Source organism: Dendrobates tinctorius, unplaced genomic scaffold (genome assembly GCF_039654945.1).
Source record: "Dendrobates tinctorius isolate UK_male_01 unplaced genomic scaffold, ASM3965494v1 ptg000035l, whole genome shotgun sequence".
NCBI classification, from domain to species: domain Eukaryota; kingdom Metazoa; phylum Chordata; class Amphibia; order Anura; family Dendrobatidae; genus Dendrobates; species Dendrobates tinctorius.
The window spans coordinates 7472596-7605335 of NW_027361703.1; the positions used below are offsets into that span (position 1 = coordinate 7472596).

The following is a 132740-nucleotide window of genomic DNA, read 5'->3' on the forward strand; positions in this document are numbered from 1 at the left end:
CAAAGAGGCACTTTTCAAACTTGGCGTACAGTCTGTTCTCCCTGCGCCTCTGTAAGACCAGGTGCACTTGTCTGCGATGCGAAACCAAGTCAGTAGAAAAAATCAGAATGTCGTCTAGGTAGACAACAACACAGGTGTAAAGCAGGTCCCTGAAAATGTCGTTGACGAACTCTTGGAAAACAGCGGGTGCATTGCTTAGACCAAACGGCATTACCAGGTGCTCATAATGGCCATCACGGGTGTTGAAGGCTGTTTTCCATTCGTCTCCATCTCTGATTCGGATCAAATTGTAAGCACCTCTGAGATCCAGCTTGGTGAAGATCCTGGCCCCTCAGAGACAGTCAAACAGTTCTTAAATTAGAGGCAAAGGGTACCTGTTTTTTTACCGTGATCTGGTTCAGTCCTCGGCAGTTGATACAGGGCCGCAGAGATCCGTCCTTTTTCTTCACGAAGAAGAAGTCTGCTCCTGCCGGTGACTATGATTTTCGGATAAACCCTCTGACCAAGTTCTCCTGGATGTAGTCCGACATAGCCTGAGTCTCTGCCTGGGAAAGAGGGTAAACTCTCCCACGGGGAGGAGATGTTCCAGGAAGAAGGTCTATTGGACAGTCATGCGACCTGTGGGGGGGAAGTTTTTCAACCTACTTTTTCCCGAAGACATCCGAGAAGGACCAGTAAGCGGATGGTAATCCAGGCAGGGTAGCAGGTTGGACCGGGGGTGAAGCTGGTTCAATCCGGGTTAAACAACGGTCCGAGCAGGAATCTCCCCAACGTAGAATTTTGCCTGTTCTCCAATTATGGACTGGTTCATGTTTCTGAAACCAAGGCAAAAATAGAAGCAAGGGGTGAGACAAACCAGGGTACAAATAAAAACGGATTCTTTCAGAATGCATAAGACCTACCCGGAGTTCCACTGGGTCAGTCTGGAACTGGACGGGTTCGGTCAGAGGCTGGCCATCGACAGCGGTTACTCGCAACGGGTTGGGAAGAGCCTGAACTGGTAAGTGGTAGCGATCCACAAGCATCTGCTGGATAAAGCTTCCGGCGGCTCCGGAGTCCAGAAAATTTTATTGCTCCGCAGGTCACGGAGACTGATATCTGCAACAAAGGAGAGGAGCGTTCTCTACCTAGGGTGGCCTCTCCTACCGAGCCTAGGCACAGGAGTTTTCCGACTTCTTTGGACAGGAGCGGATCAGGTGTTCGGAACTACCACAGTACAGACAGCTTCCGTCTTTGCGACGCGCCTCCTGGCGGCGGCTGGCCAGACTTACTCGATCTACCTCCATAGCTTCGGGAGAAGAGGATGAGGTAGATGTTTTGGAAGAATTAGAGTCCAGGTGGTAGGACCTCCTGTCACGCTTAATCTCCATGGAACGCTCCTGAAAATGCAGATCAATTCGGGTCGCCAAGGAAATCAGGTCTTCCAAGATGGTAGGCCTGTCCCGTCCCGCCAGCTCATCCTTAATTTTTCCAAATAGGCCCTCCCAGAAGGTAGCCAGCAAGGCCTCATTGTTCCAGGATAGCTCAGACGAGAGGGTGCGGAACTGAACAGCATACTGAGCCACCGTGAGGGTTCCTTGACGTAAGCGAAGCAGGGCAGAAGCGGTCGACGTGACCCGGCCAGGTTCATCAAAGGTCCTGCGAAAAGTCTCTAGGAAAGTTTGAAGATCACTAACCAGCGGGTCTCCTCTTTCCCATAACGGATTCAACCAGGCGAGAGCCTCTCCTGCTAGATGTGACATAATGAAGCCCTCTTTGGCACGGTCAGAAGTAAACATATGCCCCAAGATTTCAAAGTGCAGGGTACACTGATTGAGAAAACCCTGACACTGAGTGGGATCACCATGGAAGCGGGTAGGAGCTGCTTGTCATGACAGCAGGTACCTGGGTGTTGCTAGATGAATCAGGAGCAGCCGGGTTCTGCAGAGAATCCATGCGGGTGGACAGGTTACGTAGATACGTCGTGATCTTATCCTGTTGATCTCTTAAACGGGTCACCTCTTGGCACAACTCCAACATCGGAGGCCTCTGGGGTCCAGCGGATTCCATGGCCGGAGCAATCTGTAACGAATGCATATACGAAAGCATATACGAAAGCATATACAAAAGCATATACAGCATATACAGAATGGGAGTAATGGGGCTAAGCAACAGCACATGTAAAAAAGACTTGGGTATACTAATAGATCACAGACTGAATATGAGTCAACAGTGTGATGCAGCAGGAAAATAGGCAAATGCAATTCTAGGATGTATTAACAGAAGCATACAGTCTAAATCACGTGAAGTCATTATTGCCCTCTACTCCTCTTTGGTCAGACCTCATCTGGAATATTGTGTCCAGTTTTGGGCACATTTTAAAAAAGACATCAACAAACTGGAGCAAGTTCAGAAAAGAGCGACCAGAATGGTGACCGGTCTGCAAATCCTGTCTTATGAGGAAAGGTTGCAGGATTTGGGAATGTTTAGTTTGCAAAAGAGAAGACTGAGAGGAGACTTAATAGCTGTCTACAAATATCTAAAGGGCTGTCACATTGTAGAAGGATCATCTTTATTCTCATTTGCACAAGGAAAGACTAGAAGCAATGGGATGAAACTGAATGGGAGGAGACACAGATTAGATATTAGAAAAAACTTTTTGACAGTTAGAGTGATCAATGAGTGGAACAGGCTGCCACGAGAAGTGGTGAGATCTCCTTCAATGGAAGTCTTCAAACAGAGGCTGGACAGACATCTGACTGGGATGATTTAGCGAATCCTGCTTTGAGCAGGGGGTTGGACCAGATGGCCCAGGAGGTCCCTTCCAACTCTACGATTCTATGATTCTATGAATGGAAGCGGAGACAGAGATGGTGAAGTTCACATTCGTTTTTATTTTTTACGTGGAACCTCGGGACCACGGTCCGGGGGCTCCGAAGGGGGCGTGACTAGTGAGCCCGGGGTACCTGTAGTAAAGCCCCTCAGGCAGGGCCAGAATGGAATACCCGGAGGACACAGGTGCTACCTCCAGTTAGACCCCAAACACGTGGCAGCTGTCCCAGCGGGACCAAAAGGGATAACAAAAGTTACAGCAGAGTCCATAATGCGCTGGGTCCTGGATCCGGTTAGTTGGTAAGGAGTCGGTTCCAGTGACCTTCACACAGTCCTTGGACTCGGATGGCTGTAGGCGGAACAGGATGGCTTAGGCCCAGATGGTTGCTGATAGAACCAGGTAACACAGGATACTGATATGTTGTGGAGACAGAGAGCATTAGACAATGCACAGAGACTGCAGATGCAGCGCAGACAGGTTAGCATGAGAACCGGATGTAGCAATGATAGATACTCGTTGCTCCGGCGCTCTCCCTAAGGAGGAGAAGCCAGAAAAAGCATCCAGTGAGCTGCCATTGGTTAATTGTATTTTTTGAATAATGCGCGCCGCCCCTTTAAGAAGGCAAGAGAGCGGGCGGGCGTGCCCTAATAGCCTTAGCTACAGATCTCCTCACAGGACGCCAGGAGGGAGAGGGAGGACAGAACGCTGAGCAGCAGCATGAGAGACTCGAGGTGAGTGCCCAGAACGGAGAGCAGCGGCAGGCCTGGACGCAGCGCCAGGACGGGGGCCAGGTGTAACAGCGACAGACCTGGGCGCAGCTCCAGGACGGGGACCGGGTGTAACACCCCTGTATTTCCACTGACCCGAAACAACCTGAACCTGCTCCTCAGGTCTCTGAACCATTGTCCGTGTTCTGGGACTCGGACGACGAAGACTTCCCCACAATAACCAGGGGCTCTCTACTCAATGACAAACCAACTGACACAATTAGCCCGCCCGAACCAGCTAGGTACTGACAGGTGGGAATTCAACGGTGTCACCGACAACAGCGGCACATGCAGTCTCTCAAGCCTCTGTCCACGATAAAGAAACAGCCTCCGGGGAAAACAATACGATGCTGGGCAGTGAGAGGGAGTCTTTCTCTCACCACTCTAAAGGCCCCGTCTCACTAAGCAATCTCGGTAGCGAGATCGCTGCTGAGTCACAACTTTTGTGATGTAACAGCGATCTCACCAGCGAGATCGCTGTGTGTGACAGCGATCAGCGATCGGCCCCCCTGCCGGTATCGCTGATCGCTGCAAGAAACCTCTGGACATTTCTTTGGTCGCTGGTCTCCCGCTGGCCAGCACGCATCGCTGTGTGTGACAGCGGGAGACCAGCGATCAGGTGTAAAAAAATAAAAAAAATAAAAAATATAGTTATTCTCACCTTCCGATGTTCCGTTCAGCCATCCTGCCTCTCTCCACGCTCCGGTCCCAGTAAGCCTTTGCACGAATGACCGCGAGACTTTGTTATCCCGCGAGACCGTGACATCTCGCGGTCATTCGTGCAAAGGATCACTGGGACCGGAGCGTGGAGAGAGGCAAGATGGCTGAACGGGACATCGGAAGGTGAGAATAACTATATTTTTTATTTTGATACTATTTTCTACAGCGATAGCCAGCGATGCCGGGCGCTCGGCATCGCTGTGCTGATCGCTGGTGAAGCTGTCTGTGTGACAGCTCACCAGCGATCACATAGTGACTTACCAGCGATCCTGACACCTTGATATCGGTGTCGGGATCGCTGGTGAGTCGCTTAGTGTGACGGGGCCTTTAGTCACAAGTCCATACTCAGAATGTGTCACCGCAGGGACAGTGTCGCGCTCCTCGGTCAGTCCAGCTACTACTCTCAGGGGCTCAGATCTGTCACTGCGCACGCCGGCCTGCACGCACTAGCGACTGTCTCAGGCTTGTCAAGGGAGTCTCCTCTGGTCACGGAGGCTGGCGGGTCCACGTTTACACAGAGGGCACTCATCGCGTACTGTCGGTCTGTCTCAGTCCTCAGCAGGAGGTCTCTTTTGAGCATACGGTCACACTTGGGCAGAGCGGCTGCGGTACTTACTGTCTCCTAGTGTACGGCACCTGGCTTTGCTCCGCTCTGCTGGCACTGCTCCGCACACTCAGCTCTGCTGGCACAGCCCTGCACACTCCGCTCTGCTGGCACAGCTAATTCCCCCAGCACCACAGCTCCTATATTCCGGGCAGCAGAAGCACGGCCGGTCACAGAGCCAGCTCTCTCTGGAGGGGGAAGCAGAGCGCTGTGTCAGCATGCTCTCTCTGGGCTCTCCCTGCCCCCTCTTGTCAGCAGGAAACTCCGTGTCTCCTGTCCTTCCCTCCTTCAGCAGGGGAAGGTCCGCCTCCCTCAGGCTTCCCCCCAGAAACAGAGGATGCAGCCCTTTCAGTTCCGGACCAGGCATGCAGGTACCCACGGTCCGGTCCACCTCCTTACACCACTATACATATTAGGCTGTCTGCCAAACTTGTCAATATCTGCAGGTTAAGCTGACATCAATCTAATTTGTACAGAGGTCTTAATTCACGTCCCCCAATCACAAAACATGGCACACCACAGTACATGAGCTCTTTATTACAATAGTTCATTACAGTGCAGCTCTTTATGTGTCTGTGACAGAATCTGCTTACTTATTTGGAGGTGGAAGTGGGCCCCTTTACCACTCGGGCCCCAGTCCAGATGCATAGGTTACACCAATAGTATGTTCACCTTGGACACGCTAGAGAGTGTAGGTGTATCTGGAGGTGTATCTGGAGGTCACCTTTAATTGCTTCATTATCAAGTGAGGGTTGGTCTAAACTCACTCTTACGGGTTGCTTCCATTAGAAAGAAGATCAGTGAATACTGCTTTGTATTGCCAAACAGGCTGCAATTCAGGACCGCTTCATGAGAAATCATGTAACCTATCTATAAAGTTATTCAAGTTTTAAGTAAATAATTTCTGTGTTTAAACTTCTGGTCAGAGGAGGACATTCCTCAAATTTCCAGTCTAAATGATTTTATAAATGGATGATATTTCAGAAACTGTAAGTCGCTCTTCCTGGTTCTTCAGGTGGGGGAATTCCGTTCTAGCTGTATATGAAAAGAAAGGCAATTAAGCTTCTAAGTCTTGCATCGGTGAACTTAGATGACATTCCTCTTCTTCACAAACAGCAATAGTGAGGTGACTGCACAGTGACGGTGTCTAGAGTGCAACACCGCAGCAGCCTCCTCGATGTGTGGAAACACCCCCCCGCAGGGACGATCTTGAATTTGTTTTTCATTTTAATAGTTTCTTATTCAAGACTTAAATTAGTTTAGTATTTGGTAGTTTCTTATTCCCAAAAAATATTTTAGTTTTTTGCTATTCTAATTAGGTGGACTTATTGTTGTAGTAAAACGTAATGACTTAAAGTGGACAACCTCTTCTTGATCTAAATGTTTGGTGCCGATAAAATAAAAAAAGCTTATACTCCCCTACTGTGTAGACAGAGCGGTGGCTGCCCGAAACTGACTGACAGCTGTACCTAATGCTGAGCTGCTGTCACTTACTGCCAGGGGCGAGGTTACAGCTGCCGCTCTTGCTGTCTGAACCGGCACCAGCGCCTCCACTATGCCTAAAACCGAACGCTGCCAGGGGGGACTAAAGTTAATTTCCTTCCAGCAGCAGGGTTTAAGTGGGCAAGGTTCACAACGCTATTAACCTGCAGATCAACCTCATATCTGCAGGTTCATACCGGTTTTTCAGGTGAGAGGTTCCTTTTAAATAACTGGTGCATGCAAAAGGTTTGGGCTACTGAACTCACTACTTACACACAGATAGGTATGCGTCACATCAAATTCAATTCACTACAGGCTGGCCCAAAGTTTGTGTCAGAAGTGTGATATTTGTGGTCCAAAGTCGTTTAACCCTTTGAATTCATGAGATAATTATTTAAATCAATTAAAAAAATATTTGTTTTTGTCATTGGATTCCAGCTTTTACACCTATGTGTGTTGGTAGTCTGAGTTTGGTAGATCCAAGTAATTTAAAGAGGACATTTCACCACTTTTGGCAAATAAAACTGGCTACCTTATAGTAAAGTGGCTGAAGAGCTGAATAAAAAGTAATTGTTATCTTTTTATTTCTCCTCTCCGTTGAGGAGATATTGACTTCTAAAGTTTAAGGTGCTCAATATGCTAGTCTCTTCTTCAACCAAAGGAGTGTTAGCAGAGATTCTTCTTTGGGGTGATTACTTTTTCCTGTGTATGACATTGCCCAGTCAAATGAAGGTAGCTTCATACAGGGACTAAAAGCATACACCCGAAGGGTCAGAACAGGCTTTTTCACTGTGATTTGGAGAGACTGATAAGGTTAAACATATCACATTTACACCTCCTCACTGCCGGCCCATACTGTCATTATGAGCGCTAGGAGATGAGAGCTGCACTGTAATGTCATTATATACAACGTGACGCTAACCTACTGCAGCTCTTGTCTCCCGGCGATGTCATGTCATTAGATTAGGAATATCTGTACAGCGCTGGGAGAGGAGTGCTGTGGGGGTGAGCAGTGATGAAGATGATTGTGCAAGCAAAGTTTGTCACACACAATGCTAGGGATCTAATCAAGGTATTGAAGCATTATTTCACAATACCTGAAATAGATCCAGATCGCAGTACTTAGTGACATTACAGTGCAGCGCTCCTCTTCTCCCAGAAGTTGTAATGACAGTAAGTGCAGGTTGTGTGATCTTAATGTGATCAGGTTTAGATACATCAGTCTCAACAAATCACATTGAAAAAGCCGGTTACGATCTCTCAGGGCTTTGCTTTATTTTCCATTGTAAGGGCCCCGTCACACATAGCGGCTCACCAGCAATCCCGACAACGATGTGAACTTGTCAGGATCGCTGGTGTGTAGCTACATGATCGCTGGTGAGCTGCCAAACAGGCAGCTTCACCAGCGATCAGGACAGCGACACGTGGGTAACAAGCGACGCACGTCGCTTAGTTACCCACTGTGTACCTTAGTTACCAGCACGCTGGTGCAGGGAGCTGGTAACCAAGGTACACATCGGGTTTCTAAGCGCCGCGCGGCGCTTAGAAACCCGATGTGTACCTTGGTTACCAGCTCCCTGCACCAGCGCATGGTAACTAAGGTACACATCGGGTTTCTAAGCGCCGCGCGGTGCTTAGAAACCCGATGTTTACCTTGGTTACCAGCTCGCTGATCGCTGGTCTCCCGCCTGCCACATGCAGCGATGCGTGCTGGCCAGCGGGAGACCAACGATCAAAAAAATGTCCAGGCCATTCCAGGACAATCAGCGATACCTGGCAGGGGGGCCGGTCGCTGATAAGTGTCACACACAGCAATCTCGCTGGTGAGATCGCTGTTGGGTCACAAAACTTGTGACTCAGCAGCAATCTCGATAGCGAGATCGCTGTGTGTGACGGGGGCTTAACATACAGCTTTTTTAAGATTGGGCAATGTTATACAGAAGAAAAAGAAAGTGTCACCAGAAAAGGCACTCTGTTAACGTCCCCCAGGTTGAAAGGAAAATTAGCAAATTAGGCAACTTCAGCTTTACAAGTCAACATCTACCCAATGGAGAGGAGAAAATAAAAAAATAAAAACATTTTGTTCAGGTCTTCAGCCCCTATATCAAAATGTAGCCAGTTTAATATGATGAAAGTGGTCAAAGATCCTCTTTACTCTTTGATGATACCAGCAAATTATTCAAATTAGTGAAAAGTGCCTGTCTGTCCACTTTGTTGGCAGTTTGCCCAATATGATGTCAGATTTTGCACCCTCAACCCGTTTGTGCCTGCCTTGAGTGAGTTGAATTTGATGAAGGGCATCCTTATCTGTGTTTTGGTGGATTCATATTTGCAGGACAAACTTAATTAACCCTCTGAATACATAAGTTACTTATCAAATGTCTTCATTTGCCCACTTAGATTTGTTTTATGCTCAGAATCCATTTCCTGAAGCCCTCACATTAGCCCCAAACTGTGTAACAGCTCTTACAATTGCTCCCAAACTGTATAATGGCCCTCACATTAGCCCCCAAACTGTATAATGGTCCCCACAGTAAGCCCCAAACTGTGTAACAGCCCTTACAATTGCTCCCAAACTGTATAATGGCCCTCACATTAGCCCCCAAACTGTATAATGAGCCTCGCGCTAGCTCCCAAACTTTATAATGGGCCCTGCATTAGCCCCCAAACTCTATAATGGCCATCACATTAGCCCGCAATCTGTATAAAGGGCTCGGCATTAGTCTCCAAACTGTACATTGGGCCCTACAGTACCTCAAAAACTGTATAATGAGCCCTACAGTAGCCCACAAACTGTATAATGGACTCCACACTAACCTCCAAATTGTATAATGACCCTCCCATTAGCCCCCAAACTTTATAATGGGCCCCGCATTAACCCCCAAACTCTATAATGGTCCTCACAGTAAGCTCCAAACTGTATAATGTCCCTCACATTAGCCCTCAAACGTTATAATGGGCCTTGCATTATTCCCCTAACTGTATAATGGCTCCACATTCTCCCCAAAGTGTATAATGACCCCCACATTTGCTCCTATACTATATAATAGGCCGCACATTAGTTCCTTTACTGTATAATGGGCCCCACATTAGCCCCCAAACAGTATAATGGTCCCGACACTTTATAAGGGCCCACTCAATAGTCCATATAATGTATGAGGGCCCCATCACTTTTTCAGGGTTCCCCATTATTTTTGATGCTCCCACAAGTTTTACTTAAAATAAAAAAAAATCATATATTCACTTAATCCAGGATCCTGGGAACTCCATCAACGAGGCTGGGGTGGACAAACGAGCTATAATAGCGCCTACGCATGCACAGGACATCAGAGTCTCAGCGCAGTGCAATGACATCACCGCTCTGGGAGTTTGATGTCCTGGGTGTGCGTCTGCACCTTGGCCATGTTGTAGACCACAGATAAGGCTGCGGTCTACAGAACAGAGAGTGGTGGTGCAGGGAGACCGGGCTTAAGTGTATCAGCATGCTGCTCCGGGTGTTCCCATCTGAGTCCGGGGTGACCGCACCCACTGCCACCCCGGTAGCTAGGCTACTGATTTCAGGCTATAATTTTTGCAATTGAGTCTCAACCAAAATTTTGTATCATTTGTCTTTTACAGGCTTTTTGTTTCAACTTTCATGTGGCCTGTGGTAATAAATCAGCTGAGAAGAGCTCAGAAAAATAGTTACAAGCTTTCCTATGTTCACATGTCTAGTAATTATCCATTTGAAACTGATCCAGTGAGCAAAAAAACGGATCCCTTCAAATGGCAGAATAAAAGATTGCAATTTAACAGATCTGATTTCCATAGACTTTAACGTAAAAAAAAATCGGATCCAGTTGCAATCTATATTTATAGCTGAACAAAAAAGCTATGTCTGCACTCTGCACACATTTTTTGTCCTACTAAGATAATGGATTGCTGCTGGTTCCCTTTCCAACGGATGATTACTGGACATGTGAGCTCAGCTGTAGGCTGTGTACCAGGTGCCCTTGTGGCCCCCTGCTGTCATGTGCATGAGTGGGCATGCCGTGTGTGACTGTGTGCCAGGTGGGCTTGTTGCCCTATACGGAAATGTCCATGAAATGAGAATGCAGTGAGTGACTGTGTGCCAGGTGGGCTTGTGGCCCCCTGCTGTCACGTGCATCGGCTTGGCATGCTGGATGTGACTGTCTGTTTGCCAGGTGGGCTATCATGTTCATCGGCTGGGCATGCAGGCTATTTGTGCCAGGTGGGCTTGTATCCCCCTGCTGTCACGGCCACTGGTGGGCATGCAGTGTCTGGCTATCTGCGCAAGGTGGGCTTGTATCCCCCTGCTGTCACGTCCACGGGTGGGTATGCAGTGTGTAGCTGTGTGCCAGGTGGGCTTGTATCCCCCTGCTGTCACGGCCACTGGTGGGCATGCAGTGTCTGGCTATCTGCGCAAGGTGGGCTTGTATCCCCCTGCTGTCACGTCCACGGGTGGGTATGCAGTGTGTAGCTGTGTGCCAGGTGGGCTTGTATCCCCCTGCTGTCACGGCCACTGGTGGGCATGCAGTGTCTGGCTATCTGCGCAAGGTGGGCTTGTATCCCCCTGCTGTCACGTCCACGGGTGGACATGCAGTGTGTAGCTGTGTGCCAGGTGGGCTTGTATCCCCCTGCTGTCACGGCCACTGGTGGGCATGCAGTGTCTGGCTATCTGCACAAGGTGGGCTTTTATCCCCCTGCTGTCATGTCCACGGGTGGGTATGCAGTGTGTAGCTGTGTGCCAGGTGGGCTTGTATCCCCCTGCTGTCACGGCCACTGGTGGGCATGCAGTGTCTGGCTATCTGCACAAGGTGGGCTTTTATCCCCCTGCTGTCATGTCCACGGGTGGGTATGCAGTGTGTAGCTGTGTGCCAGGTGGGCTTGTATCCCCCTGCTGTCATGTCCACGGGTGGGTATGCAGTGTGTAGCTGTGTGCCAGGTGGGCTTGTATCCCCCTGCTGTCATGGCCACTGGTGGACATGCAGTGTGTAGCTGTGTGCCAGGTGGGCTTGTATCCCCCTGCTGTCAGGTCCACGGGTGGGTATGCAGTGTGTAGCTGTGTGCCAGGTGGGCTTGTATCCTCCTGCTGTCATGTCCACGGGTGGGTATGCAGTGTGTAGCTGTGTGCCAGGTGGGCTTGTATCCCCCTGCTGTCATGGCCACTGGTGGACATGCAGTGTGTAGCTGTGTGCCAGGTGGGCTTGTATCCCCCTGCTGTCATGTCCACGGGTGGGTATGCAGTGTGTAGCTGTGTGCCAGGTGGGCTTGTATCCCCCTGCTGTCACGTCCACGGGTGGGTATGCAGTGTGTAGCTGTGTGCCAGGTGGGCTTGTATCCCCCTGCTGTCATGTCCACGGGTGGGTATGCAGTGTGTAGCTGTGTGCCAGGTGGGCTTGTATCCCCCTGCTGTCATGGCCACTGGTGGGTATGCAGTGTGTAGCTGTGTGCCAGGTGGGCTTGTATCCCCCTGCTGTCATGTCCACGGGTGGGTATGCAGTGTGTAGCTGTGTGCCAGGTGGGCTTGTATCCCCCTGCTGTCATGGCCACTGGTGGACATGCAGTGTGTAGCTGTGTGCCAGGTGGGCTTGTATCCCCCTGCTGTCATGTCCACGGGTGGGTATGCAGTGTGTAGCTGTGTGCCAGGTGGGCTTGTATCCCCCTGCTGTCACGTCCACGGGTGGGTATGCAGTGTGTAGCTGTGTGCCAGGTGGGCTTGTATCCCCCTGCTGTCATGTCCACGGGTGGGTATGCAGTGTGTAGCTGTGTGCCAGGTGGGCTTGTATCCCCCTGCTGTCATGGCCACTGGTGGGTATGCAGTGTGTAGCTGTGTGCCAGGTGGGCTTGTATCCCCCTGCTGTCATGTCCACGGGTGGGTATGCAGTGTGTAGCTGTGTGCCAGGTGGGCTTGTATCCCCCTGCTGTCATGGCCACTGGTGGACATGCAGTGTGTAGCTGTGTGCCAGGTGGGCTTGTATCCCCCTGCTGTCATGTCCACGGGTGGGTATGCAGTGTGTAGCTGTGTGCCAGGTGGGCTTGTATCCCCCTGCTGTCACGTCCACGGGTGGGTATGCAGTGTGTAGCTGTGTGCCAGGTGGGCTTGTATCCCCCTGCTGTCATGTCTACGGGTGGGTATGCAGTGTGTAGCTGTGTGCCAGGTGGGCTTGTATCCCCCTGCTGTCATGTCTACGGGTGGGTATGCAGTGTGTAGCTGTGTGCCAGGTGGGCTTGTATCCCCCTGCTGTCACGTCCACGGGTGGGTATGCAGTGTGTAGCTGTGTGCCAGGTGGGCTTGTATCCCCCTGCTGTCATGGCCACTGGTGGACATGCAGTGTGTAGCTGTGTGCCAGGTGGGCTTGTATCCCCCTGCTGTCATGGCCACTGGTGGGTATGCAGTGTGTAGCTGTGTGCCAGGTGGGCTTGTATCCCCCTGCTGTCACGTCCACGGGTGGGCATGCAGTGTGTAGCTGTGTGCCAGGTGGGCGGTTGTCCCCTGCTGTCACGGCCACGGGTGGGCATGCAGCGTCTGGCTATCTGTGTGCTAGGTGGGCTTGTATCCCCCTGCTGTCACGGCCACGGGTGGGCATGCAGTGTGTAGCTGTGTGCTAGGTGGGCTTGTATCCCCCTGCTGTCACGGCCACGGGTGGGCATGCAGCGTCTGGCTATCTGTGCCAGGTGGGCTTGTATCCCCCTGCTGTCACGGCCACGGGTGGGTATGCAGCGTCTGGCTATCTGTGCCAGGTGGGCTTGTATCCCCCTGCTGTCATGTCTACGGGTGGGTATGCAGTGTGTAGCTGTGTGCCAGGTGGGCTTGTATCCCCCTGCTGTCACGTCCACGGGTGGGTATGCAGTGTGTAGCTGTGTGCCAGGTGGGCTTGTATCCCCCTGCTGTCATGGCCACTGGTGGACATGCAGTGTGTAGCTGTGTGCCAGGTGGGCTTGTATCCCCCTGCTGTCATGGCCACTGGTGGACATGCAGTGTGTAGCTGTGTGCCAGGTGGGCTTGTATCCCCCTGCTGTCATGGCCACTGGTGGGTATGCAGTGTGTAGCTGTGTGCCAGGTGGGCTTGTATCCCCCTGCTGTCACGTCCACGGGTGGGCATGCAGTGTGTAGCTGTGTGCCAGGTGGGCGGTTGTCCCCTGCTGTCACGGCCACGGGTGGGCATGCAGCGTCTGGCTATCTGTGTGCTAGGTGGGCTTGTATCCCCCTGCTGTCACGGCCACGGGTGGGCATGCAGTGTGTAGCTGTGTGCTAGGTGGGCTTGTATCCCCCTGCTGTCACGGCCACGGGTGGGCATGCAGCGTCTGGCTATCTGTGCCAGGTGGGCTTGTATCCCCCTGCTGTCACGGCCACGGGTGGGTATGCAGTGTGTAGCTGTGTGCCAGGTGGGCTTGTATCCCCCTGCTGTCATGGCCACTGGTGGACATGCAGTGTGTAGCTGTGTGCCAGGTGGGCTTGTATCCCCCTGCTGTCATGGCCACTGGTGGACATGCAGTGTGTAGCTGTGTGCCAGGTGGGCTTGTATCCCCCTGCTGTCATGGCCACTGGTGGACATGCAGTGTGTAGCTGTGTGCCAGGTGGGCTTGTATCCCCCTGCTGTCATGGCCACTGGTGGGTATGCAGTGTGTAGCTGTGTGCCAGGTGGGCTTGTATCCCCCTGCTGTCACGTCCACGGGTGGGCATGCAGCGTCTGGCTATCTGTGCCAGGTGGGCTTGTATCCCCCTGCTGTCACGTCCACGGGTGGGCATGCAGTGTGTAGCTGTGTGCCAGGTGGGCTTGTATCCCCCTGCTGTCATGGCCACTGGTGGACATGCAGTGTGTAGCTGTGTGCCAGGTGGGCTTGTATCCCCCTGCTGTCATGGCCACGGGTGGGTATGCAGTGTGTAGCTGTGTGCCAGGTGGGCTTGTATCCCCCTGCTGTCACGGCCACGGGTGGGCATGCAGTGTGTAGCTGTGTGCCAGGTGGGCGGTTGTCCCCTGCTGTCACGGCCACGGGTGGGCATGCAGCGTCTGGCTATCTGTGTGCTAGGTGGGCTTGTATCCCCCTGCTGTCACGGCCACGGGTGGGCATGCAGTGTGTAGCTGTGTGCTAGGTGGGCTTGTATCCCCCTGCTGTCACGGCCACGGGTGGGCATGCAGCGTCTGGCTATCTGTGCCAGGTGGGCTTGTATCCCCCTGCTGTCATGGCCACTGGTGGGTATGCAGTGTGTAGCTGTGTGCCAGGTGGGCTTGTATCCCCCTGCTGTCACGGCCACGGGTGGGCATGCAGCGTCTGGCTATCTGTGCCAGGTGGGCTTGTATCCCCCTGCTGTCACGTCCACGGGTGGGCATGCAGTGTGTAGCTGTGTGCCAGGTGGGCTTGTATCCCCCTGCTGTCATGGCCACTGGTGGACATGCAGTGTGTAGCTGTGTGCCAGGTGGGCTTGTATCCCCCTGCTGTCATGGCCACGGGTGGGTATGCAGTGTGTAGCTGTGTGCCAGGTGGGCTTGTATCCCCCTGCTGTCACGGCCACGGGTGGGCATGCAGTGTGTAGCTGTGTGCCAGGTGGGCGGTTGTCCCCTGCTGTCACGGCCACGGGTGGGCATGCAGCGTCTGGCTATCTGTGTGCTAGGTGGGCTTGTATCCCCCTGCTGTCACGGCCACGGGTGGGCATGCAGTGTGTAGCTGTGTGCTAGGTGGGCTTGTATCCCCCTGCTGTCACGGCCACGGGTGGGCATGCAGCGTCTGGCTATCTGTGCCAGGTGGGCTTGTATCCCCCTGCTGTCATGGCCACTGGTGGGTATGCAGTGTGTAGCTGTGTGCCAGGTGGGCTTGTATCCCCCTGCTGTCACGGCCACGGGTGGGCATGCAGCGTCTGGCTATCTGTGCCAGGTGGGCTTGTATCCCCCTGCTGTCACGTCCACGGGTGGGCATGCAGTGTGTAGCTGTGTGCCAGGTGGGCTTGTATCCCCCTGCTGTCATGGCCACTGGTGGACATGCAGTGTGTAGCTGTGTGCCAGGTGGGCTTGTATCCCCCTGCTGTCATGGCCACGGGTGGGTATGCAGTGTGTAGCTGTGTGCCAGGTGGGCTTGTATCCCCCTGCTGTCACGGCCACGGGTGGGCATGCAGTGTGTAGCTGTGTGCCAGGTGGGCGGTTGTCCCCTGCTGTCACGGCCACGGGTGGGCATGCAGCGTCTGGCTATGTGTGCTAGGTGGGCTTGTATCCCCCTGCTGTCACGGCCACGGGTGGGCATGCAGTGTGTAGCTGTGTGCTAGGTGGGCTTGTATCCCCCTGCTGTCACGGCCACGGGTGGGCATGCAGCGTCTGGCTATCTGTGCCAGGTGGGCTTGTATCCCCCTGCTGTCACGGCCACGGGTGGGTATGCAGTGTGTAGCTGTGTGCTAGGTGGGCTTGTTGTCCCCTGCTGTCACGGCCACGGGTGGGCATGCAGCGTCTGGCTATGTGTGCTAGGTGGGCTTGTATCCCCCTGCTGTCACGGCCACGGGTGGGCATGCAGTGTGTAGCTGTGTGCTAGGTGGGCTTGTATCCCCCTGCTGTCACGGCCACGGGTGGGTATGCAGTGTGTAGCTGTGTGCCAGGTGGGCGGTTGTCCCCTGCTGTCACGGCCACGGGTGGGCATGCAGCGTCTGGCTATGTGTGCTAGGTGGGCTTGTATCCCCCTGCTGTCACGGCCACGGGTGGGCATGCAGTGTGTAGCTGTGTGCTAGGTGGGCTTGTATCCCCCTGCTGTCACGGCCACGGGTGGGCATGCAGCGTCTGGCTATCTGTGCTAGGTGGGCTTGTATCCCCCTGCTGTCACGGCCACGGGTGGGTATGCAGTGTGTAGCTGTGTGCTAGGTGGGCTTGTTGTCCCCTGCTGTCCCCCCTGGTGGGCATGCAGAGAATGCTATGACGAGCCCTGCTCACTATACTGACACCACAGCCTCGTCCTGCGCCGGACGCACATCGCCCTGTGCGCTGATTGGCTGAGAGCTGAGCGCCTGGGCCAATGAGCAGCCGGGAGCGCTCTTGTCACGTTAGCAGTGTGGAGCGCCGGCCGCAGTCTCGGAGCAGGCAGCAGTCAGTGAGGAGTGAGCGCTCCTGCAGGCGGTGTGCTGGTGACTGGAGGAGGCTGCGAGCTGTATCAATGTGCTTGTGTGACAGGAGGCTCCGTACACTGCACAGGGACACTGCCGGGGCCGTGCTGCGCTCACTGCATGGTAGGTCACTGCTTGCTAACCTGGTATTTGTGGTGGCGCTGGTTCCATTCTGACTCCCCTCAGTATTGCGCTGGAGCGCGTCTGTGCAGCGTCTTGGCGGCTGGAGGGGGATGTGCTGAGGAATGTCCGCCACCCGGAGCTCTGTCACCTAGAAATTCCTTAGAGACTTAATTAGTTTAACGGGACGAGCGGGCTCGGAGCAGACACTTCACTTCGGGCACCAGTTGCTGCGTTTAACCCTTCACTCCGAGGAGTCCCGCTGCTCGCCGCTCTGCAGCGCCCCCTGCCGGCCGCCTGTGGGGAATATTCGCTGGGAGTTGCGGGCTCCTCTGCGCTGCTGCTGGCGCCCTAACAATGAGGTTATTAGCCTCCTCCAGTCATTAGACGGCTAGTTTATGGCCATCGGTGCAGAAACGACTGCTCCCCAGAGTGTGGCAGCCTCATCTGGCGCCGGCTAGTGTTAGCCATGTAATGGAGCTGCTGATCTTACTGCGAATAAATGGCATCCCCTTAGGGAATTGGGGGGTGAGACTGATGGCTAAATCACATGTCTTCTGAATGAGCATCATGGGTTCAAGGCCAGAGAGAATGTGGATTGGTGTTATTGCGTCTGTCATAGTCGTGTGCTAGGATGTGAAAACCCTCTGAAATGAATGTAATCCCCTGTATTGGAAATGTGTCAGGATGAATGAGCTGGAAAATCCTCTCTTGTTGGAAACTCTTTTCCCTGAGGGGATGTAAAGGAGGCTTAAGCTAGAACACTTCTAGTAATGCTGGCCCGAGCCAATCTGTGTAGTATATAAAGCAGATGTGGAGAACCCAGAAAAGCCAGCGTCAGCTGGGATTAGGGCTGTCGCATGTAATGGCGAGGCTTCACTGGCTGACGGCGGCTCTACCGGTTCTAGTGTCCGGTGCCCACTGGAAAGTGACGCTGGCCTCGGTGGGAGAGAATCTAGGCTATATGTGATCCTGAGGACGACATATGATCACTTGGTATTACTCATAAAAGTGAGAGTTGCTTATTTTGATCATATTGGGATGATTTGAAAACTATACCCATTCCACAAAATGTGCTCTCTCGCATCAGGAATCTTATTGTGGCTCTTGGTTGAGTCTACGAGCCATACGTAGCCGATCATATGGCACTTTGGGAATCCGACTGCGGTTGCCGTTCTTCCTGATCTGCCAGCTAAGTCTGATTGTTGGTGTGATTGCTTAGGCTTTTTTCCGGTCAATGCTTATCGAATGTGTCGGCAAACTCGTGACTTCTACTGGTCAAATGCTTGCAGTGCTGGATTTGGCATCTCGTCGTAGAAAGCTCTATCTGTGCAGTATGAAACTAGCATTGCATTAGACTGGAAAAAGTGTTTTGTTGCTTCAGGTTTTGAGCCAAACGGATATAAGGAAAAGTATGAAGAAAAGATTGATTTTTCTTTTTGTATTCACATCTGGCTCTAAAAACTGTATATGTGATTCTCGTCTCCTTCTGGATAAGGCTATGTTGAGAAATTCCAGCGTCCCACAACTTAAATAGGACTATCTAATCTTCTTACAATGTTTAGTTAAAGTACAGGCATTTTTCTGTACATTCTGACCTCTCAGTGGGGATAATGCATTTTAATTCATTTATTGATTCTCGCTTAGAGCTAGTGAAGTCTTGGAACAACATGATTGATTAGAAGCCAGAGAAGTGAGAAGGGGCTGGAGGGGTGGATGTGAGCCATTCTCGAAATATAAGCGGTTTCCCATTGCACTCAACATCTGAAGCTGTGGAGGATGTCTCTGCCCCAATTTGTGCTTGCTAGTAGATTGCACGGTACTCTGGGTATATGTGGGTACACTTGCCACCTCCTCAAGGTACCTATATACTTGTCTGATTTCTAAATAGGCTTTAGTTGTACTTTTTTTTAATGTGTATACATGACCTGAGTGTGTGGTTTAGTGCAATATTCAGGATTGAGAGTCCTCAGTAGTTGATACCTTTTAATGGCTAACTGAAAAGATGGTAATACATTGCAAGCTTTCGAGACTACTCAGGTCTCTCCATCAGGCTAGACTAATACAAAATCTGAAGTCACATATTTATGCACAATACAGCCTAGAAAAAATGCAATAGATAAGACAAGTGACGTGAAGCAGAACTATCAATATGGGAGAGGGAGAAACATAAATATAAACATTGGACCAGTTCATAGATAAGGAGTCTGGATGTTTTATGGTCCTCTGATTGGGGTCTAGTTCTGTGTTGCCCCGCAAGGTTTTAAAAGGAAATTCCTTAATTGATGTAAAAAGACATAAATCCATGCGACACATTCATTCCAGCACTGAGAGTGTCAAAGTTCGTCATAAATTTGTACTCCCAAACTCGTCTCTCTCTCTGAGATGTGAAGTTACCTTTCAATACCAGTAATTTCATATCCATGCTGCTGTGATCAGGGATACAGAAATGTTTTGCCACAGGTAGATCCATTCTTTTTTCTCTTATTGTGTGACGATGAGCATTCATCCTTGTTCTAAGCTTTTGCCCTGTCTCCCCCACATACAGACCCCCAGTTGGACATTTAGTACAAATAATTAAGTACACCACATTAGATGTAATGCAGGTGAAAGTACCTGGGATCTTGTAGTCCTGATGTGAATTGGGGATCTTTATCTTGTCCGTGGTCATAATGGTTTATAATGGTTTATAATGACCACGGACAAGATAAAGATCCCCAATTCACATCAGGACTACAAGATCCCAGGTACTTTCACCTGCATTACATCTAATGTGGTGTATTTAATTATTTGTACTAAATGTCCAACTGGGGGTCTGTATGTGGGGGAGACAGGGCAAAAGCTTAGAACAAGGATGAATGCTCATCGTCACACAATAAGAGAAAAAAGAATGGATCTACCTGTGGCAAAACATTTCTGTATCCCTGATCACAGCAGCATGGATATGAAATTACTGGTATTGAAAGGTAACTTCACATCTCAGAGAGAGAGACGAGTTTGGCAGTACAAATTTATGACGAACTTTGACACTCTCAGTGTTGGAATGAATGTGTCGCATGGATTTATGTCTTTTTACATCAATTAAGGAATTTCCTTTTAAAACCTTGCGGGGCAACACAGAACTAGACCCCAATCAGAGGACCATAAAACATCCAGACTCCTTATCTATGAACTGGTCCAATGTTTATATTTATGTTTCTCCCTCTCCCATATTGATAGTTCTGCTTCACGTCACTTGTCTTATCTATTGCATTTTTTCTAGGCTGTATTGTGCATAAATATGTGACTTCAGATTTTGTATTAGTCTAGCCTGATGAAGAGACCTGAGTAGTCTCGAAAGCTTGCAATGTGTTACCATCTTTTCAGTTAGCCATTAAAAGGTATCAACTACTGAGGACTCTCAATCCTGAATATTTTTCTATCCACTGGCTAACATGGTACAAAGATATACATCTTTCCTGGTTTAGTGCAGAGTGCTTCCATCTGTCTCTTTAGCAGGCCAACATTATAAAAGGGTGTGAGTTTCCGAGTGTTTGCCCAAATGTGACTCCAGATGTAGGAATTCAGCTGTTCTGTCACTTTGGTGACAACTGGTCCTATCCCAATAAGTTTTTGCTTTCACTGTTTTCTTTAACTAGGTGTCAAAGTTTCAGCCCTGTGCCATTGTAAGAAATTATACTAGCCCTCTGGGAGAGTTCAAACCCTTATGGTATCTATATTACATATAGTCAGACACTTCTATTCTAAATTGCCACTTAGATGGTAACTTTAGGAAACCTGACTTTTTCGATGCTTTCTTCCTGGGGATTCTAGAACTTGAATAGGTTTGGAACAGAGAGATGATGCAGGGTTTGAGGAATCTTCTATGTTAAGCAATATTTACTCTTGCTGGAGGTATTAACCAGGGACCATTTATCATTCTGTCAAGCCGGGCTCAGTTTAGTTTGACTTCAATGTAGTCTAGGTATTCTGGTGACTTTCTTTGCCTGTGGATAGAGATCTATCATTATACCTTTGCTGGGGGTCTAATGGAAGGGGAAGAAGAGGATGTGGGTGATGCTAGAATAATTCTCCATGCAATCAGGCCTAGAGCCAGGAAATACTAGAAGGGTTTTCCTGATAGGGAGGAAGGCTGGTAGATCTAACCTCAACAAAGTCTGAGACAGAATTTGAGTCAGCATTAAATATCTTTATACCATAGAAATGTTTTTTTTTTTTTGTTTTTTTTTGTGAAGAACAGAACAGTGGAAATGTCTGGGCAGCATCACAATGATTATCAGGATTTTTTTCTGTGTTTTTCAATGTCTGTTACTTGGTTTAGACGACCATAAGTGGTGTTTCAGAGACCCGGTTAAGGGGGGAAAAGCAATTTATATAGCTCAAGTGACAGATGCAATCTGTTCTGCCACAGAAGGCCCAGACAAGGAGAACCGTTTATCATGTTTTATAATCTGATGTATAGGGAGTAGTGGTTTGTTCACTTTATAATAGGAAATGGAATGAGTCTTTATGAATAAGCAAAAAAATGCACATTGTGTATGGTTAATAGTTAAACTATTAAGATTAGAGGCAGATGTGTGCCAAAAAAAAAAAAAAAAAAAAAAAAAGTCTGTTGTCGGCAATATCCACAACGGAACTGGGCACAGAAGTAAACCTTCATTAGTCTGTGACTTCAATACTGTTTGGGTCTGCGTTGGTAGCAAAGGTAATTATTTATGCCACATTCCCTAGTAGCAGCCAGAACAGTCTCTCTAATGAAAAAGTATTTTCAGGTCTCTTGCTTTTGGTTTGTTGATATTTGCTACTTGAATTGAAAAGAAACTCGTGGATGTACACTGCTCAAAAAAATAAATGGAATGCTAAAATACCACATCCTAGTATCACTGAATATAATATTCCAGCTGCAGATCTTTATTCATTACATAATGGAATGTGTTGAGAATAAAACAAAAATGATCAATGTCATAAAAAATTAATATCCCATGGCTGTCTGCATTTGGAATGATGCTCAAAATCAAAGTGGAAAATTAAATTTCAGTCTGATTCAACTTAAATGGAAATGCCTCAAGACAAGGAAATGATGCTCAGCAGTGTGTGTGACCTCCATGTACCTGTTTGACCTCCCTACAAGGCCTGGGCATGCTCCTGATGAGGCGGTGGATGTTCTCCTGAGGGATCTCCTCCGAGACCTGGATTAAAGCATCAGTCAACGCCTGGACAGTCTGTAATGCAATGTAGCGTTGGTGGATGGAACGAGACAAGATGTCCCAGATGTGTTGATTGGATTCAGGTCTGGGGAACGGGCAGTCCAATCCATAGCATCACTGCCTTCATCATGCAAGAGCTGCTGACACACATCAGCCACATGAGGCCTAGCATTGTCATGCATCAGAAGGAACCCAGGGCCCACTGCACCTGCATATGGTCTCACAATAAGTCTGAGGATCTCATCCTAGTACCTAATGGCAGTTAGGGTATCTCTGGCTAGCATATGGAGGGCTGTGCAGACCTCCAAAGAAATGCCTCCCCACACCATTACTGACCCACTGCCAAACTGGTCATCCTGGAGGATGTTGCAGGCAGCAGAATGTTCTGCACGGCATCTCCAAACTGTCACATGTGCTAAGTGTGAACCTGCTGTCATTCGTAAAGCGCACATGCCGCCAATGTCAAATCTGCGAATCTTGGTGTTCTCTGGCAAATGCCAATCACCCTGCATGTCGTTGGGCTGTAAGCACAGCACCCACTTGTGGACATCAGGCCGTCATACCACTCTCATGGAGTCTGTTTCTGACAGCTAGTGACTTGCTGGATGTCCTTTTGCAGGGCTATGGCACTGCTCCTCCTGTTCCACCTTGCACAAAGGAGGTAGCAGTCCTGCTGTTGGGTTGCTGCCCCCCTGCACATCTCCTCGTGTTATACTGGCCTGTCTCCTGGTATCGGCTCCATGCTCTGGACACTATGCTAATGGACACAGCTACCCTTCTTGCCACAGCTCGCATTAATGTGCCATCCTGGATGAGCGACACTACCTGAGCAATTTGTGGGTTGTAGAAGCCAACTCATGCTACTGTACAGTACCTCTAGGGGAGAGAGCAAAAACAAATTGCAAAAGTGGCCAAAATGGCCAAAGAAGATAAGAAAGGAGAAATGGTCTATGGTCACCCCCTGCAGAACCACTCCTTTTATAGTGGTTGTTTTGCTAGTTTCCTTTCATTTCTACATGTTCCATTTGCACAAGAGCAGGAGAAATTTATTCACAGTTGGTGTTGATTCATAACTGGACAGGCTGATTTCACAGAAGTGTGATTGATTGACTTGGAGTTACATTATGTGTTCTCTTTATTGTATTTAGCAGTGTATATTTTGTGGAGCTGGTGTCCAGTATAGATGAATTTCATGCTAAAATAAAGAGAACACACATCTTGTAGCAAATGCCTTCCTAACTATAAGGATAGAAAGTTAAAGGCTTTTCCTGATGTTATTCATATTATGCATTCTTTACTCCAATGTACAAAGCTGTAAAATCCACGTCTTCAACTGAGTAATGGTGACCAACAGGCATCAATAAACGGCAAGCTGCCCCAGCAGCATCTTGGCTTGTGTGATCATATGGAACAAGAACTAACTGACCTAATTGACTGACTTTTAAATATTTATTTTGAACATGACTTTAGTATATAATTGAGTTGAACAAAAAGATATGCAAATATTGGCCCATCTACCATGTCAGACAAAAGCCCTGTAAACCGGCTCTTATTTTGTGGCATCCCCAAAACTTTTTGCTCAGCTGTAGTAATAAAAGGAGCTCTACGCGCAGCCTCTACACCCCATTTCTCTAGTGCAGCCACTTTGGTGTTCTCCACTAGAACAGAAAGTAATGACTTCCCATTGAGACTTGGCTGTCTGCAAAGGTCAGGTGACTTGAACGGGATGACACTCAATACCCCAGGAGTGGCCTAGGATCAAGTGATGGGGCTTAAAATAAGTTTTACACAAGTCTCTATAATATACCCTGCCACCCAACGCAATAACATGGGAACACAGCAAATATATATAACCCTCCTAAAATTACATTACTGACAGGAGTAAATGACTATCAGTTATTATCGGACATTTAGAGTTTAAGGATCATTTTAAAAGTTGTTTGGCAGCCTTGCATATTTAACTTAATGACCCATTGCTTTTATCCAACCCATTGCTCAAAACCATATAGTGGCCCACCATTAAAGGCCTATACAGTCATGTGCTATGTGTTTATCATGCTATAATCCTAGAGATTGCACCTGTGTGATTATAAGCTCTGCAGTGTCTTCTGCATAATTAACACCTGTATGGTCCAAGAGCAAATCCTTTCCAGCTAGCAAGGTTTCGGGTAAGTGCACACGTTGCGGATTGTTCTGCAGATTTTTCCGTGCGGATTTGGCAAAATCTGCATGTAAATCCGCAGGTCAAAAGATCTGCGGTTTGACACATCTACAATGGAGCAGGTGTAAAACCACTGCGGAATCCGCACAAAGAATTGACATGCTGCGGATTTGAGACTGCAGCAAATCCGCAGCATGTGCACAGCGTTTTTGTTTTTCATTGATTTTAATGGTACTGTACCACGCAGCAGAAACTGAAACCAAATCCGCTGTGGATCCGCAGCAGAATCCGCAGCGTGTGCACATACCCTTCCTATTTTATTAAACCAGATGTGTTTTAACCTTAGTTGTAGATATTCAAAAATAGAAATCCCAAATTGATTTTGCTGTTGAACAATTTATAGTAGATTAACATGTGTTGGATTTGCCTGAAAAGTCTGACACCTGCATCCTATCTACAGCAGAAATCCAATGCTGACATCCAAGGATTTTTCCTGTGGTTGTGCAGTTTGATGTGCTGCACATCGACATTTGGATGAGCCAATTCATTCTGATAGATTTTGTAAGTAGCCCACCTTTGTTCCCCATGTATGTAAATAATGTAATAGAACAAGGTTTTTATGTAATAGATGCAAAATGTTGGTGGAACTCATGTGGATTAAGATGTGAATTCTGTATCCAACACCTTCATGATTGTGTTATCAAAGATAATTCTAAACATGTTTGATCTCCGACTAAACAATGCCAGTTTCACGCGAGTTTAACAAGGGGCTGATTTTTTTACAGTCCGTTCTAATGACAACTTCTTCTAATAGATGTCAGTGCCAGGGTATATGGTTTTAATGCAGAAAAAAATCTTAACCCTTTTTACTCCTGCATGAAAATGGCGTCTCGATGAAGTGACTCGCCTTGTTTGGATTATATAGAACAGTAGGTTGCAATTTCAAAACCTATAGGTTTTTTGTACTTTTACAGGTAACCATTTTTGGGTATATTAATTAGAAAGTGGTGTGCACGCGCGTATTATAATATATATTAGATACATGAATCTCCCAATAAATCTTGGGGTTCTATTATAATTGATATCTAAACAGTCCTCCACATCATGCTGTTCATATTTTGACATCGTGACCAAGACGTCACATAACAATTGATTAAAAGTACCTTGCCATTGCGAGGCTTCAAGTTGATGTTCTCAGTCGGAAGTGGCCACTGTGCTTAAAGGCAGAGAAGTGGATGTCCTTTGCCCACATTGAACACTGATGACCACTTAATTGTGAGCAGGTCTCTTCAGAACTGGATGATGAATGCTACACAACTCGATTAATATTTAAGGGAAGTGAGAGGCATTTGTGTTACTTCAGACCATTTGAAACCATTTACATGAGCATGGTCTGCATGCTTTATATGACTTGCAAGGGTACCACACCATCAGGTACAAGCGTCATCTTCTTGCATAGGCCAGGGTGCATCTACACTGGACAAGGGACTGCTGTTCACTGATGAAAATCTGTTCACGCTGAGCAGAAATGGTGGCCGCCAACTATGCTCGAGACATCAAGGAGAGTGCTATGCATCTATAACTGTTGTCACCATTCGTGCCTTTGGTGGTAGTGTGAACAGGTGTATAGTTACTACAGAACTACCTTACACTTTGTGAATGGTACAGTAACAAGCCCCTACTACCTGAACATCATTAATCCAGTCATTGTACCTCTGCATGAACACAGGCCTAATTTCATCTCCATGGACAACAATGCTCCATCTAATCGAGGTCGCATCTTTAGGGAATGGCTGCTGGAAACTGGGGTACCTCAAATGGAGTGGCCATCACTTTCTCCAGACCTGAAACCCATAGAAAACCTATGGGATAAGCTGAGTCGTTGTGTAGAAGCTCATAACCCTGTACCCCAGAACTTAAATGACCTGAGGGCCTCTCTTCAAGAAGAGTGGAATGCATAACTTGACTCGTGAACCGCATGAGACATCGTTGCCAAGTTGAACATGTTAAAGAAGTGTGTATAATGAGATGAGTTTCCCTGAGATGGCAAGCTCCCTCAAAACTTTCGACACCTGTGTGGCATTGTGCTGTGTGATAAAACTGCACATTTTGTAGTGGCCAGCCAAAGGCACACCTGTGGTATAATGATACTGTCTAATCAGCATCTGGATATGCTACATTTGTCAGGTGGATGCATTATCTCGGCAAAGGAGTAGTGCTCACAGATTTAGACAAATTTGTTAACAATATTCGAGAGAGTGCTTTTGTATACATAAAGTCTTAGATCTTTGCATTCAGCTTATGAAAATTGAGAGCAAAAACAAGTGTTTGGTTTATATTTTTTAGTGTGTATGTGTTTATATATGTATATCATGGCCAAAAGTGATTGTTCCAGAAAATGAAGATTTTTCTCCCAAGAAAATTACTACAATTACAAACGTTTATTTCTTTTGTGTGTATTGAAACAACACAAAAAATACAGGAAAAAAGGCAAATTGAAGACAATTTGACACACAATATAAAAAATGGGCCAGACAAAATTGTTGGAATCTTCAACGTAATATTTGCGTGCATATCCTTTTGGAATAAATTACTGCAGTCAGTCTCTCATATTTGAAGGGTGCCTTCTCAATAGCAATTTTAAGATCTCTCTACAGGTGTTCAATGGCATTTAGATCCGGTCGCATTGCTGGCCACTTCAGAACTAGTGCTTTGTTTCCATCCGTTTCTGGGTGCTTCTTGAAATATTTCTTGGGTCGTTGTCCTTCTGGAAGACCCATGAACTAGGGCACAAACCCAGCTTTCTGAAACTATGTACTACATTGCAACCCAAAATTCTTTAGTAATCTTTAGATTTCATGATGCCTTGCATACAGTCAAGGCACCAAAACAACTCTAAAACATCTTTGAACCGCCACCATATTTGACTGTAGGTACTGTATTCTTTTCTTTGTAGGCCTCATCCAGTTTTTGGTAAACAGCAAAATGATGTGTTTTACAAAACAGCTCTATCTTGGTCTCAACTGTCCACAAAAACTCTTTCCCAGAAGGATTTTAGCTTACAGTTTAGCTTTGTCAGTGTCAGCAGTGGGATCCTCCTGGGTCTCCTTCCATAGTTTCATTTCATTCAAATGTCGACGGATCGTTTGCACTGACACTGATACACCCCGAGCCTGCAGGACACCTTGAATTTCTTTGGAACCTGATTGGAGCTACTTATCCACCATCCAAACTATCGTACGTTGCAACCTTTAATTTTTTTTTTTTCTCTGTCCTTCGTGTCCAGGGAGACAAGCTACAGTGCCATGGGTTGTAAACTTCTTGATTATGTTGCGTACTGTGGACAAAGGGACATCCAGACCTCTGGAAATTGGCTTGTAACCATGAGATTGATATTTTTAACAATTTTGATTCTCAAGTCATCTGAGTTCTTTTTTTCCCTCTTTCTGTTCTCCATGCCACACAATGCAAAGATTAAGCTACCTCCCCTTTTTATCTGATTTTCATTTTTTCCTGTAGCTGTTACTTGCTACAGGTAAGTTTGAGCGAGGATTGTATGCAGGAAACAGTTGTTTATCTGCAATTTTGGAGAGGTGCCAACAATTTTGTCGCTAGAAGTGCACACAAAATAGGGCAATACCGTCTGGTAAAGGATGGGTATAATCGATCGTAGCACTCACCTTTAAGGGGCTGTGTGCAGGCACAACACTTATAGAGGCATGGAAAGCTGATGCTACCACTCAATGGCTGGAGGGAAAGGTTCTTCCATGTAAAAAATGGAAGCTAGTATGTTTAGGCAGGCTACGCTGCGGGAATGAAGGGACTTGGGATTCCAAAACTGCATTTATTAATATGCAATAATTTTGCACCTGTCTCAAGGTATAAAAAGCAAGTCTTTATACCTTGAGAAAGGGATTGTATGGCTCAGAAACGCATAGGTATTAAGAAGGAAAAAAAAACACTTTTGGAATCACAAGGCTCTTCATTCTTGCAGCCTGCTTAAATGTGCCAGCTTCCCCATTATTGCCCACAACTTTGTCCAGCCATTTTTTGGGGGGTTGTGTGAAAATTTTATGTGCAATTTTGCCTTTTCCCCTATTTTTTTTTTTTTTTCCTATGTTAAAAGTGTAATTGCAATAATTTTCTTAGAGAAATACGGTACTTCATTTTCTGTAAAACCGTCAAGGGTGCCAACACTTTTGGCCATAAAAAAACTATAGTTTTTTTTTTCATATTTGTGTATACATAATGAAAATCAAGGAAAACTGCAACACTGCCTGAATAGCAGAATTTTCTATCAAAGTTATAAAAATCAAAAATAGTGAAAAAGTAAGGATCTTTTATTCACCAACATCAGCTATGTTTTCAGCTCTCTATGGCGCTTGAGATGGGCTCCATAGAGAGAGCTGAAGCTTAGCTGGTGTTGGTAAGTAAACTACTTTGGATGTGTAGTCTCCTTTTTTTGGATTATATAATATATTGTATTATATTTGTTATTTTAAGTGTGTATGTTTATTCGCAGCTTTAGTGAGCAAATCATCTGGCATGTTTTAATGTGAACCTGTTGCTTGATTCAAAGCTTGGGTGCACAAGACTAGTTTTGGTGCTATGCCCTGCCAGTTTCTCGCAGTGCCATTCAATCACCACGAGCAGCATTGGGTAAAACTGGCCTTGGGCAGTGCTAGGCTAGTCTTGTCTATAGCTGTGGTTTCCATCTGGATCTTCTAACTACCGTATATTTTATCTGAAATGCTGAAGTGTTTCAGAGAATAAAACTGGCTACAATTCTGCAGCCAGGCTCTGATTCAGGCTGCCTGTGGTTTGGGCAACATGAATCACATGACAGGTTCCCTTTAAATCCTCATTTACCCCCAACAATTCTTGTAGTATGTACTCATGCATAGTAGATTTCCATAGATCCCAAAAACCAAAGCTTTGACTATAAGGTTGCACATGCACTAGATTTAAATTTAAAGTCTGCTAAACATTTCAAGACTCGTATATTGCACTGTTTTAATGAAATGATCGGCTTTTGTGTGATCATCTCTTGTATTGAAGGCCATTTGATTGTATCCAATATTTATTTGTTTTTGAGTTTCTTTACCTATTTTGTTACTCATTACACATTGTGCACATTATTTTATGGAAATGCTACATTCTTTTCTGCGTCCTTTAGCTTTGTTAGTGTTATGTTTTGAAGGTAACAAAGTGATCAGATTTCCTTAGCCATCCAAACATGTTCTCTAGCTTGCAGATAAGTGAGCAATTATCTGCTGGGTTTATTGGTGACAAGGCAGTCTCTGGATTGACAGCCACTTTCAACAGATTGCAGATCAAAAACTTGGTGTGTTATTTCAGTTCTTTTGGTTTTAAAGTGTCACCATTTCTAAGGATCTTGTCTGACTTCCGTCACTTGAACAGTGTTTCTTTATTTCACGGTCACTCAATTCTATTGCAGTTTTAATCCACTGTTAATGTTTTTGGAGCCTGGTGGACTAGATGGGAAATGGTAACTTTGCAGATGTCTGCACCATACCCCTGTTAACACAACTGAATGACTCCCAGGAGTCAGGTACACAATGCACTTTGAAATTTGCTGCTGGCTTCAAACTTTTGGTTGTTTTCTGGATTGTCTGTCTTTCAGATTTCACAGTATTTTGCACATCTGATTGGTAACAATGCTAAGTAGGAATAGCGGATGTAGTTTAATAATTCGATAGCTAAACTGAGTAAAGCCTTCTGAGAACTGCTTGTGTATTAAATATATATTGGTTTGTCTGAACTTTTATTTTGTGCAGATGTTTCTCTTTCAGCTGCCTTTTGTTATCTGAGGCAAATATCCTGTAGATCACAATTATGTTCATTTGACTTTAGCGGCAATTTTGTTTGAAATGCTTCCAGTTACACACATTATTGGCAGCATAAGACAGCTGCAAGCCAAAAGTGTTTTCAAGTGTTCCCCGCTAGACTGATTGCCTTTGAGTTTAATAAAGTCTATTGCAAGGTTTCCTCTGATGTATTTTAACACACATTTTTTTTTCCTCTTTAAAGCAGATGACCTGTATAAAGTGTTTCTATTACATAATGTGGGCATGTTGCCCATTTTTCTAAACTGTTGGCACTGCCCCGAAGGTGCAGTAGTGAGAAAGTGGTCATGGTAGAAAACTGCCTGAGAAAGAGAGAAAATCTGCTAAATTACTCAACTCTTTGCCTGGCGGCTAAACGAAGACCCCATGGGGATTCATATATTTTAAGCCAGAACAGGGCATCTAGAGAGAGAGAATGAGTTTTGCCATTTAAGGAATTCAGTTGTTGATTCCAGTATAATTGATTGCACAGAACATTAGCACCCCCAACTTTCTAGGAGCTAAACATTTAAAGAAAATGAAATCTGCAGAGCATAATTCTGTCATTTTATGGTACTTCAGAAGCATTGGATTTAACTATGATGTACATGATTATACAATTTAGTGACCGTGTGGTGGCATCATTGGGGTCTTGAGTGTAATCCCACGAAGGACACATGCAGCTGCGGTGCCGAACAGCTGATCATCGGGAGTTCTCCGGATATCCGGGTTCTTGATGCAGCTATTCAGTAAGTGCTATAGCTATTCGGATAAGGAGTTATCCGAAGCTATTCGCTCATCCCTAATGCTAATATCTATAAAGCACTATATAAGGAAGTTACCTAAACTAAAAAAAATTTACACAGGTTAACAGCCAAATTACCATTTGTGCAAGTGTGTTCCCAATCATAACTCCATGTAAAAAATGTCTGCTGATCAAACCCTATTTCTTCATTGCATCAGCTATAAAACTCCTCATTGTCTTGTAACCGGATGCACTGCTGGAAATTGGCAAACTTTATGGGAATAGATAATTGATTTGAGTATACATTTGCCAATATAACTTGCCTAAATGCTGATTAAAGATCTGTTTGGGTAAATTGTTCTTAATTAGAAGAAATTTATATCATAAGGCAACCACTTGTCCTCACAATGTCTTTAGAGAATAAGGAGCCTACTGACTGCCCCTCCAATAATAGTCAAGCAGCTTTAATTTAGTCTTCCCAACGTTTCTGTCCTCTTGTAGATAAGCCATTTTCAGAGGTATGTGGCTGCTGATTTGCCCAGCATTCGTGTGTGTGTGTGGGAATTAGAAGATATATGGTTGTCGCAAAAATGAGCTTTGTAGCTGCACTCCATTGTGGTTAAGAAATAAGTTCTGAAAAGTTGGACATGGTGAATTAAATTAGAGTTCTGTAATACTATTGAAAATATGTTTTCGAAACTTAGAAAACCCCTTCAAAGCAACAATTCCTCCCCAACACACTATTCTGCTGCTCTGCCTTTGCTGGTTTATTTGGCATCTTGTTTTCTTCATTCCCCCAAAATTATTGCCAAAGAGCCATAGAGAGTACTGTGGAAACTCTGATCCCAGGTAGGGAAGCCATGGTTCCGCAGCACTCCTCATGACTCTGTTACAGCCACTTTGGTGCGTGTTTTTTTTCTTCATCTCCAATGTGGCAGAGGCAGCTGTAGCAAAACGGAGGACATTAGTTATGATGACTATACAATAGAAATGGCAGGTCACTTTAGGGCTATTTGTTGAAATAACACAATGGTCGTTTGATTGGGGTAAGTGTTTGCGTGTTTAAATGACATGTTTGAAGATGTTCACTTGGTAGCAGACTTCCAGTACATGAAGGATAGTTATCTCTGCCTGCAGTGTATTTTCACATATGGTAAAGTCTTTACCCAATGAATAAGAAAGAAGGATTCCTTTAAGCATGTGCTATGGTTTATTTGTAACTTGAGGCTAAATGGTAGCTATGTTCTTGAGAGGAAAATGGCAAGGATAACACCCTGTAATGCAAATACCAGCAAATGGTGTTGGGAAACTTTAAAATCTACTAACCTTGTCTTTCCTTTGGAGATGGCAAATGGGTACTTTTCAGTCTTTATTTACTTATGCTCTTTTCTCGTGTATAAAGACTTAATAAACCAAATCTGCATCATACAGTCCCCCACTATGTTCTATTGGTGTCTGATTTATTAAGGCCTGCATGATTTAAAGGTTCACTTTTCACAATACGATATACAGTACATGATGTAAGTAAACCTCAAACTCTAAATAACGCCATTCTGAAACCTGTTGCTTTTATGCATATTATTTTGTGAATATCTTTACCTGCATGAGATGGGTAACATCTAGCCTGCTAGGTTTATTCTGAATTCTAATAAGTGTTTGCTACTAGAGAATGTTATACTGTCTTCATGAGTAGTGATAGGTGAACCCCCCCCCCCCAGATCGGTGGGTTCGCCCTAGTCTTTTTGGAAAGTTTGAGCTCAGGACTGGAGATGATGCGAACCTGCGTCCGAACCCTGAGCTTGGACTTTACAGATGGGATGGGGCGGGGGGGGTTGTAAAACAAAGCATAAAATTAATAAACATTATAATTATACTCCCGTCTTTCTGTCTCCCAGCCGCATCTTCTTGCGGGGACACTCATCAACTTCCTGGTTATTCACTCCACTGCTCGGCAATTTTCGGCTGGCGTCGGCAGTGTTTGTGCGGTGACGTCAGGGTTCACCCGCGTTCATGGCTCGGGCCATGATGTCATGACGACATCATGGCTCGAGCCATGAACGCGGGTGAACCCTGACGTCACTGCACAAACACTGCCAGAAAAAGCCGAAGACTGCGGAGTACAGTGAATACCGCCGGAAGTTAATGAGTGGCCCAGAAGCAGATGCGGCCGGGACGGCAGGACGCGTCGCTGGACAGGTAATTATAATGCTTATTAATTTTATGCTTTTACGAACCCTGGACCCGAACTGTAACACTGGTTTCTCGTGTTCGGGATGTTGTGACCGAACACTGTTCGGTACGGGTCCAGAACTTTACAGTTTGGGTTCGCCCATCCCTATTCATGAGCATTATTAGGTGGTGACTATATTTCTCCTATCTGACATGGATGGCTTGTCTGCGTTATTGGCCTTTTGATTAGTAGGTCATGAGGTATCTCGGTGAGTTGGATGGACAGATCTATATACCCTTTGAAACTTTCAGCTTTGATATATGAAAATTGTAGAAGAAATAATGTTATAAAAAAAGTTTAGTGATATCTGAGTTTTTCTCTGTGGATGATGGGTGACACTGTGGATCTGTCATTGGATGTGGATATGGTCAGTATGATTACAGGGAATGGAAATGATTAATCTGTTAATATACAATATCTAATAGGCATGGACTGTTTCAGAAGTGGACAGCATAACTATAAGGTGGAATTCAACTTTTTTTCCCCCCTCCAGCTGGCCATATATATTTTGGTAATCGCAAAAGTGTGATTCACTGTAACAGCTGCAGAGCCTTTAGTCATTCTATATGAAGGCCTAAAATTACAATCTCTCTGCAAGAATGTTGGCATTATACTTATAATAAATTAGGAAAGCAGTCTGGAATGAAGCAATGTTCAGCTCTGAAATAAGTGTCTAATGTGTATGTATCACAAGCAAGTTGGATTTTCAGTTTATCTGTAATTATGAAAAGAAAAAAAATGTATGCAAAGGTATTGTTCATCATTGAAAGCCTTATTGCTTTAGATCGGTTTGTCAGGTCAAATTACCATAAAGCGGATCTACTTCTCACTCCTAAAACTTGTCTGTTGTCGAAAATAAGGGTTAATCATGAAATCACACTTTAGAAGCTTGTTTTCCTGCATTTCTAGGAACACCATCTGTTTATTCATAAGAATGTATGGGAAACCTGGAGTGTCCCTACAGTCTGGCATTGTCAGCAGTCATTGGACGCACCTTCAACTAGTAACACCCAGTTGTCTATTTATGGATTCAATGTAGGTATGAAAGACTTTCATGAATTGTAATAGTTTAACTGAAATAGACAAGTTGGAAGTTGACAGATCCTTTCACTTTTTGTAGTGGGGGGAAAAAAAAAAGGGGAAATTCTTACACAACAAATGGGCATGTGTCTTCATCTTCCCATAACTGAAACGGTTTCATTTTTACATGAATTGAACTTGTTTTTTGTGTGGCAAGGTGATGTTTCTGTGAATACCATTTTGGGCTAAATATGGCGTTTTGACTGCTCCGTCTTGCATCTTTTTTGCTCTATTGCAAGCAACAGAAAAAAACTTAACTTTTTATATATTGGTTAAACTTTTCTGGGCGCTGCAATACCACAAGTTTTATTTTTTATTTTTATGTATTTTTAAGGCTATGTTTCTACGGTCAGGGTTTGCTGCGGATTGGATGCTGCGTCCAGATGTTACAGCATAGTGGAGGGGATTTTATGAAATCCCATCACCACTATGTGTGCAGGGATGCCTCTGGCATCCCTGCGTATACACACATGCGGCGCATCTTTCTAGACCACAGCGTGTCTATTTATCTTGCAGAGATGCACGATGTCCGCAAGATAAATAGCACTTTTCTATGAATAGAATGCGGTGATATTCCGCAAGTGTTCAATGAACACATATGGAATCATCGCACGTATAACGAGGCGGAACAGGTATCCTCTGCATCCAAAGCGCGGCAATTCCTGAACGTGGAGACATACAAAAATAACCCCCTTCTCCCCATTAGGGTATTTATTTTTAAACTTGATAATCCAGTTTGTGCGCTTAAATGCTGTTGCCAAACTCTGACCACAACAATTACCCTGCCTTATATGCATCTGGCTCACTCTTAATTGTGTGACCATGATGAGCACAGACCACTCCCCTCTGCTTCACACCTGAATTCACTTTGTAGCACATATATTGCACAGCATAAGTCTGCCAAGACGTCAGTCTGCCCAGTGCATCATATAAGTGTATCCAGACTCGGACTGGCACATAGGATAACCGGGGAATACCCCGGTGGGCCCCTGACCTCACTGTATGGGCAGTATGGCACAATTCACTTGATTCACTCTGTACAGGAAAAAAAAGTTGCATCTCATCAATCATTCATTAATCAAACTACCCAGTTTATTATTATACAGAGATATGTACATTTGAGAATGGGGTCATGTAATATGTGTGCAGGTGAAAAATGCCCCCCCCCCCCCAAGTCAAGGTTACTGGTGGGCCCTTGGCACCCCAGTCCGACACTGAGTGTATCAGACAATTGTGTGGAGCAATGAAAGAATTGAACCAGAAGGGAACTGGAAAGTCACAGTAAATGTTTGTTTTCACTCACCCCTATAATCCTTCACTTTCTGCTAACCCCCCCCCCCCCCCTAATCCCTACACCAAGTAAGGAACTGATTATCTCTCCCTCCATCCTCCCCATTTATCTCACCTCTTCCTCAGAACTTTTCCTGTTGTGAGCTCATTTTCGGGTATGCCTTTGGCTTCTGGTGAGGGTTATGGAGCTAGCTGTGCTGACAGAGGAGTAGTGAGTTCTCTATCTGGACTCCCTCTGTTGGTGAAGGGAGGTAATGAAGCTGATCTAAATGGCAGAGACCGGCCACCTGAGGAAGAGGACTGCGATTGGACTTCAGGCGTTTCTGGTTAGATTTAAGGCAGCCGACTCCCTAGTTTCTTGCTGGTGATTATTCCTGACTGTGGCTCCTGGTTTCCAGTTTGGTTCCTGCCTTCCTAAAGCTAAGTTTTCTCTGCTATTGTTCTTATGAGTTTTTGTCTGGTTTACTTAGTTTTTGTGTTCAGCCAGCCCTGGCTGGGACTTGGCTGAATCCCCATTTTGTCTCTGATCAGTTGATTTCTTTTGCTCTGTCTTCAGAATATACCTGAGTGCTGATATAGTGATTTGAAGTCTAGCGACTTCAGGGCCTTTTTCTATCAGACGTGTTGGACATTCTTTTTGGCAGGGTTTTTTGCGTGATTGCAGACAGCAGCTTTTCTTTCCTGTCCTTTCTAGTTAGCGAGGGCCCCATTGTTTGCTCAGCCTATCTTTCTACCTGTGTCTGTGTTTTCATCTTGTTTCACCGACAATACATGTGGGGGGCTGTCCATTGCTTTGGGGTCTGCTCTGCGGCAGTTTAGATTTTCCCTTTCTTTAGGCCTATTTAGTTCTCCGGCCGTGACGAGGCATCTAGGACCACCGTAGGCACACTCCACGGCTACTGCTAGTTGTTGTGGATAGGATCAGGGGTCTGCAATCCGCTAGTTACCAACCTCTCCGGTTTTCTGGGCTTAGCTTGATTTTTTTTTTTTTTTTTTTTTTCCCCTCCTCGGTGACTCATTCATAACATTTTCCTCAACATACAATCCTCTGTCTCCAAACACACAGCCCTCTCCTGCTCCCACCTACTATCAGCTTCTCTGCTCCTCCCCACTGCCTGTGATATTTCTTCATATCCTGTCCCTCCTAAACACATCTCCAGTCATTTGTACCTCCCATCCACAGTCTATCACAATTTTCCATAACCTCTCTAACCTTATACTCATCTGCCCAGCCCCCGCTTCCCCAGTCCCACTAATAGAAGCTCTATTGAACGCTCGCTCTGTCTGCAACAAATTTTCCTACATCCATGATCTTTTCATTACTAATAAACTTTCCATCCTCGCTATCACCGAAACCTGGCTCGCCCAATCTGACAGCCTCTCCAGCTGCACTTTCATATGGTGGATTCCACCTTTCCCACGCCCCGCAGCAAGCATGGTGGAGGAGTTGATTTTCTCCTGTCAGATAATTGCTCCTTCACCCACATCCTACTTCCACCCTCTGTTACCTTCCCTTCCTTTTGAGATGCACTCTGTTCACATCTACTCTTCCCGCCAGCCTCCAAATGGCTATCATTTACTGCCCCCCAGGGCCAGCCACCACCTTCAACCACTTCACCACTTTGCTATTTCATTTCCTCTCCATTGACATCCCCACTATCATCATGGGTGACTTCAACATTCCCATTGACATATCCCACTCAGCAGTCACTAAACTTCTGTCTCACTTCCTCCTTTGGCCTCTCTCAATGGTCTTCCGCAGCCACTCAGAAAGATGGCCACACACTGGATCTCATCTTCACCCGCCTTTGCTCTCTAACTCACCTCTACCTCTTTCTGACCATAACCTGCATTCACTATAGGAAACAGAGAAGCGCAATAGGGTCTTATCCGATGACAATGTTATAAAGATATATAAAATCCACTCACCCGCTAAAGGAGAGATCAGGTATATGGAGATCGTCAGCTGCTGCAAGTCCAAATGGTCAGACAAGTGACTGCCAGTATAACACCTCTAATGGAACTTAGTTTTCTGGACTTTCATGTGCTGCTTGACATAATACACAATCTGGTTATATTGAAAGATCAATCTTTTATTCCCATTTAATCCCAACGCATTTCAAAGTGGAAAACACTTATTCAGGGGATGACAAATATTAACAAAATGCTGTTGTTCAGAGGTTAAATACATACCGCCTTTGAAAATTGGCACTGAAACAGTCACATGTTCTATTTGCATAAATGTCAAAGTTCATACTGTGACGACATGGATCAAACACGTAGAATTATATATAAAATCTTTAAAATAACGTGACTTTATTCCATTGTAGGTGAAAATTAAAAAGAAAGGAGAAGAAAAATAAAATTAACAAAGAAGGGAATATAAATCCATCTACAAATGAAATCCAGCTGAACCCTTCATCCACTGGATCAAGGCAGAAACACATCGTATCTACAAACAAAAAAACACTAATATCAGAGAAAAAAAAAAAAAATATATTATTCAATGAAATCTGTGTCAAATTATTCTCAGTTTGTAAAGGGGGTGATCAAATAAAAATGTACATTAATTATCAGCACTGGACTTTGGTTAAATTATCAAATAGAAATATATATTAATAATCAATACCAGGCATTGGTCAAATTATCATTAGGTGGTCGGCACTCACTGTGGCGTCAAACATAAAGATCAACTCGAGCAGATCAGGGATAGAATGAAATAATTAGTTGCATAATATACTATTTTATAATTTCATTCTATCCCTCATATTATGCGACTTTCTACTCAATATATGCGGTCTGTTGCGATTTGATCATTTTCTTATATTTTTTTTTCAATTATCTCATTCAAATGTATATAATTCTATTTGGTACATTTTTGTGTGGTTTTACTGGAAACCTGACTAATTTGACCAATGCCTGGTATTGATTATTAATATATATTTCTATTTGATAATTTAACCAAAGTCCAGTGCTGATAATTAATGTACATTTTTATTTGATCACCCCCTTTACAAACTGAGAATAATTTGACACACAGATTTAATTGAATTTGTATATATTTATTATAATTTTTTTTTCTGATTATTAGTGGTTTTTTGTTTGTATATACAATGTGTTTGTCTTGATCCAGTGGATGGAGGGTTCAGCTGGATTTCATTTGTAGACGGACTTATATTCCCTTCTTTGTTAATTTTTTTTTTTCTTCCCCTTTTTTCTTTTTTTAATTTTCACCTACAATGGAATAAAGTGACGTTATCTTAAAATAAATATATATATATATATATATATATATATTTTATTAATTCCACTTCGAAACGCGTTGGAATTAAATGGGAGTAAAAGATTGAGCTTTCACTATAACCGGATTGTGTATTATGTCAAGCAGCACATGAAAGTCCAGAAAACTAAGTTCCATTAGAGGTGAAACACCTCAAACACTCACTCACTCTGAATCTCTTCTCCCCCTTACAGACCTACAGTAAGTTCCCTACACAAAGCGAATGCCACTTTATATAACACCATAATAGCTGCATCTCTTGAATCTGTCGCCACTCTCACACATGCCAAACAAAGCTCACAAAATCAACAGACAACCCAGGCACACCAGCCTGACCAAAGAACTGAGGCAGGCTTCCCTGGTTGCTGAGCAGAGATGGAAAAGATCACGCTCCAATGAGAGCTTCATCGCATTCAAACAGTCCCTCACTACTTTCAAGGCCACACTTGCCACAGCATGACAGACCTACTTCTCATCTCTCAAGTCCTCCCTGTCTCCCAACCCTAAACAGCTAATCAACACCTTCAAGTCTCTCCTCTGTCCCCCAGCACCTCTTTCCTTTCCACTTATCACAGCTGAAGACTTTGCCTCATTCTTCAAACAGAAAATTGATAACATCAGAGAAAGCTTTGGCCTACAACCCTCATAGTCCCATCTCCTAACTGCTCAGCGCTCCTCCAAAACCAGCTTCTCTGCCGTTGCAGAAGACCAACTTTCTGCCCTATTCTCGATCACATCTCACCACCTGTGCACTTTACCTGATCTCATCCCTCTTCATCCCAAACCTCACCACAGTCTTCATCCCAATCCTAACCCATCTCTTCAAGCTATCACTAACAACTGTTGTTTCCCCTCCTGCTTCAAACATGCCTCGATCACACCCATCCTCTGTATATTGGTATCGCCCCACAGACCGGACATTCAGTGTCTCCCACTCACACACCACCTCCTCACCTTGCTCCGTATCTGTTGGAGACCTGCAAGGTTCAGTCTTTGGGCCCCTCCTTTTCTCCATTTACACCTTCGACCTGAGACAGCTATAGAATCTCAAGGCTTGCAGTATCACCACTATGCTGATGACACAGATCTACCTCTCTGGATCAGATATCAGCTCCCTACTAACCAAAATCCCAGAATGTCTGTCCACTAGATTTCTAAAACTTTAACATGGACAAAACAGCATTCATCATGTTTCCCCCATTTCACTTGACTCCCCAACAGACCTATCCATTAAAGTAAATGGCTGTGCACTCTCCCCAGTCCCACAAGCTTGCTGTTTCAGGGTAATCCTTGACTCCGATCTCTCCTCTAAACCACATATCCAAGTCCTTTCCACTTCCTTCTGACTTCAACTCAAATATTTACTGGATCCATACATTCCTCAATCTAGAATCTGCAAAAACTCTACTGCATGCCCTCATCTCCCGCCTTGACTACTGCAACCTCCTACTTTGTGGCCTCCTCTCTCTCACTCTCGCAACCCTCCAATCTATCCTAAACTCTGCTGCCCTACTAATCCACCTGTCCGCACATCTCCCCCCTACTCTGGAACTCTCTGCCCCACATATCAGACCTTCACCTACCGTGGAAACCTTCAAAGAGAACCTGAAGACCTACCTCTTCCAACAAGCTTATAACCTGCAGTAACCACCGATCCACCAAACCACTGCAGGACCAGCTCTGCCCCTCACCTACTGTATCCTCACCCATCCCTTGTAGATTGTGAACCTATTGCGGGCAGGGTCCTTTCTACTCCTGTACCAGTCATGACTTGTATTGTCTAAGATTACTGTACTTGTTTATTATGTATACCCCTTTTCACATGTAAAGCGCTATAGTAAAGGGTTATAACCGCAGCGGGTGGAGCTTCTGTTAGAGGTGGATACTGGTTGTGTAACTTGGTCAACATCTGCTGGAAATGATGCCTTCATCATATGATTTATAAGTAGGTCATGTTGGGAAGGGGAGAAATGATTTTATCATGGTGTGTAATAAAGGTATTGTAACCTTTTTTTAATATGTGAAATGACCTTAATCCCACAGCTAATGTGCTGCCAATAACATTGTATTCTATGGGCACACAATTGTGTTAATGATTGTTCTGTATGTATAAAATTGTTGTCAGCCTATCTAAACAGGTCATTAGTCGTTGGACAATTGTCTTGCATGTAGCTGATTGGCGGTTGTTTAACTGCAATTGTGCCATGTAAACACGGCTTAGTTTATGCTACCTAGCTATTGCACAGAATTGGTAAATCGGACTCCTTTTGTAAAAGTCTGCACCAGGCCCTAGTTGCTTCCTCTGTAGTTCTAGCTGCCTTTTTATATGCTTTTTTTTTTTTTTTTTTTTTTTTTTTTCCCCTGTTGCACTCAGTATGAATCCCACTGGAAGAAAAATGTGTTTTTTTTTTTTTTTTGAATGAGATATGTAAAAAAAAAAAAATCTTCTCCATTATTAAATCCAATGTTCAAAGAAAGGAATGGCACTCGCCGTCCCATCAAATGTTCTTTTATTGTAGATTCACATAAAACCAGAGGCAAGGGAGCTTGAGGTGGAGATGCACAGGACGACGGCTGTTTCGCGCTGGTATGCGCTTCTATGGGTCTTCTCCAAATTACTACTTCTAGGGGTGAATAACTCTTGTACATGCAGCTCAAGGAGTTAATATCCCCATTGTATGGTACATTGAAACAGCTGTGTGAGCAGGACTAAGTCTCATGGGTTTTCAGACTCTCAAAAGCGTACATTAGGTATTTACTGACATAACAGGAACATCATAAAATATTGGGTTTTAAAATTAAACAGAAAAATGGCATACAAAATGTTTTTGGATGCCTGGATTTCCATGAGCTACTTCATTTACCACAGAGCTTTTATGCTCTATAGCGCATTTCTGCTACACCTGCTTGTCTTGTCTGTTTTTATTTTATGCTGATATGCTTTTTCTAGGTAAAAATAATAAAGCAGTTACTTGCCTTCCCCCTGATCCAGCTCTGCCACTGCATCGGTGGTCCCGTCTGTACAAACAGGCTGCAGCAGTGACATGATTGACTGACTGACTGCAGTGGTCACACAAACACTAATCACTAGGCCCAGAGACGATGCTGGTATAGTTGTCATGAGCTGCTGCTGAACCCAGCAATTGGCTCCTGCGATCACGCACACTGTAGTCATGAGATCACCCCTGTTACCTATTTACAAAGAAGAGCAGTGGAGAGGCACAGCTAGAAGTTGGGAAGGTGAGTAACCACTCCATTTATTACCACCTAGAATGAAGCACATCTGCATAAAATGAAACATGGAAAACCTCTTTAATATAATAAGATATGTGCATTGTTTTATTTTCTTTAAACGCCCAGTGTATGTAGCTCAAAAAATTTAAATTAAACTTTGCAAATAACACAAAATTAAAAATATCCTACAATTTTGTGTAAAGCTCCTCTGCAGACCTTTGTGTTTCTATGGTAACAGATTACAAACAAGTGTGTAGTCTGATCCTGCACTCTTGTGTTACCTATATCCATTTCCTCTTCTTTTGTAGCCTTGAAAAGCCTCAGTTCTATTTCTTTATTAATGTAAAATGAAGTCTGGCTTATATAACATACTTTTGAAGATTTTTTTTTTTTTTTTTTTTTTTCTGCAGTTTTGACTTTCTTTAAATCTATGTTTACGCAGACATCTCTTTTAGCAATTATATAGCTGTGAGGGATTTATGTGACAGAAAACCACTGAACCAGTTCATCTAAAAAATGTTTTCCTTCTGGGCCTCACATGTTTTGCTTATACTTTTTGAGTCATTGTTAGGGACTGGAAAAGAATATGTAGCATTTTGACAAATGTTTGTCTGTGAAACCCTAATTCCAATGTGGGGGCTTGATGTCTGGACATTGTACAAAATGGCAATGTTTAAATGGTTACGTTTTTAGCTTTGTATGTGGGGCCCAGAGGTGGCTTTCATATGCTGTAAAGGATTTTTTTACTGAAATCTTGTACAAGTTGCTTCTAGAGCTGTATTTCCTACAAAACCAGAAAATATGCCTACATGTAGTCTGCTTGCAGCGATTCAACATCTAAAACAATTTGTGCCCTAAAGGAAGAAGATGGTTATGACTTGGCCAGTAAAGTGACTGTCCAATCAGGAGTTTAAGCTTGGGAAAACGGCAACATGTTTACGGAATGTGACGCTGTGCAAAAATGTTGCAAATTTTAGTGTTTTCATTTTTGCCCAGCTCTGCCAAAGTGGGCAGAAACTGTCAAATTCTTGATGCTGGTTTGTGTTCCTTACACCACAAATCTTCTTAATGAATCAGGTGCCTCATATTCCACCTCACCTGCTGTGAAAGTCTCGATCTTGATGATTCGAGGCCTAAAAGTTCTGTGCAAGTCAGGACCTATAAGAATAGCAAAAAGGTTTCTTCAGATCTCCTTTTGACTGCTTTTTGTGCGCTGATCTGTGACAGTAGTTTATGTAATATGTCTACAGAGAATCTTACCTAGTCTGAGACACACCTACTGCCTTCTCATTGGATCAGACTGCTGTTCTAGCCCTTCCCTTGCAGATCTCTTCTGAACGATTGCTCTGTAAAATCACAATGCTGCCACATCTGCGCCAGACAACTTTTTCGCATCTGAAATATGAGTCTCAGTAAGGGGTTGATTTGAGACTTTATTATTAACCAGCATGTTGATGGCACCATTGCCTAAGCAGTCATTCACCAGATATTTGATCAACCCTCATCCTACTACTGTGTATTGACAGAGTTGAGAACCTAAGGTCATGTTCCCACCATACATAGTTTTCCTTCTGCATGTGTCTTCATCAAAGTATGCCATGGCAATCTGCTCTGATTGAATATAAGGGAATAATATATGGGAATAATATGTTATACATACACACAAATCACAGTTGGGTTGTTTAAATGTATTTTTTTTGGACTCATGTTAAAAGCAGCAGATTTTCTGGTCCCCTCAACCCTCAAAAAATGCAGTGGACAAAAGGCAGCATTCATGGTACTTGGGAACATGACCTAATGTTATACTTCTGAACTCCTGGGTGTTAATGTGTTCCAGCTCTGCATTTATCTACTTCTTAAACTTTACATTCCTCAGCTATTGACTTCCAATGTTATCATCTCGAAAAGTATAAGCTGATGTGTACCTTCTTCCACTGTGTTTATCTCTCCATCTAGACTTCATTGAGGCCATAGACAAGTAGCCAGCATGTGGTAGCCCTTGGGGACAACATTTAATTATATTGTTCAACAGGGGATAATAAATGACAGCTTTCTGCATAAATGACTTTAAGCATATTGTTAGTCTTTATTGGCGACTACTTGACGTTACAATCAATTTCCCTTAACTGTCATGGCTGATGGCACAAAAATGATGCATGCCCAAAAAGGGTCACTGGATCTTTCACCCCTTCAAGAATTGTATAGGTTTCTTTGTTTTAGCTCTAGGAGATAAATGGAGTTTAACTCGCTAGACACTAGGTGGCGTATTTCAACTTTATATTGAAAGAGAATGGAGAACTTTTTAAAAAGGGGGGTTTCATTCTTGCTTGGCTGCCTAAATAAAAATGAGAGGTAGCCAGGTTATTCTTTTCTACTGCAGAAATATTGTGTGTGTGTGTGGGGGTTAATTTTTTTTTTTTTTTTTTGTTATACCCCAAAAGCAAATGGTGTATACCAAACCTAGCGCTCTGCCCACCTGTATTTGCTGAAAAATGACCCAAATAAATAAAATGTCATCATCATTTGTATATTTTGCTATGTATTCTGATTTATACTGCCATCTGACTGCGCCTTTACTTTGTTAATAATGGACAGCACACAGATTGTACATGGAGAGTATCCGTGTGCTATTGGTGGTTTTCACTGACCCATAGACTTGTATAGGTGAGTTTTTCTGTGATGATAAAAAAAGGCAAAAATAACCAGACTTGTGACCCTAACTTCACATTAGACCATAGCTGGTGCATGTTCTGTTCGTGAAAAACTGCCATGTGAATAAGGCTTAAGTGTTTATGCATATTTTTTTTTTCAAGGGGGAATGCACCTAAACAAAGAAAAAAATTAAAAAAAAAAAGCACTACACAAAATGATCAAAAGATTGAACCTATCTATGCAATGCAAGTCATTTTGACATTGCAGTATGTAAGTTCAGTCTTTTTGAATTTACAATTCAGGTTTGAAAAAGCATTTAGCAGTTAAAAAGTGACCTGGCCAGAATTCGGGCAGCTTCTGGAATCTGCTTAGTAGTTAATATCAAAATGTAAAATAACCCTAAAAGATAACTCTTCAGGAGGAAAGATACTGGTGTGTGCTGAAGCATATTTCTCTGGTAAAACCCTCTTGGTGGGTATGCCAGCATCATGGGCTCATACCCTTAGAAAAGGGCTGGGGAATGTCTGGCACATAGACTGCATACAGCCCAATTGTCGCAGTACGAAAAGAGGAAGCCTACGCAAAACGTGCGTTGGGGTTGAAGGCATGAGGTGTGATACAGGGAATTATCGATGACTTCTTTTTGTACCTTGTTAATTTTTGTAATTTTCAATTAAATGTTAATTGCATTAGCATATTGGTAGATTCCTGACTCCAAGAATTTTTTTTTAGGATTTCCATTGATTAGCCCCCTATCCCCCCCCCCATTTTTTTTTTTTTTTTGTTACTGTTTTTGTTCAGACTATACTGACGACAGTTGTGGCCAAAAGTATTGACACCTCTGCAATTCTGTCAGATAATACTCAGTTTCTTCCTGAAAATGATTGCAAACACAAATTCTTTGGTATTCATTTAATTTGTCTTAAATGGAAAAACACAAAAAGAATTGTCCTAAAGCTAAATTGGATATAATTCCACACCAAGCATAAAAAAGAGGGTGGACAAAAGTATTGCCACTATTCGAAAAATCATGTGATGCTTCTCTAATTTGTGTAATTAACAGCACCTGTAACTTACCTGTGGCACCTAACAGGTGTTGGCAATAACTAAATCACACTTGCAGCCAGTTGACATGGATTAAAGTTGACTCAACCTCTGTCCTGTGTCCTTGTGTGTACCACATTGAGCATGGAGAAAAGAAAGAAGACCAAAGAACTGTCTGAGGACTTGAGAAACCAAATTGTGAGGAAGCATGAGCAATCTCAAGGCTACAAGTCCATCTCCAAAGACCAGAATGTTCCTGTGTCTACCGTGCGCAGTGTCATCAAGAAGTTTAAAGCCCATGGCACTGTGGCTAACCTCCCTAGATGTGGATGGAAAAGAAAAAATGACAAGAGATTTCAACGCAAGATTGTGCGGATGTTGGATAAAGAACCTCGACTAACATCCAAACAAGTTCAAGCTGCCCTGCAGTCCAAGGGTACAACAGTGTCAACCCGTACTATCCGTTGGCGTCTGAATGAAAAGGGACTGTAAGGTAGGAGACCCAGGAAGACCCCACTTCTTACCCCGAGACATAAAGCCAGGCTGGAGTTTGCCAAAACTTACCTGAAAAAGCCTAAAGCGTTTTGGAAGAATGTTCTCTGGTCAGATGAGACAAAAGTAGAGCTTTTTGGGCAAAGGCATCAGAGTTTACAGGAGAAAAAGAGGCATTCAAAGAAAAGAACACGGTCCCTACAATCAAACATGGCGGAGGTTCCCTGATGTTTTGGGGTTGCTTTGCTGCCTCTGGCACTGGACTGCTCGACCGTGTGCATGGCATTATGAAGTCTGAAGACTTCCAACAAATAATGTAGGGCCCAGTGTGAGAAAGCTGGGTCTCCCTCAGAGGTCATGGGTCTTCCAGCAGGATAATGACCCAAAACACACTTCAAAAAGCACTAGAAAATGGTTTGAGAGAAAGCACTGGAGACTTCTAAGGTGGCCAGCAATGAGTCCAGACCTGAATCCCATAGAACACCTGTGGAGAGATCTAAAAATGGCAGTTTGGAGAAGGCACCCTTCAAATATCAGGGACCTGGAGCAGTTTGCCAAAGACTAAAAGGTCTAAAATTCCAGCAGAGCATTGAAAGAAACTCATTGATGGTTACCGGAAGCTGTTGGTCGCAGTTATTTTGGCTAAAGGTTGTGCAACCAAGTATTAGGCTGAGGGTGCCAATACTTTTGTCTGGCCCATTTTTGGAGTTTTGTGTGAAATGATCAATGTTTTGCTTTTTGCTTCATTCTCTTTTGTGTTTTTTCATTTAAGACAAATTAAATGAAGATAATACCAAAGAATTTGTTTGCAATCATTTTCAGGAAGAAACTGAGCATTATCTGACAGAATTGCAGGGATGTCAATACTTTTGGCCACAACTGTATATATAGTGTGGACCTGTTCTATAATATGGTTTTGTGTATATCACCACTCTGACTCCCGGCTCCTCAATTTCCCTGACCCTGACTCCCTCATGTATGGCTCATGTTTAAGTGGTAAATTTACTGTATTAAAATAGTAGCATCAATCTTTTCATCACCATTATGATACAATAGTCAAGCTATTTACTTGCCTTAATCCTGTTTTTCCTGTCGACTCTAGCAGTTCTGAGATTAGTGCAGGCATTCCTTCCCAGTGCCTTTTTTTTTTTTTTTTCCTCTGATCTGTAGAGGAAGCGCTTCACTACTGATAATGAACATAAAATGCGTCACAGATTCATCTCAACTAAAAGCCGAGATCCTTAAATCGTGAGTAGAAGACATTTATAGATTTCAGAACTTTCCCAAATTCTTATGAAAAAATTTACAACGCATCCTGCATTGAACTACTGTACCTAATGTAATATATATTCTAGGAATCAGTCTATTCTCTACCGAAAGCCACCAAAGTGAATGCCGAATCCACAGCACTGCATATCACATACACATAACCTGTGCCATGTATGCAGCAGTGTCTTGGTGTATCTTGTGCATATGTGTAAAGCCGAGTCTTTGTGTATCCTATGTAATTTGTGTATTTACAATGGCTTGTGAAGGTATTCACCCCCCTCCTTAGCTTTTGACTTATTTTGTTACATTACAACCTGTGTTTAAATTATCTATTGCATTGTTCCCCTAGGGCCACAAACAAATCATATTTTCAGGATTTCCATAGTATTACACAGATATACTTTTCATCTGGGCCATACTAAGGTAATCATGTTTTCAGGATCTGTTGGTGGCTCTTGAGATCTGGAGTTGGGGAACACTGTCCCATTGTAGTAATATGAACAGTAATTTTTTTTTTTTTTTTTTTGTGCACAATTTTGGCACACTTAGAATTAACACCTGAGAGAAAAAGGCATTAGTTGAACGCATTATGGAAAAGCAGGGCTGTGGAGTCGGTAAGCCACAGTTGCGACTCCCGACTCCTGGATTTTATCAGGCTCCGGCTCAGACTCTGACTCCGGCTCTGACTCCTTCATAAATGGCCAATTCATAACAACAAATTTACTGTTGTAAAATATTAAACATCGTGCTTATTCAGTTTCTCACCATCATATAAGTAATCAGACCACTTAGAGCAAAAACTACATTTATTAGAATACAATTAGAATATAGTAAATAACTTTTATAAACTTTTCTAAACTGTAAGTAAATATGCAATAAACACTTTTATGCAGTTAATAAGAAGAAATCTATAAATTTGTCCTCAGAAAAAGTATTGCCTCTGTCAGATCTTCCTTCATGGATGCCCTCAAATCTGATCTAATTATTTTGAGAGCAGAGAACAACCTCTCTATACTAACTTGTGTTGGTGGCAAAGCAGTAACCACTCGGGCAACATCTCTGACAATGTCAGGATACAGAGGAATCGCTTGTTGCACTGTTATTTTTGATGAACGGTCAAATTTCTCAATTTCTTTTAGTGCACATGAAAAATTCTGCTGAAATGTACTGGCTGTGTTCCTTGATGGGGATGACTCTTCTAATATGCGGGAACGCTTTGCACGGTCCTTGTGATCCAAATATTTTTCGAAATTAAATTCTTCATCAGTTGATGATGAGGGTGAAGATGTGGCAGGACGACCAAATTCTTCTTGTTCATTGGGTCTACATAAACAGCTGCCAAAAGAATGTTATTTTGTAATAGTAGCTCCTCTCTCCGTTTCATTGATGTAGCAATGCCACTTGCAATTAACCCTCCTCTTTGGGACAGGCGAAACATCAGGTTCTTCCACTCCTTTAAGAAAATACCTGGAGTTAAGTCCTCTGCTTGTAATTTTTTAGCCACTGTAAATGGGTGCTCTAGCAATTTTTCCAGCTCAGTCACCTGATTCCACTGACTTTCATTTAGCATCAGTTGAGGGTTAGCCATGTCTACAAAGGTTTTCAGTTCAACCAAGCGCTGAATCATTAAGTACTGCCCCATCGTGTGGCTTGATCAATAATTGCCCCTTTTCCAGCACGTCTCTTCAAAATTGAGTCAACTTTAGGGGTTCTGGCAACAGTAGCCAATTTTCTCACCTTGCCAATCAGTGCAGCAGCATGTCCTTCTTGCAGACTGTCTTTTAGCCAGCTGTAGCGTATGCACAACACAGCGCATGTGATGAATGAAAGAACATATTGATACAGTTTCAACAAGATCTAAACTATCATGTTGCTGTTCATCTGAAGCAACTTCAGTTTGCTCCTCAGTTACAATACTGTGTTCCTCTATTTCAAACATTTCTGTGTCTGTGGACCCAGAATGTTCTTCTAGCTGCTGGTCACCATCATTACTCTCATTCATTAGCTTAATAGTACTTATCATATTTGAAGCATTGTCAGTTACGACAGAAAACTTGCTCTTTTTTAAGTTCATAGTCTTGCAGAACCTTTTCCACCAAGACCTGGAGAAACTCACTGGTGTGATGAGCTTTGGTGTCTTTTACTGCCAATGTCTTGGTAACTATTTCATTTTTGTCACAAACAAATCGGACATTGATGGCAAAATAGTTCACTCTGTGACGTGTGCAGGCATCCATTTTAAGAAACAGAAAGCATCCCTTGAGAGTTTTTTTAAGTTCTTCCTTTTGTTTAAAAGCTTCTTCGATTACTAATTTTCTAATACTCCTCCAGAGAAACACCAAGCTTGCGGGCCATTTCCCCATTCAGACACATAAAAGCTGGTCGTGAAAATAATGAAATAGGCACACTATCCTTTACAACAAGCTCTATGATCTGTTTTTTAAATGTATCTACTGTCATTGTCACAGTAACTTTGTCACTGACAAAATATCTTGCAACTGATGGCTGCAAAGTTCTCTGCTCCTTTGTTTGGCTGGAAGAGCTGGGCACTGGTTCATTGGTTTGGATGCAGTCTTTCTCATCCACTGCTTTCAGTACTTCTGGATGAAAGCGCTGTAAATGTCTCTTTAGATTAGAAGCTCTGGTAGGAGCATTTTTATCTATGCACTCATCTTGGCTTCACAGCATTTGTTTTCGTCTGGATCATTTGTCATACACTGACAGACATAATGTTTTCTATCTTGAGTGATGGTGAAATGTTCAAATACAGATGATTTAATGTGATGCTTCTTTGACATTCTCAGGTTTTTAATTCTGCATTCACAATCCAAATGACAATTGTTTTTCCTAAAAACAATTGTACAAAATTATTGCCAGGTCGTACAACTGATATAGTGGTCAGTAATACTGTTATTATTCCTCATGTACTCACAGTTAACTGATGCAAAGTTTGTTGAAAGGATAATACTTCATACAGTCTTCCTCTTCTGAGTAGCAGGCAGCTGTGAGATGCTTGGAAGATGCACACCTAGTATGATCTAGTCTAGAGGAGGAGCTTTACTACTAAGAATTTGCAACACATTTTCACTTTCAGTTTCATACATTGTAAGTAGGGGGGTTGGGGCAGCATGAGGTTAACCAAGTATAAGATTAGATAAGAGCAGTGGAGAACAGTGACACACAAGAAGTAAGAAATGTCTCTATCTCCAGCAGAACTGCTTATCACTGTTGTTCATAGTTTGATAGAACATATATATTTGAGTAACATTTATAAAATTCATATGAAAGTTCAATTATGAAATATTAATACATTTTTTTTAAAGCTGGAGTCAGTACATTTCTTCCGACTCCGACCAAAACCGACTCCGACTCCACAGCCCTGTGGAAAAGGACTTGTTTTGGTATAGTAAACAGTGTCGCTATGATAATGTTACTTGGCATTTGAAGAGGCTTAAAGTATTACTTGCCAATTAAATTCTAAGTAGGAAAATGCCAAAAGCTGCATGTAGACAAACTCAAAACCATTGTTCGCTCTCTGAAAGTAGAATTACAATAATCTGTTTAACATTGTAGCTCTTGCCAGAAAGACAGAGTATTTGTCCAATGTACTTTGGAAATGTGTTCCACTATTGAGGATCCAAATTCTGCCGCCACTGGCATTGATTTCCCTGCATCATACGAAAACTGTTCTAGCCAACCTTTTCGCAGATTAGAAATGAAACTGAAGCCTCTTCTCCATCTGAGACTGGCCCCTTCAGCAGCACGGTCTGTCTCCTTTGCAGACCAGTCTTGTATTACTGATAGTCCAGGCATGTTGTTCTGATAAAATGTAACACTTAACTCACTTCCCTTCCATAATCTTTTCAATGCCTGTAGATGTTTGGACTGCTTATCATTTTTTTATCTTGTCTGGCAGTATAATGATATCAGCAGTTTCCATAAGTATTTTGTGTATTAATCTGGTCATTAGACATGATGTCCACCATTTTTGTTAATGCAATTTTGGATTTTAAGCAGACATTTTTATATAAAACTATATGTAAACCCTCCAATTAGCCTTTGGATATAAGCAGATCTTTGTATGCAGCTGGGAGTTAAGGTACTGTCACACTTAGCGATGTACCAGCGATCCCGACCAGCGATATGACGCGGTCAGGATCGCTGGTACATCGCTAAGTGGTCGCTAGTGAGCTGCCACACAGGCAGATCTCACCAGCGACATCGCTGGGGACGGGGGTGGCTACTTACCAGTCACACTAGGCGATCCTGCGTCCTCCCGCCCAGCTCCACGCTCGTCGCTCGTCTCTCCACAGGAAGCGCCGCAGGAAGCTGACGACGAGAAACAGTCCAGGACGTTCTCGCGCGATCAGCGATAACCAGCGGGGGAGCCGGTCGTAGGTAAGTATCACACACAGCGATATCGCTAGCAATATCGCGATAACGTCACTAGTTACAGCGATATTGCTAGCGATATCTCTTAGTGTGACATGCCCTTTAGTGAATATAACTTGGCCATTACTTTGTGCCTCTCTGGTTACTTGCTTGGATGTGTCTGAAGGTATAAAAGGCTTTCACCCAATCCTGCCAAAATGTGCTCAATTGTGGCATTAGTTGGCATCGCTGGCCATTGTTTAATCATACAAATGGTATATATTTCATGTCTCCATTAAAAATTCATTTTGGGATACGACTCGCAAGAGAATTTGTTGCAAATTAGGTTTAGGACACATTTCTGTTTTTAGTTGTCCTTGTCTTAGCCGTTATTTATTTTTTTTCTTCAAGTGGATAGCAAACAGACTTTTTTTTTTTTTTTTTTCTCTTCCTCGCAGGTTAATCGATTGCAAAACAAAAGAAAAAAACATCCTACTTTTGACCCAACTGTCAAATTTGTAGTCCAGACTCGCCTATACTAATGAATGGTTGTACAAAAAAAGATGGGCGGCACACTGATGTGTTGCATTTGTGTTCGTTCTCTTTAAGGATACGTGCACACGCTGCGGATTGCAGTGCGGATTTTGTAAAATCCGCAGGTCAAAAGACCTGTGGTTTTACCTGCGGATTGCTCTGCAGTTTTTCATCTCTATGGAGGAGATGGCATACCGCAGCGGAATCCACAGAAAGATTTGGCTAATAAAGTTTTGTGAATAAGGGTACCGTTACACTTAGCGATGCATCAGCGATCCCGACAACGATACGACCCGGTCAGGATCGCTGGTGCATCGCTAATGGTCGCTAGTGAGTTGCCACACAGGCAGATCTCACCAGCGACATAGCAGTGGTCGGGGGTTGCTACTTACCTGTCAGACGAGACGATCCTGACGTCCTCCTGCCCACGTCGCTCGTCGGCGCCACACGAAGCCCAGCAGGAAGCGCCCGACGAGAAATGATCCAGGACGTTCTCGTGCGATCAGCGATAACCAGCGGGAAGCCGGTCAGAGGTAAGTAGCACATGTAGCGATATCGCTGCTACGTCACAAAACCAGTGACGTTACAGCGATATTGCTAGCGATATCGCTATGTGTAACGGGCCCTTAAGGCCTTAGTCTTTTTAACCCCTTCGTGCCGCAGCCTTTTTTTTTTTTTCCGTTTTTTCCTTCCCTTCTTCCCAGAGCCATAACTCTTCTATTTTTCTGTCCACATAGACGTATGAGAGCTTGTTTTTTGCAGGACAAGTTGTACTTTTGAATTACACCATTAATTTTACCACATACTGTACTCGAAAACAGGGAAAAAATTGCAAGTGTGGTGAAATTGTGAAAAACACTTTCACATTGTTTTTTGCGAATTGTTTTTACAGTGTACATTGTGTGGTAAAAATGACCGTGTAATAGGATTCTCCTCATCAATATGGTTATGGTGATGCCAAATATGTCCAGGGTGGTTTTTTTTTTTTTTTTTTTTTTTTTTTTTTTTTTTTAAATTAGTGATAAATTCCGAAGTTTGCAAAAAAAAAAAAAAAAAAAATTGGAGTTGTGTTTCCATTTTACGAGACCCGTGACATTTTTTTATTTTTTGTCAGATGGAGCTGTGGGTCAGCTTATTTTTCCGGGGTAACAAGACTTTTTTTATTTAGTACCATTTTGGGGTAGTTGTGATTTTTGATCGCTTATTACAGCATTTTTTTGTGGAATTGTGAGAACCAAGAATCTTTTTTTTTTTCATAATACCTATATTTTCACTGGGGGGGAAATTGGCTGATTTTTTTTTTTTTTTTTTATTTACGTCACTGATTTTGTTGCGATCATTTGATTGCTTGTGCTATATGCCGCAATGCCTCAGATCGACAGCGGCATTTAACAGGTTAAGAATCGCAGGCGGAGCTCCGCTTGCGATTGTTAGCAGTAGGTCCTGGCTGTAATACAGAGCCATCGCCTGCCGGGTATAGGGTGAGCTCGCTATGTGAGCCCACTTCCGACTTGTGCTGTGTGTATATATACCGCTCTTGTTGTGAAACGGTTAAGAGCTAACCGGGCTGGTATTATTACTGGATGTCAGTATAACAAGATTTTTCAATACTGAAGAATAAGTTTTATTTCTTTATAATACTTCATAGCTTTTATGCCAAATTCCTCTTTCCAACACGCATATTGTTTCTAACCGTATATTCCCTATGTATTTTTGTATTCTTGGAATTTTCCTACTAGGAGTGACTGTTCCTTTTTGCTAGAAGCGATCATCCATAGTTCTATAGCTTTTGTCATTGCATGAGACCATTGGCTTTTCTATTTCTGATACAGTCTTATGATGGCATTCTTTCAGGAAGACATACGCTAATGGCTGAGTCTGTGACACATGTGGGATGTTCTTCTATCAAGGGAGCCAAGCGTCTGTCTCGCAGCCTTTCTTTTGCCCTGCAGCTGTATATGATCTGTAACTGGGCACCTTTTTCCTGTTAAGTCCTATGATACCATTATCCTTTTAATCTACCTCCTCATGAGAGGATCCAGACCTCTAGGAGAGATGGAAACAGACAGATTTCCAGGAAGAAGAGTTGGCAGCTTCGGCACAGGCCGCTCCATCTACATAAAGGGGCTCACCATGCGACCTTACACGGCTGTATGCTGTTTGTCTGGCTAAGAAAGAATTGCTCTGCGGTGATGTCATACCTTATCTTCTCTGCACATTTCTGCTTATGTAAGCAAGAGACATTCCAATACTAGAGCTATCTGTAGGCCAATGACAAGGAGAGCTGTATGCACTTCACCGAGATTCGCAGGAATCATTCTCCTGGGTAGGAATCGGTCTAAAACCTAGTAGCAAATGTATGACTATCTTTTCTATAAATTACAAACTGGAATGCAAATGGGATTATCCATGGGAGTAATCTCATGCAGAGGCCAGTCTATTCTTTGATGCATGTAATGGTCCTAGCTTACTAGGCAGGGCTGTGGAGTTGGAGTCTGTTTCATGGAGATTGAGGAGTCGGAGGTTTGGCTTACTGACTCCACAGCCCTGTTACTAGGTGGCAAAATAAGTGTACTTTCCTTAAAAGAAGATATTTGATAAGGCATTCATGCAGCAAGCATTGAAACTATATGCAATAATCGCCTAAAGGAAGTCTACACAGCCTCTAGATCTAGTGATGAGCACATCTAATGGAACCGCATAAACCCAGCCTCAATACATAATGCATTACCTAGATACATATTAAAAAGCTGCTGGCTACCTACTTCTAAGCTGGGCAATAATTGTAGCGTAAGGCCGAAGTGATCGCTTCATGTACTTTTTCCAGAAGAGCCAATGACGTTCTTGAATTTAAACAAAAGCTGTCGATTTTATCTATGACCCCTGACCTCTGCTAACAATCCTGATTGTCCATATCCATATGTGTTTACTGATATGGTCAGTTCAAAGAAAGATATTTATTCAGCTTACGCCCAGTTCTTTCTCTTAAGGGGGAAGTCTGAGTTCAAAATATTGGCTTAAAAGCATGCATGTCAGCCTGGATTAGTTTTAAGTCTTTTACACACATTGTGCTTTGATGTATATGATAAAACTTGTTGTTCTTCATGAGCACAAAATAGAAGAATGAAACTCTTCTAGGCTCTTGGTTCCAAAGCATAACCATGAAGCATGTGTTTTAGAATCTAAGTATTGAACACTTTGTAAACCTTTTTTTTTTTTTTTCCTGGTCCCGCATGTTTCCTTCCCGTGTCTTTTTGTGCTGACTGTATCACATTTTCCCCTCAAATAATTAGTGTGGCTTTATCATTAAGCAGATGTTTTCTATTCTGAATGCAAGTAAATGATTACAATTACCCAAATGCTGAACTAGGGGACTCGGCCATTCTTCCTTCACTGTTGCGTGCTTGAAACATGGAGACATTTGTTAGACTTGTATTTATTTTTTTTGTATCTGAAGACGACTAGGCAGCAGAAATATGTGAAGGAATTGCCTTTGGCTCCTACATTTGTTTGCAGTCATATTGATCGCCAACAATCCATCACTTTTCTAATAAATGTCTAGAATTGTAGAATTTTTTTTTTTTTTTGTTTGCTTGAATTCTTCAAAAATAATTGTTAGTCATTTTGTTTAATTTCTTTTCAATGCTTAAGACACAGCCCCAGCCCTTATTTGTTCTTGTCACTCTATCTTGGCCTTATATCCTATATTGGGGGGGGGGGGGAAAGAATAAAAGCTGTTGCTTGTTGTATATGCAAGTGAAGTTGGGCACTGCAATGGTTCTCTTATCTATAGACGCCGAAGGATCAGGTTATATGGACCGACTAGTGGCATGATACGACTGCTGATCGGTTAACCTTTACCGATCAGTGGTCGTTTCAATATCTGCTTACGCAGGCAGACCAAAGTACATGCTGAGTAGTATATTAGATGTTTTGTATTAGTGTGCATAGGCTTCCATAGTTCTTAGCAGTGTGAGCCCTGTTTTATACCGGTCGATGCACTGCCGGGAACAATTACAGTATCTTTTCTGCTGCACAAAATATTGTTTTGCTTGTTCATCGGGTGATCAGCATCCTGTTTTACATGGCAAGATAATCATGAAATAAGCATTTTTAACACTCGCTGACCATTATCTTGCAGTGTAAAATCCTAGCAGTGAGTAGCAATTACTGTGACTATTTGTTGTAGCAAGCGTATTTTCAACTTTATTTTTCAAGTTTTAGCTCAGTTTGTTCCTATAAATCCGTTTCCTACATTGAATCCATATGTCTATTCTAGAAATGCCATGCCCACTATGCGTCCACAGACGCCCGCAGCTTACCTGCGGAGACGGACATGCGACGCATCACTCCAGACCGTATCATGTCTATTTATCTTGCGAACACGTGAGCCTCCACAAGATAAATATCACCCATACAATGTATCGGACTCCGTGAATCCGCATGGTTCAGTGAACACATGCGGATTAACCTGCGTTCGATAGATGGCAGTGCTTTGGACGCAGTGCACATGTGCTGCGTCCAAAGCACAGCCAATTCCTGATCGTGTGCACAGACCCTTAAGCGTATTGGGTTAGCTATTGAAATTGGCAGTCAGCCAACCCTCTAGGTACACTGCTCAGCTCATGTGCCAACCAAGCAAATGCTGACTTGCTTTCAGTCCTTTGCTCAAAACTAGGTGGTTGGGACCTGAGATGGAGAAGCTATTAGAGGAACGGGACACCAGGTATAATAGGACCATATTATATAATATGTATATAAACTTGATCAATTCTGAGGCTGTCAGACAGTGCAAGGATATGGTTACAGCCACTCTTCACTGAGCCGTACCTCGGACTAAAAGCCAGAGTCGTCCAGGAAGAGTAAAGTCAATTTCCTCCCGTCAGCCAAGCTTTCAGTGAGGCAGCCCCACAACTTTAGGAATCTATTAACCTGCAGATTAATCTGCTATAGATTAACTCCATATCTGCAGGTAAAATGAATTTTGGGACAAGCCAGCATAGCTCAAAACTGTCCCAGATTCAGTGGGACTGTCCAGGTTTGAAGAGTCAGTCCCACTACATCAGGGTGTTGTCCAGACTTTCAATATTCACTTCTCTCTCCATGCGACATCGTCATTGCTCCACAGCTCCTCGTCCTTCTGGCGAGGCTGGCATCGCTGCTTTCCTTACTTTAATTAAACAGTTTTTTTTATTTTCATTTTGGTCTTCCTGGGAATCAAACCCGTCACTTGCACCATTGCAGACAACAGCTAAGAGCCACAGCCATCGCTGGGAGAATTTTGTATACTTGAAGCAGAATTGCAGACAGATTATATTGGTACATAGAGATATATTGTACATAGCGGTGTATTTCTATATTCTAGAGGGACAATAAGATTTTTTTTTTTTTTTCCTTCCTATAAGATTACTTAATTTTTATCATGTGATGCACTGGAAAGCGTGAAAAAAAAAAAAATTCCAAGAGTGTTCAAATTGCAAAGAAAATGCAAGTTTTTTTTTTTTCTTTTACCATGTTCTCTAAATTGTAGAACTGACCTGGCAACATGATTCCACAGACCAGTACAATTAATGCAGATACCAGCTGGCTGCATAGCCTTTACTGGCTATTAAAATAGGGGGACCCCCCCCCCACAAAAATGACGTGGCGTCCCCCTATATTTTATAGCCAGAACGGCTATGCGGGCTGATATTCATTGCCTAGGAAGGTGCCATGGATATTGCCCCCTGGCTACAAATACCAGCCTGCAGCCGCCCCAGAATTGGTGCATCTCTAAGATGCGCCAGTTCTGGCACTTAGCCCCTCTCTTCCCACTGCCGTGTAGTGGTGGCATATGGGGTAATAAGGGGTTTGTCACCTTGCTATTATAAGGTGACATTAAGCCGGTTAATAATGGAGAGGTGTCAAGACACCTCTCCATTATTAATCTAAGTAATAAAGGGTTAAAAAACACATTCAGAATAAAGTATGTTAATGAAATAAAACATGACATTTTTTCATAACTTTTATTACACGCCTAAATTCATTCGAAGCCCTCGATCACCTGCAAAACAAATACAAACCAACAGTATACTCCCTGTCTGACGCAGTCCATCTTCAATAACTATTGTCCCATGATGCTCTTGCCTATAGAGCTGTCACATCTGCAGATGCGACCACTCTATAGGCCTCCGATAACCCTCCGGCAGTGTGTCATCAGGGATAAGCCTCTTGCTTTACGGCACTACAGCGTGAGAAAATTCTCACGCTGAAGTGCCGCAGAGTGACAGGTGAACTCAGGTGACCTGTCGGCAGCGGAGTGATACAATGCGGAGAATTATCTCCGTCACTGCATCACTGGAGCCCCTGGAGAGCGGTCGCATCTGCTGATGTGACTGCTCTCCACGGGAGATCGTCGTGGGACAATCGTATTAATTGGAATACGTTGGACACAGGTAGTATAGTGTTTATTATTTTTAATTTTTTTTCAGGTGGGTGAGGGCTTCAGGGATTAGCAGAATATGGTGAATATGGACTATACGTGTGTGTGTGTTAAACACATTAGCCAATGATGGGACAGTAGTAGTCCCATTATCCGGCTAATGTGTCAATCATTGTCACTGTAGCAGGCATAGCCGGATGGAACTTGTAGTCCTATTGGATGATGCCTACACACATACAAACACACACAAAGCCCTGGAGACCCACACACGCAAACAGTCACTGCCCACACTTCCCTCCTCCCGATCTGTAGCGTTTCATCCGAAGCAAAACCACGGATCTTTTTTAGACTTGCGGTTTTGCTGCGGAAGTGCCCGACTCAATGCAAGTCAATGGGTGCATAAACGCTGCAGTTCCGCACAAAGATTTGACATGCTGAGGAAAATAAAACACTGCGAATCCTCGCGTTTTTTTTCGCAGTGTGTGCACAGCGTTTTTGGATTTCCTATTTATTAACATTGTGTGCACTCTGCACTGGGGATTTGATGCAATTCCGCGCATCCAAAAACGCAGTGGAAACGCATCAAAAACCGCAACATGTGCACATACCCTAAAGTGGCAAGAAAATCCAGAAATCTGTAAAAAAAAAAAAGTGTTGCTTGCTGGTGTTCCCATTTTCCAGGACCCACAACTTTTTTTTGGAGGGGCTATGGGGCAGTGTGAGAGCTTATTTTCTTACATGCTGAGCTGATGTATTTACTGATACCAATTTGGAGTGTTTAGATCACCTCATATTGCACACCATTGCAATGCTGCGAAAGCCCAAAAAAAACCCAAAAAAAAAAAACGTAATTTTGTTTCAATTTTTTTCTGTTATGCCATTTACCTGATTGGATCCACTTATTTTTTATTTTGATAGATCAAGTTTCTCTGAACGTGACTACACCAAATGTGTTTTTTTTTTTTTTTTGTTTTTTTTATGGATCAAATAGGTAATTTTGAAGCTTTTTTTTTTTTTTTTTTTTTCTTCTGATTTTCGTATTCTTAAACATTTATTTTTTCTTTACTGTATTTGCTAGTCCCTTTAGGCTGTGTGCCCACGTTGCTTTTTTTAAGCGTTTCCGCATCGCTTTTAGACCCGCGTTTCTGCTGCAGAAATGCTTAAGAAAAGCATCCCATGGAAAAAAACCGCGCTCATCTTTCATCGTTTTTAAGAAATCTCAAGATGGAAGAGGCCAGGAGCCATTTGGTGAGCTGCATTTCTTGCTACATGTTCACAGATTTACCAGTGGAAAAGTCAAACTTCACATGCCACAAATGCAAGCTTGTGTCCCTGTTGGAGGAAAAGTTGCAAAATCTCAGAGAGGTTAGCTACATTGAAGATCATTAAGGAAGGTGAAGAGTTCTTGGACAGAGCAGAATTATCTCTTCATGTTACAGAAAGAGAAGAAATTCGAAGTGCTCCTGAAGAAAGAGAGGAATGGAGACATGTGACCCAGAGAAGCAGGAGGATCAGGAGGCAGTCCGCATCCATACTGCTCAGGAACCAGTACCAGGCTCTCACGCAGGAAAACGATGAAGAAATGCATCAGGATAAGACTTTGCCAACAAACAGCAACCTTGTACGCCTTCAGAGTCCTCCTGGATGGAGAAAGAAAAATGTTGTGAAGAAATGGAGAGTGGTGGTCATGGGGGATTCCCTGTTGAGAGGAACAGAGGCCGCTATCTGCAGACTAGATATAACTAAAAGAGAAATGTGCTGTCTTCCAGGTGCAAAAATTAAAGATGTGTCTGACAGGATATCAGGACTCTTCAGACCTACAGATGACTACCCATTCCTGCTACATGTGGGAACAAATGACACCGCAAGAAACGACCTGGAAACCATCTGCAGAGACTTTGAAGATTTAGGCAAGAAAGTGAAAGAACTGGGAGCGCAGGTGGTCTTCTCTTCCATCCTCCCAGTGGATGGCCATGGAACAAGGAGGTGGAATAAGATTCTGCAGGTGAACAACTGGCTATGTCGATGGTGCCGTCAGCAACGATTTGGACTTCTGGATCACGGAGTGAACTACTTATACGATGGACTACTTGCTAGAGATGGGGTGCACCTTACGAAGACTGGAAAACATGTATTTGGAAGTCACCTTGCTACACTTGTAAGGAGAGCTTTAAACTAGAACAACATGGGAAGGGAAGCAAAAGACCAGAAAAAGCCATACACCTGACAAATGCTATTGAGAACTCTGCTATTAGAAGTGGAAAGGAAGAACAAAGACGAAGGAATCTAATTAATAAAAATATCGGAGAAAGAGAAACCAATCACAAACTAAAATGTTTCTATACTAATGCACAAAGCATGGGCAACAAACAAGGAGAATTGGAACTACTAACACAGGAAAAGAAATATGATGTCATTGGAATCACTGAAACTTGGTGGGACAATACACATGATTGGAATACAAGACTAGAAGGATACAACTTATTTGCAAGAAACAGACTTGATAAACGAGGAGGGGGTGTCGCATTGTATGTTAGAAACACGTATATCTGCACAGAGATTGAAGCTTCAGAGACTGGGAGTTCTGTGGAAACTGTTTGAGTAAGAATACAAGGACAGAACAATGGAAAGGACACCATTGTAGGCATTTACTACAGGCCGCCTGTGCAAGCTGAAGATATGGATGAACTCTTTATGCATCAAATGGCCAAGTTCTCCAAAAAATATGACACAGTTGTCATGGGAGATTTCAACTATCCAGACATTTGTTGGGAATCTCTCTCAGGCAAAACTAACAGGTCAAGGAAATTCTTATCCTCTCTTGCTGACAACTTTATCTTCCAAAAGGTAAGGGAGAAAACAAGGGGATCTGCTACCTTGGATCTAATCCTTATAAACAGGGAGGAAATGGTTGAGGAGGTAAAAGTGGCTGGGACCCTAGGAGGTAGCGACCATGCTATTTTAGAATTTTGGATAACTAGAGGCGGAAGACCTGTGAAGACTCAGACGTCAAGGTTAGATTTCAGAAAGGCAGATTTTAAGGGATTCAGAAAGAGAATTGGAGGGATCCAATGGCTGGATATCCTAAAAGACAAAAATGTCCAGGAGGGATGGGAAATCTTGAAAAATGAAATTCTCAAAGCACAGTTGTTAACAATTCCGAAAAGAGGGAAGAATAGGAAGCATTTAAGGAAACCAGGATGGATGAACACAGAACTTAAGCACATGCTAAAAAGGAAGAAAAAAATGTTTATAAAATGGAAAGAGGGAGGCATATCTAAAGAAGAAGAATATAATGCTGTCTGCAGAACCTGCAGGGCACAAATCAGATTATCTAAAGCTGAAAATGAATTGAGGCTTGCAAGAGATGTCAAAAGCAATAATAAAGGATTTTGGGGATATGTCAAAAGTAAAAGAAAAGTCAAAGATGCTATAGGATTTTTACAGGATGAAAATGATGAAATGGTAAGACAGGATGTTGAGAAGGCTGAACTTTTAAATTCCTATTTTGCATCTGTTTTCTCTCAGAAAGGAAATGTAACATCAACTGTTATTCACTGTCCTATTAAGGGAATAGAAGAATCCAGGATATCTATAAACAGAAAGATAATGAGGAAACACTTAGCTAACCTAAATGAATTCAAGTCTCCAGGTCCAGATGAATTACACCCCAGAGTACTGAAGGAGATAGCAGAAGAAATTTTTGAACCCCTCTCCATAATCTTTGAAAATTCTTGGAGAACAGAAGTGCCAGAAGACTGGAGAAGAGCAAATGTTGTTCCTATCTTCAAAAAGTGGAAGAAGGTGGACCCAGGCAACTATAGGCTGGTGAGTCTGACTTCTATACCAGGAAAGATCTTTGAACAAATTATTAAACAACATGTATGTCAATACCTGGATAAGAATGAAGTGATTAAACAGAGTCAGCATGGGTTTGTAACTAATAAGTCATGTCAGACTAACTTAATTTCCTTCTATGACGGTATCACTGATTGGGTGGATCAAGGAAATGCTGTAGATATAGTATATCTTGACTTCAGCAAAGCATTTGACAAAGTCTCTCATACAATCCTTATTGAAGAAATGACTAAGTATGTAATGGACAAGGCAACTGTTAGGTGGATTCATAACTGGCTTAGTGATCGGACCCAAAGAGTGGTCGTAAATGGCTGCACATCCAGTTGGAAGAATGTCTCAAGTGGGGTACTACAGGGCTCTGTCCTGGGCCTGTATTGTTGAACATCTTTATCAACGATTTAGATGAAGGAATTGAGGGTAAACTGATTAAATTTGCTGATGACACAAAGCTAGGAGGGATAGCTAATACTAGAGAAGAGAGAGAGAGGATTCAAAAAGATTTAAATAAACTGGAGAAGTGGGCAGCAACTAACAGAATGGTTTTTAACAGGGAGAAATGCAAAGTACTACATCTGGGCAATAAAAATGAAAAAAGCATATATAGAATGGGAGGAATAGGGCTAAGTGACAGCACATGTGAAAAAGACTTGGGTATACTAATAGATCACAGACTGAATGAGTCAACAGTGTGATGCAGCAGCAAAAAAGGCAAATGCAATTCTAGGATGTATTAACAGAAGCATACAGTCTAGATCACGTGAAGTCATTATTTCCCTCTACTCCTCTTTGGTCAGACCTCATCTGGAATATTGTGTCCAGTTTTGGGCACCACATTTTAAAAAAGACATCAACAAACTGGAGCAAGTTCAGAAAAGAGCGACCAGAATGGTGACCGGTCTGCAAACCCTGTCTTATGAGGAAAGGTTGCAGGATTTGGGAATGTTTAGTTTGCAAAAGAGAAGAATGAGAGGAGACTTAATAGCTGTCTACAAATATCTAAAGGGCTGTCACATTGTAGAAGGATCAACTTTATTCTCATTTGCACAAGGAAATACTAGAAGCAATGGGATGAAACTGAATGGGAGGAGACACAGATTAGATATTAGAAAAAACTTTTTGACAGTTAGAGTGATCAATGAGTGGAACAGGCTGCCAAGAGAAGTGATGAGTTCTTCTTCAATGGAAGTCTTCAAACAGAGGCTGGACAGACATCTGACTGGGATGATTTAGCGAATCCTGCTTTGAGCAGGGGGTTGGACCAGATGGCCCAGGAGGTCCCTTCCAACTCTACGATTCTATGATAATGGAATCTGCACATGTTGTGCTAATGGTGCGTTTTTTTCCGCTGTGGAAACGCTTAGCAGAAAAAGATGCAGCATGCGGAAACGCGTGCGTTAACGCTTAGGAAAACGCATGCTAAAACGCTTACAAAAGCGCTTCATAAAACGCATGCATTTTCCCGGGAAGAGGGTGTGCATTTCCGCTCAGGAATATTCGTCAAAAAAGCAACGTGGGCACATAGCCTTAGGGTACATGAAGCTGTGATCATCTGATCGCTTGTACAATACATAGCATTGCATCTGCTATGTATAGCGAAAATCACAATGTCCTATGAACATCAGCTAATTGCTGGCTTTTACAGGAATATAGTAATGGTATAATCAGATCATGTCCCTGCCATTACACAGTACACCGCAGGGACACTTTTATAAGATCATCTCTGCACAGGAACTTTTTTTTTTTTTTTTTGCACATCCGATTGTGAAACAAATAATTATTATGTTATTAAAATATGGTTGTTCGTGGGGCTACACTTTTAAGTGAACTAAATTCAGTTCCTAAATTTGTTGTTTTTAAAATGTTTAAAATTAACACACTGGCGCCAGTCCACTTGGACAGAGAAGGAAGGTCCACTATTCCCAGATGCAGCTGGTGAATAACAGGCTCTGTGCTGGTGCCTGTTTAAAAGAGCTAAAGCTGAAAAATACACCGTGCTATGCTTGGAAATGAAAAAATAATATAACTGAGTACTCACTTGCTGATGTATGAAAAAAATCACGTGGTGGTGGATGTATAGCAGTATCCTGAGACTATTCACCTTGTCATTGATGTATATTGCCTTTCATTTGGATGCCAAAATTGAGTATGTCAGACCCATATAAAATACATGCTGTAAATGTAGCCTTTGCTAGGTATTAAGATTGGAATGTTGCAGCCTGATTCTTACTGCATGCCAATTTCAACAGGCAAGGTCAGATTGATTTATCCTGTACAAAACAAATGATGGCACAGGTCTTGCAGGGCCAGTGCTCAGTGAGGCAGGCTTGGGTGCTCAGTGTGGGGGCTGCTGCTGCTGCTACTCCGTATGGACGTGGAGACTGCCGCTGCCTTGCGCGCTCCGGCCGAGAGCAGCGCTGAGGGAGTCGGCGTGTGATAGGGGCGGGGCTAGCGTGACGTCACACTGTGGAGAAGACGGCTCAAAGGTGGCACAATACTGATGCGTTTCGAGAGATAGCTACTCTTCATCAGGGTTGTTTTTAAAATGTGTTGCGTTTAAAATGTATTGAAAATCATATTGAAAAGGTTTCCCTCATAAAGAATACACGAAAGCTAGATTTTCCTGAAAGTGAAGTATTTGGTGGCTGGCATGTATAATGCTTTGTGTCCCTGCTGGTTGTCAGGGCATTCCATACACAAATACAGCTTGCTTTGTTGTGAAGTAATGAGGCTGCTTATACTTGGGAGACTTTCATTTTTATTTGTGGCTAAAATACATGAGGGACTCTGAAACCCCTAACAAACCTCTTATTGACTTGGTCATGCTGGTGTGATATTACATAGTGCACCACCTTTTTGTGGAGGCCGAGAAAACAATAGCTCCATAGACTGTGTAGCGGGCCGGAGCCAGCCTCTCGTTTAATAAAAAGATTAATAGGTCTATTTCCATCTCTCCACGTTCCACTTTTGGCCTCCACAGTAATCTTAACATTTATATACGTTAATATTTTGATTTATTGAATTTGCCATGCTTTGGGTTTCATGACCTAATATTTGTTTAATCAACTGTAACAACTTGCGTACTGAACTCGCCATGTATTATATCAATTTCATCATGTGGCATATGCCTTTATTAGATGATGTATGTGTTTCAATTTGCTAAATCGTGTAGTCACAGCTTGGATGAATTATGTGGGTATTCTCATGTTCGTTAATTGGCTTTTAAAGCCACAGCCTCCCCTTCTTTAAACAGTAGAGGGCGCCGTGTCACATAAAGAATGCGAGCTGACAAATGTTCATAGTTTCATTTAAATCAACCTGCAGGAGAAATAAACTGAATGTCACCAAAGCCTTGTACATACTATATGGAGAAAATAACCGGGTTCACCAAAGTAGATATTATAGCAGATCCATGTGTAGCTTCTCTTTACCTGCTGCATATCTACTACCTGAACAATGGGACAGTGGCTTTCCGAAGTCTCTATGCTCTTTGCGTCTTTAATATAAATAGGCAGAACATTGTCTTGCTTAATGGAGTATGAACAAAAATGGAAAATTAATATCTGAGCAAGATTGCCTCCTAGCTTGCCATTTTCCTCCCGCACACCCCTGCAGTTGGATTGCAGCAGCGTTGTCTCATCAGAAGTGTCTGGAAGGGATTTGTGCACCCTTCAGGAAGCATGTGTTTTTAATAAGGCTAATGTAAACTGGTAGCCTGGATACAGAGCTAAAGAGCTCGATATTTCTGTAAAAGTAGTTATATGCTACGCTGGAGTTTTATATCTTCCTCCCAACTTTATACCAAACCTTTTCAGTGCCAAACTGGGGGCGTTCTATGGACTGCTGCAGCTTATTGGTGCATTGTTTGTCACTAATCTACTCTATAGATGTTGGTTTGGTGTGTGGGCTTGGTAATGAGTAATCTTTTGCAATATTGCATACAACAATTGAAGACTTCCATAGGAGCAGATTTTTTATTTTTTTTATGTTCCTGGATATTTAAAGTTGTGAATGTTTCACGTGGCAATTGTCAGTTCATATAAAAGCACCAATGAGTCGCCAGTCTTTGAAGAGTGAGATCTGTTCGCTTTTACTAGATAATTAGTTCTTATTGCAATCGTTTCCATATGTTTTCTGCTTTCTACATTACTTGGTAGCCAAAATTGTGTGCTGTAAGGTACAATATAAAACCACCGTAAATGTCCTAGCAACTAATGGCATAGAAGTTTTTTTAATCGTCCAACATCCTAAATTTAGCTTTAGTTTTAATTTGTAGCCATCAGATGACCTAGAACAGTGTTCCTCAGCTTACATCTGTTATAGTACATGATAGGAGTTGAAATTTTGAAACTGCTGCAAATCTACAGTGACTTGTGAATAAGGATGTAGCAGCAATTAAAAATGCATTCCTATGAAGTTTTTTTCATTTTTCTTATGTCACTAACTTCCCAGGACCTAGCGCCTTTCCACTCCTCTTCTGAGTGACCTCACCAATCGTCAGAGTATCTGGCTCACTCAATGCTCTATGTAGGAGCTTTCCGGAAGTCTTTTACAATGTAAGTCTATGGAGCCTGGTTCTTGTGCTCCATAAGCTTCCATGGAAAAATCTACTTCCGGGTTTCAGAGCTCTAAAGAGCGATGACGACACTCAGAAGAGGAGCGAATGGCATAGGATACTGGAAAAAGGGACTGTAGATGAGTAAACACATTGACAGTACATTACATAAACGTGCACAGATTTAGTGGGGGGAAAAAAACTTTATGGAAGGCCTTCTTTATGGAAGGGGCATTAAATTCACTAGCCAGGAAAATGCACAAAAAAATGCGTTTTGTAGTACTTTCAATTCAGTGTATGAGCTGGCAGGGCTATTTACCGTAATGATGAAGACAGAGCTTTGTGGTACATCACTTTAGGCCGTATATGCCTGCTGGACGTGGGTAGCCATGAAAAATAGTATTCTATCCTATGTGAACATCGACAACTGACTTCAGCAGGATCTTCCTTGACGTGCCTGTAGTAAGATATGTTGCTAATCTCTGCCCTCTTGCTAAACTTCACTACTCTAGCAATTCATCCGCTGAAAGCTAAACGGGTTAGGAGTAGGAATGAGGGGGACCCATAGTTTAGTCCAAAGTTCGGTTCAGGTACCCGAAATTGAACCTTAGTATGTTTGGACTTTTTTTTTTTTTTTTTTCAAGCAGCTGATTTTAATATGCTATGTTTTAAAGGACTTGATGCCAAATACAAAAGGTTTCAATATATTTTTAAGTACTTGAGTCTGTCATGGGCACATCAGGTTTTCGTCCCCTGGGTATAGATTTGTTTTGAAATGCTTATGGCAAGCGAAGTTCTTAAAGGGAGTCTGTCACTCCATTTTAGCCCTATCAGCTGCCGGCACCGAAAGATAAGAAAAAGAGTTAGATTGTACTCACCCAGGGGCGGTCCGGTCTGATGGGTGTCACCGTCCCGTCGGCGCCTCCCATCTTTATACGATGTCCTCCTCCTTGCTTCTCACTCGGCTCCTGCGCAGGTGTTCTTTATCTGCCCTGTTGAAGGCAGAGCAGAGTACTGCAGTGCGCAGGTGCCAGACCTCTGACCTGACCTTTCCCGGCGCCTGTGCACTGCAGCACTTTACTCTGCCCTCAACAGGGCAGATAAAGTATGCCTGCGCAGAAGCCGAGGGAGAAGCAAGGAGGAGGACATAATCATGTGAAGATGGGAGGGACCGGACTGCGACACCCACCGCACCCGACTCTGCCCCCCGGTGAGTATAATCTAACGTGTTTTTCTTATGTTTCAGGCTTCATCGGGGGCTTATCTACAGCCAAATTGTCGCTCTCCACAAGAAGAAACTGTGTGCCTAGACTCCCTAAGAATTGCATGCAATTACAGAAATATGTGTTGTATTTGAAACTATAACATGGAATTCCAATATTGTACATATTCCTGTCCTAATTTATTCTTTCCTTGATGTTTCTGGCTGTTATCTTCACGAGTAAGGATTTTAAGGGGGGAAAAAAATAATCTGACACCACTCACTAAAGCCTCGGTCCCATTGCCAATCCTAATGTACAACTTTACAGAGTCCTAATTAATGCAGTTTATAATTCAGAATAACATACAAGAAGTGACTTGGCTTAAAAATAGATTTTAATTAGTGCACTGAAAGAAGTGCACCTTTTGTGTAGTAGTCTGGCTCAAAACATGGCAGGTTGCCACCTAGTTAATGTAGCCAGACAAAATGTAGAGTGAACACCACTTTAACTGATCCTTAGACAAAGTGCAATAGAAAGCTGTGCAAGGCATGTGAAGCATTCTAGGAAGGACCACCACTATTTCCACATAGTTGTACTGGTATATATTCATCTTTTTTTCTATATGAAGAGCAAATGTATAGTGCTATATCAATAAACTAAAATCTTAAGATGATGGATACTTCAAGATCAGGGCCCATTACTGAAGAAACATGAAGACTATTAGAATGCTATACTCTAGAGCTATGAGACCAATGTAAAAGATTTTAGAACTGATTGCTTTAAATCTGTATGGTGTCATAAAGGTAAAGGTGATTCAGACAAAGAAAAAATGCATTGTGCCTACAGTGAAGCATGGTGATGGCAGTGTACTTATGTGGGGCTGCATGAGTGCTGCTGATGTTGGCAAGCAACATTTCATTACTGGTAACATGATTTCACAGATGTATTCTGTTTTGAAAGAGAAAATGCTAATATCACTCCATGCCAATGGTAGATATGCATTTTTTCCAACATGGCATTGATCCAAAACGCACATCTAAGGCCACTGTTGCATTTTTGAAGAACGGGGTGAAAGTGATTAAGTTGCCAAGTATGTCTCCTTTCCTGAACCCAATTGAAAACCTATGAAGAATTCCAAAGAGACAAGTTGAGCATCACTCCATTCAATCTCTAAGGCAGTGGTCCCCAACTTTTCTGACCTTGAGAGCCACATCCAGCTCCTGCCCCTCTCACAGTAGTGACAACCAAAGCCCCCATTATGTGTATAATAACCAAAGCTTTTCCACATAAATCACCTAGAAGCAGAATACCAAGATCCAGGGGTTCCCACAATGCCCCAATTTAGTATTCTTTCAACACTGTCACATCCAGCTTCAAGCACCTTCTGACAGGATCATCCAGCGTACCATACTTAAATTAACTGTAAGCTCCTGAGACCAGTATATGTGAGTCCATATCTGCTCTTCTCTGCAGGGCTACTCACAAGTCACCATGTTGAGATGTGCTCTTCCTACCTGTTTTAGACCTGGAGCTAAAGCTCCAAGCTTGCAGACAGCCACAAGCCGCAATTCATGGGACCGCGAGCCACATATGGCTCCCAAGCTACAGGTCAGGGACTGCTCTAAGGCGATGTGCACACGTTGCGGCTTTGCTGTTGTAAAATACTGCACAGGTTCTTCCTCTTTTGGCAGAAAACACAGTTGAAAATACGCATGGTTTTCTCTGCGGATTTGTCTGCAGATTTGCAAGCTAAATAAAGATATATTATTTAACAAAAAAAATTGTGACGTAATTTCCTTGTCCAACCTCTTCTTTTACATTCTCCATTGAAGACCATAATATCATTACATACCATGTTCACATATGTTTACACACAGAAAACAATTATAAGTGAATATAATATATACATACAGTGGGGGGAAAAATAATGTCAGCCACCAATTGTGCAAGTTCTCCCATTTAAAAAGATCAGATGCCTGTAATTGACATCATAGGTAGACCACAACTATGATAGTCAAAATGAAAAAACAAATACAGAAAATCACCTTGTCTGATTTGGCAAGATTTATTTTTCAAATCATGGTGGAAAATAAAAAAATTCAACTCAATATTTTCACATGTGAAGAGAAAAAGAATCATACTCACCGTTCGCATATGAAAGGCTTTATTCAGAAGTAAAAATCATCGGCACAGGAGACATGTGTTGAGTATGGACTATGGCCGTTTCACGCTGCTGCACTTCAACGGTTCCTGATCAGTCTGCTTGATGTTCGCCAATGTTCATCTGGATCAAGGTTCCACAACTCCAGTCCTCAAGGCCCACCAACACATCACATTTTCAGGATTTCCTTAGTATTGCTCAGGTAATAATTGCTTCACCTGTGCAGTAAAAGGAAATCCTGAAAACATGATCTGTTGGTGGGCCTTGAGGACTGGAGTTGGGGAACCCTGATCTGGATAACCCAGAGGAGGCATGGGAGAAGGTCAGATGAGTTTGGCGGAAGGAAGGGGTACAACCCCAAGAACATTATCCCAACCATGCTTTGGGGGTAATTTTCTGCAAAAGGGACCGGACGTCTGCACCGTATTGAAGGGAGGATGGATGGGGTCTTGTATTGTGATATTTTGTCCTGCAACCTCCTTCCTTCAGTAAGAGCATTGAAGATGGGTCGCGACTCAGTCTTCCAGCCTGACAATGACCCGAAACACAGACAGTGCAACTAATGAGTGGCTCCGTCAGGAGCATTTCAAGGTTCTTGATTGGCCTAGCCAATCTCCAGACCTGAACCCAATAGAAAATCTTTGGAGAGAGCTGAAACTGTGTTGCCCAGGGACAGCCTCAAAACCTGAAAGATCTGGAGAAGATTTATATGGAGGAGTGGGAAAAATCCCTGCTGCAGTGTGTGCAAACTTGGTCAAGAACTACAGGAAACATCTGAACTCTGTAATTACAAGCACAAGTTTCTGTGCTAAATATTAAGTTCTGTTTCTCTAGCAACCTTCCACGACAGCATAGGAGGATGTCTCCACGCCCTAATGGGGTACAGGAAGCACGAGAGGTTAAAAGGTCCCTCCCACCTCCCTCTCACCAGTGACTTTCCTGTCCCCCATGGGGCATGGAGAGGTCTGGTATGCTGTGTGGCCGGCTGCCGCAGCGGACCTGGAAGATGCCAAAAGCCGGGCAGTGGTAGTCGGTGGCGCCACCTCCCCTCCTCCGTTTCTGCTCCCGTCTTCTCTGAATTCGGGACCGTTTCCTGGCCCTCCCGCGCTCCCCTATGGGGAGTAAAGCGGGCCAGTGATCCCTGACCGGAGGCCTCCTGCAGCTCTCCGGTCTCTCCTCCTCCCCCTGCGTGTAGTGCGATACCGGAAGTGACGTCAGTGCGCGGGTCACTTCCGGGGTATGTGGAGGTCGCGCTGTCATGGCGGCCCCCATCCTATTGCCGGCGCGTGGAGCTCGCCAGTGTTGCTGTGCCTGCTCCGGGACCCAGGGAGGAGGAGGGGGAAACAGATGACTGCGCTGAGGGTGAGGTTAATCTCATATTAACCTGCCGGAAGACGCTGACAGGTAAGATGAGAATCCCCTGTTGGCATGGACGGGGTCTTCCTGCCCTGCGTCTGCAGAGCCCAGCGCTGCCACAGTAAGTGTCCAGGGGGGGTCCTAATGGTGCGGACAGGGCATAGGTCCTCAAAATGCTTCTCTCTCTTATTCCATAGGGAGAAATGTCTGCCCATAAGAGCACCAATACATCTAGCAAGTCGGCCAAATGTGCCATATGCAGCACAAAACTTCCCTCAAATTGGGAGAAGAAGCTATGTGGTTAGGGCTGAGCATCCGTCATTGACGAAATCCGCAGCTTGGTTACCCATCAGGTTCAAACCTCTAGCTGCCCTGCCCCCCCCCAACCACCTCCACTCCCTCCGATGGTGGGTTCACCACCCCCTAAAAAAAACGGAAGATACAAATAGAGGATTCAGAATCAGAAAGATCATACAATTCGGGATCCGAGAATTGGGAACAACCAGGAACCTCTAGGTCAGCTGACACTAGAAGGTACCTCCTTTCCACGGAATATGTGGAAGAGCTGGTCAGTGCAGTACGTGCCACTATGAGCCTAGAGGACGAACCCGTCACGCAGACAGCACAGGATCGCATGTTCGGTGGATATGAGGGGCCTAAGCGAATGGGGTTTCCAGTTCACAGGAGTGTAGCAGATATGATTTCCCAGGAATGGGAGTATCCAGAAAAACGCTACTCGGCCCCTACAGAACTCCGACATAGATTTCCCCTAGAGGGAGAGGAATTTAGATGGGACATCCCGAAGGTAGATGTCCAGGTAGCAAGAGTGGTAAAAAAGACGGTTCTGCCGTTCGATGATGCATCCCAGCTTAGAGACCCGATGGACCATAAAGCAGAAAGCCTCCCAAGAAAAGCCTGGGAAACCTCTGCCTTTACTTTAAAATCTGGAATCGCGTCCACCTGTCTCTAGGTCCCTCTTCCAATGGATTGAGGAGCTAGAGAGCCATATTTCTTGTGGTACCTCAAGGAGTGACCTCATCAACTCCCTTCCTATCTTGCAGAGAGCTACGGGTTTCCTGGCGGATGCATCAATGGTGATGATCTGTGCCTCTGCCAGGGCCATGGTCCAGTCAAATTCTGCCAGACTGACCCTCTGGCTTAAAATATGGAGTGGGGACGTTGCATCCAAAGTTAAACTCTGCTCTTTACCCTTCAAAGGTGAACATGTTTTCGGCCCGGCCTTAGACGAAATTCTAGAAAAGGCCACAGATAAAAAGGTGCTTCCAGAGCAGAGGACCACAAGAAAGCGTCTTTTTCGAGCCCCCCAGAGTCAGTCATCCCAACCGCGAGGAAGGGGAAAGACGGGAAGATGGAGCTACGCTAAAGGGAGAGGCAGGAACATCCTGGTCCCCCAGCAGCAGCAACCTCAAGAAAAGCAATGACTCGACCCTGGTCGGGGGAAGGCTTTCGAGGTTTTTTCTTGCTTGGCAGTTGATCTCCAACAGCCCCTGGGTCCTCAGTGTGATCAGAGAGGGCCTTCTGCTAGAGCTTGAATCCTCCCCCCGCGGGGTATGAGTTACCTCCCTACCACCTCTGGAGATCCCAGCATTAAAATCCGGCATTCGGCTTCTTCTACACTCAAAAGCCATCTCTCGGGTCCCTGCGGAGGAACAAGGAAGGGGGCATTATTCCAGATTGTTTCTAGTAAAAAAGCCCACAGGGGAGTCAAGAATAATAAATCTGAAAGGCCTCAACCGACACATTGTGTACCGCAAATTCAAGATGGAGTCAGTAAAGACCGCCATTCCTCTGATAGGGCCGTCGTACTTCATGGCAACCATAGATCTGAAGGATGCTTATTTCCACGTCCCCATACATACTTCCCACAGGAAGTATCTGAGGTTTGCGATTCGTCAAGGTCCGGAAGTCAAGCACTTTCAATACAATGTGCTTCCCTTTGGAATATCCTCTGCCCCCCAAGTTTTTTCCAAAATTATGAAAGAAGCCGTGTCCTACATCAGAAGCCGGGGTATATGTATTGTACCTTACCTGGACGACCTACTGATAATAGGGTCCTCCTACCAGACCCTGGAAGACCAGGTAGCTCAGACTCTGGACATTCTTCAATCATTGGGGTAGATGCCAAATATAAAGAAATCACAAATTCAACCCTCTCAGGAGGTAAAATTCTTAGGAATCCTACTAGATTCAAAGAATCAGATGTCCTTCCTACCGGAGGAACATCAGAGGTCCATAATGTCAAGAGTCTCAGATTTCAGGGGACAGAGGTCCCTGACCCTCAGGTCAGCCATGTCCATATTAGGGTTAATGACCTCCTGCATCCAGTCGGTGCCCTGGGCTCAAGCCCACTCCAGAACGTTCCAATCCCATATCTTAAACTGGAACATGGATCACACCTGCCTGAACAAGAGAGTCTAGACCCCAGGAACAGTGAAAGCCTCACTGGCATGGTGGATGGACTGCAAAAACCTGTGCAGGGGAATCAACTGGTCCCAGATCCCCTTTATTACGGTTACGACAGACGCCAGCAAAAAAGGCTGGGGAGCTGTAGTGTCTCGACAACCATTCCAAGGTTTATGGAGCCAGAAAATGAGTGCAAGATCCTCAAACTTCAGGGAGCTGAAGGCAGTGGAGGAAGCCCTCTGGGCAGCAAGACATCTGGTCCAAGATCAACATATCGGAGTCTACTCTGACAATATAACAGTGGCACATCTCAGGCATCAGGGTGGCACAAGATACAGCAACCTGGAGGGCCTCTCAGGCCGAATATTTTGCTGGGCCGAAAGACACCTCCGTTCCCTGACAGCGGTCCACCTGAAAGGTACGACCAATCTTCAGGCAGATTTCCTGAGCAGAAAACGCATCCAGCCCGGCGAATGGACCCTGAATGGAAGAATCTTTCGAATACTAGTCGGCAGGTGGGGTCTCCCGGAGGTGGACCTTCTAGCCTCAGGAGAGAATGCTCAAGTGAGAGACTACTTCTCCCTGAACCCCAGAGACAGATCCCTGGGAGTGGACGCCTTCGCCCACAAGTGGAGGTTCCGTCTAGCATATGCCTTCTCGCCGGTTCCAATCCTTGCTGCAACCCTGAGAAAAATCTGGGAGGATCAGACCCCAACCATTCTAGTAACTCCGCTGTGGCCAAAGAGGAGTTGGTATTCTCTAATTACAGAACTACGGGTAGACGGGCCATTCATCCTGCCCATAGAAGACGACCTCTTGCAGGGCCCTCTATACCACCCAAACCTCCGGGGAATGAGGTTAGCGGCCTGGCTTCTGAAGCCCAGATCTTGAGAGCCAAGGGGCTATCGGAGGCGGTAATTAAAACCCTCCAGAAATCTCGGAAGCCGGTCACCATTGCCATATATAATATAGAAGAGATTCTCCTCGTGGTGTCTGCCAGACCTGCCTGACCCAGACAACCCTAACATTTCCCGTATCCTGGATTTCTTGCAGAGTATAGGTTGTTATGCCTCCTATGCTGTCGTGGAAGGTTGCTAGAGAAAATAGAATTAGACTTACCGATAATTCGGTTTCTAGAAACCTTCCACGACACCACTATTTCACTCCCTGCATTCTTGGACAAATTCTGAGAATCCTAAGGTAACTGGTGCTGTGGTAATCAGTTATAAGTCACTGGTGAGAGGGAGGTGGGAGAGACCTTTTAACCTTTCGTGCTTCCTGTCCCCCATTAGGGCGTGGAGACATCCTCCTATGCTGTCGTGGAAGGTTTCTAGAAACCGAATTACCGGCAAGTCTAATTCTATTTTTTCTGTTGTATCAAATACTTATTTCATGCAGTAAAATGCAAATGATGGAAACGTTGTACAACGTTTTTATTTTTAGATTGTCTCACAGGTGAAATGTCTTTATTATAAAACTTGCATAACTCTCCATTCTCTGTAGGTGGGAAAACTTGCAAAAAAAGTGTATCAAATACTTATTTTCCCCAGTGTGTGTGTGTGTGTGTATGTATGTATGTATGTATGTGTGTGTGTGTATATATATATATATATATATATATATATATATATATATATATATATATATATATATATATATATATATATATATATATATATATATATATATATATGTGTGTGTGTGTATATTTATGTGTATGTGTGTGTGTATATTTATGTGTATATATATTTTATATTATGTGTATATATATTATTTAGCCACTGAAAAACTTCACTGGGTAATTGCCGAGGACAGCAGTGCCGAGCATATGTTGTGTATTTTCTATGATGTCTTGCATTAAGAGGAGTAACTTGAGAATAATCCCGAATTGTCACTTGAGCGCCTCCGAGCTGTGCTATCCTTACTTCCTGGTCTCTCTTGGGTATACGAGTGTATGCATATAAGATGGTTGGCTGCCGCAGGTTCATCTAACGCGTCTGTTATGGCTGTTAGTGGTTTAACCTAGCATTTTTAAAGGGAATTCACAAGGTTTTTCCTAAATCGAATATGACAGCAGCATAATGTATGGACAAAGACCATGATTCCAGCTATGTGTCACTTACTGGTCTCTTCTGCAGCTTTGATAAAATTCCTATTTTCTATGCTGCAGATCTACCAGCTCTCTGAATGCTGAGCTCTGTATAACCCCACCCCACCACCACTGGCTGCTTTCTGTGCACACTGTGCATTGGCCAAAAGATGCCAATTAGTGGTGGAGGCAGGTTACACTGGATTATCCTCTAGTGATAATCCCCTTCTGATAAAACACTGATTTTATTGAAAGAACAACAAGCAACACGGTAAGTGGCACACCACTATAATTAAGGTCTCTGTCAGCAGGTTTTTGCAATATAATCTGACAGCAGCTTGATATAGGGGCAAATTCCCCTTTTATACAGAATTATTTCACAAGGTTTTTGCTACCTAATCGAAGAAGACCATGATTTCAGCGATGTATTACTTACTGGTTTGCTTTTAGACAAAAAAAGAAACATTGTTTTATCAGTAGGAGATTATCACTATAGGACTACTTGGATTGCTGCCAGGTAGTCCAGTCACGGCCTCATTATGCATAGGCAAAAAGCCAATCAGTAGTGTACACAGAAAGCTGCTAACATGGGTTAAACAGATATAACAGGGATATCAAAACTGCACCAAACAGCCCAGTAAGTAATACATCACTGTAATCAAGGTCTTTACTAATACATCATGCTGCTCTCAGATGGGGTAACAAAAAATGGTGACATATTTCCTTTTAGAACATGTCCAAAGTTAGTGCCAGTGTGGAGTTTAAGGTTTGTACCAAGTATGGAAGATGTCTTGAATTCATTGGATGGAGAGAACTTCCTGATTGTTGGAGCCCAGCCACTAGGACACTGACGGTTCCGTACAGATTACTGCAGAGTTCCGTCTGAATAAAGAGGAGGTCAAGAAAGCACATCGCCTCTCTAATAATTCTATGAGACTGCCAGAGAAGGCCAGGTACAGCGCTTGAAGAATGGTGGCGATGCACATGCTCAACCTCTCTGCCTTTTACAGTTGGGCCTGCAGAACCCAAGTCTCCAAATTGGGTCAGTTTCTAGCAGATGAACCTCAAGTGATCTGAAAGTTATTCCTTCTACCGTAGAAAGGAGATCACTTTCATACTTGGTACAAACCGTTCAAGATTTGCAGAAAGCTAGCTGGCCTGTCTAGTGTCCTAATGGAATAAGGTAGATGGTATCGGAGTTAATCTTCTTACCAAACGCTTTATTCACCATTTATCCATGCCGTTCCTCTCCATATCACTTCTATATGCAAGCTTATAGAGACTGCTCTATAATCATTTTTATGAGACTCGCATTACAGTTGTCATAGGGATTATTATAGGATTGCTTGTTTAATATACCGTATGTATAACACATCCAGATGCATTTGTGATCTTTCTATCAAAGTACGGTAATAGAAATGTGTCTACAAGCAAAACACTCTAATCAATAGTTCTGTTGATCTTTTGTAGCTTAATGTTTGATCACATAAAGTGCAAGTTAGACATGTTGGGACATGACCAGAAGTGAGGGGAAGTGATGGAAATGAGGGAATCTGTAATGTCTGTGTGCGCTTAGCCTCTTATGGCTGGGCTATTGTTCTGCTATGTGAAGGTGACTGTTTCTTTAACAAATGCAAAGGTCCTCAAAATAAGCTGATTAATGTGGTTATCCTGGGCACACATCCACCTGCTTACAATCTATATAGCCTCCCCCACAAATAAGGGAGAAAATCCTGAGAAGAGCAATGTGTCATTTTATGTACCTATTTCACATCTCATTGCAGAGCCTTTACAATTCAGCCAACTTCATGGACCTTTTGTATAAAGGTGACACTTCCAAGGAAGGAAGGAAACCTGCAAGGCGGCAGCAAGAATGCTAATGATTGGCCTTACCTCTATAATTGGCAGTGCTTTAGTCATGGCCTACGTAACATTGTGTGACTTTATTTTTTTAGCTGGGAATAGATTTCTTGCAGAAAGTCTGTTGGAAGATATCACAATTTAATTCTTGCCTTCAAAAATGTATTTTCCAGATTGATGACTTGAATGTAGATATCAGGAATAAATTATATCCTTGGATTAAGTCTTTTTTCAGAACATTTCCATAGGGGTGCTCCTGCTAACGATGGATCCAATGGTGACAAATGGTCTTTTCCAGCCACTTTCAACCTTTCATAAACACTCTTCTAATCCCGTATTTTTGCCATTGTTAGTTACAACAACTGAAGGATTGGTTATTGTATGTAGGCATGATTCATCAAACCAGGGTCTGCAAGGATTCTGGTTTAAAACTGTTTAACATTTCACAAACGTTTTACAAGACCTGCTTACACAGAAATGTTACTGTTTTTTAACACAAGTCCTGCCTAGCACCACTAACTTTTTTGAAAAGTTGGTAGTTTCACTGGGAGGAAATGCCTATGGAAAATTGGAAAAGTGGTGTAACTTATGACAGAAATATACTCCAGTCCCTAACTGGAGTACATTTTTTGCTGTGGCACACAGTGGCTGACAGATTTGCCAATTCATTAAGTGGTGCATTCCTCTTAATACATTTGGTGCATCTTACTAAAGTGCTTTGTTTATCACAACTGACGTGCCAAATGCCAGTCTTGATGAATTGGGGCCATAGTGGTTTACAGAATTACTGCCACTTCTAGTAATATAAGCTCTATTTTTTTTTCTCCAGTTGGCCGCTGTTCGCGAATCCCATAAGGCACCGAAGCAGTCGGTTGTGCAGGCGCAGTTCATGGCCTGCGCAAGTGACATCACGTCACCGCTATTCCCTTGCATGTGCAGTAACAGCCACAACTGTGCGCTGTACCCGCACATGCACGGTAACGACGAGGCTGTTACTGCGCCTACATGGGGAACACCGCACTCCCGATGCGATGGCATCAGGCCTATTTCTAGTTTATAATAAGAGGAAGCTAAATTGATTTTCATACATTTGAGGCAGCTTATTTCCTGGCAGGTCAAGAATCATGAAGGTGAACATGCCTGAGTGCTCCCTATAGTATTTCCTGTTAAGGAATAGTCGAGAGGCCAGAATATGCTTTATTGACCATTCCCATCTAGATTGTGCACAGCTCTGATGAAGAGTTGACCATTTTCAATGAGTTCTTTGCTCACAAGCCACCCCATTGTCTACTCACTGCAACTCTTGACCGCTTCCCTTCATAGCATTCACATTGCACCTGGTCACTAATATTGGGAAGGTACCACAACACACAAGTGTCATGTCACAACAGCAGCACAGATGTAGGTGCAGAACTTTCCACAGTGTGTGTCTATCCTACTCTGGATTCATGTATAGCTTGATTCTATAGATCAAAAACTTGATAGGGACTTAGGGCTAATTCACATATCGGTTATTTTCTCGTAAGGGTATGTTTCTACTTGGCATAATACATCCGGATTTGCTGTGGATTGAACGCTGCACACAGCTGCAGTGTTCAATCCGCAGCGTCCAGATGTTACAGCATAGTGGAGGGGATTTTATGAAATCCCGTCTCCACTATGCGTACAAAGACGCGGGTGACACACCCACGAACCAGACATGTGGCGCGTCTTTATAGACCGCAGCATGTCTATTTATCTTGTGGAGATGGTCCGTCTGTCAGATAAATAGCCCAGTCTATGGATAGGATGCGGTGACTCCACATGTGTTCAATGAACATATGCGTTATCACCGCGCGTAAAAAAGATGGCAGTGCTTTGGGAGGAGCGGACTTTCCGCTGCGTCCAAAGCGCTGCTACTAAGCAGCGTGAAAACATGCCCTAAGAGAAAAAAGTCGTATTTATCTTAAGCTTAAGTTCGTGAAAGACATCATAGAGGTGTCTGATTATTTTGTTTGTACTTTTTCCACTGATTGTCAATTTTGATTCGTCATTTGTCATATTGGACAAGTCTCTGTGCTTTTTTTCAAACCACACGGTCTGTGAAAAAAAAAACAAAACTGGCATGTGAACTAGCCCGTAAAATAACATTGGTACGAGTTTTATCCATGAAAAACATGGATGGCACTCATATGATAACAACTGATGTCTGTTTGAGCCTTTATGCACAACTGCTCCATTCCATATATGCAGCTTTACTGGTTACAGATGAGCAGCATTTATTGGATCTGAACATTGTGATGCATGTTGTTTTCCTCAGAAGTGACCATAAGACAAAGGACAATCCGCCATCCATTTCAAATGCCAAACTTGCTTTCTGACACTGCAGAGTTCTTTTAAGTACTTGTTCAGCCCCAACTGTTAAGCCCCCGTCACACACAGCGAGATTGCTGCTGAGTCACAAGTTTTGTGACGCAACAGCGATCTCGACAGCGATATCGCTGTGTATGACATATATCAGCGAAAGCCCAACCCCCCCCCCCCCCCCCCGCCGGGTATCGCTGATCGTGCTCGAAAGCCCTGGACATTTTTTTGATCGTTGGTCTCCCGCTGGCCAGCACGCATCGCTGCGTGTGGCAGGTGGGAGACCAGCGCTCAGCAAGCTGGAGCTTGTATCCAAGGTAAACGGCGGATAGCTAAGCGCGCGTCACTTAGTTACCCGCTGTGCACCTTAGACACCAGGGAGCTGGTATCCAAGGTAAACAGCGGGTTTGAGCACCGCTGTTTACCTTGGATACCAGCACGCTGGTATCTAAGGTACACTGTGGGTAACTAAGCGACGCGCGTGCTTGTTACTCTCGTTGTCCCTGGTCCTGATCGCTGCGGAGATCTGCCTGTTTAGCAGCTCACCAGCAACACACCAGCGATCCTGACAAGGTCATATCGTTGTCGGGATCGCTGGTGCGTCGCTATGTGTGACGGGGGCCTAAGATATTGGGCTAGTAGTAGCCTTTCTTAATTTCTTTGAATACATTGCTATCAAAGAGAAGACATCTCCTCAAGTACTGTTACTCATTTTGCATTTGAATCCTTTGTTTATATCCTGCATAGACACTTTTTGGTTTTGGTGATGTGATACCTGGGTTTGTTTAGGGTACGGCACTATGGCAGACTAGCATTAGTCACCAGTCTAAAAGGCTCTATTTTGTGTTATTCCTTTCCTTCTGAGCATCGTTTCTGGGAGGTGTTCTAAGTCCAAGTCATTGTAATGAACACTGTCTGGTCTGTGGTTAAACCTCTGTCTGTCCACATCAAGAATAGACCTCTATGGTAATGGTTATTCCGGCAACAGACAAATGAAAGGGGAGAACAGTGACACAATTTCCTTGTAGTACCCACTCCTTACTTCAAAGGTTTTCATTAAGTAGTTGCTTTGTAGTCTCCTCGTTGCGCTAAGGTGTTTTATGTTCAACATGAACTGATAAGACCGGTTTCATGACATCTTCATGAATAATTCCCATAATAACAAGCTCAATGTATTAATGTAAAGGTTCTTGAGATCGGCCATCTTGGGTTACATTTTGATAAGTTTGTGACTTCAATAAAGATTTTGCAGTTAATTCGTAATGCTCTACCGTATCCTATTCATAGTCAAAAGTCATAGATTGTCACTGTTGAGCAAGATCATGAATTGAAAAGCTTCCAATAAATTTAATTAAGGCCAATGAAGAATTCTTTAGCACGCACTACCTTTTTGAAGCATTGGTGCTGGGCATTTTAAAATGTACCATTTAAGGCTAGCAGAAGCAGGCGGTGTTGTAGATAAACGCCAGGTGTGCAGCATTGTTAGATGACCTCTTGGTTGTTTGGAAAGATGGCCATGTGTACGTTTACCACACAAACTAGAAATAATAGTGCAAATGGAAACCCACATCTGTTTGCTTCCATTCTTCTCCATCGTTTAACCCAGTGGCCCCATAAGTGTCTGTGCAACAAAACTTTGCCAATACATGTCCTACATGAACAATAGTGCAAGAACCTGCTCTGCATTCCACCCATGAACAATTACAGTAAAGTGGTGAAGTGCTGACCTGAAATGCACAGATGCCCTCCACCCCTTTTTCTTACCTCCATGCAGAGGTTTTTGCATTGTAATTGTACTTTTCTTAGGACATTCCCCCTTTATAACCACATATAAAGTTGCTTACCCAAAGAATATTCCCAAATGCAACAGTATTGACCATTATAAGGTTGCTGTAAAAAAGATTTATGGCATTTTGGCTGTTGCGCTTCTTTGAAGCACCCATGCATGTTAACACCAAAAGTAACATAGAAAACGGAAAAATCTTTCAAACAATGACCATTTACGTATCGTCTGAAAATGTAAAATATGGCCAACTTCATTCCCAAAAATTTTAATGTCAGTTAGCTGAAACAAACATACAATGTTTAATTCCACCCAAGAGAGATTATTTTTAGTTTTCATTCACTTTAGTCCAGTGTGTATTACTTCTAGTAATATCTGTGGCTAGCATTTAAAGGGGTTGTTAACTACTAGGACAACCCCTTACAATCTGAATTGTAAAATTTAAAATAAAAATGCTTACTAATCTCCGGCACCATGCCAGCGGTCTTGGCACTTTCATTCCAGGGGCTCATGTGAGGTTGTTTCGTCACGTGAGTCAAGCACCCAATCAGCGGGGCCGCTTGACTGTCCAGCCAATCAAACATTAAGAGGAAGTGAGAAACCAGCCACAGCCCTGACTTCCTGTTGATGATCGAGTCGTCTAAAGGCAGGGCCAGTGAAGCTGGTGTTGCTTCAGCACAGGGCCTCACATGAGTTAACAACCCTATGGGATCCCTGGGACCACAAGTGTTGACACCTCTGGAACTGTGCTGGCTTTGGAGTAGAGTAGAAGTGTTTATATTTTAATAAGGGCAAACATTAAGCTTTAGAAGAGGTAATCCTAGTAGTGGACAACCCCTTTAACATGCTATTTTGGATTATCCTTCTTACTCTTGTGTATGTTTTAACTTCACAGTATATTTTTCAAAATCTAGTTGAAATCTGTTGAAATGACATTTGGGACATTCATCTTGTGTATATTTTGGTAACAAAAAAGACATGCTATCTATATAGGTCTCTATCTGGCAAATGAATGCCCAAAAAGTAGTCTCTTGCCAGATGTTTCAGTTTTGAGCTCCATTGAAAGTTCTGACTATCGTAGACTGTCGTGATGTTTCAGCTTTGTACATATGCATACACACTATAGTACATCAGTTTTAGGACTAAAATTTGAGCTTTGCATGTCCTTTTTAATAGTTTCATTGGTGTATTTGTGAGACCCTCTACCATGGGTAAATATGGGAGCTTGTAATACATACATGATTAGTATTCTGGTAACCTTGTAAGAGTTCCAGTGTAAGATACATAGATGTCTGTGAATAGGGTTATTATAGGAAATGCCTAAATAATCCCTGTTCCCATAAAACACCATGCATATGCATGTTGTCCGTTCCCTACAGCTTCAGTGGTGCGAAGTGTTTTGTGATGTGTTTTTTGCCTGGATTACTGAAGCCGCATTTGATTTTACAAGGCTGAGCACTGTAAATTATTGGATGCTAGAAACCACCAGCAGAGTCCTTCTGTGTTGTTGACTTATGTCCAGAAAAGCCAGTCCAGGAAGTCTGCAGAAGGAATGGCACTCAATCATTCCCCTTCATGGCTGGCCAGGAAAGTAAACATTCTCTATATCACTAATCATAGACCATCCTAGACATAATGCGGCCATTCATCGTAAATGAGCAAATTCTTATTGTAATTACAGGTGTAAAATGTTTCCATCCATTTGTTAGTGATTAAAACCTTATTCTGTTTACATAACAGTTTTTCTTTTCTAGGAATTACTTGTTCCGTATTGTTTCCCCGGCTGCTAAGAGAACTGATGGGCAGTAAAGGATACAATGTCCCGGTGGCATGTAAATGCGCTCTCCGCAATGACTCGCGTGGGTATATAGAGTGGCCTGGCAGGTTCTCTGTAGTCACATATTCCAGAACATGGGAAGCCTCTTCCCTACTTGTGAGTCATCGACACTCTGAAAGGAAGAGCAGTCCAGGAAACACTTAAAACTCTAATGGAAGAGCAAAAAAAGATAGGACATCGGCATATCTTGGCATTTCAAACATAGGAACATTTTAGTTCTCATTTCTTGTTTACCAGGAATGGAAATCTTGCGCTGCCACTTCAGGTTATGCACCCGCTGTAACACCATATATCCGTATTTTCTAGAGTGTTCCTGTGAGTGCTGCACTTTACTATAAAGTTCGCTTGGCTTTAATTTTGAAACAATCAATCCTTGAAAGGTTAGTCTTCACAATTGCTTTCACGCCTCTCTCAATTCCATTTTGGAAACAAAGGCAGGCTGCTTAACACAGTGAAGACAAAGGACTGTCCAAATGACGGACAAAGCCGATCTCTCACCATTGACAATAACCGTGCATGTCAGACAGATGATAATCACTGTTCACAGTGGAGATATCTCAAGAATTACAATGACCTATGATCAAATCAAGGGGGTCTTTTCTTCATGTTGGCTAAACTTTTATCTAGTGTAATGCCTCTAATCCTATCTGATCTACACAATTACTGACTGGGTTAATTCCAGGCAGTTCTTCTCAAATACATGTAAAGTATACAGCAACACTAGTCACTTAAGAAAAATGATATACGGTAGTTGTATAGGGTCCCTCCAGCCACTGTGGGTACATTTCTATATATTGGCCCACTTCAGTCAGCTGCTGTAAACTCAATGCAGTGAGGGTAATATTAGGTCGCCATCGGGTTTTACTAATATACATGGGGTTTTATTTGGTTATTTCTAAACATGTCTTGTCTCAGCTACCACCAGAGTATGGTGGTTTTTATATTTTATGGATTGCACATGTAAAATCCAATGCTTGGTAGAAATGTAGCTTAGGACTCATTTAGACACATCCAGTGATTTTCGTCTTAAAATCATGAAAAAGCTGGTACTAGTATAATTATTCATGTTTATAATAGTGCTAATTACTGAGTTATATTGACTCGCATGCATTCTCATCAGTACATGAATTACTGTAATATAGGAGCAGTTCCTTCAGTGGAAGATCACTTTTGGCTACATTTACAGTATATTTCTGTGTGATGCGTCCTAATTCTGTTTTTTTTCCTCAGACAGCACACTGACCCATAGTGTCATTGATCCATATATAGTACGAGGTTTTAAAAACTGATCCGTGTCTGATACATGAGACAATGTAAGAAAAAAAGAAATAGACCACAAACAGGGGATCACCCAAGGCAAGGAAGTAGCATAAAATTATACAAACTATATTGACATAGAAAAAACACGCAAAAAAACATTAAAAATAGTCACCCGTGACATACAGACAAATCACACTGGACTCGTAATAGAGCCAACCACCTGTATTAAAAATACTCCACAAAGTAATAATGTAAGTGAAAGCCCTAGAACTATATAAACAGCATATGAAAATGTGATAGATGTGGACCATCCATATAGTCAGTGCATAACCTATGTAGAGAATACAGAATTGACCCATCCACAAATATATATGCAAGTAATAGTTCAAGACCTAATAAAACATAGCTGAAGTTGGCAACCAAGGGTCACCATGAGCAGGGCACACACACAATATAGATAAAGAGAAAATATCAGATGAAACTGTTACCTAATAGCAGCTTATCCATATGCATTACAAAAGTGTCAGGGATGACAGGCTTAAGTGGCCAGCAGGGCTGTGGAGTCGGAGTCGTGGAGTCGGAGTTAGTTTTGGTCGGAGTCGGTAGAAATGTTCCGACTCCAGCTTTAAAAAAAAAGTATTAATATTTCAAAATTGAACTTTCATATGAATTTTATAAATGTTACTCAAATATATATGTTCTATCAAACTATGAACAACAGTGATAAGCAGTTCTGCTGGAGACAGACATTTCTTTCTTCTTGTGTGTCACTGTTCTCCACTGCCCTTATCTAATCTTATACTTGGTTAACCTCATGCTGCCCCAACCCCCCTACTTACAATGTATGAAACAAAGTGAAAATGTGTTGCAAATTCTTAGTAGTAAAGCTCCTCCTCTAGACTAGATCATACTAGGTGTGCGTCTTCCAAGCATCTCACAGCTGCCTGCTACTCAGAAGAGGAAGACTGTAAGAAGTATTATCCTTTCAACAAACTTTGCATCAGTTAACTGTGAGTACATGAGGAATAATAACAGTATTACTGACCACTATATCAGTTGTACGACCTGGCAATAATTTTGTACAATTGTTTTTAGGAAAAACAATTGTCATTTGGATTGTGAATGCAGAATTAAAAACCTGAGAGTGTCAAAGAAGCATCACATTAAATCATCTGTATTTGAACATTTCACCATCACTCAAGATAGAAAACATTGTCTGTCAGTGTATGACAAATGATGCAGACGAAAACAAATGCTGTGAAGCCAAGATGAGTTCATATTCAGGCAAAGATAAAAATGCTCCTACCAGAGCTTCTAATCTAAAGAGACATTTACAGCGCTTTCATCCAGAAGTACTGAAAGCAGTGGATGAGAAAGACTGCATCCAAACCAATGAACCAGTGCCCAGCTCTTCCAGCCAAACAAAGGAGCAGAGAACTTTGCAGCCATCAGTTGCAAGATATTTTGTCAGTGACAAAGTTACTGTGACAATGACAGTAGATACATTTAAAAAACAGATCATAGAGCTTGTTGTAAAGGATAGTGTGCCTATTTCATTATTTTCCCGACCAGCTTTTATGTGTCTGAATGGGGAAATGGCCCGCAAGCTTGGTGTGAGAGAGTATTAGAAAATTAGTAATCGAAGAAGCTTTTAAACAAAAGGAAGAACTTAAAAAAAACTCTCAAGGGACGCTTTCTGTTTCTTAAAATGGATGCCTGCACACGTCACAGAGTGAACTATTTTGCCATCAATGTCCGATTTGTTTGTGACAAAAATGAAATAGTTACCAAGACATTGGCAGTAAAAGACACCAAAGCTCATCACACCAGTGAGTTTCTCCAGGTCTTGGTGGAAAAGGTTCTGCAAGACTATGAACTTAAAGAGCAAGTTCTTTCTGTCGTAACTGACAATGCTTCAAATATGATAAGTACTATTAAGCTAATGAATGAGAGTAATGATGGTGACCAGCAGCTAGAAGAACATTCTGGGTCCACAGACACAGAAATGTTTGAAATAGAGGAACACCGTATTGTAACTGAGGAGCAAACTGAAGTTTCTTCAGATGAACAGCAACATGATAGTTTAGATCTTGTTGAAACTGTATCAATATGTTCTTTTATTCATCACATGCGCTGTGTTGTGCATACGCTACAGCTGGCTATAAGAGACAGTCTGCAAGAAGGACATGCTGCTGCACTGATTGGCAAGGTGAGAAAATTGGCTACTGTTGCCAGAACCCCTAAAGTTGACTCAATTTTGAAGAGACGTGCTGGAAAAGGTGCAATTATTGATCAAGCCACACGATGGGGCAGTACTTAATGATTCAGCGCTTGGTTGAACTGAAAACCTTTCTTGTAGACATGGCTAACCCTCAACTGATGCTAAATGAAAGTCAGTGGAATCAGGTGACTGAGCTGGAAAAATTGCTAGAGCACCCATTTACAGTGGCTAAAAAATTACAAGCAGAGGACTTAACTCCAGGTATTTTCTTAAAGGAGTGGAAGAACCTGATGTTTCGCCTGTCCCAAAGAGGAGGGTTAATTGCAAGTGGCATTGCTACATCAATGAAACGGAGAGAGGAGCTACTATTACAAAATAACATTCTTTTGGCAGCTGTTTATGTAGACCCAATGCATCAGATTCTTCTACATGATCAACAGCTAAGTAAAGGAAAAGAAGCTCTGTTTGAAATAGCAGTAAGGATGAAAGGGTTGCAGAACAGTCAGGAGGAACAAGAAGAATTTGGTCGTCCTGCCACATCTTCACCCTCATCATCAAGTGATGAAGAATTTAATTTCGAAAAATATTTGGATCACAAGGACCGTGGAAAGCGTTCCCGCATATTAGAAGAGTCATCCCCATCAAGGAACACAGCCAGTACATTTCAGCAGAATTTTTCATGTGCACTAAAAGAAATTGAGAAATTTGACCGTTCATCAAAAATAACAGTGCAACAAGCGATTCCTCTGTATCCTGACATTGTCAGAGATGTTGCCCGAGTGGTTACTGCTTTGCCACCAACACAAGTTAGTGTAGAGAGGTTGTTCTCTGCTCTCACAATAATTAGATCAGATTTGAGGGCATCCATGAAGGAGGATCTGACAGAGGCAATACTTTTTCTGAGGACAAATTTATAGATTTCTTCTTATTAACTGCATAAAAGTGTTTATTGCATATTTACTTACAGTTTAGAAAAGTTTATAAAAGTTATTTGCTATATTCTAATTGTATTCTAATAAATGTAGTTTTTGCTCTAAGTGGTCTGATTACTTATATGATGGTGAGAAACTGAATAAGCACGATGTTTAATATTTTACAACAGTAAATTTGTTGTTATGAATTGGCCATTTATGAAGGAGTCGGAGCCTGATAAAATCCAGGAGTCTGAGTCGCAACTGTGGCTTACCAACTCCACAGCCCTGGTGGCCAGCCACCAGAATATTATAGACCAAGTCCAGCAACGGACATGGAGCACTAGAATCCCACAGTATGACCGAATGGTAATGGGTACGTAAGGATAAATAATAAGGGCTGAAATAGCCACCTGCAAGACACCACATATTAAAATTAGCTGTGTGTGGACCCCACCACTTAGGGTGGCGACACGCGTCGGGTCTCTTTTCTGCCTGGCTTTACTCCACATGGGGTCCACACACAGCTAATTTTAATATGTGGTGTCTTGCAGGTGGCCATTTCAGCCCTTATTATTTATCCTTATGTACCCATTACCATTCGGTCATACTGTGGGCTTCTAGTGCTCCGTGTCCGTTGCTGGACTTGGTCTATAATATTCTGGTGGCTGGCCACTTAAGCCTGTCATCCCTGACACTTTTGTAATGCATATGGATAAGCTGCTATTAGGTAACAGTTTCATCTGATATTTTCTCTTTATCTATATTGTGTGTGTGCCCTGCTCATGGTGACCCCTAGTTGCCAACTTCAGCTATGTTTTATTAGGTCTTGAACTATTACTTGCATATATATTTGTGGATGGGTCAATTCTGTATTCTCTACATAGGTTATGCACTGACTATATGGATGGTCCACATCTATCACATTTTCATATGCTGTTTATATGGTTCTAGGGCTTTCACTTACATTGGTACTTTTTTGGAGTAATTTTGCTACAGGTGGTTGGCTCTATTATGAGTTCAGTGTGATTTGTCTGTATGTCACATGTGACTATTTTTAATGTTTTTTTTTCTTGGTTTTTCTATGTCAATATAGTTTGTATAATTTTATGCTACTTCCTGCCTTGGGTGATCCCCCTGTTTGTGGCCTACTTCTTTTTTCTTCTCTTACTTTGTTACATTATGTAGGCCAGGGTTGGATCCCTTTTAGACATTTCGGTGGTGCCCCCGTTCTTTGATTCTGTATGATACATGAGACTTGGCGCTTGTGCTATTCTCACCCATTTTGTGAATCAGATTTGGTCGTACGTGTAAAATGGATGATGCACTGAAGAAATATTTTATTACGGTATCTTACTTTACATTCCAATTTTAAAATTTCACTAAATTCTGGTATAAACCATTCCTGATCAGGATAAATTACTCAATTCAATGTAAAGCGATGTTCCAGTATAGTAGTATTAAAGGGGTTGTATGGCCTTAGGCTACAAGTCTGCAGTCCCTTTATTTTCCGATATAGGCGCCTGGAGTAGCTGGCGCGTGACCGCAAGTATGCAATTTGCATACATGTGGTCCTGTGCCAACTAGGCGTTCGCGGCCTCGCTTAACGCATGTGTATTGGACGAGGCTGGGCACATCTAGTCAGAATGTGGCTAGAAGTATGCAAATTGCATACTTGCGATCACAATGAGTGCCTGGTCCCAGCCTCAGAATTCTCACATCACAGTGGCAGATCCACAAGTCTGCCTTCACATAGTGACTGCAGATTTGTAGCCTAAGGCAGGACAAACACTTAACAATATATAACTTTTTATTTCATATAATAAAATGAGCACACCATAAATAAAAAATGGCACTAATAATTGAAACAAACTTCCTATTTGACAAGCTCTTTTACATGATGCTACAGTATTTTTGCAAATTAATACCTGTGCTTCTCTCTCAACGCTTTTCACTTACTAGTTACTATAGCTTGTATGGATTTCCTCTATTCATATGTAACTAAGGCTGGTTTCACATTAGCGCTTTTGTGCATCCTGCGTCTTTGCATGCGTTTGCGTTTTTTAGGCGCATTCGTTCTTTATGGGTTAAACCCAATGTCTACACATTTTTACGACAAAAGTGCATGTTCATCAAAACGGAGGCCTGCGCATTGCCGTGCACATGCCTGCGTTCCCATAGACTGTAATGCGGTTTTTTTTTTTGTCGCATTCCGTGCTCATGTTTTTGTTTGGTTTTTTTTTTGACAAATTTTGGCACACCCAAAAATGCAACATGTTGCGTCTGGAGTGCAGAGGCGCACACGACTAAAAATGCATGCGCACGAAAATGCATACGGACGTGTGCAAACGCAAGACCATGCGTCCCCCATGTTAAAGATCGGGGCGCATGGATGTGCCGCAAGCGCTCTGCACAAAAACGCTAATGTGAAACCACCCTACTATATTGTACTAATTCCAATCCTAATAATTTGCTGTTAGTTCCCACCTATTAATGAGGGCAGTAATTTTAATTTTCCAGCGATTTCTGCTGCGCTTAGAATGATTAGGTATTGCTGTAATAGGACTTCATATATCTATGTATTCCACTCTTATATAATATTCCTCCAATTTAACCCATATATTAAACAGCATTGTGGATGCTTTTGCTGAAAATAGTTTAGTCCAATAATAATTAATAATACGGACCTGCAGTTTTACATTGCAGATCAATTGAAGCGAATACTCAATATGAACAGTAATTTAACAATAATGACATTGTTGTAAGTCATAGAATCGTAGAGTTGGAAGGGACCTCCTGGGCCATCTGGTCCAACCCCCTGCTCAAAGCAGGATTCGCTAAATCATCCCAGTCAGATGTCTGTCCAGCCTCTGTTTGAAGACTTCCATTGAAGGAGAACTCACCACTTCTCGTGGCAGCCTGTTCCACTCATTGATCACTCTGTCAAAAAGTTTTTTCTAATATCTAATCTGTCTCCTCCCATTCAGTTTCATCCTGTTGCTTCTAGTCTTTCCTTGTGCAAATGAGAATAAAGTTGATCCTTCTACAATGTGACAGCCCTTCAGATATTTGTAGACAGCTATTACAAATATCTGAAGGGCTGTCACATTGTAGAAGGATCCAGGTCTGTGGCGCATCCAAAACTTACTAATTTGCCCTCAGCTAAATAGTGGTTGGAGGAGAAAAGACACTGGCCAGCAATCCTTGCCTACGCCAGTTACCAGCATTGTTAAAATATTTAGAAAAAATAATTTCTCTATTTCACTGCCGGGCCATTATTACCACTTGACGAAATGCATTGGGCTGGTCTGTAGAAGAATTAGTTAGGTTTCAGTCTATAGACTTATTTTATAACCATTATTTAGCTGAAATTTTCCTGTCACCCATGACAGCACCAACAAGAGGGGATCCGCCCTTCAGGGACAGGGGACCTTTAAGATAAAAAGGCGGCTAATCTTTGCGCATCAGTGGTTTCCTGTCATTGATGGGGGGGGGAGGCCCTTCACCTGCACGGCTCCAGCAGCAGCTCTGCAGAAGAAAGCTGTCAAGTTCCCAGACCTGGGCTCTGGTCGGTGGTAGCAGGGCACAGTCTCTGCTTTGGCCGGCGCCAGAGGTACTGGAAGCGCCGCATGGGGGCCGATGGGGTCTCAGCCGTTGGTTGTGCGGTAGTCTGCGGCGCCATCACCGCACTAGTGGCTTGCAGCCCTGTGTCCTGGCGCGGTCACAGAGCGTAGCCGGGAGCTGGAAGTCGCACTCTGAGGTCCCAGATGCGTCATATCGCCCGAGAACACTTACTGGGGTGGGTACAGGAAGCTGCAGGAAACACCAGCTGTCAGATCCCCCTCAGGCATAGTACTGAAGGGTGGATCACTGGCCAGGCAGGGGCACTGGTGCAGCAATGGAGGCGCAGCAAAATCTGCAGGATGGAAATACCAGATGATCCAGGGGGTTCATGCAGGTCCAAGGATTTTAGGACAAGTTGGCGCAGCTCTACCAGGATGGAAGATTCCGCGGTCCCTAATGGAGACCTTTCGGACGATGTCCTGCCTCCTGTTCCGATACCCTTCAATTTCTCTAAGTGGTGAGTGAGCTACAACTACAAAAATTCCATTTTAATAATGCAATTCACACACTCTTTCTCTCCTCTGTCTGGATTTCTGTAAGGAGCCCCCTAGAAAGTGTACAGGGAATTCGAAGCACAGAGCCTGCACTCTGTGTGGGCAGAATCTGACCTGTACATGGCCCAAAAAATTATGCCAGGCGTGTATCAATGACACAGTGCCAAATGAGACCCCTGACTTCTCTTCCACCTTAAGAATTCTCATCAGACCTGAGGTGGAGAGCTCATTAAAGTCCCAGTCATTCTCAGGGGAAATACCAAGAAGGGATTGTACCAAAGTGTCTCCCTTTATCGTCGGTGGCATCTGACAAAAGTTCTGCAGGATACTTCGAATCCTCCTTGTCAGAGAGCGACTCGGACTCGGGTAATTGCTTCCCTCTGGATGAGGTGGACAATTTAGTTAAGGCGGTAAGGTCTACATTGGGACTGGTCGACCAGAAGCCCAAAAAGTCTATCCAAGATGTCATGTTTGACACGTTGGACAAGCAGAAACTCATCCTGGAGTAAAGGTCCCAAATTGGATATTACCATGTCCATGGCCTCAAAAAGTTTGTTCCTCCCCTTTGAGGACTCAAGATTATTGAAAGATCCTCTTGATAGGAAGGTTGACGCCTTTCTTAAAGCAACATGGGAGTCACCGGCAGGTGCGCTGAGACCAGCCATCGTGGCAACTTGCACAGTGAGGTCTCTCATGGTCAGGCTGAGCACATTGGAAGGCCAGCTGGGTGACATTTTGTCCAGTGACGCCATTAGGGCCATGTTCCCTGTAATCACGGGGGCGGCGGCTTTCTTAACAGATTCATCGGCCAACTCAGCCAGACCAGCCGCAAGGCTGCATTATCTAAAGCAGGCCGAAGAGCAGTCTGGTTAAAAAGTTGCCCAGGCAAAAGGGAAACTGTTCTCTCCCTTGTGAAGGTCAATATTTATTCGGTTTGGATGACATCTTAGAAAAAGCGGCCGATAAGAAGAAAGGGTTCCCAAAACCTCCCTTCTCGTCCTTCAGGTAGTCCTTTCGGGGGGGAGGGAGATGATACAACCGAAGAACATCCACAGAATGTAGGAGGATAAACCAAAAAATACCAAGGGGTTCCTGTTTGATACCTCTTCCTGAAGTGGTTGAAAGCCCTCCAAATGACTCTCCACCCCAGGTGAGAGGAAGGCTCTCCCTCTTCCTTCCAGCCTGGGACAAAATCTCATCCACTCCTTGGATTCTCAACCTGGTGGGGGCAGGGTTGAAACTAGAGTTCGGGAGACATCCCCCAAACAGGTTTGTTGTGACGGTCCCACAGGCATTCGACTCGGAGCAGATAGCACTGGAGTCAGAGGTACCAGGTCTCTTTACAAAAGACATTCTGCAGGATGTACCAGCAGGAAAAGGGGAAGGCTTCTATTCTCCCCTCTTTCTAATAAAGAAGCCAGATGGCTCGTACAGAACAATTTTCAACTTGAAAGGCCTGAACAAATTCTTGAAGATCCCGAAATTCAAGATGAATTCCATAAAATCAGCAATTCAACTGCAGTTTCCGGGTTGTTACATGACCGTCTTGGACCTGAATGACGCATATTACCACGTGCCAATACATGTAGCGTTCCTAAAATATCTGAGTGGCAGTAACAGTAGGGGGCACCATAAGGCACCTCCAGTATCAGGCCCTTCCCTTTGGTCTGGCAGTGGCCCCTCATGTATTCATGAAGTCAATAGCGGAGGTTACGGCCCACCTCGGAGAAAGAGAAACAGACTGGTCATCCCATACATGGACTATTTTCTAATAGTAGGCTGTTCTTTCACTCATTTCGACAGTCAAGTGAGGGACATAGCCACCATCTTACAAAGCTTAGGGTGGTGTTTGAACCTAGAAAAATCAAGGTTAGACCCACAAAGGAGACAAATCTTTCTTGGACTCTTACTCGACTCTTGCCAGCAAGAGTGTCATCTACCAGAACAGAAGAAGGAAAAATTGCTCAATCTCCTCTCCAGATCAATACAAAAGCCAGTGATGTCCCCCAGAAGAGCCATGTTTCTTTTGGGCTCCCTGACCTCATGTATCCTGGCAGTAAAGTTGGCCCAGGACCACTCAAGAGAGTTGCAGGGGCTTGTCTTGGAAAACTGACGCTCATTACAAGGGTATCCGGAGAGTAAACGGACACTGTCTTGGGAGGTTGTACATGCACTCTGCTGGTGGCTGGGGATAAAGTCCCTTCGGGAGGGGGTCCAATGATCTCCTCATGTCACCACAGGCGCCAGTCCCAGGGGGTGGGGGGCACATCTGAACAATCATCTGGTTTAGGGAACATAATCAGCAGTAGAAAAGAGAGCTTTCTCTAAATATGTTGGAGCTTCTGGTGGTAGAGAATGTGTTGCAGAGCCTCCTACAGTTCCTGTGAGGCCATCATGTGAAAATATTGTCAACCAGGTCACAGTGGCATACCTAAATCGGCAGGGGGGGTACACGGTCCCATTCCCTAATGTATGTTACTGAGCAAATTTTCAGCCTCGCGGAAAGGAAGATCTTGTCACGATCTGCATTTCACATCAGGGGAAAGGACAATATAACAGCAGATTTTTTGAGATGCAGACCATATCTGCAGGGTGAATGGTCCCTCAAAAGGGCAATATTCAGATGTTTGATGGACATGTGTGGGGAAGCCGGAAATCGACCTTTTTGTCACTCGACAGAACAGCAAAATGGAAAGTTTCTGCTCCCTGGATCTGAAGAAAAATCTCCGGGTGGTAGACTCCTTTTGGATCAAATGGGACTTCACCCTGGCCTATGCCTTTCCCCCAATCTGTCTAATACCAGCAGTTCTCAGGAAGATCAGGCAGGAGGGGTCAAGGGTAGTACTCATAGCCCACTTTTTGCCCAAGAGGCCCTGGATCCTTTGGCTGAGGAGCATGTCAGTCATGAAACCATGGGTCCTTCCAGAGATCCTGGACCTTCTGGATCAAGGGTCCTTGTTCCATCCTCAGGTGGTGACTGGGTTGCACTTAACAGCCTGGAATTTGAGAGGTCAGTGCTAGAGTGTAACGGGTTCTCTACCAACCTGGTCTCGACCTTACTTGCTAATAGGAAACCGGTCACTACAAAAATTTAGGACCTGGAAAAAATTCTTAGCGCCCATAGTGTTCTCTGGAAGAAAGGGTGTCCCTAAAAGAAATCATGGAGTTCCTTCAGAAGGGGCAGGAACAGGGCCTGGCAGTTTAGTACCTTGAAGGTTCAGGTATCCGCCTTAGGGGCTCTATATAATTACAACCTTGTGGGTAATTGGTGGGTGGTCAGATTTAATAAGGCCTGCGCTAGATCCAGACCAGTCGCTGTGGCCAGGGTCCCTCCTTGGGACCTGAACCTGGTCTTGAACGCTTTAACACTACCCCCTTTGAGCCTTTAACTGAGGGGTCCATAAAACTAGTTACACTAAAGACTATACTCTTAGTAGCCCTTACATCAGCGCTGAAAATAAGCGATATACAGGCCCTCTCGGCAGATCCTCCTTTTACCATGGTAATGGACGATGGAATAGTTTTAAAGCCTGATCCTGCCTATCTGCCTTAAGTAGTATCTAGGTTCCATAGGTCGCAGGCGATATCTCTACCTTCCTTCTGTCCTAACCTGAAGAATGATAGGGAAAAGAAATTCCACACCCTAAATGTCAGGAGATGCATCCTTCACTACTGGCAACAAAGCCTTGGAGGAAGGATAGAGCTCCGTTTATCTCCTTCCAGGGTTCTAGGAAGAGGAGGGAGCATCGAAGAGTACCCTATCCAGGTGGGTTAGGGAAGCTATCAGGTTGTCCTTTGTAGGCGCAGGAAGACCGGTCCCTGGCGACCTGAGGTCCCACTCTACAAGAGCGATGGCAACGTCTTGGGCTGAAAGGTCGAATGTGTCCATAGGACAGCTCTGTAAGACTATGTGGTCATTACCCTCCACCTTTTATAGCCACTCTAGACTGGATCTTTCTGCCTCTTTTGATCCCACGTTTGGGGGAAGGGTTCTACAAGTTGTGGTCCCTCCCTAATGGAGTAATTCTCTTGTTGGTGCTGTCATGGGTGACAGGAAAACACATATATTACTTACCGGTAATGTGTTTTTATAGAACCCATGACGGCACCCTTTTATTCCTTCCCGTTACTAAGCCATCACCTTCTGGTTGGGTTATTGTATATAGTTTTCCACTTAAGGTGGGGTTAAGGATAATTGGTATAATCTGTATAAATGTATATACGTGTGTACACTAACTCAGAGGTCCGCTCATACTCTATAATCCACTGATGCGGAGAGAGAGGAGTCGCCCTTTTTATCTTAAAGGTTACCTGTCCTTGAAGGGCGGATCCCCTCGCTCGGTGCTGTCACAGGTTCCGTAAAAACACATTACCAATAAGTAATATAGGTGTTTTTGACATGCAGGTGAAGGGCCAAGCCTTGACGGGTAGCAGGGAGTGACAAGAAATAATTGGATTTTCTAGGGGGGAAAATAAATTATAGGGAAAATTAAAATTAAGATGTGTGAAAAGATTTGCATCTGTCTTCCTTCCATAGACTGCCTCCTGCACTCCCTCAGAAATGCATACCTCATCCTCCTTTCTAACGGTGCTGAGATTTAAGGTTATAGCTCCCCCCTGTGTCGGAATTTCTCCGGGGTCTTGGCGGGGGGTAGCAGAGACCCCCAGAGAGCATGATTTGGGTTGGTTTTTACCGACCCCCGGCGTTGTGATCGCACATCAGAGGAGAGAGAAATGGGGTCCCCCGGTACCTCCGCAGTCCCTGCAGGCTCCCCTGAAGTTCCAAAGGCCGCCGGCTTCGTCTGGGAGAAAATGAAGGGTGCATCTGCAGTGCCACCCGCTGTGATCTGCCAGCCGGCAACGATAGATTTTTATCCTATTGGTTCATTTTGATCACTGTGATAGACCCTATCACAGTGATTAAAATAAAAAAAATAAATCAAACCCCTTTATCACCCCCTTAGTTAGGGAAAAATAATGTAAAAAAAGTATCCCGTTGGGGTCAAAGTTAGGGTTAGGGTTTTGGATTACAGTTGGGGTTACGGTTGGGGTTACGGTTGGGATTAGGACTAGGGTTGGGATTAGGGTTAAGGGTGTGTTGAAGTTATAATAGGGGGGTTTCCACTGTTTAGGCGGCACATCAGGGGCTCTCCAAACGCGACATGGCGTCCGATCTCAATTCCAGCCAATTCTGCATTGAAAAAGTCAAACGATGCTCCTTCCATTCTTCTGTATAGCACTTGGGGTTTCAAAGTGCTCACCATACATCTAGATAAGATCCTTAGGGGGTCTAGTTTCCAAAATGGTGTCACTTGTTTGGGGTTTCCACTGTTTAGGCACATCAGGGGCTCTCCAAACGCAACAATGCGTCCGATCTCAACACCAGCCAATTTTGCATTGAATAGTCAAATGGTGCTCCTTCCCTTCCGAGCTTTGCCATGCGCAGTGGTTTACCTGCATATATGGGATTTTGGCATACTCAGGGCAAATTGTGAAACTTCTGGGGTCCAATTTCTCCTGTTACTCTTGGTAAAATAAAAAAAAAAATTGGATCTGAAGTAAATTTTTTTGAAAAAAAAAAAAGTTAAATGTTCAAATTTTTTTTTTTTTAATAAACATTCCAAAAATTCCTGTGACGCACCTGAAGGATTAATAAACTTCTTGAATGTGGTTTTGAGCACCTTGAGGGGTGCAGTTTTTCGAAAAGTGTCACTTTTGGGTATTTTCTCATAGACAACTCAAAGTGACAATGTGATGTGGTCCCTTAAAAAAAAAAAAAAAAAAAATTGTAAAAATGAGATCACTTTTTTTTAATTTTTTTTTTTTTTTAACCCTTATAACTTCCTAACCAAAAAAAACATTGCTGATTTAAAGTAGAAATGTGGGAAATGTTACTTAAGTATTTTATGTGACATCTCTATGATTTAAGGGCATGAAAATTCAAAGTTAGAGAAAATCGAAATTTTTCATATTTTTCGCCACTTTTTTTTTTTTTTTTTTTTTTTTTCCACAAACGCAAGTCATATCAAAGAAATGTTACCACTATCATAAAGTACATTATGTCACGTGAAAACAATGTCCGAATCCCCGGGATCCATGCAAGTGTTCCAGAGTTATTACCTCATAAAGGGACGGTGGTCAGAATTGTAAAAATTGGCCCGCTCATTAACATGCAAACCACACCTTTTGGGGGTAAAGGATCAAAGAGCACAGTAGACTATTTTTTTACAGGATGCAAAAACTAATTGCAATTTGACATGGTTTCTCATTATATTTTATCTAAGTAAATATCAATCTAAGTTGTTACTGTACAAATAGATGTCAAGTACACCACTAAAACTGGTGTAAAACTAGCTTAAAACTAGCTGAAAACTGATGCATTCAGATTTTAATTTGTTTTAATGTGTTGCATACTTGTTCCGATCCACAAAAACTGATGAAAATAGATGATAGTTTTATAAGGTTGATGGTAGACTTAGGGTCCCGTTACATTTAGCGATGCACCAGCGATCCTGACAACGATACGACCTAGTCAGGATCGCTGGTACATCGCCAAATGGTTGCTAGTGAGCTGCCAGACAGGCAGATCTCGCCAGCGACGCAGCAGCGATAAGCGATCCGTCGGAGGTCGCTCTTACCTGTCACACTGCAGCAATGATGACTTCCGCCTGCGTCCATGCGTCGCTAGTTGGCGCCAGCGGGACTCCAACGAGGAAAAAATGGCCCAGGACATTCGAGCGCGATCGGCTATATCCAGCGCGGGGGGGGGGATCCGGTCGCAGGTACGTGTCACACAGAGATCGCGTCAAAATCTGTGACGCTTTTGTGATATTGCTAGCGATCTCGCTATGTGTAAAAGGCTCTTTAAAGGGGTTTTCCCACAAACAAAAGTTGATCAACAGATCTTGGAATGATTTCCACAATTGGATGTGTAAAATCATAGAATCGCAGCGTTGGAAGGGACCTCCTGGGCCATCTGGTCCAACCCCCTGCTCAAAGCAGGATTTGCTAAATCATCCCAGGCAGATGTCTGTCCAGCCTCTGCTTGAAGGCTTCTATAGAAGTAGAACTCACCACCTCTCGTGGCATTCTGTTCCACTCAATTGATCACTCTAACTGTCAAAAAGTTTATCTAATATCTAATCTGTGTCTCCTCCCATACAGTTTCATCCCATTGCTTCTAGTCTTTCCTCGTGCAAATGAGAATAAAGATGATCCTTCTACAATGTGACAGCCCTTGAGATATTTGTAGACCGCTATTAAGTCTCCTCTCAGTCTTCTCTTCTGCAAGCTAAACATTCCCAAATCCTGCAACCTTTCCACATAAGACAGGGTTTGCAGACTGGTCACCATTCTGGTCGCTCTTTTCTGAACTTGCTCCAGTTTGTTGATGTCTTTTTTAAAATGTGGCGCCAAAACTGGACACAGTATTCCAGATAGGTATGACCAAAGAGGAGTAGAGGGCAATAATGACTTGACGTGCTTCTGTTAATACATCCTAGATTTGTGGGTCGCCCTCCCAGGGCTGTGGGGTACTCTGTACTGGGCCGGTCTCAGGGGGAAGTGTCATGGCAGCGGTGACCCGGTCCGTGGCCCTGGGCGCCCATGTAAAAGGGTTAAAGTGATGGAATAAAGTTTTTGAGTGGAAGATTCGTGACGCCACCTGCGGCGTTTGGCAAAGGAGGTGTTAAGCCGACGCTGCAAGCAGATCCTCTGGGACAGATGGTGTGGTGCAGCTATGATGTTGTAGCCCTCCACAGGTAGGGCTGTTGGTCCCAGGGCAGTGTAGATAGGTGTTGGGGAGGAGGGTGCAGTGCTAGGCACCGGGATGTAGCAGTGACGGAGAGTTTGTACAGTTGTGGCAAAAAATATTGACACCCCCTGCAATTCTGTCAGATAATGCTCAGTTTCTTCCTGAAAATGATTGCAAACACAAATTCTTTGGTATTATCTTCATTTAATTTGTCTTAAATGAAAAAAACAAAAGAGAATGAAGCAAAAAGCAAAACATTGATCATTTCACACACAACTCCAAAAATGGGCCAGACAAAAGTATTGGCACCCTCAGCCTAATACTTGGTTGCACAACCTTTAGCCAAAATAACTGCGACCAATCGCTTCCGGTAACCATCAATGAGTTTCTTACAATGCTCTGCTGGAATTTTAGACCATTCTTCTTTGGCAAACTGCTCCAGGTCCCTGATATTAGAATCATAGAATCGTAGAGTTGGAAGGGACCTCCTGGGCCATCTGGTCCAACCCCCTGCTCAAAGCAGGATTCGCTAAATCATCCCAGTCAGATGTCTGTCTAGCCTCTGTTTGAAGACTTCCATTGAAGGAGAACTCACCACTTCTCGTGGCAGCCTGTTCCACTCATTGAGCACTCTAACTGTCAAAAAGTTTTTGTCTAATATCTAATCTGTGTCTCCTCCCATTCAGTTTCATCCCATTGCTTCTAGTCTTTCCTTGTGCAAATGAGAATAAAGTTGATCCTTCTACAATGTGACAGCCCTTTAGATATTTGTAGACAGCTATTAAGTCTCCTCTCAGTCTTCTCTTTTGCAAACTAAACATTCCCAAATCCTGCAACCTTTCCTCATAAGACAGGGTTTGCAGACCGGTCACCATTCTGGTCGCTCTTTTCTGAACTTGCTCCAGTTTGTTGATGTCTTTTTTAAAATGTGGTGCCCAAAACTGGACACAATATTCCAGATGAGGTCTGGAATATTGAAGGGTGCCTTCTCCAAACTGCCATTTTTAGATCTCTCCACAGGTGTTCTATGGGATTCAGGTCTGGACTCATTGCTGGCCACCTTAGAAGTCTCCAGTGCTTTCTCTCAAACCATTTTCTAGTGCTTTTTGAAGTGTGTTTTGGGTCATTGTCCTGCTGGAAGACCCATGACCTCTGAGGTAGACCCAGCTTTCTCACACTGGGCCCTACATTATGCTGCAAAATTTGTTGGTAGTCTTCTGACTTCATAATGCCATGCACACGGTCAAGCAGTCCAGTGCCAGAGGCAGCAAAGCAACCCCAAAACATCAGGGAACCTCCGCCATGTTTGACTGTAGGGACCGTATTCTTTTCTTTGAATGCCTTTTTTTTTTTTTTTTTTTTTTTTTTTTCCTCCTGTAAACTCTGATGCCTTTGCCCAAAAAGCCCTACTTTTGTCTCATCTGACCAGAGAACATTCTTCCAAAACATTTTAGGCTTTTAGGTAAGTTTTGGCAAACTCCAGCCTGGCTTTTTTATGTCTCGGGGTAAGAAGTGGGGTCTTCCTGGGTCTCCTACCATACAGTCCCTTTTCATTCAGAAGCCGACGGATAGTACGGGTTGACACTGTTGTACCCTCGGACTGCAGGGCAGCTTAAACTTCTTTGGATGTTAGTCGAGGTTCTTTATCCAACATCCGCACAATCTTGCGTTGAAATCTCTTGTCAATTTTTATTTTCCGTCCACATCTAGGGAGGTTAGCCACAGTGCCATGGGCTTTAAACTTCTTGACACTGCGCATGGTAGACACAGGAACATTCAGGTCTTTGGAGACGACTTGTAGCCTTGAGATTGCTCATGCTTCCTCACAATTTGGTTTCTCAAGTCCTCAGACAGTTCTTTGGTCTTCTTTCTTTTCTCCATGCTCAATGTGGTACACACAAGGACACAGGACAGAGGTTGAGTCAACTTTAATCCATGTAAACTGACTGCAAGTGTGATTTAGTTATTGCCAACACCTGTTAGGTGCCACAGGTAAGTTACAGGTGCTGTTAATTACACAAATTAGAGAAGCTGTGCCAATACTTTTGTCCACCCTCTTTTTTATGTTTGGTGTGGAATTGTATCCAATTTGGCTTTAGGAAAATTCTTTTTGTGTTTTTTAATTTAAGACAAATTAAATGAAGATAATACCAAAGAATTTGTGTTTGCAGTCATTTTCAGGAAGAAACTGAGTATTATCTGACAGAATTGCAGGGGTGTCAATGCTTTTGGCCACAACTGTAGGGAGAAGGCAAGGACACAGCGGGGTGCGGTTTCTTTACCTTTACTTTGGCTTGGCAAATGCAGTCCAGGGTCCCGATTACAGATGGCACAGGAGCTAATTATCCTGGAAGCAACTCAGGAATCTCTCTATGCAGATAGGTTGTGTAGTCTCCTTCCTAGCGCTTACTTGAGGTACCTGCAGTACTGTCTTACACTGAAGTTCCTCCTTCTTGTTCCCCCTCAGATCTAGCTCGTATGGCACTGCTGTAGCCTTCTATCTTGTCTCTTGGCTCACCCGTTGCTGTTGTGCCTCCGAGTCTTAGGTGGGAATAGAGCATTTACTGTTGAGTTCATTTTTCCCTTCACCATTGAGGTCTGATGAACTCCCTCTTCTAGTGAAGGAAGGTAGTGAGGCTGATTACCAAGCACCTGGGCAGGATGATGATGACTGGGTCACTGGAATTGCTGACTGGATATAAGGCAGCCGACGCCCTTCTGCCTTGCGGGTGATTACTCTGAGGGATTCTAGGAGACCAGTCTGATTCCTGCTTCTCAAAAGCTAAGTTTTCTGCTCTGCGTTTTGGTTTTGTTTTGTCTTGTTTTTCTGGATTTCTGCCTTTCCTGCTGAGGTGAGCTGAATTCCTTTTTGCTCTGTCTTCAGAAAATTCCTGAGTACTGATATAGTCTTTTTGAAGCGTAGCTTCTTCAGGGCTTTTTTCCCTATCAGTCTGTTGGCTCTTGTTTTGATAGGGTTTTGGCGGATTGCAGACAGCAGCTTTTCTATCCTGTCCTATTTAGTTAGCTTGGGCCCCATCGTTTGCTCAGCCTATCTTTCTATCTGTGTGAGTGTTTTTTCATCTTGCTTCACCGTCATTATATGTTGGGGGCTGCCTATTGCTTTGGGGTCTGCTCTGGGGCAGTTTAGATTTCCCTTTCTGTCTTTAGGCTATTTAGTTCTCCGGCTGTGATCGAGGGGTCTAGGGCACCATAGGAACCCCCCCACGGCTACTGCTAGTTGTTGATAGGTTCAGGGGTCTGCAATCCGATAGCTGCCAACTTCTCTGGTTTTGCTTGTATTTCTGTTTTTGCCTCCTACGGTGACTCATTCATAACAATTTACAGCTTCCTATTCCTCTGATTTCTGTTGCAGGACCTTCAGTATCCATACAACCGTGGAGACGAGGCTACAGATCATGCACTCCAGCTGGGAATGGGCTCTCAACTCCGCTCAGTCTCCCAGCTTCTCTCTCCACGTCTACACACTTCGGCCTCCTCACACGAACTCCTAATTTCGCCTCCTGGCCCTCAGAGCGCACTCCTCCCCCATCTCTGGTTCAGAGTTCCCTCTGCTGGCCCGGAGTGGGAACTGTTGCATGTTATGGTTAACTGCCAGAGAGACCCTTCATTGCTTCCAAGCCTGACATCACCCTCCCTGGAGGAAGGCAATGCCAGTGTGGTGACCATACTCCTGGGGGTGTCACAATTGCATTTGCCTTTTTTGCTGCTGCATCACACTGTTGACTCATATTCAGTCTGTGATCTATTAGTATACCCAAGTCTTTTTCACATGTGCTGTTGCTTATCCCTATTCCTCCCATTCTGTATATGCTTTTTTCATTTTTATTGCCCAGATGTAGTTCTTTGCATTTTTCCCTGTTAAAAACCATTCTGTTAGTTTCTGCCCACTGCTCCAGTTTTATTTGTATCTTTTTGAATCCTCTCTCTCTTCTCTAGTATTAGCTATCCCTCCTAGCTTTGTGTCATCAGCAAATTTAATCAGTTTACCCTCAATTCCTTCATCTAAATCGTTGATAAAGATGTTGAACAATACAGGGCCCAGGACAGAGCCCTGTCGTACCCCACTTGAGACATTCTCCCAACTGGATGTGCAGCCATTTACGACCACTCTTTGGGTCCGATCACTAAGCCAGTTATGAATCCACCTAACAGTTGCCTTATAACCAAATTAAGGATAAGAAACCCATATATACTAATATGTGCTATAGAGTAAAGGGTTAATATGCAAACGGAAAATATGGACAATCGCAAACAACATAAACATACACAGAAAAAAACAAGCGATCGAAAAAAGTCCAAAAGACTAAATGAATTCAAAAGGTAAAACATTGAATCTTTATTGTGATATGACCAAGGTATAGGGAGGGTGAAAACAAGTCAAACATGACCATGGTAGCACGAGGGCGACCAAGTGGGGCATACATAGGGCTTATGGACAATGTAGGGGAGAACAGGTTGCTTAGACATAGTTATGCTAGTAACATTGGAAATATAGCACCCATCCCCAAACTAAACATATTACATACACAACCCAACAGGATGTACTAGTATAAAGATAACTCTGAATCATAATGCAAACATCTTTACCTGTTGGAATGGTAAATGGAGGTCCACCCAGGTATGACCCCCCCCCCCCCAACGCACGTTTCGGCAAATGGCCTTTCTCAAGGGGTGATGGGAAAAGGGAAGTGAGGGATATTTAAGATAGAGTCCACCAATAAGATGGTAAATCACACACATGTGACAAATCATGTCCATTCCATACTTAGCCATTTTTTCAATAAGGATTGTGTGAGATACTCTGTCAAATGCTTTGCTGAAGTCAAGATATACTATAGCTACAGCATTTCCCTGATCCACCCAATCAGTGATTCCGTCATAGAAGGAAATTAAGTTAGTCTGACATGACTTATTAGTTACAAACCAATGCTGACTCTGTTTAATCACTTCATTCTTATCCAGGTACTTGCATACATGTTTAATAATTTGTTCAAAGATCTTTCCTGGTATAGAAGTCAGACTCATCGGCCTATAGTTGCCTGGGTCCACCTTCTTCCACTTTTTTGACGATGGGATCAACATTTGCTCTTCTCAAGTCTTCTGGGACTTCTCATGTTCTCCAAGAATTTAAAAGGATTATGGAGAGTGGTTCAAAAATGTCTTCTATCTCCTTCAGTACTCTGTACATAAAATGTTCCTGTGCTGAGATAATCTTATAAATATGCCCATGCTGTGTTTGACTGCACATAGTATGATCAGACCAACGCTCCTGGGCCGTGGAGGAAGCAAAAGTGAGGATACAGACATTACAGCATGGGATCAGAGCTGGTTCTTTGAAGTAAAACATTTTGTTTAAAAACAGGCAGTTAAATGTTTTACCTCATAAAAATAATCAGCTGTGAACCCTACTGTAATGTCTGTGTACTTTTTTTTTTTTTTTTTTTTTTTCTTTCTACCCTGCCCAGGAGCTGTGGTATGATCAGACCATGTTCCTGTACAGTCACACAACCATTACACAGCAGGGGCACATTTATTATATTCTCCACAAAGGAACATTTTATGTACACATCCAATAGTGGAAATTATTCCAAAATCTATTGATTTAAAATCAAAATTCCTTTAAGTTCATAGAGTTAGGTTATAGAATTAACACGTTGATCCAGAGAAAGTCAAAAACCCCATGGGTCAGACCTATTAGTGGAAAATGCAGCAGGGAAAGGGAAAATGGTCTAAGTTGAGACAATGATATTTGATGTGAAATACAGGGATATTCTTGAGCAAAACCTGTTTGTCAGTGATTTGTGACTGTGACGGAGGTTCACCTTCCAACAAGACAACGACCCCAATACATACTGCTAAACACTCGAGTGATATAAGGGGAAACGTGTAAATGTTTTGGAGAGGCCTAGTGAAAGCCCAGACCTTAATCCAGTTGAGAATGTGTGCAAACTTGAATATTGTTGTTCACCAGAGGAAACCATTTAACTTTAAGGAGCTTGAGAAGTTTTAAATTGAGGAATGGGCAAAAGTCCTAATGGCAAGATATGGAAAGTTCATAGAGACCTATCCAAAGCAATTTACATATGTAATTGCTGCAAAGGAAGGTTCTATAGAGTACTGACTTTAGGAAGGAGGATGGGGGGGGTGAATAATTATACACACTGAAGATTTAGTCCTATTTTGTTTGCTTCACAATAAAAAGAAAACCAAATGTTCACAGTTGTAGGCATGTTCTTTACATTAACTGATGCAAACCCTAAAAAAAACAACATGAAATTCCAGGTTGAGATAGCAAAACACAAAATACACTAAGAGTGGGGGGGGGGGGGGGGCACTGTAAAACCAGGAGATTCAATCATCAAGGTTACCCAAATTGCAGATTGCATTGTATTAATCTTCCTGTCAATGCTTTGGTGTGTTTTGCTGGAGGTTGAAGTGTCAGAGGTAACTGTTTGTAAATGGATTACATTGGTTAAAAACTAAATCTATTGCCTGAGGTTGCCACTCATTGTGGAAAGCTATTGTTGAACAAATCCTCTTAAGTGATTAGTTTTTATTTCTTTAGTAAGGGTAAGTGGGATTTGTAGATTAATAAACTAAAACTGTAAATGACATAGATCACAATCAGCCCTGAAACTGATGTTAATGGCCAAACTTTGCTGCCTGCACCTAATTAGTTGTACATACTGTGCAGTGTCCACATTGGGCGGCAGGAAAGCTGTTCTCCCATGCAAGTCTGCTTACACAGAGCCACCTGGGGTGATCCCTACAGCAAGGCACTGTAAGGTTAGGAGTGGCCAAAGTTCTTATGTATGGGCCTTGGGTAAAAGAAGCTGGGATTGCTGGTGGCCATCTGATCCTGTGTTGTTGGAATTTTGGGTAATCAAAGGGATGAATGGGGGGTTGGGCCAGTGACAGCATGAATAAGTAGAGGGGCTGGCCCTTTTAAGTACAGGTAGGGTATGGCTTGCAGTGCTCAGTTGGACAGAATGGAAAGTTACATCAAGTTGTATGTATAGCTGCCTTTTGAAACGTCTCCAAAGGATTTGTTTGGTGTCGTATAAATCACTGGAACAGTTCTGCTACCTAACCACTTGAGGTAATATCAAGACCTAAATCCAATGGCATCGCTACATGTAGTTTTAATATTTTGCTTATTCATTATATTCTTTTTAGTATATTTTTTATTTACCCATTTTTTTTTTATCTTTTGTTAATGTATTTAATATGTGGCCGTAAATATGGGATCATTGGAAATGATAGTTGAGTATTTTGTATTATCCTCTGGTCTGCCGACTACAAACCTGTTTTCATTTCTCTGTAGTTATTTTCATGCTACATGGAGCTCAGACACTTAATCTCATGGCTTTATGTAAGTGAGGTTAATTGGATGTTGATGCCTGAACCATGAAGCTGTAGGCAAAGAGGGGTCAGGTCTGCTCAGGTTCCTCAGTGTGCCTCTGTTCTAGATGACATACAAGATGGCCCCATATTTGATCCCTTTTATGGAACAAACGTTGCATTTGTAGGTAGCATGTGCACGTTTGTTGTCAGCTGGCCTGTCTGATCTGCAGGTGGTCTGGCTGCGCTTTAAATTTCATGGGAATGTTGGATTTCCTTATACATGCCCCTGTTTAATCTGCCCACACAAAAGAATATTTCCAAAGGTTCAGTATAGCTGGTGAGTGTTGAAGACCCAGCAATTGATTGATCCATAACGATAATGTGTGTTTATGCTATCAGATTTCATCAGACCTGTTTTTGTGGTATAGAATTTTTCTATACATTTTTTGTTTGTACCATAAACCTTATGACAGGTTTAACTTGTGGGTGCCCTCTTCCTGGAAATCTGTTTCAATGCCTCCCATAATATAAAGAACAATAGAGTGTTGTTCAGTTCAGCAGGTGATGGTGTGAGATGTAAATATCTGAGTACATTGGACTAGTCAGCTTCTGTTTCCCAAAGGTCATGACAGGACAGATCCCAAAAAACGGGGAATGATGGCCACTAAAGGTTTTATTGTTGCTAGCTTAACTACTTGTTTTAGTTCTAAATGTGTGTTGCCCCTCCTCTACCCTAGCATCAGGACTTCTTGATCACCACTCACTCTTTTGAAGTGGATGATTTACTACAAGTTATTAGAGTACTAATCTTTTATTATACAGTTTCATGGTGACTGGCCTCTATGTGAATTAAAGATTCATCCGTAAATGAGGGTGTGGGACAATTGAATTGGCTTATATTGATGCCTTTTATATGGTTTCTCATTGGCATCTTTCTGTTTCGGACATCTGTGTCTATAAAAGGTAAAATTCTGCATGCGGTGGCTAGAGAGCGCCCAACAAGGGGGGTCAATGTAATGAAAATGTATAGCATAGGGGGAAAAAAAGCATGATGGGCCTCTCACTTGGTGCATCACAAGTTTTAACTTGAACTGAAATGCTTGCCGAGGGTAGTGGTTACAACTGGTACAAATGGCTTTCCATACTGTCATTCTAGCTAGGAAGAACCCAGTTGTCTTATTAGTCTGGGCCTTCATATTCAGGATTATAGACCCCTTCATCGTATATCAACAAGCTCCACAATTTTGTGATTCTTGATGTCTTGGTAGTATCTGCCAACTCGATGTAACCCTTTCCATTACGGTCTTAACGATAGTAGGTTGGCATTGCTTTGGGGCCCTGGAGCTGAGGGGGCCCAAGAGATTTCAGTTGCCAATATGAGGAGACAATTAATATTAAAGATCCATGATTGCTAAGGGCCCTTCTAAAAATTGTCCTTTGGGGCCCAGGGGTTAAAAATTTCAGCACTGCTTCCCACCCTACTGAAAACTGTCACACCAAACACATCAATAAAGGTGGAGGATTAATCACTTATGGTGTTACTGATTTCCAGAAAATACTGTCCTACACTTAAAGCAGATTCTTATTTATTCTTTGCAGTTTTTGCCTTAAAATAGCCTTATATCAAGATTAGTTTTTACAGCTGCTGTGCTGGTTTGTGCATGCTGACATGTCCAGCAGTCTACCACTTCCTTTGAAGAACATGTACAACTGTAAAAGCATTCACTTGTATGTCTGCTTGAGCACCCCCCAATCCTGCTCAACAATTACTCAGTGTATGGGGTGCCTGTAAAGTTTTCAATTCGCAGCCAGTCCTGTAGGGCCATTTTCTTTTAATGTGAAATTATTGAAATTTTATTCACTGTGATAGAAAGTAAGAAATGGGGATTTATGGGTCTTCCATGGTGATATATTTTTATTTTTAATAACAAAAATGAATTGTCCTAGAATTTTACAATGGTATTTGGGAAGATTCAATAAATGAATTCAACTGAGTCTAATTTGTGACAGAATAACTTATTACCACATCCAGTAGAAAGAGTATACAATTCTACTTTATGGATAATGATTACCCACCAAATCAATTAGTTTAACACTGTCCTTATTGAAGCATATTATGCTTTTCCACCTCATTTAGTAATGTGTGAAAAGTACTGTATTGATGCTCTTTTTCAACATACTTTACTATCATCTGGTTTGGAAATGATTTGGCTTTTTTGGTGTTGAAGGACTAAACCCCCTTCACTGTGAATTAACAGCTTATCTTCTAAATTGAAATATTTCTGTATTTTTTGATATCCCATGGCTGTAGTGAAAAACCTAAAATAAAAATATACCATTAAACTACCAAACTTTCCAATGTTTTTCTACTCCTCTGGAGAATAATTTGAATCTGCCTATTGCATCTTGAATGTGCGGTGTAGTTTTTTAAGATGTCTGCGTGAAAGCTTAAGCCTTGACCTGCGCGAGAGCAGCTGTGGAGACAACTCTGCCATTATACAGGTGACAGGGTCTGCACTGTATGCAGATGCTAATATTTCAGTCTGGGTAGACCATCATGTTTCCTATGGATAAGACCTTCTTTATACCAGCTTCTGAGGCTGAGAACATTACACAGTTGAGCTTTACTGCTTTTGCCAAGGCGATGTCTCCACCGGTGGATCCCCCAGAAATCGAAATTGGCTCAGTAAAAAAAGAACATGTTTCATAAAAAAATTTTCATACTCTCTGCTTTGGTTCTCATCCCACCCATACAGTGACTCTGTATTCTTTACAGCCGGTTTACACGTTTTCCGAATGTAACTTATACTGTATGAGTCATTGCGTTCTGGAAGTCCACAAATAAGGACTTCTTCTTTTTCTTTATGAATTGGTTTGATTTTTTTTTTTTTTTTTTTTTTTTAATTCTGTAGACAAAATTTATTGGAAATTTTTACATTTCCAAATTTTAGTGGTTCTAAGAAACAAATCTGATTCTGCTGTAATAAAAATAGATCTCTATAATTGGTAGTTATAAATCCCATATACTGTGGCTAGTGATAGTTATGTGTGTGGTAATTTTCTTTATGCCAATTGTATGTATTGGATATGACTAGCAGTGATAGGACAGTCCAACAGTCTGGATTGCCTTCATTGGACCTTTTTATATGCCACAAGTTCAGTACTTTTTTTTTTTTTTTTAAATCAGATATTTTTTATTTGAACATTTTCCAACAAAACAGGTATAACAACCCTGGGGAACGCAGTCCCCTTACCCCACCCCCCCTCGCCCCTGAATTGTCCCCCGTCTTAACAAAAATAAACATATTATATAGCGTCAATCATAGAATCGTAGAGTTGGAAGGGACCTCCTGGGCCATCTGGTCCAACCCCCTGCTCAAAGCAGGATTCGCTAAATCATCCCAGTCAGATGTCTGTCCAGCCTCTGTTTCAAGACTTCCATTGAAGGAGAACTCGCCACTTCTAGTGGCAGTTTGTTCCACTCATTGATCACTGTCAAAAAGTTTTTTCTAATATCTGTCTCCTCCCAATTCAGTTTCATCCCATTGCTTCTAGTCTTTCCTTGTGCAAATGAGAATAAAGTTGATCCTTCTACAATGTGACAGCCCTTACAGCCCAATGGTCCCGCCACCACCCCGGGATTCACCACTATGGGTAAGAAATAAATCCTTTATGATGTGTACTGACGGTTGAATATTGGGAGCTTAGCAATACATTGTGGGATTTATAGGTTAGCTACTGAGCAGTGCAATGGCACATAAAGGCACTTACCCCAGTCAGGGCATTATATGCATTTATACTTGATACATAGTCAAAGACTATGTGCCCACTTTAGGACTTGGGGTTATCCATTTCTCCTGTAATCCCCTTTTGTTAGTCCCTATTCACCTGACTATCACATCTTACCGGGTGTTCTGACCATGTTGTCTTTCACCAATGTACTGACTCATATTTTGTAATTACTGGTATTTTAATGCTTTAAAGTTTAATAAAATATTCATATTTTTTGCACATATTATTCTGTGTGTATTTTGTATCTAATGATGTAGCTCTTATTTATTGGGCGTTTTCTGAACTCAATTGTGTCTGTTGTATGCTCTAGTACCGAGTTGCCCACCTTTCTTGGACTTAAGTTCATTTGTGATTAAATTTAGGCATGATTTTCTATATTCAAACCTTTCCTCATAAGACAGGGTTTGCAGACCGGTCACCATTCTGGTCGCTCTTTTCTGAACTTGCTCCAGTTTGTTGATGTCTTTTTTAAAATGTGGTGCCCAAAACTGGACACAATATTCCAGATGAGGTCTGACCAAAGAGGAGTAGAGGGAAATAATGACTTCACGTGATCTAGACTGTATGCTTCTGTTAATACATCCTAGAATTGTATTTGCCTTTTTTGCTGCTGCATCACACTGTTGATTCATATTCAGTCTGTGATCTATTAGTATACCCAAGTCTTTTTCACATGTGCTGTTGCCTAGCCCTATTCCTCCCATTCTGAATATGCTTTTTTTCATTTTTATTGCCCAGATGTAGTACTTTGCATTTTTCCCTGTTAAAAACCATTCTGTTAGTTGCTGCCCACTTCTCCAGTTAATTTATATCTTTTTGAATCCTCTCTCTCTTCTGTAGTATTAGCTATCCCTCCTAGCTTTGTGTCATCAGCAAATTTAATCAGTTTACCCTCAATTCCTTCATCTAAATCATTGATAAAGATGTTGAACAATACAGGGCCCAGGACAGAGCCCTGTGGTACCCTACTTGAGACATTCTTTCAACTGGATGTGCAGCCATTTACAACCACTCTTTGGGTCTGATCACTAAGCCAGTTATGAATCCACTAACAGTTGCCTTGTCCATTCCATACTTAGTCATTCTTTTCAATAAGGATTGTATGAGATACTTTGTCAAATGCTTTGGGTGGATCAAGGAAATGCTGTAGATATAGTATATCTTGACTTCAGCAATCAGTGATTCTGTCATAGAAGGAAATTAAGTTAGTCTGACATGACTTATTAGTTAAAAACCCATGCTGACTCTGTTTAATCACTTCATTCTTATCCAGGTCCTGACATACATGTTGTTTAATAATTTGTTCAAAGATCTTTCCTGGTATAGAAGTCAGACTCACCGGCCTATAGTTGCCTGGGTCCACCTTCTTCCACTTTTTGAAGATGGGAACAACATTTGCTCTTCTCCAGTCTTCTGGGACTTCTCCTGTTCTCCAAGAATTTTCAAAGATTATGGAGAGGGGTTCAAAAATTTCTTCTGCTATCTCCTTCAGTACTCTGGGGAGTAATTCATCTGGACCTGGAGACTTGAATTCATTTAGGTTAGCTAAGTGTTTCCTCACTATCTTTCTTTTTATAGATATCCTGGATTCTTCTATTCCCTTAATAGGACAGTGAAGAACAGTTGATGTTACATTTCCTTTCTGAGAGAAAACAGATGCAAAATAGGAATTTAAAAGTTTGGCCGCCTTAACATCCTGTCTTACCATTTCATTTTCATCCTGTAAAAATCCTATAGCATCTTTGACTTTTCTTTTACTTTTGACATATCCTCAAAATCCTTTATTATTGCTTTTGATATCTCTTGCAAGCCTCAATTCATTGTCAGCTTTAGATAATCTGATTTGTGCCCTGCAGTTTCTGCAGACAGCATTATATTCTTCTTTAGATATGCCTCCCTCTTTCCATTTTATAAACTTTTTTTCTTCCTTTTTAGCATGTGCTTAAGTTCTGTGTTCATCCATCCTGGTTTCCTTAAATGCTTCCTATTCTTCCCTCTTTTCAGAATTGTTAACAATTGTGCCTTGATGATTTCATTTTTAAAGATTTCCCATCCTTCCTGGATATTTTTGTCTTTAAGGATATCCAGCCATTGGATCCCTCCAATTCTCTTTCTGAATCCCTTAAAATCCAATGTAACGTCTCCTCGAATAACAGTAAGTAGAGATACAGGAGAGGCTCCAGATGTGCTACATATAGACAAGACTTCTCTTTAATTCAGTAAAGGTACACTCAAATGAGACCTAATCGGAATCTCTAACTCTCTAGATGCAAGGCCCGTGCTGTCTATCCATGATGCCCAAATCTTTTCAAATTTTCCGATACAACCTTTCCAAGTAAATTGCTTTTTCCATGTTAATCACCCAATTCACCTTACTAATATATTCCGGAATGGAGGGTGTCTGATCATCCAACCAGTGCTGTGCTATCAACTTTCTAAACATATATAACATTCCAGCCACCGCTATTTTGCCATACTCATCTGTCGTTAGATCTTCAACATACCCCAATACACATACCATAGGTGAGCAGTCCAGCCCCCCCGAATAAACTTTGTTAATGATATCAACTACTTCTTCCCCTAGACGATCCAGCTTGGGGCAAGACCACATCATATTAATAAGATCCGCAGACTGAGTCTTACATCTATTGCACATAGGGTTGTCTCTGAGTCCAATATCATGCAAAAATCACAAATTCAGTTCTTGAAATGTTAAGCACACACACAAAGATGACCGTTGGTATAGGGGGTTAGAGATGTTCCTGCCATTGTGTGCAGAAGGGACTTGTGAACAGTTGCTTCGTGTGAATAGTTGAGTTGCACCTGTTGAATGCAAAGTTTGTTTAACTGTTAATAGTGGAAAGAGCAGTGCAGCATTCCGGTATAATCCAGGGTCAAAAGGCTATAATCCCTGTTGGGAGAAACTGTAGATTCCTTTGTTGGGGAGTTCTCTATTTTATCCTAATCTTATAAATTCCAATGTGTGTTGTATTAACATCTTTTGTATAAGAACGCCGTTCAAGTAATGTCATGCTGGCCAATAAACCATGTAGAACTGCATTACACAAGATAACCTGCCAGGGGACATTTGTACAAATGGTTAAATAAATGTATTTTATTACAACTTTACGTTGTTCTGCCAGACTTTTTCTGTGAAAGCCTATTTCTTTTGACCTGTAAAATTTCCCACCCATGAACCTGTGAGAAAATGATTTGCTGATGTTGCAAATGAACTTTCCAGACCACGGAGGTCCCTTCTTCAGAGGTGACATCTGAGGAACTGGCTTTTGGTGCCTTGAATGGCATGTATTCATTTCAAAGTTGGCCTCTTGACATCACCGCATGGATATAGATTTTCTTCTAAACTAAATACACTGTAAAACATTATCTCAGCATGACATTCTTCAGATTTAATTTAACAATGTGTTGACTTTTTGTCTCATTTTCTTCCTTAGAGCAATTAATGACTGAAACATCCTGAAATAGAAGATTCAAATATCTGCCTATGGCGATGGAGCAGAAAGTCTGCAAGCTCACTTATGGGTGTCAGCGGAGCTCCACATCAGATGATGATTCTGGATGTGCTATGGAGGAGTACACTTGGGTTCCACCAGGCCTTCGTCCTGAACAGGTAGGCTCACATAGCTGCCTAAGCATGTTTGGATTACATATGTCTCTTCTATATTTACTATTACTTTATTAGACATTAGCATGCCCAGAAATGTATCATGAAGATTACATTATTTTATTATATAACGTGTTTCATTGCTGCCCAGACATATTGTTGTTCCATACTATGGTACGTTTATTTCTTGAACTTGTGATTCCACACAGTAGCAAAACTTCTAAATAAAGAAAAGCTCAGGGCCCTGTAGTGTTACGACCTGGCTTAAAGCACGTAAGGCTTATCTGGCGTAGTATTTGGGAAAGGATGTAGTTAAATGGCCTCTTTAGAGTAGAACCTGGCATCTGGCTAAAACATGTTTGGATTTGACCCCTCCCGTGAAGTTGACTTCAGGTCCTCTGGAAAAAGCTCAGATGGAAGCAATGAAAGCTGTGGCTTGGGATGAACCTACCAGCAGGAGTTGACAAAGCAGCTTTTGTCTCACCAATGTGTAAAATGCAAGAAGCAAATTAAACTTGTTTATGGAGTCTGTTTTCTAGATGGCTTCTCACGTTATGCAAAGTAATTGTAGGTACAGTAGATATGTTGGAATTTCTATGGACTTGTTGACTAGTGGTAGAGGAGGTGGGTATAATAGCTGCATTAAATGTGTATAATTTATGGTATCCCCTAATAGTCAGTGCAACTTGCATTCCAGAAAAGCAATTCAGCAGCTGGGTGCAAACTGCCCATCTACTGGTGCTGAGTTGGCTCATCTGGTGCGCATTATCACATAAGCCTAAAGCTGCCTCAATCCTAATGTCACATTGTTTGCTTTTCTTGGCCGATTCACCTCCATTTTACCTTGTCGTTAATGCATCTGAAATACAAAGAAGCCCATTGTATGCAACAAACGTTAATGTCTTCTAAGCAATATTGTTCTTTGTGTTGCTCTGTATAAACAGTTTTGGTTTATTCTGCAGGTTCAGTTATATTTTGCCTGTTTGCCGGAAGAAAAAGTTCCCTATGTGAATAGTGCAGGTGAAAAGTATCGCATCAAGCAGCTACTGTATCAGCTCCCCCCACATGATAATGAGGTAAGACGGAAAGTTTTCTACATTTTCCTTGCTGTGAAAATGCTTAAAAGACTTTGGTTTAGTCAATGACTCTTCACTCCTCAATAGGGAAATAATTTGGATATGGAAGACCCATTGCAGCTTCCTTCTAGCGTTCCAGTATTGTGTATTCCGTTAATGTTTGGTTTTATGCCGTCCGATTTTCTCTCCACATGCAAGAATGTGAATAGACTAACTTGTTTAGCTCTGGTTTGTACCATTTAATAACCACATGCCATTTTCTTTGTCGGTCATTGTATTCCTTTTAAGAGCCAAGTAGTTTGGTTATCGAACTATAGAATGTACCAGTCAAGTGTCAAATAATCCCCCATGCTGCGAATGCCAAGTATTGACAAAAAGTTTTCTTCGCATAGGTACGTTATTGCCAGTCATTAAGTGAAGAAGAAAAGAAGGAGCTGATCTTGTTCAGTACCCAGCGCAAAAAGGAGGCTCTTGGGAGAGGCAATATTAAAGTCTTATCAAGGGCTGTGATGCATGCTGTCTGTGAGCAGGTAATTTGCAGAGCCCACATTTTGTCATTTTTGCAGTGCAGAAAGCCATATAAAATTGGTGCAGCATTTTCCATCCACGAGAGTAGCGTGACTATATTGCAGGCAACACATCTATAAGTGCCTTCCAGTGCCATCACTACAGTATTACCTCTCACTCCACCAGGGCTCATAGAGCGATCGCCTCCAGCTAGTCTGCTTGTGTATGTGCACATCTCTTGTGCCTGTGCAGACTTGTGTTTTCTCCATGGGAGAAGTGTCAAATTGTAGCCAGATGGCTAACTTTATTAAAACCACATTCAAATAATGAAAATCAGCTCGTGGTTCTTTAAATATCTACTTGAAATCAGCAATATTTTTCTTGGTTTAGAATCAGTTTATGGTTGGGGATTATTAGACTTTTCTCTTTTAGATTTTAAATGGGTGTTTAAATTCCTGTAAGTTTTATGTCAGAAGTAGTACTTTTCCTTTTAATGTGAACAGCATGACATGTGCCAACTTTCTGTCAGCATGGTATAGAGTCTTTGAATGTATTTTTACACAATTATTTTCTTTTTCTCCAGTGCGGCGAGAAGATTAATGGAGGTGAAATAGCAATTTTTGTTTCGAGAGCTGGTCCAGGGGTATGCTGGCACCCATCATGTTTCGCATGTTCCACGTGTAATGAGCTACTGGTCGATCTCATATACTTCTACCAAGATGGAAAAATACACTGTGGTCGGCACCACGCTGAACTACTTAAACCAAGATGCTCAGCATGTGATGAGGTATACAACACATACATACATTTATAACAAAAAAGGTCATTTTTGTTGTGCTGTCTGATCACTGTTTTTAGATGTCATTACTTGCATAAGTGCAAGTAGGAAGAAGATCCAGTATAAATTGCTGAAATGACTTAATATATTCTGTTCTTGTAGATTATATTTGCTGATGAGTGCACCGAAGCTGAGGGGCGTCACTGGCATATGAAACATTTTTGTTGCTATGAGTGTGAAACAGTTCTTGGAGGACAGAGATACATCATGAAAGATGGTCGTCCCTTTTGCTGTAGCTGTTTTGAATCCCATTATGCTGAATACTGTGAATCCTGTGGCGAACATATAGGTACTGTGGAACCTTTGTTGTAACCTCACCGTAATGTATTGTGATGCGTGATAAGGACTTCAAAGTGTGTATTAAATTGAAATGCATCCCCTTTGGATTTTGCTTCCCTTAATTACAATGCTCTAAATCAGCAAAACTAAACACTGTGTATAAGAAATACACAATAGTATGCAAATTATTTTCAGTACACCTTTTTTAGGTTACTTTTTTTTTTTTTTTTTTTTTTTGAGAGCTTAGAAATGAATGCACAGGACACAGATTTATTAGCTGGTGTTTAAGTAACTTGCATACATCCACAATTAACTCTGCCGTTCTCAGTACTAGTTTGGAACAGATCACAATATGATATTCATTTGTATTTCTCTATTCACCTTCCAGGTGTCGACCATGCCCAAATGACCTATGATGGCCAGCACTGGCATGCAACAGAATGCTGTTTTTCTTGTGCACAGTGCAAAGTTTCCTTACTTGGATGCCCCTTTCTGCCAAAAAAGGGCCGAATCTATTGCTCCAAAACCTGTAGCTTGGGAGAAGATGTCCATGCTTCTGATTCTTCTGATTCAGCATTTCAGTCTGCCAGGTCTAGGGAGTCGAGAAGGAGCGTAAGAATGGGAAAGAGCAGCAGATCTGCAGATCAGTGTAGACAATCACTCTTGCTGTCTCCAGCATTAAATTACAAGTTCCCTGGACTGTCTGGTAATGCTGATGATACCCTTTCTCGTAAGATTGATGACCTCAGCTTATCAAGGCAAGGTGCTGGTTTTGATGATAATGACTTTTGGAAAGGAAGAGATGAGCAGGAGACTCCAGAGGATCATGAAGAATGGGCTGAGCATGATGACTACATGACTCAATTACTTATAAAGTTTGGTGAGAAAGGGCTCTTCCAGCAGCCTGCCGAAGATCATCGATCTGGTGAATCATGGATATCGGAAAATGTCAAAATCTGTAGTGATTTAAAACAAAGTGGGCGCAATCAGAGCTTGGCAAGTAAAAAGTATCAGACTGATATGTACTGGGCACAATCACAAGATGGTCTTGGAGACTCTGCTTACGGGAGCCACCCTGGGCCAGCAAGCAGCAGAAAGATACAAGAGCTGGACTTGGATCATAGAACATCTGGTTACAACAAACATGACAACATACCATGGTATAAAGACTCCTTGGAATGTTTGTCTGATATAAAACCTCAGCTGGAAAACATATGCGATTCCATGGATTCATTAGCGTTGTCCAATATAACAGGTATGTCATTTTTATACTTCATGTGTAAAGAAGCCAGGATCCAGTGATGTTACTTGTGCATATATACACTATAAACTAACAAACTAAAAGCTGAAAGTAATTTGTTTTCTTCGAGTAACTGGACAATTGAGTTTTAAAATAATTCAATGAATCAAAATGTTATCTTGATTGTATGTCTTTATGTATTTTTTTTAAATCTTGAATCATGATTATGTGCTGTTGAAGATAACCTATGAGCAGGTTTTTAGACTCCAAAGTAACATCACCTAATGGCATAGATGTAATTATTACACATACTTTACTGTGTTAAGTTTGTGTCTCTGCTTTCTTGGAATTCATGAATGATTGCCCCTGTACGAGATCTCAGGCTTGGAAGAAGGTCGCCGAAACTGATCTCATGCAGGCGCCACAATTCCTGAAGGTGACGTATAAAACAAATGGATAGTCTGGCTTTTTCAGCGCTATCATGACATTACTTCGTGTCAGTCTCCTTTGGGAATATCTGTGCCTACATGGGATGTCAGCTGGGGGAGCAGGTCAGAGAAGGAGTGACCGATCACTGGCAGGATGGCGAGTGGGCGAAAGGCTATAAATGCAAGTCATTCCCCTGCACTTGTGAGCTGCATAATTTGATTGCATGACAACTGTGACATGGATCTACGGGTATGGGGAAGGAATCACTTTGGGGTCTAAAAGCCAGATGACAGGTTCCCTGCAAAGAATTTTCACTTTGTGGACTGAGGGTGATGTGCAAATTTTATATACTGCAATCACTTCTTGGATTAACATATTTTTCTTTCTTTAGGAGCTTCCATTGATGGAGAAGGTAAACCACACCCTTCACACTTCTCTTACCCAAATTTTCAAGAATTGGACACAAGGGATTGTGAGAAAATGAGCAACATGGGAACTCTTAATTCGTCTATGCTGAACAGGAGTTCTGAATCTTTAAAAAGTCTAAGCTTGGAAATTTGCCAGGAAAAGGCACTTCCAGAAGAAAAACCTGTTCAAATGTCTGCCCTAAGAAGGTCAAAGTCACAGACAAGACCACAAGTCAAATTTTCAGATGATGTAATTGATAATGGAGATTACGGCAGCGTTGAAATCAGACAGCCTCCGATGAGTGAGAGAAGTAGGAGAAGGGTGTATAATTTTGAGCAACGCAATGAGAGGTCACATCATCATCGGCGTAGGAAAAGCCGAAAATCTCGCTCTGAAAATGCACTTCATCTTGCAGCAGACCAAAAAGTACCATCACGAGAGAAATCTAGATGTTACACTTCAGAGGATTATGACAGAGTCTTTCAGAATAAATCCCCTCAAGAGCTTCAGGCGTACATTCAAAACAGTGAACTCTTTGGACAGTATGCAAATGCTGCTTCAGACTATGGATTGCAAAGCCAAATCATGAATAAGTTTTTTGGTCTTTATGGTGAAGATGATGACTCTTGGTGTTCAACTTGTTCCTCATCCTCCTCTGACTCTGAAGAGGAGGGATACTTTCTTGGACAGCCTATTCCTCAGCCACGACCACAAAGATATCAGTATTTTACAGATGACTTGCCTAGTCCCACGTCTGCACTATCCAATAGTCATTTTGGCCAAAGGACCACTAAATCCAAAAAGAAGGGACACAAAGGCAAAAATTGCATTATTTCGTAAGACTTGTGGGCATCTTAGTTTCATTCCTGTGAAGACAATTTATTGACATTCTCAATCCACAGAAATTGTTTCCTTTTATAGTTCTATTTGCTAAAATGTCGTCTTTTTTATATATTAAATGCTTTGCCGTTTTAAACCAAAAAAAAAACAGGCCGGCTGGTGTTTGCAATGTGTAATTGCTATTGAAGATTTGTGTGTTGCAGATTATTTACTTAGACGATCACAGGTTTACAGTTCAGGTTTGCTTTGTTTTATTGCTTTGCACACAATACTGAAGTTAACATGTAGACACTGCGCCATATGCTTAGCATCCACTGGTATAAATACAGCAAACTTGCTTTGGAATCCATTTTTAAAGGCAAAAATCGGTGGCTTATAAGAGTATGATTATTAACTTACAGGGGTCATTTACTTTTGAATCTGATGGTTTTCCTATGACTGAGGCTTGTTTGCTCCTAACAGTTCGTAGTTTGCACTCCTAAGTCGGCCTGTGTGTTCTCACCATGCAATGAATGCTTTCGTTCCAGGTGATTCGCACTGACCCATACAGCAGAACCAGATTTTCTTGCGTGCCATCACGAGTGTAGAATATTTAGCTGCAAGTTATTTATAATGTTTAAACAAATTTAGCCCTAATTTAATTGTGCATATAATAAGTGTATATATTGTATATGTCAAATGTAGAACATTGTTATTTTTTATATGAATTCTCTGCAAGGTTTCATTGAATTGGAGTCCGACAAAAGTTGTGATTTTGTATTTGCTTTCTCAGTATGATCTTCCAATTACAAAAGTTTTAGAACGCAAAACCCAACAGTATTTAGTAATTGTTTCTTTATCTTCCCACCCCCTTTCCTGAATAATTTGGCCCTATATGTGGCACTGCTGTGGTGTATATTCTTTTACACCCATGTAACCTATAGGTTTTATTTATAGATCTAGCAGAAAAGACTTAATGGAGAAGCAATAGTTTGTGTCTTGGATGTATGTTTTAGATACTATAAATCACTTGTTTGATATTTCTTAAAGACACATTTGCAAATAAAAAAAAATCTAGAAAATGTTGCATTTGTATTTATTTTGCATCACTAAGGAAAACACGGGAGAATTCAGCTCTTGTTACCACTTTTCACACTATAAAACTCAATCCAAAGTCAGATCCAGCAAGAAAAATACAGAAACTCATTATTCTTCCATAAATCTTTTCACACACAATGCAGGAACAAGTTAAGGCTGTGTGCCCACGTAGCGATTTTTAAGCGTTTTTGCCTTGATTTTCGGCGCGAAAACGCAGCAAAAACGTTTAAAAATCGTGTACAGAATGCCCCCCCATGCATTCCTATGGCATTCCGCACATACTGTGCTAATGCTGCGCTTTTTTCCGCGGTGGAATCGCATCGCGGAAAAAATCGCAGCATGCTCATTCTTTTGTGCGGAATCGCAAAGCATTGCCGCGATTCTGCACCCATAGGAATGCATGAGAATCACTTACTTCCCGCATGTGGCTATGCCCACCATGCGGGAAGTTAAGCGTCTCCTGTGCGGTTGGTACCCACGGTGTGGAGGAGAGGAGACTGTCCTCCAGGCCCTGGGTACCATACCCCTGTAAAAAAAAAAAAGAATAAAAATAAAAAATCGGGGTATATTTACCTTCCGGCGTCCCGCGCTGCATTCCCGGCCTAAGCGTTCCCAGTAATGCCTTGCGGCAAGGCCCTGTGATGACGTAGTCTCGTGTGACTCTAGCGGTCTCGTGAGATCGCTATAGCAACGCGAGACTACGTCATCACAGGTCTCGCAAGGCATCGCTGGGAACGCTGAGACCCGGGATGGCAGCGCGGGACGCCGGAAGGTAAATATACACCGATTTTATTTATTTTTTTTTTTTACATTCTATCTTTTACTATTGAGGCCGCATAGGCGGCCTCAATAGTAAAAACCTGGTTACACTTGTCAAACACTATGTTTGACGAGTGTGACCAACCTGTCAATCACTTTCCAAGCGATACTTCAAATCGCTTGCAAAGTGCTTGAATATCGCACGCGAAAATCGCGGCAAAATAGCCAACATAATCGCGGTAAAATCACGCGATTTCTGGGAAGGAGTCCGGTTTTTGGTGTGCGTTTTAACACGCAATGTGGGCACATAGCCTAAATGTACGTTTTACAAAAAGCAAAGGGAAAAAAAATGCAAAATGGCTGACGGTATTTCACCAATGGTGTTTCCAAAAAGTTTACTGAAAAAAAAAACTGTGCAGAAAGCTGGTGGTAGATATTATGGGCCTGATTCATCAACGCTTTTATCGCAGTATTCTAGCGTAGAAAGTATTGAAAAGTCACAAAACTTTGGTACAACTTGAGGTAGTGCTAAAATGTTGTGACTTTTGGCATGCTCATACCATTTTTGCCATCTCCCGGTGGGCAGAGCTGGGATAAGGGGCATGGCTGAAGTTGCTTATGAAGTTTAGGCCGAGTGATGGCATTGGCTATGCCACAAACCTTTCTCCAGCAGGGACTGGAGAAAGACTTGAGGTGAGGTGCACGCCACTTGTCCAACAGTTCTGATCCATTAAGAGCCATTCTTCCCTATATGTATCAATAGTGTACATCAAATTCGTCTAATGTGGCACGTTGCCACTAGACCAGAAGAGATTCCAACAAAATATAAAGGTAAAAACATGGATTTTTATTAATAAACAATTTTAAAATAATAATAATGGATGCTAAGAATAGGCAGGGCTAAAACCTCCAAAAGAGGAAGGGGAGACACGGTAAGAAAGTGCAGCACCTGTACTAGTATATGAGAGCCACTATATAAACCAGGAGAAATTCTATAAGTCACCAGGCACTATAAATCAAATCCATAAGATATTCCATAAATCATATGTAAAAGATCGTAATAAATATAAGGAATATAAATAGTGGATAAATAATGGATCAAAAAATATAAAGCAATGCCAAGATTGGTATCAATATATAATTATATAATTTCCTGCCTAGTGACTAATTGGTAGACAGTGATATCAAGATATATCTAAGGGTGGTTTCACATTAGCGTTTCAGGGTGCAGCGACGGCCTGCGCACTGCTGCTGCTAAGCCGCGCCTCCTCCGGTAGCTCCGCCTACAGGCGCATGACGCTGCATGCGTCCTGCGTCCCCTATCTTTATCACTGGGGACGCAGGCCGTGCGCAGTATGCATTTGGCGGCGCATGCGTCCTTTTGACGGTGCGCCGACCAGCGCCAAACGCAACCTGTTGTAATTTGCTTGCGCTCGGCGCACCGTCAAAAGGATGCGTGCGCCACCAAACGCATACTGTGCATGGCCTGCATCCCCAGTGATAGGGGACGCATGCAGCGTCATGCGCCCGTAGGCAGAGCTACTGGAGGAGGCGCGGCAGGGGGCGGGGCTTAGCGGCAGCCGTGCGCAGGCCGTCGCTGCGCCCTGAAACGCTAATGTGAAACCACCCTAAGATGTCTCCTGTCATAATATCTCAGTCCATATAGCTGAAAATTGCTCCCTTGGAATACATTAAATACCTGGGTAGGGCTGCTAGATATATCGTGCGACTGGTGGTGCTGGCCAGAGTGGTATCGCAGAGCTGTGCTCACCCTTCCTGCCCGACGGGCACAGATTTGCTGCTCACTTCTTCCGGGGGCGTGTACAGTGAGGGGTGCTGGTGAATATTAAATGGGAAGTGTACGTTGCTGATGGGTCCTCTCCGTGAGCACGATCGTGCATGCGTCTTGGTCGCTGTCCCTCATGACCAAAGGGACTTCAGGAAAGAGCTCCATGGAACGCACTGCGATCACATGTATGAGCACTTACGGAAGTCAAAGGGGAAGCCTGACCCAGGCGCATGTGCAGGTCATGGCGAGATGAGCCAGCGTTGTTAACGGACCTACTTAGGGAAAAAATATTAGGACACTGATGGGTGGAAAAAAAAAAAAGGGGAAGGGCCAGGGAAGAAAGGGACACAGAAATGTGGTAGTAGGTGAAAGTATAATATACAAAATATAGGAATTATTGAAATTAACCTAATAAAGGGAAGGATTATAAACGAGGATGTGACCAAGAATGTGAAATAATAAGGGTACCATTGTCATAATAACTAATGAGGGAAGTTTTCATGAGAAATGCAAATGAAAAAAGCTAGTTCAGTATTATTGTGACCAGATGGATATCGCCACAGGTATAAGTCTCCAAAAAATGGAGAGTAATTACTTAGATATTGTATCGTAAAACTAAAATCTCAACATGCAAAAATGTGATAATAAAATTGGTGAATATTATGTATCAATAGTGTCTGACTGCAGCATGTCCCCTCATCAAAACAGGCGTGAACAATGTTAGTCTTGGTGAATGTATCTGAATCTAAGGACCCCGTCACACATAGCGATGCACCAGCGATCCCGACAACGATATGACCTTGTCAGGATCGCTGGTGTGTCGCTACATGATATCTGGTGAGCTGCCAAACAGGCAGCTTCACCAGCGATCAGGACAGCGACACGCGGGTAACAAGTGCACCAGCACGCTGGTAACTAAGGTACACATCGGGTTTCTAAGGCTAGTTTCACACTAGCGTTTATTTCACGTGGCGCCGCTAAGCCCTGCCCCCTGCCGGCTCCCTGCCCGCCCCATCCGGTCATCGCCGCCTACTATCGCACATGGACGCTTGCGATATGCGCACCCTATCTTTAGCATCGCTATGTGTGACGGGGGCTTTAGTAAGGTCTGTGAGGTCCCTAGATTTTGGGAGTGGCTGTGTGACCGAATCCTCTAACCACCCAAAGACCATGTCCGTTTAGGCTGTTTCACAGCGTAATTTAATGCTTTTACATGTGACTATATAACGTAAACTACCTATAGTGTGCCGTCAGGGTTGTCTGAGATTACTAAAAATATATTCTACTTTTTATACACCATTACACTTGTCCAGCCACACTTGGATTTTGCACACTGATGCTTCCAGGCTTGATTGTCTTATATTTCTATTCAGGTGAGTTATTTTTTTTTTCTTCTGGTGTTGCCCTATTACCCTGAAATAACACACAGCACAAAGTTGGGCTATGTTCACATGTCCAAAAAAGTTGTGCAGACATGGATCTGTTTTTTGCATACTGCATCAGTTTCAAATAGATGATAATTGCAAGCTCACATGGCCAGTAGTATTTGTTAAATGTTTATTTTTCCCTTCACCCATGACAGCACCACCTGAGAGAGGGATCCGCCCCGCCAGGACAGGAACCTACTGAGACATAAGGGGCGGCACCTCTCCCCCGCTTCAGTTTGGGTTCCTGTCCTGGAAGGAATCCCACTGTGGCGGTGCCTGTCATGGGCGAAGAGAAAGATAAAGACCCAGGCCCGTCCCGGCGCTGGAAGAACAGGTAGCATACCTGTAGCGCCGGCCGTCGGGTCCTGGAAGCGCAGTCCCCGGGGTCCCTGGGGCTCCGGGTTCGTGCGGGCGTGGATGGGATCCCGGTGGCTCCGGGAAGCCCCCACCGCGCCGCCCTCCCCTCGCGCACGCCGCATCTCGATCCACGTGGTAGGGGAGAGACGCTGGCGTCTTCCGGCCGCTGACGTCAGCGGCGCTTGGAATGCTGGGTGCGCCGGCTGACGTCAGCAGAAGGCGACGGTGTAATGGCGCCGGGTGCGACGCCGGACGGCTTTCTGAAGCGCTGGGCCGGCGGTCGCAGGGGGAGGGGAGGAAGACGCTGACCAGGCGGAAGACAGCTGTAGATCGGCGGTGCAAAATGGAGTCCGAGCAGGAACGTTCAGCGTCCCTGCCTCCCTCACAGCCCTCTGGCAGAAAGCATGGAAGCCATTCAAGCAGCAGTCACCCCAGCCGCAGGTCGGGGCACTCCTCAAGGTCCAAACAGCGCGGGTCAGGTGCTCCGACGCAGCCTCCAAGTCCGGTACCCTTGATTACGGGTGGTGAGTGATCTTCGTGAATGTTAGCAGTATATTAATAGGGGTTTTCTATTGTATGCTTCACCCTGTAGGAAAGGCCCAGAAAAGCGGGAAGCAAGAAGAACAATAGGGATTGTGCTATATGTAAATCTCCCCTAGCAAGAGACTGGCAAAAAGATCTCTGTGCTTCGTGCATTCAGCGGACTATGGCAGAGGAAGCGCCTAGTTTCGCAGCCAATCTAATATCTGCCCTCAGGTCAGAAATGGAAGGCTCAATTAAGTCCTTATTGAAAAAAGGGAAAAAAAGCAGGAAGGATTTCCCTAGTTCCCCCTCAGATTCCGCGTCAGTATCATCTCAGGCGGAAAAATCATCCTCCTCAGACTCCTCAGATAGTGACACAGGGGGTAAGCCATGGTTCCCTGTAGAAGATACAGATGCCCTCCTAAAGGCCATTAGAACCACAATGGGCCTACAGGAAGAAAGGGCGGCTAAAACCCTAGAGGACGTCATGTTTGGGGGCTTCAGGAGAGGAAAAAACGAACCTTTCCAGTAAACGCGAAAATCCAGGCGCTTATTGAGAAAGAGTGGAAAAAGCCTGAAAAATCGGGGGCCCTTCCATCTGCCTCTAAGAGACGATACCCCTTTGAATACAAGGATACAGAGATATGGGACAAAGTCCCAAAAATAGATGCAGCGGTGTCCAGGTCTTCCAAAAGGTTGGCCCTGCCTTTGGAAGACGCAGGGGTTCTTAGAGACCCGCTGGACAAAAAAGCGGACTCATATTTGAGGCACGCATGGGAAGCGACAGCAGGAGGTCTAAAGCCGGCGATAGCGGGCACCTGCACGGCACGCTCCCTCATGATCTGGCTGCAGCAGTTAGAAGAGAAGCTGGCGTCAAGGGTCCCAAGAGAGAAGATCTTATCAGACATGTATCTCTTGCACGGGGCAGTGGCTTTTTTAGCAGATACCTCGGCGGACTCTATGCGATTGACAGCCAGAGCAGTGTCACTATCAAATGCTGCTAGACGCGCGTTATGGCTTAAGGGCTGTCCGGGTGACCTTCAGTCCAAGGCCAAATTGTGCTCTCTCCCCTGCGATGGTCGATTCCTGTTCGGCAAGAACTTGGACGATATTCTGGAGAAAGCAGGCGACAAGAAAAAAGGCTTCCCCAGATTCCCTATGGATCAGAGGAGACAGCCCTTTCGGAGGGGGAGATTCAATAGAGGGCATCCTCCCGCTGACAGAAGAAGATGGGAGGATAAAAGGAAGAAAGAATCAGGGTTTATGTTTGGTGGAGGCACCTCCACCTCAAAAAAGTCACCACAATGACGCCGGTATTCCAGTAGGAGGGAGATTGGCACTCTTTTTCCAGGCCTGGGAAAAGATCTCCTCCAATACCTGGATTCTGAGCATCCTAAAAGAAGGCCTGAAAATCCCCTTTATTCGTCAGCCAAAACCCGTGGTCATCATCACACCTATCAGGAAGATGACCGAAGAACAACTGGCCTTAGAAACAGAAATCCTGAGCCTAATAGACAAGCGGGTACTGTCCGAGGTGCCACGCTTACAGGAAGGAAAGGGGTTCTATTCACCCCTTTTTCTAATAAAAAAAACCAGATCAGTCGTTCAGGACAATCATAAATCTCAGACGCCTCAATCTATGGATAAGGAACTCGACCTTCAAGATGGAATCAGTAACTACGGCAGTGAAGCTGCTACATCAAGATTGCTTCATGGCCGTAGTCGATTTAAAGGATGCGTATTATCACATCCCTATCTATCCAGATTACCAGAAATATCTGAGGGTAGCGCTTTATATTCAGGGCACACTAAGGCACTTTCAGTTCAGGGCTCTTCCGTTTGGCATATCCATAGCCCCGAGGGTCTTCACCAAGGTCATAGCGGAAGTGACAGCTTTTCTCCAGATTCACGATACGGTCATAATACCATACCTGGACGATTTTCTTATAGTGGGCAGTTCAGAGGACCACTGTACAGCACAGTTGACTCAGGTGATCAACACCTTGCAAGAGTTAGGGTGGATAGTCAATTTCAAAAAATCAAAATTACAACCCCTAAAGAAACAGACCTTCCTAGGATTTATACTGGACTCAGAAAGGCAAGAGTGTCTGCTCCCAGAGTCCAAGATAGAGAAGGTGCGAAATCTGGCCTTGGAGGGCCGGAACCAACCATGTATGACATTAAGAAAAGCAATGTCCCTACTAGGTACCCTAACATCCTGTATTCCGGCGGTCAGGTGGGCTCAGTTTCACACCCGGCAACTCCAGGGGGAGATACTAAGAGCACAAAGATTGCTAAGAGGGCGTTTGGAAGGAAAACTGGAGCTTTCCTTGAAAACCAGAGACTCTCTCAACTGGTGGTTGAACGAGACAAATCTGACCTTAGGAATACCATGGGACAGACAGACGACAGATATAATTTTAACAGATGCAAGCTCCTCGGGGTGGGGGGCACACCTAAGGGGCCTCATAGGTCAGGGTTCCTGGACACCTCAAGAAAGGAAGGCATCCTCCAACCTGAGAGAACTGTGGGCAGTGGGCAAGGCCCTAAGCCACTTCATTCCACTACTCCAGGGTCGAGATGTACGCATCATGTCAGACAACAAGGTAGCAGTAGCATACATCAACCACCAAGGAGGGACAAGATCACACTCCTTAATAGAAGCAGCAACAGACATTCTGAGCAGTGCAGAGGAACACCTACACTCCGTGACAGCCCTACACATAAAAGGGGCAGAAAACATAGAGGCAGATTTCCTGAGTCGCAATACCCTGAGGCAAGGAGAATGGGCGCTAAACCGGTCCATCTTTCAAAACATAATTCAGCTTTGGGGGGAACCAGTGATAGACCTCTTTGCAAACAAGCACAACAGGCAAACAGAAAGGTTCTGCTCTCTAAACCCGAGGGAAAATCCATGGGCAGTGGACTCGTTGCACATCCAGTGGAACTTCAGACTGGCTTACGCGTTCCCCCCAGTAGCTCTGATCCCAACTGTGGTAAGAAAAATCAGAAACGATCAAGCCAGGGTAATTCTAATAGCTCCATTTTGGCCAAAAAGGCCCTGGTTCGCTCTGCTACGGAAGATGTCCCTCTCCGATCCATGGGTTCTGCCAGAAATCCCGGACCTACTAGCTCAGGGTCCAATATTGCACGCTCAGGTCAAAGGATTCCATCTGACGGCGTGGAATTTGAAAGGTCGCTTTTAATGGATAGGTGGTTCTCCCCTGGGCTGATGGCCACTCTGCTAAAAAGCAGGAAACCGGTGACTACTAACATCTACGGCAGAACATGGGATAAGTTCCTACAGTTCTTGGGTAAGCCGTTAGGAAAAGAACCCCCGATTAGTACCATCCTAGAGTTCTTACAATCTGGGTTGCAGATGGGGTTAGCAGTAAACACACTTAAGGTTCAGGTGTCGGCACTAGGGGCGCTCTACAATTGCAAACTGGCATCAGATAGGTGGATAGCCAGATTTATTAAATCCTGCCATAGAGCTAGGCCTATTCCAATACCCAGAATAGCCCCCTGGGATTTAAACCTGGTGTTAGAAGCCCTTACAAAAGATCCGTATGAGCCATTACATCAGCTACCCCTAAAGTTTTTGACCCTAAAAACGATCCTGTTAGTAGCCCTCACATCAGCCCGCAGGATAAGCGACTTACAGGCTCTCTCAGTAAATCCTCCTTATACGCAAGTCTTTCAGGATAGGGTAGTGTTAAGAACAGACCCCAGTTATCTGCCCAAGGTAGTATCAGATTTCCATCGGGGTCAGGAAATTGTCCTTCCATCTTTTTGCGAAAATCCCAAAAATCTGGGGGAGGAAAAATTCCATAGTCTGGATGTTAAGAGCTCTCGTAGAATATATATCTGCCACTAGCCAGTGGAGGAGGTCACAGTCCCTATTCGTAGCTTTTCAGGGTGCCAGGAAAGGCTATGGGGTTTCAAAAGGGACTATTGCTAGATGGATTAGGGAAGCCATTAGTGTAGCCTATTCAGCTAGTGGTGTCCCGATTCCTGACGGCATCAAGGCTCATTCCACCAGAGCCGTGGCGACCTCCTGGGCTGAAAAGGCAGAGGTATCAATCGAACAGATTTGTAAGGCCGCTACCTGGGCCTCACCTTCAACCTTCTTTAAGCACTATAGATTAAATCTATCCTCCTCTGCTGACTTAACCTTTGGTAGAAGGGTGCTGCAAGCGGTGGTCCCTCCCTAAGGTGTTTCGAAGTCTCCAAAAATCTCTCAGGTGGTGCTGTCATGGGTGAAGGGAAAACCACCATGGTTACTTACCGGTAGCCGGTTTTTCCGGAACCCATGACAGCACCCGTACATTCCCCCCCTTTTTTCACTGTATGGGTGTGCACAATTAGTAGGGTGTTTTGAGTGATTGTGGTGTTGGATTAAACATGTAACTAACCGGGAAGTCCTCTTAATGCTCTGTAACCCAACTGAAGCGGGGGAGAGGTGCCGCCCCTTATGTCTCAGTAGGTTCCTGTCCTGGTGGGGCGGATCCCTCTCTCAGGTGGTGCTGTCATGGGTTCTGGAAAAACCAGCTACCGGTAAGTAACCATGGTGGTTTTCCACCTCCAGTAAGAAAAAATGGATTCATTTCAAATGGGAGAGCGGATAACTAATTGCGTGATCCGTTGTCCGTAAACTTTAATGTTAAAAAAAAAAAAAAAAACTGATCCAGCGGAAATAATAAACATGCACAACTTTGTTTTGCTGGTTTTCCACTAAAAAGTGGATACATTTTAAGAAAATATAGAAAAACTGGACCTGGTGTTTTATCTCCTCTTATATGGGAGAACTAATTAATTACTTCCACAACTTTTCCTCTGACATGCTCCTTTGGTGACCATCTAGCAATTGATATGCAGTAATAATTTTAGTGTAATTTGAACAAAAAATTTAACCATAATTGCTCAAAAATTCCTTTTGGCTGCTTTCCCTAAATTTAAAGTAGCGTGGGCCTCTTAATAAATTTAGTGCATTTCTCTAACAAACTTCATTGTTAAAGTCGCCCCATCGTATTTCAGTCGTGGCTCACAAAGAAATATCCTAGATATTTATAGTCTAAGGCTGGTTTCACGGATCTGTGTTTCAGCTTAAGGTACGAACCTGAATCGACTGCGGACCTCTTGACCCAAACTCTGTATTCCTCAAATATGCCTATAAGACTGCTGTCTTCGGGTAAGGAGATTCATGGACAGTTCTTACTCAGACCGTGAAACACATGTGTTAAAAAGTGATCTAAAAAGAAAAATTTGCCTGAGAGTATGCAGGTGGGATAGTTGCAGTTTGATGACCGCTTTAAGGCTGGTTTCACATTAGCGCTTGGAGGTGCAGCGGATGCTTGCCGTGAAGCTCCGCCCCCTGCCACGCCTCCGGTTAGCTCCACCTATGGGCGCAGGCCGCTGCATGCGGCCTGCGTACCCTATCTTTAGCATTGCTGATTGCAATTCCTGGACTGACCATTTAGGTCTATGTTGCTGTTCACATCACAACAACCGCATGTGGGCTTGAAATTGAAACAGTTAATATGACCAAAAAAATGCAGCTAATGCACATGACCGTTTTCTAGTCCTAAGTCTGTGCACATTAAAATTTTGCACTATAGTTCAAGTGTGTGCACTATGAAAAGGTTTGCGGCTTACACTATATCAGTCTCAGTCTTGCTGGTAAGCATCTGCAACGATACAGAGCAGACAAGTGTAGTAACTGAATTCAATGTTCCTTTTTTTGTGTTTTGCTCCTTCACAACCTGGAATTTCACTTTTTTTGAGGGTTTGTAGGCATGGAAAGAACATGTCTACAACCGTGAACATATGGTTTTCTTTTTATTGTAAAGCAAATAGGACAAAATACTTAAACTTCAGTGTGCATAACTAGTTATTCACTCCCTAAAGTCAGTACTTTGCTGAGCCTCCTTTTGCAGCAATTACAGATGCAAGTTTCTTTCCACATCCTGCCAATAGGATTTTTGCACATTCCTCAAGGCAAAACTCGTCCAACTCCTACAAGTTAGATTGATTCCTCTGGTGAACAGCACTCTTCAAGTCTGAACAGATTCTCAACTGGATTACTTTCTGGACTTTCGACTAGGCCATTCCAAAACATTTACTAGTTTTCCCTTAACCCTGCTGTTCTGTTCGCATTTGCTATACACTTGTACTGTTCCCGGGTCAATATGACCCGACCTATTAATTCTTGATTTTTAGCTACTCTAATTGTTTTAT

The 132740-nt window shown here is 43.3% G+C and overlaps 1 protein-coding gene across 1 annotated transcript; it reads left to right on the forward strand.

The window, feature by feature from the left end:
- Positions 1 to 16414: 16414 nt before the first annotated feature.
- PRICKLE1 (prickle planar cell polarity protein 1) lies at positions 16415 to 121633 on the forward strand. The gene is made up of 8 exons (XM_073573241.1): positions 16415 to 16592; positions 114786 to 114961; positions 115918 to 116031; positions 116424 to 116561; positions 117122 to 117325; positions 117479 to 117665; positions 118044 to 118910; positions 119716 to 121633. Exons 2-8 carry the CDS (start codon positions 114836 to 114838, stop codon positions 120570 to 120572), a joined length of 2493 nt encoding a protein of 830 aa, XP_073429342.1. The 5' UTR covers positions 16415 to 16592; positions 114786 to 114835; the 3' UTR covers positions 120573 to 121633.
- The last annotated feature ends 11107 nt before the right edge of the window (positions 121634 to 132740 follow it).

Excerpts from the sequence above, each read along its gene's own strand:
- PRICKLE1 (XM_073573241.1), top strand. The coding sequence starts at position 114,836 with ATGGCGATGGAGCAGAAAGTCTGCAAGCTCACTTATGGGTGTCAGCGG. Across the intron at positions 116,032-116,423 it reads TCCCCCCACATGATAATGAG|GTACGTTATTGCCAGTCATT; the intron begins GTAAGACGGAAA and ends TTCTTCGCATAG. Across the intron at positions 117,326-117,478 it reads GATGCTCAGCATGTGATGAG|ATTATATTTGCTGATGAGTG; the intron begins GTATACAACACA and ends CTGTTCTTGTAG.